The 144,179-nt window shown below is 45.8% G+C and overlaps 1 protein-coding gene across 3 annotated transcripts; it reads right to left on the bottom strand.

The window, feature by feature from the left end:
* Positions 1-42,626: 42,626 nt before the first annotated feature.
* PNKP (polynucleotide kinase 3'-phosphatase) lies at positions 42,627-123,504 on the bottom strand. Of its 3 annotated transcripts, XM_069200884.1 has the most exons (18): positions 123,215-123,382; positions 90,348-90,547; positions 85,962-86,107; positions 70,417-70,463; positions 68,641-69,186; positions 67,619-67,698; positions 66,576-66,633; positions 66,377-66,484; positions 63,841-63,912; positions 61,871-61,919; positions 60,437-60,507; positions 57,806-57,898; positions 56,321-56,417; positions 55,749-55,810; positions 52,778-52,887; positions 45,340-45,427; positions 43,991-44,058; positions 42,627-43,906 (listed from the first exon to the last, which is right to left on the bottom strand). In XM_069200884.1, the coding sequence occupies exons 3-18, from the start codon at positions 86,086-86,088 to the stop codon at positions 43,786-43,788; spliced, it is 1,797 nt and encodes a 598-aa protein (XP_069056985.1). In that variant the 5' UTR covers positions 86,089-86,107; positions 90,348-90,547; positions 123,215-123,382; the 3' UTR covers positions 42,627-43,785. The 3 variants fall into 3 exon arrangements, with proteins under 3 accessions (XP_069056985.1, XP_069056984.1, XP_069056986.1); XM_069200883.1 differs by lacking the exon at positions 90,348-90,547 and having other exon boundaries at positions 123,215-123,504; XM_069200885.1 differs by lacking the exons at positions 90,348-90,547; positions 123,215-123,382 and adding an exon at positions 123,004-123,063.
* Between the last annotated feature and the right edge of the window lie 20,675 nt (positions 123,505-144,179).

Genomic DNA, 144,179 nt, shown 5'->3' with positions numbered 1-144,179 from the left:
GTTGCGGGTTTACAAACATCACAAAGTAGATAGAATAACTGGTCATATTTTGTGTAACAGCAATAGTTGTGCTGGCCAATTTTTAAAGTTTCTGTGCTTGAAGTTTTGTGCTTACAAATGGATTTAAAAAATAAGCACTGGAACGTTGTCTGACTAATTATGTGCTATACCTAAAAAAAAAATGCAACCCAGGAGAGGGTGAGGCAAGGTGCAGGTGCGGAACACAACACAGGATTGGGCAGGAGAGGCACAGGGCAGTGGGCAGGGCAAGATGCAACGACAAGGGCAAGCAAAAAAACAAACAAAAAAGTACTCACCCAGCCCAGCTGGCTATTGGTATATGCAAATTAGCAGTTACTTGCCAGGTTGTCAAGTTTGCAGTGTTTTTTTTAATAAGGCTTTTGGTAAATTGCTTACTTTTGCCTGCAAACACAAGATTGTTGCTTTTGACAACCTAACCGTTTAGGAAATGGTAGGTTAAGAGGTCAGCAGTTCATTGTAAATAACAAATTAGCGATGTGGCGTAACACACACTCTGGGACTGGGGAACCGGGTTCGAGTTTGGGGTCGACTCTATTAAAACTAAATGCTGATTGTAAAAATAAACTCTTAACAAATAAAATTAAACAATGGCAATGGAAAGGCAGAGTACAGATAAATAAAATAAAGTATTTTGGTAAATTGCTTACATTTGCCTCCAGCCACAAGATTCTTGCTCTTGACAGCTGATCAGTTTAGGACATTGCAGGTTAAACGGTCTTGCCCAATACACCACTCCCCAGTCTCTCTCTCTTGTGCGCACTTGCTCTCCCTGTCAGCCTCTAGCTCAACGTGGCTGCCATTTGTAAAGAAATTGTGTACAGTTTGTCTCAACAGGAATACGCAAATGTCTCACAATTTGTTCAAAATACAAATAAACACATACTTAATAGGTTTGCGTAATTAAACTAAAATAAAGAAATACAGCACTTGTAAGAAGTGCTAGTTGTAAATAACAAGTTAGCAATGTGGCATAACATACAGAGCTGCAAACTTTCGGGCTGGGGAACCAGGTTTGAGTCTGGGGACAACTCTATTTAAAAAAATGCTGATCATAAAAAATAAACTCATAACAAATAAAATTAAAGTATGGCAATCGAAAGGCACATAGGTAGTGTGACGTGAGGAAGTCCACAAAGGTAGCGCATTGAAATTGCATGAAGCAGTGTCCACAGGACGAGAATTGGCTTGAGAAGAAAATAACTACACAAGGGATGCTTAAATGAGGACAGAAGGGGCTGTGTCACGTAGCGAGGTGTGGAGAAACCCACACGGGAAAATGTGCGTGTGTAGGCTCCCAGGGCTGGAGGCCACAAATATACACAAGAATCCTAAAACAGAAGCGGAGGCAAAAGAAAAAGAGAGTCGAAATAAAGAATATGGCTGATCGTGAGATGATCAATGTAACAGGGTCAGTATCCAGGGTACGACCAAAACAGCAAAAGGAGGGACAGATGTAACCTATTCACCAACAAAAACAAGGGAATTTAGAAAAGCACATGAAAGAACCTATCACAAGTGATGGACGTGCTGAAGCCCCATACAGTAGATACAGCATGTCAAGAGACAGCACATGCACTGCCTAGGCTCAACCTGAAAAGGGACAAATGATAACTTCCTGTGTTTGTACACTGGGACTGGAGAACAATATTTAGGGCCCACTTTTGTGTTTGGCCAGATATACCATCCGTCTTATCACAAATGTATTAGAATATAACACACTTGTAATAAGGCGTGCAGTGGATATGGTATATTCGTGATGAAACACCCATCTTCCAAACCCTAAGTTGGGGCCACAATCTTAAATCAGTAAAATTATTTTGCTTGACGTGGGTGTCCATAACCAATAGCACATTCTTTTGGTGGGGCCTTTAGGCACTCCAATAAAAACCAGGTTCCTGTCCCATACGGTTGTGTCAGGTAAGATGCGTGAGATTTAAAATATGCGTCCAACATTGGCCTTCAAGCAGGATGCTACGAGTTAAGCTAATGTTGCAGGGCAGTGGAGTACAGAAGCAGCCATACATGCTGGTACCTACATTTTACCTGAAATTTCTCCCGGTCATGTAATCATGCTGCTAGAAAGTGCTAGGGCCCATATTTATACTTTTTTAATTTACAATTGTATTTTGTAAGCTTGCGCCGATTTTGCATTAAAAAGCGGCGTAAATGTGGCGCTAAAAAAATATAAATATGGGCCTAGGTTTTTAATATTCTACTATATTCAGGACACTTGTATAATAATCCTGCAGGAATCAAGCTCCAGATTTTAGCTTTTTTGATTAGAGAATGCTTATTGTAGGAGGCTGGACTGGCTTGTAGTGAGTACCAAGGGGTACTTGCACCTTGCACCAGGCCCAGTTATCCCTTATTAGTGTATAGGGTGTCTAGCAGCTTAGGCTGATAGATAATGGTAGCTTAGCAGAGCAGCTTAGGCTGAACTAGGAGACGTGTGAAGCTATTACAGTACCACTTAGTGTCATATGCACAATATCATAAGAAAACACAATACACAGTTATACTAAAAATAAAGGTACTTTATTTTTATGACAATATGCCAAAGTATCTTAGAGTGTACCCTCAGTGAGAGGATAGGAAATATACACAAGATATATATACACAATAGCAAAAATATGCAGTATAGTCTTAGAAAACAGTGCAAACAATGTATAGTTGCAATAGGATGCAATGGGGAAACATAGGGATAGGGGCAACACAAACCATATACTCCAAAAGTGGAATGCGAACCACGAATGGACCCCAAACCTATGTGACCTTGTAGAGGGTCGCTGGGACTATTAGAAAATAGTGAGAGTTAGAAAAATAACCCTCCCCAAGACCCTAAAAAGTGAGTGCAAAGTGCACTAAAGTTCCCCTAAGGACAAAGAAGTCGTGTTAGAGGAATAATGCAGGAAAGACACAAACCAACCATGCAACAACTGTGGATTTCCAATCTAGGGTACCTGTGGAACAAGGGGACCAAGTCCAAAAGTCACAAGCAAGTCGGAGATGGGCAGATGCCCAGGAAATGCCAGCTGCGGGTGCAAAGAAGCTTCTACTGGACAGAAGAAGCTGAGGTTTCTGCAGGAACGAAAAGGGCTAGAGACTTCCCCTTTGGTGGACGGATCCCTCTCGCCGTGGAGAGTCGTGCAGAAGTGTTTTCCCGCCGAAAGAACGCCAACAAGCCTTGCTAGCTGCAAATCGTGCGGTTAGCGTTTTTGGACGCTGATGTGGCCCTGGAGGGACCAGGAGGTCGCAAATTGGACCAGGAGAGAGAGGGGACGTAGAGCAAGACAAGGAGCCCTCTCTGAAGCAGGTAGCACCCGGAGAAGTGCCAGAAACAGGTACTACAAGGATGCGTGAAACGGTGCTCGCCGAAGTTGCACAAAGGAGTCCCACGTCGCCAGAGACCAACTTAGAAAGTCGTGCAATGCAGGTTAGAGTGCCGTGGACCCAGGCTTGGCTGTGCACAAAGGATTTCCGCCGGAAGTGCACAGGGGCCGGAGTAGCTGCAAAAGTCGCGGTTCCCAGCAATGCAGCCCAGCGAGGTGAGGCAAGGACTTACCTCCACCAAACTTGGGCTGAAGAGTCACTGGACTGTGGGGGTCACTTGGACAGAGTCGCTGGATTCGAGGGACCTCGCTCATCGTGCTGAGAGGAGACCCAAGGGACCGGTAATGCAGCTTTTTGGTGCCTGCGGTTGCAGGGGGAAGATTCCGTCGACCCACGGGAGATTTCTTCGGAGCTTCTGGTGCAGAGAGGAGGCAGGCTACCCCCACAGCATGCACAAGCAGGAAAACAGTCGAGAAGGCGGCAGGATCAGCGTTACAGAGTTGCAGTAGTCGTCTTTGCTACTATGTTGCAGTTTTGCAGGCTTCCAGCGCAGTCAGCAGTCGATTCCTTATCAGAAGGTGAAGAGAGAGATGCAGAGGAACTCGGCTGAGCTCATGCATTCGTTATCTAAAGTTTCCCCAGAGACAGAGACCCTAAATAGCCAGAAAAGAGGGTTTGGCTACCTAGGAGAGAGGATAGGCTAGCAACACCTGAAGGAGCCTATCACAAGGAGTCTCTGAAGTCACCTGGTGGCACTGGCCACTCAGAGCAGTCCAGTGTGCCAGCAGCACCTCTGTTTCCAAGATGGCAGAGGTCTGGAGCACACTGGAGGAGCTCTGGACACCTCCCAGGGGAGGTGCAGGTCAGGGGAGTGGTCACTCCCCTTTCCTTTGTCCAGTTTCGCGCCAGAGCAGGGCTAAGGGGTCCCCTGAACCGGTGTAGACTGGCTTATGCAGAATTGGGCACATCTGTGCCCAACAAAGCATTTCCAGAGGCTGGGGGAGGCTACTCCTCCCCTGCCTTCACACCATTTTCCAAAGGGAGAGGGTGTCACACCCTCTCTCAGAGGAAGTTCTTTGTTCTGCCATCCTGGGCCAGGCCTGGCTGGACCCCAGGAGGGCAGATGCCTGTCTGAGGGGTTGGCAGCAGCAGCAGCTGCAGTGAAACCCCAGGAAGGGCAGTTTGGCAGTACCAGGGTCTGTGCTACAGACCACTGGGATCATGGGATTGTGCCAACTATGCCAGGATGGCATAGAGGGGGCAATTCCATGATCATAGACATGTTACATGGCCATATTCGGAGTTACCATTGTGAAGCTACATATAGGTAGTGACCTATATGTAGTGCACGCGTGTAATGGTGTCCCCGCACTCACAAAGTTCAGGGAATTGGCTCTGAACAATGTGGGGGCACCTTGGCTAGTGCCAGGGTGCCCTCACACTAAGTAACTTTGCACCTAACCTTTACCAGGTAAAGGTTAGACATATAGGTGACTTATAAGTTACTTAAGTGCAGTGTAAAATGGCTGTGAAATAACGTGGACGTTATTTCACTCAGGCTGCAGTGGCAGGCCTGTGTAAGAATTGTCAGAGCTCCCTATGGGTGGCAAAAGAAATGCTGCAGCCCATAGGGATCTCCTGGAACCCCAATACCCTGGGTACCTCAGTACCATATACTAGGGAATTATAAGGGTGTTCCAGTAAGCCAATGTAAATTGGTAAAATTAGTCACTAGCCTGTTAGTGACAATTTGAAATAAATGAGAGAGCATAACCACTGAGGTTCTGGTTAGCAGAGCCTCAGTGAGACAGTTAGGCACCACACAGGGAACACATACATATAGGCCACAAACTTATGAGCACTGGGGTCCTGACTAGCAGGGTCCCAGTGACACATAACAAACATACTGAAAACATAGGGTTTTCACTATGAGCACTGGGCCCTGGCTAGCAGGATCCCAGTGAGACAGTGAAAACACCCTGACATACACTCACAAACAGGCCAAAAGTGGGGGTAACAAGGCTAGAAAGAGGCTACTTTCTCACACAACCCCCCCCCCCCCCAAACGAAGGACAATAAGGCTAACCTTGGCCAGTTGAGACTTTATTGTCTAAGTGGTGATAAGTAGAGAGTAGCTATGCAATAGACTGGTTACTCCCTTTATCATCCACTCTATGGTTACTTCCCTGAGGGGATGTAAACCACCCTGTTTGAAGTTTTTTAGCTAAGCAACAATGTGAAGATGTATTTTCAGAGTTTCTATCAGTAAGTTTTAGTTTAGAGCAGTGGGAATTGTCCACTGAACCTATTTGTAGTGATGGAAATGCCAGACAGGGATGCTGTCTCAGAAAAGCCATAGCTGGGCAAAAACTTTGTCCATATGGCTGGAAGAGAGAACAGGGATGCTGTTTCTCTTGAGTTGGAGCAGGGCAGGGATGCTGTCCTATGAGCTCCACACTAGGGCAGGGATGCTGTCCTAAGTGTTGTGAGGCAGTGCAGGGTTTCTGCACTAAAGTTTCTCTGGGAGGGTTGGAGGGATGCTCCATGTTAACTAAAATGGTGTCTTTTTCTCACCAATGTTAGTTATCCCACAGAGAGGTACTTCCACCTCAGGGAGTACAGTTTTGCCAACTGATGATTCCCTTGGAACAGGTGCCACCCCAGGAGAGGTTTCTCCCACCACAGGAATGGTATCCTGAATGGTAGGGTGGTTAGGGGATACTGTGATACCCTTTTTACCTGTTGATGGAGAGGGATCCTGAGTTTTCAGGCCTTCTCTCCTTTGCTTTTTCATTTCAGTAGAAATGAGAGGGAACAATTCCTCAGGGATGCCCAGCATGGCTGCATGGGCATAAAACTCTACATCAGCCCAACCTGAGGCCTCTAGGTCATTACCTAAGAGACAGTCTACAGGTAAGCTAGGTGATACCACCACCTGCTTAGGGCCAGTAACTCCACCCCAACTAAACTGAATTATAGCTAAGGGAAGAAACTTAGTGGAGTTATGGACATCAATAATCCTATACTGTTGTCCAATGATGTGTTGATCAGGGTGCACTAGGTTTTCAGTCACCAAAGTGATACTGGCACCTGTGTCCCTGTAGGCCAAGGCCTCAACACCATTTATTGAAACTGTCTGCCTGTACTTATCCATTGTAAGGGGACAAGCAGCCAGTGTGGCAAGGCCAATGCCACTAGGTGTGACAGAAACTGTCTTGGGAGTGACTACCCCAGTTTCTACTATGGACCCAAAAGTGAACCCAACTACACCCTTAACTTGACTGTTGCCAGCAGTCCCACCACTAGTACCACTACTGCTAGGGGCACTAGAGCTTGATGTATTAGTGGTGGTAGGCTCAGGGGGTTTACCTGGACAGGACTTATCCCCTGGCCTATGGCCTCTGTTTTTACACACAAAGCACCAAGGCTTTTTAATGTGTGCAGGTTGAGAAGAAGAGGAAGAATTAGTTTTATCCCCACCCTCTGAAGAGTGTTTAAGATTTGAAGTGGGATCTTTGGTTTTACCCTTATTCCCATGCTTATCTTGAGATTTTTCACCATCTTTATTCTTATTGCCATCTTTGTCACCCCCTGTATGAACTTTTCTGTTCACCCTTGTTCTGACCCATTTGTCTGCCTTCTTTCCCAATTCTTGGGGAGAGGTCAGATCAGAGTCTACCAGGTACTGGTGCAACAAATCAGACACACAATTATTAAGTATATGCTCTCTCAGGATCAAGTTATACAGGCTGTCATAATCAGTAACTTTACTGCCATGTAACCACCCCTCCAAGGCCTTCACTGAATGGTCAATGAAATCAACCCAGTCTTGTGAAGACTCCTTTTTGGTCTCTCTGAACTTTATCCTGTATTGTTCAGTGGTTAAGCCATAACCATCCAGGAGTGCATTCTTAAGAACTGTAAAATTATTGGCATCACTTTCTTTCACAGTAAGGAGCCTATCCCTACCTTTTCCACTAAATGATAGCCATAGGATAGCAGCCCACTGCCTTTGAGGGACATCCTGTACAGCACAGGCCCTCTCAGGTGCAGCAAACCACTTGTTAATGTCATCCCCCTCCTTATAAGGGGGAACTATCTTATGCAGATTCCTGGAATCATGCTCTTTTGCAGGATGACTATGGGGAATACTGCTGCTGCCACCATGGGTATCTAAACCCAACTTCTGTCTTTCTTTCTCTAGTTCAAAAGACTGTCTATCCAAATCCAGCTGTTGCTTTTTAAGCTTCAGTCTGGTTTGTTCCACTCTCAACTTATTGAGTTCCCTCTCTAACATTCTGTCATCAGGGTTGGTGGGAGGGACATTCTTAGACACAGAAGAATGAACAGGAGACCTGTCCCTTACAGAAGCCACCCTAACAGCTTGGCTAACAGAAACATCACTACCAGTATGGTGAGAATAAATGCTTTTGCTATGATGTGAGACAACACTATTTCTATGGTGAGGCTCTCCATCATTACCAACTATGCTAGACTGTCTAGTAATGGGCAGGCTAGGAAGTTTCTTTCCTGAATCTTTTCCTGGGGGAGTCCCTGGATCAGATTGGGAACCATTTGCTACTTTTTCAACAGATGTGGCCCCTATGGCCTTATCTTGTTCTCTAAGCATGTTAAGCAATAATTCCAAATAAGGATTCTTCCCTACACTCAAACCTCTCTCTGCACAGAGACTCCTTGCTCCTTTCCAGCTAAGGTGGTCATATGCAAGTTTGGACAGATCAACATTTTGGCCTGTGCCAGACATTTTTAGAGAGAGTTAAAGTGATAGAAAAAGAGAAAAAAGTTTGTCAGAGCTTTTAGAAAGACAGAGAAAAAAAACTTTTTTACTTTTTAGAACTTTTTGAAAGTTTAGAAGTACTTTTCAGCACTTAGAAAAGAGTGAAAAGAGGAAATGCAAAACTTTTTGGCTATGTGTATATACACTGACCTTGTTTTGTATATTTTTCTCTTATGAAAAGTACAATGACAAGAGTGGTAAGTAGTCTCAAAGCACTTATCCCACCGCTGCACAACCAATGTAGGAGGCTGGACTGGCTTGTAGTGAGTACCAAGGGGTACTTGCACCTTGCACCAGGCCCAGTTATCCCTTATTAGTGTATAGGGTGTCTAGCAGCTTAGGCTGATAGATAATGGTAGCTTAGCAGAGCAGCTTAGGCTGAACTAGGAGACGTGTGAAGCTACTACAGTACCACTTAGTGTCATATGCACAATATCATAAGAAAACACAATACACAGTTATACTAAAAATAAAGGTACTTTATTTTTATGACAATATGCCAAAGTATCTTAGAGTGTACCCTCAGTGAGAGGATAGGAAATATACACAAGATATATATACACAATAGCAAAAATATGCAGTATAGTCTTAGAAAACAGTGCAAACAATGTATAGTTACAATAGGATGCAATGGGGAAACATAGGGATAGGGGCAACACAAACCATATACTCCAAAAGTGGAATGCGAACCACGAATGGACCCCAAACCTATGTGACCTTGTAGAGGGTCGCTGGGACTATTAGAAAATAGTGAGAGTTAGAAAAATAACCCTCCCCAAGACCCTGAAAAGTGAGTGCAAAGTGCACTAAAGTTCCCCTAAGGACAAAGAAGTCGTGTTAGAGGAATAATGCAGGAAAGACACAAACCAACCATGCAACAACTGTGGATTTCCAATCTAGGGTACCTGTGGAACAAGGGGACCAAGTCCAAAAGTCACAAGCAAGTCGGAGATGGGCAGATGCCCAGGAAATGCCAGCTGCGGGTGCAAAGAAGCTTCTACTGGACAGAAGAAGCTGAGGTTTCTGCAGGAACGAAAAGGGCTAGAGACTTCCCCTTTGGTGGACAGATCCCTCTCGCCGTGGAGAGTCGTGCAGAAGTGTTTTCCCGCCGAAAGAACGCCAACAAGCCTTGCTAGCTGCAAATCGTGCGGTTAGCGTTTTTGGACGCTGATGTGGCCCTGGAGGGACCAGGAGGTCGCAAATTGGACCAGGAGAGAGAGGGGACGTAGAGCAAGACAAGGAGCCCTCTCTGAAGCAGGTAGCACCCGGAGAAGTGCCAGAAACAGGTACTACAAGGATGCGTGAAACGGTGCTCGCCGAAGTTGCACAAAGGAGTCCCACGTCGCCAGAGACCAACTTAGAAAGTCGTGCAATGCAGGTTAGAGTGCCGTGGACCCAGGCTTGGCTGTGCACAAAGGATTTCCGCCGGAAGTGCACAGGGGCCGGAGTAGCTGCAAAAGTCGCGGTTCCCAGCAATGCAGCCCAGCGAGGTGAGGCAAGGACTTACCTCCACCAAACTTGGGCTGAAGAGTCACTGGACTGTGGGGGTCACTTGGACAGAGTCGCTGGATTCGAGGGACCTCGCTCATCGTGCTGAGAGGAGACCCAAGGGACCGGTAATGCAGCTTTTTGGTGCCTGCGGTTGCAGGGGGAAGATTCCGTCGACCCACGGGAGATTTCTTCGGAGCTTCTGGTGCAGAGAGGAGGCAGGCTACCCCCACAGCATGCACAAGCAGGAAAACAGTCGAGAAGGCGGCAGGATCAGCGTTACAGAGTTGCAGTAGTCGTCTTTGCTACTATGTTGCAGTTTTGCAGGCTTCCAGCGCAGTCAGCAGTCGATTCCTTATCAGAAGGTGAAGAGAGAGATGCAGAGGAACTCGGCTGAGCTCATGCATTCGTTATCTAAAGTTTCCCCAGAGACAGAGACCCTAAATAGCCAGAAAAGAGGGTTTGGCTACCTAGGAGAGAGGATAGGCTAGCAACACCTGAAGGAGCCTATCACAAGGAGTCTCTGAAGTCACCTGGTGGCACTGGCCACTCAGAGCAGTCCAGTGTGCCAGCAGCACCTCTGTTTCCAAGATGGCAGAGGTCTGGAGCACACTGGAGGAGCTCTGGACACCTCCCAGGGGAGGTGCAGGTCAGGGGAGTGGTCACTCCCCTTTCCTTTGTCCAGTTTCGCGCCAGAGCAGGGCTAAGGGGTCCCCTGAACCGGTGTAGACTGGCTTATGCAGAATTGGGCACATCTGTGCCCAACAAAGCATTTCCAGAGGCTGGGGGAGGCTACTCCTCCCCTGCCTTCACACCATTTTCCAAAGGGAGAGGGTGTCACACCCTCTCTCAGAGGAAGTTCTTTGTTCTGCCATCCTGGGCCAGGCCTGGCTGGACCCCAGGAGGGCAGATGCCTGTCTGAGGGGTTGGCAGCAGCAGCAGCTGCAGTGAAACCCCAGGAAGGGCAGTTTGGCAGTACCAGGGTCTGTGCTACAGACCACTGGGATCATGGGATTGTGCCAACTATGCCAGGATGGCATAGAGGGGGCAATTCCATGATCATAGACATGTTACATGGCCATATTCGGAGTTACCATTGTGAAGCTACATATAGGTAGTGACCTATATGTAGTGCACGCGTGTAATGGTGTCCCCGCACTCACAAAGTTCAGGGAATTGGCTCTGAACAATGTGGGGGCACCTTGGCTAGTGCCAGGGTGCCCTCACACTAAGTAACTTTGCACCTAACCTTTACCAGGTAAAGGTTAGACATATAGGTGACTTATAAGTTACTTAAGTGCAGTGTAAAATGGCTGTGAAATAACGTGGACGTTATTTCACTCAGGCTGCAGTGGCAGGCCTGTGTAAGAATTGTCAGAGCTCCCTATGGGTGGCAAAAGAAATGCTGCAGCCCATAGGGATCTCCTGGAACCCCAATACCCTGGGTACCTCAGTACCATATACTAGGGAATTATAAGGGTGTTCCAGTAAGCCAATGTAAATTGGTAAAATTAGTCACTAGCCTGTTAGTGACAATTTGAAATAAATGAGAGAGCATAACCACTGAGGTTCTGGTTAGCAGAGCCTCAGTGAGACAGTTAGGCACCACACAGGGAAAACATACATATAGGCCACAAACTTATGAGCACTGGGGTCCTGACTAGCAGGGTCCCAGTGACACATAACAAACATACTGAAAACATAGGGTTTTCACTATGAGCACTGGGCCCTGGCTAGCAGGATCCCAGTGAGACAGTGAAAACACCCTGACATACACTCACAAACAGGCCAAAAGTGGGGGTAACAAGGCTAGAAAGAGGCTACTTTCTCACACAACCCCCCCCCCCCCCCCCAAACGAAGGACAATAAGGCTAACCTTGGCCAGTTGAGACTTTATTGTCTAAGTGGTGATAAGTAGAGAGTAGCTATGCAATAGACTGGTTACTCCCTTTATCATCCACTCTATGGTTACTTCCCTGAGGGGATGTAAACCACCCTGTTTGAAGTTTTTTAGCTAAGCAACAATGTGAAGATGTATTTTCAGAGTTTCTATCAGTAAGTTTTAGTTTAGAGCAGTGGGAATTGTCCACTGAACCTATTTGTAGTGATGGAAATGCCAGACAGGGATGCTGTCTCAGAAAAGCCATAGCTGGGCAAAAACTTTGTCCATATGGCTGGAAGAGAGAACAGGGATGCTGTTTCTCTTGAGTTGGAGCAGGGCAGGGATGCTGTCCTATGAGCTCCACACTAGGGCAGGGATGCTGTCCTAAGTGTTGTGAGGCAGTGCAGGGTTTCTGCACTAAAGTTTCTCTGGGAGGGTTGGAGGGATGCTCCATGTTAACTAAAATGGTGTCTTTTTCTCACCAATGTTAGTTATCCCACAGAGAGGTACTTCCACCTCAGGGAGTACAGTTTTGCCAACTGATGATTCCCTTGGAACAGGTGCCACCCCAGGAGAGGTTTCTCCCACCACAGGAATGGTATCCTGAATGGTAGGGTGGTTAGGGGATACTGTGATACCCTTTTTACCTGTTGATGGAGAGGGATCCTGAGTTTTCAGGCCTTCTCTCCTTTGCTTTTTCATTTCAGTAGAAATGAGAGGGAACAATTCCTCAGGGATGCCCAGCATGGCTGCATGGGCATAAAACTCTACATCAGCCCAACCTGAGGCCTCTAGGTCATTACCTAAGAGACAGTCTACAGGTAAGCTAGGTGATACCACCACCTGCTTAGGGCCAGTAACTCCACCCCAACTAAACTGAATTATAGCTAAGGGAAGAAACTTAGTGGAGTTATGGACATCAATAATCCTATACTGTTGTCCAATGATGTGTTGATCAGGGTGCACTAGGTTTTCAGTCACCAAAGTGATACTGGCACCTGTGTCCCTGTAGGCCAAGGCCTCAACACCATTTATTGAAACTGTCTGCCTGTACTTATCCATTGTAAGGGGACAAGCAGCCAGTGTGGCAAGGCCAATGCCACTAGGTGTGACAGAAACTGTCTTGGGAGTGACTACCCCAGTTTCTACTATGGACCCAAAAGTGAACCCAACTACACCCTTAACTTGACTGTTGCCAGCAGTCCCACCACTAGTACCACTACTGCTAGGGGCACTAGAGCTTGATGTATTAGTGGTGGTAGGCTCAGGAGGTTTACCTGGACAGGACTTATCCCCTGGCCTATGGCCTCTGTTTTTACACACAAAGCACCAAGGCTTTTTAATGTGTGCAGGTTGAGAAGAAGAGGAAGAATTAGTTTTATCCCCACCCTCTGAAGAGTGTTTAAGATTTGAAGTGGGATCTTTGGTTTTACCCTTATTCCCATGCTTATCTTGAGATTTTTCACCATCTTTATTCTTATTGCCATCTTTGTCACCCCCTGTATGAACTTTTCTGTTCACCCTTGTTCTGACCCATTTGTCTGCCTTCTTTCCCAATTCTTGGGGAGAGGTCAGATCAGAGTCTACCAGGTACTGGTGCAACAAATCAGACACACAATTATTAAGTATATGCTCTCTCAGGATCAAGTTATACAGGCTGTCATAATCAGTAACTTTACTGCCATGTAACCACCCCTCCAAGGCCTTCACTGAATGGTCAATGAAATCAACCCAGTCTTGTGAAGACTCCTTTTTGGTCTCTCTGAACTTTATCCTGTATTGTTCAGTGGTTAAGCCATAACCATCCAGGAGTGCATTCTTAAGAACTGTAAAATTATTGGCATCACTTTCTTTCACAGTAAGGAGCCTATCCCTACCTTTTCCACTAAATGATAGCCATAGGATAGCAGCCCACTGCCTTTGAGGGACATCCTGTACAGCACAGGCCCTCTCAGGTGCAGCAAACCACTTGTTAATGTCATCCCCCTCCTTATAAGGGGGAACTATCTTATGCAGATTCCTGGAATCATGCTCTTTTGCAGGATGACTATGGGGAATACTGCTGCTGCCACCATGGGTATCTAAACCCAACTTCTGTCTTTCTTTCTCTAGTTCAAAAGACTGTCTATCCAAATCCAGCTGTTGCTTTTTAAGCTTCAGTCTGGTTTGTTCCACTCTCAACTTATTGAGTTCCCTCTCTAACATTCTGTCATCAGGGTTGGTGGGAGGGACATTCTTAGACACAGAAGAATGAACAGGAGACCTGTCCCTTACAGAAGCCACCCTAACAGCTTGGCTAACAGAAACATCACTACCAGTATGGTGAGAATAAATGCTTTTGCTATGATGTGAGACAACACTATTTCTATGGTGAGGCTCTCCATCATTACCAACTATGCTAGACTGTCTAGTAATGGGCAGGCTAGGAAGTTTCTTTCCTGAATCTTTTCCTGGGGGAGTCCCTGGATCAGATTGGGAACCATTTGCTACTTTTTCAACAGATGTGGCCCCTATGGCCTTATCTTGTTCTCTAAGCATGTTAAGCAATAATTCCAAATAAGGATTCTTCCCTACACTCAAACCTCTCTCTGCACAGAGACTCCTTGCTCCTTTCCAGCTAAGGTGGTCATATGCAAGTTTGGACAGATCAACATTTTGGCCTGTGCCAGACATTTTTAGAGAGAGTTAAAGTGATAGAAAAAGAGAAAAAAGTTTGTCAGAGCTTTTAGAAAGACAGAGAAAAAAAACTTTTTTACTTTTTAGAACTTTTTGAAAGTTTAGAAGTACTTTTCAGCACTTAGAAAAGAGTGAAAAGAGGAAATGCAAAACTTTTTGGCTATGTGTATATACACTGACCTTGTTTTGTATATTTTTCTCTTATGAAAAGTACAATGACAAGAGTGGTAAGTAGTCTCAAAGCACTTATCCCACCGCTGCACAACCAATGTAGGAGGCTGGACTGGCTTGTAGTGAGTACCAAGGGGTACTTGCACCTTGCACCAGGCCCAGTTATCCCTTATTAGTGTATAGGGTGTCTAGCAGCTTAGGCTGATAGATAATGGTAGCTTAGCAGAGCAGCTTAGGCTGAACTAGGAGACGTGTGAAGCTACTACAGTACCACTTAGTGTCATATGCACAATATCATAAGAAAACACAATACACAGTTATACTAAAAATAAAGGTACTTTATTTTTATGACAATATGCCAAAGTATCTTAGAGTGTACCCTCAGTGAGAGGATAGGAAATATACACAAGATATATATACACAATAGCAAAAATATGCAGTATAGTCTTAGAAAACAGTGCAAACAATGTATAGTTACAATAGGATGCAATGGGGAAACATAGGGATAGGGGCAACACAAACCATATACTCCAAAAGTGGAATGCGAACCACGAATGGACCCCAAACCTATGTGACCTTGTAGAGGGTCGCTGGGACTATTAGAAAATAGTGAGAGTTAGAAAAATAACCCTCCCCAAGACCCTGAAAAGTGAGTGCAAAGTGCACTAAAGTTCCCCTAAGGACAAAGAAGTCGTGTTAGAGGAATAATGCAGGAAAGACACAAACCAACCATGCAACAACTGTGGATTTCCAATCTAGGGTACCTGTGGAACAAGGGGACCAAGTCCAAAAGTCACAAGCAAGTCGGAGATGGGCAGATGCCCAGGAAATGCCAGCTGCGGGTGCAAAGAAGCTTCTACTGGACAGAAGAAGCTGAGGTTTCTGCAGGAACGAAAAGGGCTAGAGACTTCCCCTTTGGTGGACAGATCCCTCTCGCCGTGGAGAGTCGTGCAGAAGTGTTTTCCCGCCGAAAGAACGCCAACAAGCCTTGCTAGCTGCAAATCGTGCGGTTAGCGTTTTTGGACGCTGATGTGGCCCTGGAGGGACCAGGAGGTCGCAAATTGGACCAGGAGAGAGAGGGGACGTAGAGCAAGACAAGGAGCCCTCTCTGAAGCAGGTAGCACCCGGAGAAGTGCCAGAAACAGGTACTACAAGGATGCGTGAAACGGTGCTCGCCGAAGTTGCACAAAGGAGTCCCACGTCGCCAGAGACCAACTTAGAAAGTCGTGCAATGCAGGTTAGAGTGCCGTGGACCCAGGCTTGGCTGTGCACAAAGGATTTCCGCCGGAAGTGCACAGGGGCCGGAGTAGCTGCAAAAGTCGCGGTTCCCAGCAATGCAGCCCAGCGAGGTGAGGCAAGGACTTACCTCCACCAAACTTGGGCTGAAGAGTCACTGGACTGTGGGGGTCACTTGGACAGAGTCGCTGGATTCGAGGGACCTCGCTCATCGTGCTGAGAGGAGACCCAAGGGACCGGTAATGCAGCTTTTTGGTGCCTGCGGTTGCAGGGGGAAGATTCCGTCGACCCACGGGAGATTTCTTCGGAGCTTCTGGTGCAGAGAGGAGGCAGGCTACCCCCACAGCATGCACAAGCAGGAAAACAGTCGAGAAGGCGGCAGGATCAGCGTTACAGAGTTGCAGTAGTCGTCTTTGCTACTATGTTGCAGTTTTGCAGGCTTCCAGCGCAGTCAGCAGTCGATTCCTTATCAGAAGGTGAAGAGAGAGATGCAGAGGAACTCGGCTGAGCTCATGCATTCGTTATCTAAAGTTTCCCCAGAGACAGAGACCCTAAATAGCCAGAAAAGAGGGTTTGGCTACCTAGGAGAGAGGATAGGCTAGCAACACCTGAAGGAGCCTATCACAAGGAGTCTCTGAAGTCACCTGGTGGCACTGGCCACTCAGAGCAGTCCAGTGTGCCAGCAGCACCTCTGTTTCCAAGATGGCAGAGGTCTGGAGCACACTGGAGGAGCTCTGGACACCTCCCAGGGGAGGTGCAGGTCAGGGGAGTGGTCACTCCCCTTTCCTTTGTCCAGTTTCGCGCCAGAGCAGGGCTAAGGGGTCCCCTGAACCGGTGTAGACTGGCTTATGCAGAATTGGGCACATCTGTGCCCAACAAAGCATTTCCAGAGGCTGGGGGAGGCTACTCCTCCCCTGCCTTCACACCATTTTCCAAAGGGAGAGGGTGTCACACCCTCTCTCAGAGGAAGTTCTTTGTTCTGCCATCCTGGGCCAGGCCTGGCTGGACCCCAGGAGGGCAGATGCCTGTCTGAGGGGTTGGCAGCAGCAGCAGCTGCAGTGAAACCCCAGGAAGGGCAGTTTGGCAGTACCAGGGTCTGTGCTACAGACCACTGGGATCATGGGATTGTGCCAACTATGCCAGGATGGCATAGAGGGGGCAATTCCATGATCATAGACATGTTACATGGCCATATTCGGAGTTACCATTGTGAAGCTACATATAGGTAGTGACCTATATGTAGTGCACGCGTGTAATGGTGTCCCCGCACTCACAAAGTTCAGGGAATTGGCTCTGAACAATGTGGGGGCACCTTGGCTAGTGCCAGGGTGCCCTCACACTAAGTAACTTTGCACCTAACCTTTACCAGGTAAAGGTTAGACATATAGGTGACTTATAAGTTACTTAAGTGCAGTGTAAAATGGCTGTGAAATAACGTGGACGTTATTTCACTCAGGCTGCAGTGGCAGGCCTGTGTAAGAATTGTCAGAGCTCCCTATGGGTGGCAAAAGAAATGCTGCAGCCCATAGGGATCTCCTGGAACCCCAATACCCTGGGTACCTCAGTACCATATACTAGGGAATTATAAGGGTGTTCCAGTAAGCCAATGTAAATTGGTAAAATTAGTCACTAGCCTGTTAGTGACAATTTGAAATAAATGAGAGAGCATAACCACTGAGGTTCTGGTTAGCAGAGCCTCAGTGAGACAGTTAGGCACCACACAGGGAAAACATACATATAGGCCACAAACTTATGAGCACTGGGGTCCTGACTAGCAGGGTCCCAGTGACACATAACAAACATACTGAAAACATAGGGTTTTCACTATGAGCACTGGGCCCTGGCTAGCAGGATCCCAGTGAGACAGTGAAAACACCCTGACATACACTCACAAACAGGCCAAAAGTGGGGGTAACAAGGCTAGAAAGAGGCTACTTTCTCACACAACCCCCCCCCCCCCCAAACGAAGGACAATAAGGCTAACCTTGGCCAGTTGAGACTTTATTGTCTAAGTGGTGATAAGTAGAGAGTAGCTATGCAATAGACTGGTTACTCCCTTTATCATCCACTCTATGGTTACTTCCCTGAGGGGATGTAAACCACCCTGTTTGAAGTTTTTTAGCTAAGCAACAATGTGAAGATGTATTTTCAGAGTTTCTATCAGTAAGTTTTAGTTTAGAGCAGTGGGAATTGTCCACTGAACCTATTTGTAGTGATGGAAATGCCAGACAGGGATGCTGTCTCAGAAAAGCCATAGCTGGGCAAAAACTTTGTCCATATGGCTGGAAGAGAGAACAGGGATGCTGTTTCTCTTGAGTTGGAGCAGGGCAGGGATGCTGTCCTATGAGCTCCACACTAGGGCAGGGATGCTGTCCTAAGTGTTGTGAGGCAGTGCAGGGTTTCTGCACTAAAGTTTCTCTGGGAGGGTTGGAGGGATGCTCCATGTTAACTAAAATGGTGTCTTTTTCTCACCAATGTTAGTTATCCCACAGAGAGGTACTTCCACCTCAGGGAGTACAGTTTTGCCAACTGATGATTCCCTTGGAACAGGTGCCACCCCAGGAGAGGTTTCTCCCACCACAGAAATGGTATCCTGAATGGTAGGGTGGTTAGGGGATACTGTGATACCCTTTTTACCTGTTGATGGAGAGGGATCCTGAGTTTTCAGGCCTTCTCTCCTTTGCTTTTTCATTTCAGTAGAAATGAGAGGGAACAATTCCTCAGGGATGCCCAGCATGGCTGCATGGGCATAAAACTCTACATCAGCCCAACCTGAGGCCTCTAGGTCATTACCTAAGAGACAGTCTACAGGTAAGCTAGGTGATACCACCACCTGCTTAGGGCCAGTAACTCCACCCCAACTAAACTGAATTATAGCTAAGGGAAGAAACTTAGTGGAGTTATGGACATCAATAATCCTATACTGTTGTCCAATGATGTGTTGATCAGGGTGCACTAGGTTTTCAGTCACCAAAGTGATACTGGCACCTGTGTCCCTGTAGGCCAAGGCCTCAACACCATTTATTGAAACTGTCTGCCTGTACTTATCCATTGTAAGGGGACAAGCAGCCAGTGTGGCAAGGCCAATGCCACTAGGTGTGACAGAAACTGTCTTGGGAGTGACTACCCCAGTTTCTACTATGGACCCAAAAGTGAACCCAACTACACCCTTAACTTGACTGTTGCCAGCAGTCCCACCACTAGTACCACTACTGCTAGGGGCACTAGAGCTTGATGTATTAGTGGTGGTAGGCTCAGGGGGTTTACCTGGACAGGACTTATCCCCTGGCCTATGGCCTCTGTTTTTACACACAAAGCACCAAGGCTTTTTAATGTGTGCAGGTTGAGAAGAAGAGGAAGAATTAGTTTTATCCCCACCCTCTGAAGAGTGTTTAAGATTTGAAGTGGGATCTTTGGTTTTACCCTTATTCCCATGCTTATCTTGAGATTTTTCACCATCTTTATTCTTATTGCCATCTTTGTCACCCCCTGTATGAACTTTTCTGTTCACCCTTGTTCTGACCCATTTGTCTGCCTTCTTTCCCAATTCTTGGGGAGAGGTCAGATCAGAGTCTACCAGGTACTGGTGCAACAAATCAGACACACAATTATTAAGTATATGCTCTCTCAGGATCAAGTTATACAGGCTGTCATAATCAGTAACTTTACTGCCATGTAACCACCCCTCCAAGGCCTTCACTGAATGGTCAATGAAATCAACCCAGTCTTGTGAAGACTCCTTTTTGGTCTCTCTGAACTTTATCCTGTATTGTTCAGTGGTTAAGCCATAACCATCCAGGAGTGCATTCTTAAGAACTGTAAAATTATTGGCATCACTTTCTTTCACAGTAAGGAGCCTATCCCTACCTTTTCCACTAAATGATAGCCATAGGATAGCAGCCCACTGCCTTTGAGGGACATCCTGTACAGCACAGGCCCTCTCAGGTGCAGCAAACCACTTGTTAATGTCATCCCCCTCCTTATAAGGGGGAACTATCTTATGCAGATTCCTGGAATCATGCTCTTTTGCAGGATGACTATGGGGAATACTGCTGCTGCCACCATGGGTATCTAAATCCAACTTCTGTCTTTCTTTCTCTAGTTCAAAAGACTGTCTATCCAAATCCAGCTGTTGCTTTTTAAGCTTCAGTCTGGTTTGTTCCACTCTCAACTTATTGAGTTCCCTCTCTAACATTCTGTCATCAGGGTTGGTGGGAGGGACATTCTTAGACACAGAAGAATGAACAGGAGACCTGTCCCTTACAGAAGCCACCCTAACAGCTTGGCTAACAGAAACATCACTACCAGTATGGTGAGAATAAATGCTTTTGCTATGATGTGAGACAACACTATTTCTATGGTGAGGCTCTCCATCATTACCAACTATGCTAGACTGTCTAGTAATGGGCAGGCTAGGAAGTTTCTTTCCTGAATCTTTTCCTGGGGGAGTCCCTGGATCAGATTGGGAACCATTTGCTACTTTTTCAACAGATGTGGCCCCTATGGCCTTATCTTGTTCTCTAAGCATGTTAAGCAATAATTCCAAATAAGGATTCTTCCCTACACTCAAACCTCTCTCTGCACAGAGACTCCTTGCTCCTTACCAGCTAAGGTGGTCATATGCAAGTTTGGACAGATCAACATTTTGGCCTGTGCCAGACATTTTTAGAGAGAGTTAAAGTGATAGAAAAAGAGAAAAAAGTTTGTCAGAGCTTTTAGAAAGACAGAGAAAAAAAACTTTTTTACTTTTTAGAACTTTTTGAAAGTTTAGAAGTACTTTTCAGCACTTAGAAAAGAGTGAAAAGAGGAAATGCAAAACTTTTTGGCTATGTGTATATACACTGACCTTGTTTTGTATATTTTTCTCTTATGAAAAGTACAATGACAAGAGTGGTAAGTAGTCTCAAAGCACTTATCCCACCGCTGCACAACCAATGTAGGAGGCTGGACTGGCTTGTAGTGAGTACCAAGGGGTACTTGCACCTTGCACCAGGCCCAGTTATCCCTTATTAGTGTATAGGGTGTCTAGCAGCTTAGGCTGATAGATAATGGTAGCTTAGCAGAGCAGCTTAGGCTGAACTAGGAGACGTGTGAAGCTACTACAGTACCACTTAGTGTCATATGCACAATATCATAAGAAAACACAATACACAGTTATACTAAAAATAAAGGTACTTTATTTTTATGACAATATGCCAAAGTATCTTAGAGTGTACCCTCAGTGAGAGGATAGGAAATATACACAAGATATATATACACAATAGCAAAAATATGCAGTATAGTCTTAGAAAACAGTGCAAACAATGTATAGTTACAATAGGATGCAATGGGGAAACATAGGGATAGGGGCAACACAAACCATATACTCCAAAAGTGGAATGCGAACCACGAATGGACCCCAAACCTATGTGACCTTGTAGAGGGTCGCTGGGACTATTAGAAAATAGTGAGAGTTAGAAAAATAACCCTCCCCAAGACCCTGAAAAGTGAGTGCAAAGTGCACTAAAGTTCCCCTAAGGACAAAGAAGTCGTGTTAGAGGAATAATGCAGGAAAGACACAAACCAACCATGCAACAACTGTGGATTTCCAATCTAGGGTACCTGTGGAACAAGGGGACCAAGTCCAAAAGTCACAAGCAAGTCGGAGATGGGCAGATGCCCAGGAAATGCCAGCTGCGGGTGCAAAGAAGCTTCTACTGGACAGAAGAAGCTGAGGTTTCTGCAGGAACGAAAAGGGCTAGAGACTTCCCCTTTGGTGGACGGATCCCTCTCGCCGTGGAGAGTCGTGCAGAAGTGTTTTCCCGCCGAAAGAACGCCAACAAGCCTTGCTAGCTGCAAATCGTGCGGTTAGCGTTTTTGGACGCTGCTGTGGCCCTGGAGGGACCAGGAGGTCGCAAATTGGACCAGGAGAGAGAGGGGACGTCGAGCAAGACAAGGAGCCCTCTCTGAAGCAGGTAGCACCCGGAGAAGTGCCAGAAACAGGCACTACGAGGATGCGTGAAACAGTGCTCGCCGAAGTTGCACAAAGGAGTCCCACGTCGCCGGAGACCAACTTAGAAAGTCGTGCAATGCAGGTTAGAGTGCTGTGGACCCAGGCTTGGCTGTGCACAAAGGATTTCCGCCGGAAGTGCACAGGGGCCGGAGTAGCTGCAAAAGTCACGGTTCCCAGCAATGCAGCCCAGCGAGGTGAGGCAAGGACTTACCTCCACCAAACTTGGGCTGAAGAGTCACTGGACTGTGGGGGTCACTTGGACAGAGTCGCTGGATTCGAGGGACCTCGCTCGTCGTGCTGAGAGGAGACCCAAGGGACCGGTAATGCAGCTTTTTGGTGCCTGCGGTTGCAGGGGGAAGATTCCGTTGACCCACGGGAGATTTCTTCGGAGCTTCTGGTGCAGAGAGGAGGCAGGCTACCCCCACAGCATGCACAAGCAGGAAAACAGTCGAGAAGGCGGCAGGATCAGCGTTACAGAGTTGCAGTAGTCGTCTTTGCTACTATGTTGCAGTTTTGCAGGCTTCCAGCGCGGTCAGCAGTCGATTCCTTATCAGAAGGTGAAGAGAGAGATGCAGAGGAACTCGGCTGAGCTCATGCATTCGTTATCTAAAGTTTCCCCAGAGACAGAGACCCTAAATAGCCAGAAAAGAGGGTTTGGCTACCTAGGAGAGAGGATAGGCTAGCAACACCTGAAGGAGCCTATCACAAGGAGTCTCTGACGTCACCTGGTGGCACTGGCCACTCAGAGCAGTCCAGTGTGCCAGCAGCACCTCTGTTTCCAAGATGGCAGAGGTCTGGAGCACACTGGAGGAGCTCTGGACACCTCCCAGGGGAGGTGCAGGTCAGGGGAGTGGTCACTCCCCTTTCCTTTGTCCAGTTTCGCGCCAGAGCAGGGCTAAGGGGTCCCCTGAACCGGTGTAGACTGGCTTATGCAGAATTGGGCACATCTGTGCCCAACAAAGCATTTCCAGAGGCTGGGGGAGGCTACTCCTCCCCTGCCTTCACACCATTTTCCAAAGGGAGAGGGTGTCACACCCTCTCTCAGAGGAAGTTCTTTGTTCTGCCATCCTGGGCCAGGCCTGGCTGGACCCCAGGAGGGCAGATGCCTGTCTGAGGGGTTGGCAGCAGCAGCAGCTGCAGTGAAACCCCAGGAAGGGCAGTTTGGCAGTACCAGGGTCTGTGCTACAGACCACTGGGATCATGGGATTGTGCCAACTATGCCAGGATGGCATAGAGGGGGCAATTCCATGATCATAGACATGTTACATGGCCATATTCGGAGTTACCATTGTGAAGCTACATATAGGTAGTGACCTATATGTAGTGCACGCGTGTAATGGTGTCCCCGCACTCACAAAGTTCAGGGAATTGGCTCTGAACAATGTGGGGGCACCTTGGCTAGTGCCAGGGTGCCCTCACACTAAGTAACTTTGCACCTAACCTTTACCAGGTAAAGGTTAGACATATAGGTGACTTATAAGTTACTTAAGTGCAGTGTAAAATGGCTGTGAAATAACGTGGACGTTATTTCACTCAGGCTGCAGTGGCAGGCCTGTGTAAGAATTGTCAGAGCTCCCTATGGGTGGCAAAAGAAATGCTGCAGCCCATAGGGATCACCTGGAACCCCTATACCCTGGGTACCTCAGTACCATATACTAGGGAATTATAAGGGTGTTCCAGTAAGCCAATGTAAATTGGTAAAATTAGTCACTAGCCTGTTAGTGACAATTTGAAATAAATGAGAGAGCATAACCACTGAGGTTCTGGTTAGCAGAGCCTCAGTGAGACAGTTAGGCACCACACAGGGAACACATACATATAGGCCACAAACTTATGAGCACTGGGGTCCTGACTAGCAGGGTCCCAGTGACACATAACAAACATACTGAAAACATAGGGTTTTCACTATGAGCACTGGGCCCTGGCTAGCAGGATCCCAGTGAGACAGTGAAAACACCCTGACATACACCCACAAACAGGCCAAAAGTGGGGGTAACAAGGCTAGAAAGAGGCTACTTTCTCACACTTATCTGCTCATTCTCAGTTTAATAATGGGAATGTGACAGACGAGGAGCCATTATGCATCGTACAAGTCTTGCTGCACTATAAATGTGAAACGTTTGAAACAGAAAGCTTGGTTCAGCTCCATGTATTGCTTGGTGTACTAGTCACAGCACTTTGAAGATTAATCTAGCTACTGGCTACCAGTGTAGTGATTTTACTCCTGGCGAGTCCAAATGTGGAGCTTGAAGTCATGCAGCAGCCTTTTGAACTCTTTGTAAGTTGCCAAGTAATAAGAAGTGTTCTCCAAGGTATAGGTCATTGGCATAGTCTAGGTGCCGGAGCACAAAAGAGATGATGACTTGGAATTTTAGGCAGAAACCTGCGGATGGGAAAACATGTTTTATGCATCTCATTATGCAGAAGTTTTGCTTGCTAACCTATTTAACTTGAGCTGTGAAGAAGCCAGAGTCTATGATCAAAAACAGATTTATCACTTGGACTGGGCTGGTTGGCGTAGTTGTTGAACCAACGTGAGTGATTGGTGGTATTTCATCCCTTTGCCACCTGCAAGAATACATTTTTTGCCATGTTTACATTAATGTTGGGTATATCCGTTTTCGAACATTTCAACTCATTGCCCATTGTGAAAGAGCAATTTATGTTTTATCTCCTCTCTGAATTCCAAGTGGGGGAGGCATATGAGAGAACAGAGTGAGTGAGTGTGTGTTTTTTAAATATAGTTTTAACTCACATATAAGTCATAGCATGAATGAAAGTCATGGTAAACTCTGGTGGTGAAATGTGAGTTTTTAAGGCCTGCCCCTCCCTGACCTCAGTAAAAAGGTTGTGTCTACAAACGTTTGTAATATCAGGCAGGGTGCCATACTCAGAAAGCTCTTAATCAGTGGCCATTCAGCTTGGAAGGCTGTGTCTGGCTTGTGAGGTTGTAGATTTCAGCCTTTCTCGGAGAAGAAGTTTGTCTGGGAGATATTGCATTGTATTGTATCGTATTATAAAATTTACGGTCTCTATGTAGGGTGCTGAATCTCTTGCCTGTTTGAGTAGCATGCTACAGTGAGTAGGGCGTTGTCTGTGGTTTGCTCCTATGAAGGAAGTGATTCCATGTCATGCATGATAGCCAGAGAGATGCAGTTATTGTGTAATAGGACACAACACTTAGCAGTGTGGCGGATGAAGAAGTGTGAGACACAGACAAGCTGTTTACAGTTTTCAGTAAGCTAGAAGGTATTCACAGCAGGCCTGGGCAGAGTTCGTGGAGTTCTGCTATGTGCAATTCCGCAAAGTGCTGAAAAAACTCCACCGCGGTACGCAGAGTTCCACGAGCGGAGCTTGTGTAAGTTGTGCTGTTTGCACTGATTTTCAGCGCCAGAAGTTTTTCTCATGCTGTAAAATCAATGTGAACAGCATCACACGGAGTGTCAGAGGGCACTATCTTTTTTCTGCCACTCAAGTAGATTTTCTACTCGAGCGGTAGCTTCCTCAACGCGAGCAGCATTCTCATTGCGAGCGTCACAGCCTACCGCGACTGCTTGCGTTCAGAAATCTCGCTCGCCAACTAAGTGATTTATCTAGCTTGCCAACTTAACGTTGGTGAGCGCGAGAAAAAACTCTGGTCCGTGTCACATTGCCAAGTTTTTTTTCAGAGCTTTGCCGGAGTGGGGAAAACTTTGCGAACTCCGCCAGCGGAGCAGAATTCTTCACCCACCCCTAATGAACAGCTCTGCTGGTTACCTCACTGGGTTGTTCATTTGTTTTTGGTCCTCCCCAGGCATAGGTTTTAGGGACAGATGGTGGGTGATCTGCTGGGATAGACTTTATCAATACCATCCCATTTAAGACTGTTGTTGCAAGATGTCAAGAAGTGGTCACAGTATGTAGCTAATTGGCACACTCAGTGGTGGACTGAATTTATGTCCTCCATTGAACAGCGCTATGTGACAGATTTCTTCAGTTATTCCATGCCAGTTCTATTTGGGATGGTTGTTTTTTAATAATATGGACTGTACAGTACTGGATATGGACCTACTCTGTAGGGTTCTGTCTTGAGTGAGTGTAAGATGGCAAGGTAGTATAAGGAAGTTATTATGCAGCCACTGAGCGTTATGGTATTAGTGTTAGTGAGGGAAAGAAGGGTTTTATGTGAAGGCAGGAGAGTTATATACAAATTGACAATTTTATCTAATGCCCACCCTGGACGTAGGACATACCTGACCTGGACATATAAAGTTGTGTGCTGGTTGGGATGTTCCAGGTCTGTGGATGATAGATCATACTTGAAGGAATTATTATTATTCTGGGTAGTAGCCCATGGTTATGGGATGATGCATATATCTTGGAAATAGCAATGTTTTCACCTCTCTTCTGAAAAGTAAATGCTCTTGAATGTTTCTAATCTTGGCTGGTTGGGAGCTCCAGACCTTGACATCATGTCCTAAGAAACTACTGCCTGTTATGGATTTCTTATAATAAGGTGGTATGATGATCCATGGTGCCAGCCAGGAATGCAGCGCCCTAGTTTGTCGGTTTTGCTTGAATTTAACTTGTAGGTGGGGTGGTTCTTTTCAGTGGGAGGCTCTATGGACTCTGCAGTTCCTTGAACATTGATTGTCTAGCTACAGGTAACCAATGGAGTGACTGCAACACTGGAGTCATGCATTGTCTTGGGTGGCGATGGAGAAGGGGTCTTGAGTCAGAGGTTTGGATTAGTTGTATTTTGCATATAATGACTCTCGGAGCATCAAGATATATACAGGCTTCTGGTACACTCATGACTGAAGATTACATGAGGATAGCTTGTAGTTTTTGTTGGTATCCAAGTTATGGGAAGTATTTTCATTCTTTGGTTTTACTTCTTAATTATGACCTTAATATAAGTAAAAGGTCTGAGTCCATGGTTACCTCTTGGTTTCTTACCTCTCTCGATGTCACTGGATAGGCCCAGAGTTCCTTGAGCCATATGCTGGTTAGTTGGTGTTTTTGCCATTGTCCCCAGGTCATGATCTCTGTCTCTGAGGTGTTGAGCTTTAGGTGGTTACTTTCATCCATGCATTTACGGCAGGCATCAAGTTCTGCTTTGTAAAGTTTAACGTACCATCTGCAAGTTGTAAGTGATGCTGAATGACCTAATCAGGTCCAGTACGGGATGCGGGAGGGAGAGGGGGGTGTTGGGGGAATCTGGGGGGGGGTGGTAGATGGATCTCTAATACTGTAATTTGAAGCAGTGCAGATATGCTGCCAGGGAGGCCGGGGGCTTCAGTCACAATTCCATGTCAAAGTCTCTGGTCACTGCCACTCTTGCATGCTCGGTATCCTACACCTTCCTTGTCTCACCTACTTGTTGGATTCTCACAACAAAGCAGGTGACAGCTGTGTAAGGGGAGAAAGACTGAGTGAGAGAGAAGGAATGTGTGTGTTCTGCCCTGATCATATGTTTGCCTTATCATAAGTCATTACTTCATCATTATGGTGGCATTCGCCGTAAAGGTCAAGGATAACAATGCTCCCTAACTACACTTCAAAGGAAACGGCCAGAGGTGGTCACCCCCAATGGAGGGTCGAGGTAAAGTAAGAAACCAAAAAAGCAACATTTCCCTTAACCTGATTACTACAGCCTATCTACAAAAACTGGGCAGCTGGAACATGCCAGTCATTCTCGTTGGTACGCACTTTCGATCCTTACAATATATCAGGACTTACTGTCCGTCATGGAAGAAACCATCTGCATCCACATCACCAGCACACGGGCATGATACGTTTACAGATGGGCATGAAGCCCCGGAGAATACTGCATAGGTAGACTTCCAACTGAAAGGTGACACAACCTCCAAAAACAACCACTTTCATGTGATAACTCAGAGCTTTTCCACTGATTGAATTTGACACTGGAGCCAAAGCATCACGCTTAGGGGTGACGCCTTTGGTGCACAAGGGATTCTCCCAGGCCACCAATGTCTGCTCAGATAGATGCGCGTACAAGGAAGCTCAGAGGTACCAGGTTACAATGTGCTTGATGCAAAAAGAAAGGAGGCAGGAAATGAGGCAGTCGTTCCAACAGTTTATAGACCTGTCCCTCTTACCGAGCAGCCAGGTTCCCCAGCACATGGATCTAATCTGTCTTGGCTTTAGCTGATGAGAAGACAAAGATGAAATATAGAAAATTGTCACAACTCTAGAGGATGTTGAGGCATAAGAACCTATGCAAAACAAAATCAATGGAAAGGACAACACCTCTTCCCGCTCAGCTTTCTTGCTCTGTATTACCTCAAGTACCTTCCCGAATAGGTGGTGAAATTATACCCAGATGGGGAAAAAGACAAAATGCAATAAGTGGCCCAAAAATCCCCTTTGACAGTTATCATGACATTCACTGAACTGAGTCCTGGCTTTTGGGCTGATACCACTGACCCTCCTTTAGGCAACATATGAATGTGTTGCTGCTGGTCATGAAAGCAACACGAGCTAAATAGCACAGTGAGCTGTAGCAGATCACCTTCAGCCCCAGAAAAAGGCAAAAAAACAAAACAAAAAAACATGCAGTTTTTTGTGCACTATGCTATTGGGTAGCCAAAGGCTGCACACAGTGTCTTGGTGGTGGTCGCAGGGTATCTTTAGCCCAATTTGGGACTAGTAGGAAGAAAGTGATAAGAATTTAAACCCTCCCCCCCCAAAAAACAAAAAAAAAACACAAGCCCGAAAGTTCCCACAATCATGGCCAATTCCTACACTCAACTTGAGCCTCCTTCCGATCCCTTCTCCCCACCGAGCAGGGCATGTGTAATTCTACTTCTCTATTTTATTTTTTTGCTGGTTAAGTAAAGGTTTTCTCCTTGGCAAATTCTCTTTGAATTCCAGGTCTTCCTCTTGCTCTCTTCTACAGTTCCAGTTCTCTTGTGATGTTTAAAGAACAAGTTAATTACCTTCGTTAAAGTTTTTTCAGGTAGAGACTAGCTGCAGATTCCTCACCTTAGAATATTCCCCAGGTGTCAAACTGGATCCGGAAAATCTTGAGCAGTACCTCCGCGCGCTCAAAGATAGGTAGCATCAATCGGCTGTCAACGTCATCCACATCCAAAGTGACATTGCAGTGCCCATATATGTGCCACCCCGGCGCACTGACACCAGTTTCCTTTGTGACTATTTCTTGCCAAAAATGCAGAGACCATTCAAAACCAATGTTGAGCCAGTGTGCAGTGTCTATTTGATCTTTTAGGTGAAGAGCTCAGTTTGCAGAGGATGGGCAGGTCAGTGAGGAATCTGCAGTTAGATAGTCTCTGCCAGAAAAAGAGTTACTAAAGGTAAGTAACTTGTTCTTCTAATAGAGCCTTCAAAGAGCAGAGTCCTCACCTTAGAGTAGATACCCAAGCAATATTTCCCTGGAAGATCGTCTGCAAACTGGCTTAAACCAAAAAGTCCAGGAGGACCTAGAGGACGAAATGCCCATCTCAATGGACCTGACTGCTCAAGCATTGGTGCTTTGTGAAGGTGTGGCGTAACGGCCACGTAGCAGCTTGACAGATGTCCAGGACAGATACCCTGCATGCTAACGCACTAGTAGCAGCCGTGGCGCTGAAGGAATGGGTCCTCAGAAGGCTGCCTCTTAGCTTTCTTAATGCAAAGTACAATCCTTTAAGAGGTGGTCAGTTTTAGCACAGCCTTACTCTTTTTTGCTGCAGTGAACCTGAGGAAGAGTCGATTGTGCACCCAATGGTCTTTGATGCGATCAATGTAGAAAGAGAGAGTTCTCTTTGGGCCCATGTGATGGAGTCTCCCCCCCCCTCTTCCTTAAAATGATTCTTTGGAGCAAAAAAATGCAGACAGTGTGATCCTCTGGCTGACATGAAATGGGACTGACCACCTTCGGCAGGAAAGAGGAAGGTGTTGAAACAACCAGTTTATCAGGGAAAAAGTGGTGTAGAGGTGGTGAACCGAGAGAGCCTGAAGTTCGCTGATGCTCCTGGCTGATGTAATCGCCACTAAGAAAACCGTCTTCATGCTCAAAAGACAGGAAAACAACTCTATAGGTGCTTAGTGGGAGAACACATGAGACATATGAGGACCAGATTGAGGGACTATTGGGGCACCATTAAAGGGGTAGGAGGAAACAAATGAGTCACAACTGTTGATAGAAACTGAGGGGGTTGATCCTGCAACCACAGGATTGCTAAAGTAGCTGACGGTAACCCTTAACAGTGCCCAGAGCATGGCCTAGCTGGGCTACGGCTAAAACAAATAGAAACAACTCCCACAGAGGTGCAGAAAAGAGGTCTACCTGGCTTGACGAACACCAAGGCACAAACTTATCCCAATGGCAGGCGTATAATCTTAGTGTAGGGACGCCTGCTGCCAAGATGACAGACCTTAGTATACACACACCCCTCAACTGTTGCTGCTCAATCTCAATGCATGAAGGTGCAGAGTGGGCAGGTTTGGGTGCAGGACTCTGCCCTGTTGCTGCAACAGGAGATCTTCCCGAAGGGGCAGGCTGATCACAGGACTAATGCTCACGCTCAGGAGATTGGGATACAATACTCTCCATGCCCAATCCGGAGCCAACAGGATGACTAGGACCTGGTCCGACCTACTCTTCTTGAGAACTCGAGCAAGATACGCCTTTGAAACTGAAGTGCTGACACTGCACATTCTCAGCGTGGCAAACAGATCAAGCCAAGGTTCTCCCCATTCTTGGAAGAGACCTCACGCCACCTCCGGGTGTAGTTGCCATTCATGCTCCGCAAGGCATCAACAGCTTATTTTGTCCTCCCTACGAGCCTGCCAGGTTCTGCGCAACCAGGAGGATGTCCTGACACTCCAGCCAAGTCCAGTGGCGCAGAGCCTCCTGGCATAGGGTTGGCAACCCCACCTCGCCCCGTTTGTTTCAATATCATATGGTGCTGGTGTTGTCCATGAACACATGAACCATCCTTCCTTTGATGGATGGGAGGAAGGCTTTCAATGTCAGGCAGATAGCTATCAACTCTAGCAGATTGATGTGGAGCAGAGTCTCCGCTGGAGACCAGAGTCTTCTGATATCTGCCTCTCCCAGGTGGCCGGTCCTATCCAGAAGTGATACATCTGTCATCACTGTCAGCTCTGGGAGGGGAAGGGAGCGAGGTCTGCCACTGATCAACTCATGGTCCATCAGCCACCACTGCGGATCTCCTGCAGTCTCCTAAAATCTGGACTAGGTCGGGGAGATTCCCCTGGTGTTAGGGCCATTGGGAATTCAGATCCCACTGTACAGCCCATATATGCGGACCCAATAGCCTCAGAGTCAGTAGCACTGACGTCTAGAATTCAGGCTGAAACATCAGGACCATAGCCTGCATATCCGACTTTCCGCTCTGGAAGATAGGCATGGAGCTGCACTGTAGCAAGAATGACATGGATGAAAGGGAGCGTCTGAGAAGGAGTCACATGTGGAGGTGGGTGACGACTGCCTGGGGTAAAACTGCCTACAACAGCCAGTCACTGAGGTAGTGAAAGACTGGAACGCCCGACCTTAGATGATGTGCTACAATCACCACCATCACTTTTGTGAACACCCTAGCGGCCCTTGTAAAGCCAAAGTGGAGCACAGCGAACTGAAAATGCTCATGACCCACCTTGAACCACAGGTAACGTCTGTGTGCCTGCAGGATGGGGAAGTAGAAGTATGCATCCTGCAAGTCCAAAGCTAACATCTAGGTCCTCATTATGAGTGTGACGGTCTTGAGACTGCCACCCTGGCGTTGGTGGTCTTACCGCTGCGGTCCCGGGGGTAAGACCGATGCGTTACGAGTTTGGCTGAAGTCAAACCACCACAACGCCACCAGTCCCGCCAGTGCGGCCAGACCGGCGCGGCTGATTGTGAGCTCCTATGGGCCGGTGGCAAGCCTAAGACTGCCGGCCATGTTACGAGGCAGCAAACCACCAGGCTTTTTGCTGCAGGACCACCATGAAAACCCTGGCGGTAATGCACCCGACGACAGGAATCCCCACTCCTGTCACCAGCACACGCATCCCCATACGTCCACACACTTGCAGACACACCCTCCCCGACCACACACTTGCAGACATCCCGACCGCATGCATACAGACATCCCCACCCAACCGCACGCATACATCCAAACACTTCTACCCAACCGCACACAGACACCCCCACCCAACCGCATGCATACACCCAAACACCCCAACCCAACTGCACGCATACATACAGACCCCCCAACCAACCGAACGCATACATCTAAACACCCCACCCAACCGCACGCAATACATAGACAACCCCACCCAGCCGCACGCCTACATCCAAACACCCCCACCCAACCGCACGCATACATACATACATACATACAGACACCCCTACCCAACCGCTTGTATACACCCAAACATGCCAACCCTCCCGCACTCATACATACATGCATACATACATACAGACCCCCCACCCAAACGCATACATACAAACACCCCCACCCAACTGCACGCATACATCCAAACCCCCACCCAACTGCACACATAGATTAAAAAAAACATTAACCGGTTCTGTGCCTTGGACGAGATCATCTCGTCCAAGGCTACAGTTCCCCTGTGCCTTGGACGAGATCATCTCGTCCATGGCACAGGGGAACTTGGGGGCGCGCTAGCGCGCCCCCGTGCACCCCCCTCCCCTCCAAGTCGGGGATGGAAGGGGAAGACCTTCCCCTTCCACCCCCGACACCCCCCCCCTGTGACGTCAGCGCGCGCGCGCTGATGTGTCACAGGGGCCTCCCTAGTCGCGCTGGGATTGAAAAAGAAATGCAAAAGCATTTCTCTTTCAATCACTGGGAGGCCCGGAGGGGCTTCAAAGGGAAGGAAAAGTATTTCCTTCCCTTTGAAGTCCCTCCGAGGGTTTCAAAAGCCGGATTGCTTGCTTTTTTTGTTTTTTTTTTTATGCTTCATTTTTTTTTTTTTTGGTTGGGAGCGACCCCTTAGGCAAGGGTCGCTCCCCTTGGGGGAAAATTATATTTTGGCCATTTCTGCCCCCCTTGGGGGCCAATTGGCCTATTTTGATGAGGCCAATCTGCCCCCAAGGGGGGTAGAAACCACTAGACACCAGGGATTTTTTTTTTTTTTTATTGTTATTGACAAATGGGAGCGACCCCTTGGGCAAGGGTCGCTCCCAGGGGGGGCATATTTTCGGGAAGGCCTTTTCTGCCCAGAAACCTCTGGGCACCAGGGACCATTTTTTTTTTTTTCTTTTTTTTTAATGTTTCATTTTTTTTTTTTTGGTGGGGGAAAATTATATTTTGGCCATTTCTGCCCCCCTTGGGGGCAGATTGGCCTATTTTGATGAGGCCAATCTGCCCCCAAGGGGGGTAGAAACCACTAGACACCAGGGAGTTTTATCTTTGCGTGAATTTCACGCAAAGGGAGCGACCCTTTAGGCAAGGGTCGCTCCCTGGGGGGGAGGGCAATTTATTTTAGGCCATTTCTGCCCCCCCTGGGGGCAGATCGGCCTATTATTAGGCCGAACTGCCCCCAGGGGGGGCAGAACCCTCTAGGCGCCAGGGCAATTTTTTTTTTGTGTTTTTTTTTTTGATGTTTCTTTTTTTTTTTTAGAGATGGGGAGCGACCCATCAGGCAAGGGTCGCTCCCCTGGGGGGCAAATTGTATTTAGACCATTTCTGCCCCCCTGGGGGCAGATTGGCCGAACCACTAGGCACCGGGGATTTGTTTTTTGGCGCCAGTGTCACGCAGGGGAAGCGACCCCGTAGGCAAGGGTCGCTCCCGGGGGGGGGGGGTTGGGGTGGCAAATTTATTTTAGGCCATTTCTGCCCCCCCGGGGGCACATCAGCCTATTATTAGGCCGAGCTGCCCCCAGGGGGGGGCAGAACCCTCTAGGCGCCAGGGCAATTTTTTTTTTTTTTATGTTTCTTTTTTTTTTAGAGATGGGGAGCGACCCATCAGGCAAGGGTCGCTCCCCTGGGGGGCAAATTGTATTTAGACCATTTCTGCCCCCCTGGGGGCAGATTGGCCGATTTTAGGTCAATCTGCCCCCAAGGGGGCAGAAACCACTAGGCACCGGGGATTTGTTTTTTGGCGCCAGTGTCACGCAGGGTAAGCGACCCCGTAGGCAAGGGTCGCTCCCGGGGGGGGGGGGGGTTGGGGTGGCAAATTTATTTTAGGCCATTTCTGCCCCCCCCGGGGGCACATCGGCCTCTTATTAGGCCGAACTGCCCCCAGGGGGGGGCAGAACCCTCTAGGCGCCAGGGCAATTTTTTTTTGTGTTTTTTTTTTTTTGATGTTTCTTTTTTTAGAGATGGGGAGCGACCCATCAGGCAAGGGTCGCTCCCCTGGGGGGCAAATTGTATTTAGACCATTTCTGCCCCCCTGGGGGCAGATTGGACGATTTTAGGTCAATCTGCCCCCAAGGGGGCAGAAACCACTAGGCACCGGGGATTTGTTTTTTGGCGCCAGTGTCACGTAAGGGAAGCGACCCCGTAGGCAAGGGTCGCTCCCGGGGAGGGTGGGGATTGGGGGGGCTAATTTATTTTAGGCCATTTCTGCCCCCCTTGGGGGCAGATTGGCCTATTTTGATGAGGTCAATCTGCCCCCAAGGGGGGTAGAAACCACTAGACACCAGGGAGTTTTTTCTTTGCGTGAATTTCACGCAAAGGGAGCGACCACTTAGGCAAGGGTCGCTCCCTGGGGGGGAGGGCAATTTATTTTAGGCCATTTCTGCCCCCCCTGGGGGCAGATCGGCCTATTACTAGGCCGATATGCCCCCAGGGGGGGCAGAAACCTCTAGGCGCCAGGGCAAATTTTTTTGTTGGTGTTTTTTTTTTTTTGTTGTTTCTTTTTTTTAGAGATGGGGAGCGACCCATCAGGCAAGGGTCGCTCCCCTGGGGGGCAAATTGTATTTAGACCATTTCTGCCCCCCTGGGGGCAGATTGGCCGATTTTAGGTCTTGGGGGCAGAAACCACTAGGCACCGGGGATTTGTTTTTTGGCGCCAGTGTCACGCAGGGGAAGCGACCCCGTAGGCAAGGGTCGCTCCCGGGGGGGGGGTTGGGGTGGCAAATTTATTTTAGGCCATTTCTGCCCCCCCGGGGGCACATCGGCCTATTAATTAGGCCGAACTGCCCCCAGGGGGGGGCAGAACCCTCTAGGCGCCAGGGCAATTATTATTATTTTTTTTTATGTTTCTTTTTTTTAGAGATGGGGAGCGACCCATCAGGCAAGGGTCGCTCCCCTGGGGGGCAAATTGTATTTAGACCATTTCTGCCCCCCTGGGGGCAGATTGGCCGATTTTAGGTCAATCTGCCCCCAAGGGGGCAGAAACCACTAGGCACCGGGGATTTGTTTTTTGGCGCCAGTGTCACGCAGCGGAAGCGACCCCGTAGGCAAGGGTCGCTCCCGGGGGGGGGGGTTGGGGTGGCAAATTTATTTTAGGCCATTTCTGCCCCCCCCCGGGGGCACATCGGCCTATTATTAGGCCGAACTGACCCCAGGGGGGGGCAGAACCCTCTAGGCGCCAGGGCAATTTTTTTTGTGTGTTTTTTTTTTTTTTTGATGTTTCTTTTTTTAGAGATGGGGAGCGACCCATCAGGCAAGGGTCGCTCCCCTGGGGTGCAAATTATATTTAGACCATTTCTGCCCCCCTGGGGGCAGATTGGCCGATTTTAGGTCAATCTGCCCCCAAGGGGGCAGAAACCACTAGGCACCGGGGATTTGTTTTTTGGCGCCAGTGTCACGTAGGGGAAGCGACCCCGTAGGCAAGGGTCGCTCCCGGGGAGGGTGGGGGGGGATTGGGGGTTGGGGGGGCTAATTTATTTTAGGCCACTGCCCCCGGGGGGGGGGCAGAACCCTCTAGGCACCAGGGCAAATTTTTTAATTTATTTTTTATTTTTTGTTTGTTTGTTTTTTAGAGATGGGGAGCGACCCATCAGGCAAGGGTCGCTCCCCTGGGGGGGCAAATTGTATTTAGGCCATTACTGCCCCCCTTGGGGGCAGATTGGCCGATTTTAGGTCAATCTGCCCCCAAGGGGGCAGAAACCACTAGGCACCTGGGATTTGTTTTTTGGTGCCAATGTCATGCAGGGGGAGCGACCCCGTAGGCAGGGGTTGTTCCCGGGCAGGGGCAGGGGGGGCTTGGGGGGTCAAATTTATTTTAGGGCATTTCTGCCCCCCCCCCTCCCGGGGCCGGCTGAGCTAGAGGCCAAACTCCACAGGTAGGCACTTTGCAAAAAACACCTCTGTTTTCTGTGAAAAAATATGTTCTGTCCACGTTGTGTTTTGGGCCACTTCCTTTTGTGGGCGCTAGGCCTACCCACAGAAGTGAGGTACCATTTTTATCGAGAGACTTAGGGGAATGCTGGGTGGAAGGAAATTTGTGGCTCCTCTCAGATTCCAGAACTTTCTGCCACAGAAATGTGAGGAACATGTGTTTTTTTAGCCAAATTTTGAGGTTTGCAAAGGATTCTGGGTAACAGAACCTGGTCCGAGCCCCGCAAGTCACCCCTCCTTGGATTCCCCTAGGTCTCTAGTTTTCAGAAATGCACAGGTTTGGTAGGTTTCCCTAGGTGCCGGCTGAGCTAGAGGCCAAAATCTACAGGTAGGCACTTCGCAAAAAACACCTCTGTTTTCTTCCACAATTTTGGATGTGTCCACGTTGCGCTTTGGGGTGTTTCCTGTCGCCGGCGCTAGGCCTACCCACACAAGTGAGGTATCATTTTTATCGGGAGACTTGGGGGAACGCTGGGTGGAAGGAAATTTGTGGCTCCTCTCAGATTCCAGAACTTTCTGCCACAGAAATGTGAGGAACATGTGTTTTTTTAGCCAAATTTTGAGGTTTGCAAAGGATTCTGGGTAACAGAACCTGGTCCGAGCCCCGCAAGTCACCCCTCCTTGGATTCCCCTAGGTCTCTAGTTTTCAGAAATGCACAGGTTTGGTAGGTTTCCCTAGGTGCCGGCTGAGCTAGAGGCCACAATCTACAGGTAGGCACTTCGCAAAAAACACCTCTGTTTTCTTCCAAAATTTTGGATGTGTCCACGTTGCGCTTTGGGGTGTTTCCTGTCGCGGGCGCTAGGCCTACCCACACAAGTGAGGTATAATTTTTATCGGGAGACTTGGGGGAACGCTGGGTGGAAGGAAATTTGTGGCTCCTCTCAGATTCCAGAACTTTCTGCCACAGAAATGTGAGGAACATGTGTTTTTTTAGCCAAATTTTGAGGTTTGCAAAGAATTCTGGGTAACAGAACCTGGTCCGAGCCCCGCAAGTCACCCCATCTTGGATTCCCCTAGGTCTCTAGTTTTCAGAAATGCACAGGTTTGGTAGGTTTTCCTAGGTGCCGGCTGAGCTAGAGGCCAAAATCTGCAGGTAGGCACTTCGCAAAAAACACCTCTGTTTTCTTTCAAAAAAATGGGATGTGTCCACGTTGCGTTTTGGGGCGTTTCCTGTCGCGGGCGCTAGGCCTACCCACACAAGTGAGGTATCATTTTTATCGGGAGACTTGGGGGAACATAAATTAGCAAAACAAGTGCTATTGCCCCTTGTCTTTCTCTACATTTTTCCTTCCAAATATAGGAGAGTGTGTAAAAAAGACATCTATTTGAGAAATTCCCTATAATTCACATGCTAGTATGGTCACCCCGGAATTCAGAGATGTTCAAATAACCACTGCTCCTCAGCACCTTATCTTGTGCCCTTTTTGGAAATGCAAAGGTTTTCTTGATAGCAATTTTTTACTCTTTATATTTCAGCAAATGAATTGCTGTATACCCGGTATAGAATGAAAACGCACTGCAGGGTGCAGCTCATTTATTGGCTCTGGGTTCCTCGGGTTCTTGATGAACCTACAAGCCCTATATATCCCCGCAACCAGAGGAGCCCAGCAGACGTAACAGTATATTGCTTTCCATAATCTGACATTGCAGGGAAAAGTTACAGAGTAAAACATAGAGAAACATTTATGTTTTTTTCACCTCAACTTCAATATTTTGCTTTTTCAGCTGTTATTTTCTGTAGGAAACCCTTGTAAGATCTACACAAATGACCCCTTGCTGAATTCAGAATTTTGTCTACTTTTCAGAAATGGTTAGGTTTCTGGGATCCAGCATTGGTTTCATGCCCATTCCTGTCACTGACTGGAAGGAGGCTGAAAGCACAAAAAATTGCAAAAATGGGGTATGCCCCAGTAAAATGCCAAAATTGTGTTGAAAAATTGGGTTTTCTGATTCACGTCTGCCTGTTCCTGAAAGCTAGGAAGCTGCTGAGTTTAGCACTGCAAACCCTTTGTTGATGCCATTTTCAGGGGGAAATCCACAAGCCTTCTTCTGCAGCCACTTTTTCCAATTTTTTTGAAAAAAACGAAATTTTCACTGTATTTTGGCCAATTTCTTGGCCTCCTTCAAGGGAACCCACAAAGTCTGGGTACCTCTAGAATCCCTAGGATGTTGGAAAAAAAGGACGCAAATTTGGCTTGGTTAGCTTATGTGGACAAAAAGTTATGAGGGCCTAAGCGCGAACTGCCCCAAATAGGCAAAAAAGGGCCTGGCACAGGAGGGGGAAAAGGCCTGGCAGCGAAGGGGTTAAAATGACACCTTGATCTTCAACACCAGTTAGTCTGGGGCAGCTACCCCAAGAGTGCCTGAACATCACTCACAAGACCAGCTGAAGTAATTGTGACAAGGAACAGTATCTGCAGTGTCAGGAGACACAACGAGGAGCTGTGCATCGGCTTGAAGGTAGTACACACCAGAAAAGTCAGAACCAAAATGTGCAGCAAGGATAATAATATCCAGATTCTTAGGAGTGAGATCGAACACACTCAGCTGCTGCCACTTAATCTCCACCCAAGGAGGTGTAAAAGCCTGCCATGCTGCTGTGACACAAGATCCTTCTGAAGCAGAAGCCTGATATGGGAACAGATGATCATGCCCAGACTTTTCAGGTACAAAACTCTCTGCAGTAGCGAAAAAGGCCAAGTCAGGGTTCTCCCTATTGTTGGAAGATGCGCTGAGCCACCTTGGGGCGCACCGCCATTCATGATCCCAATGGCACCAAGAGTAGTAAGGCCTTCAACACAAAGCAAATGGATTGCAACTCCAACAGGTTGATGTGGAGCCAAGTTTTCTGATCTCCACCTCTCCCAGACGACCTTCCAAAATCCAGCAGTGATGTATCCCTCAAAACCACAGTTTGCAGCTGGTCGAATTGCAGTCGAGCAGCCACAATTACAGATCTTTTGCCATCACCTTGGAAATCGGGATGGAATCAGACAGATTTGCTTGATACTGAGCCCACAGAGGCTTTAGGTTCTACTGCAGATATGCCATGTGACATAGTTGACTAGCAGGATGCAGGAAGTCACGAGGCCAAGACGTCTCGGGGTCACTCTCACAAACTCAGGACGAAGACTGAAACACTGGGATCATAGCCCAAAAGTCTTGGACTCAGTGTGGTCTACAACTGACTGTGGTGAGCCCTCCTTCAACAAAGTTGCCAAGGTAGGGGAATACTGGTATCCTCAACCACTGAAGGAGTGCCACAACCGCTGCCATCACTTTTGTAAACACCCAGTCGGCACTGGTGAGGCCAAAGGGGAGCACAACAAATTAAATATGCTGCTGGCTTTCTCTGAATCTCAGGTAATGTCTGTGGGACTGCAAGCATTTGACAATATGCATCCTGCAGACCCAGGGCTACCATCCAGTCGCCTGGATGCAGGGAAGGCAGAACCTGGGCCGGTGTGAACATCCTGAATCTCTCCTTCTGCAAGAAGCTATTCAGAGGGCAGAGATCTAAAATGGGACAAAGGCACCCATCCCTCTTTGGTGAAAAGGAATAGCAGGAGTAACAATCAGTCTGTTTCCAAGGCGGTACCCTCTCTATGGCCCCTTTCAACAAGAGGTACTGCACCTCCTGTAACAAAATGGCCAAGTGCTCCTCAAAAAGAAGCTCGGTTGTGGGTGGAAGAAGTGGCTGGTCAGAAAGAAATGAAACAGCACAGCCCCAGTAATCAATGTGTTGGAAATGATCCTTGGAGAAAGCGCTAGATCTGGCCTCCTACAGAGTGGCGGTGTGTCACTAAGGGCAAGAACCTAAAGCAGCTGGGACACTGATGCCTAAGGTTTGGGGAACTAAGATGATCGCTGTCCGTTGTAACATTCATGTTGTCTGCCTGAAACCTGTCCCCAAACCTAAAAGGACTGGAGTGCCTGCTGCAGGTACAAACGGTCTTGCACTACTAGTACAGCAACCTTTCAGAGTATCCTCAAAAGGGACGAAATTGCTGGGAACTGCTTGGCGCTTGCCTGAATTGCCCATGGAAAACAGTCTGGCTCATTTTAAAGCATTCCAGGACTGAATCTGCCTTATTACCAAACAAGCCCATCATAATTCATATCCAGAAAGAACACCTTGTAATCCCCCCAAGAACCACGCAGACCTCAATCAAGCATGGCGACTGAGTACCACACTGATACTGACTGCCCAAGCATTCCCTAGTATCCAGTCCAGACCTAATGACATATTTGACCGCATTCTGGCCATCCAAAATGGTTTGAGCCAGGGAGGCCCACAAGTTACCAGGGACTGCTAGCAAGATCTTGCTGACCATGTTCAAGAGGGCATGAGTGTTTCAGCCACATAGTAGAACTGGCATTGAAGAACCTCAATGAAAAGCTGGCAGATGAGAACATCTGGTTCCTGAATGTCTCAATTCTCTTTGATTCTGTGTCCTGGGGAGTCATGGAAAATGAACTGGGGTTCACCTTGCTGGTGGAAACTTGAAGCATGCATGAAGTCGGATGTTGAGCCAGAAAACTAGGTTACTAATGCCGATCTTTGGTGCCTGCTAACTCGTCTGTTCAAACGAGGGCAAGAACAAGGCTTCAGCCAGTGACCATCAATGTGCCAGTAAGGAATTTGTTCAATAACAGCAAAGGCTCAAATGTCTGCCCAGGGTGTAACACTTCTGTGAGTACATTAGTTTTTACCTCCACCTAGGGGAGCTGAAGGTCCTAAACCCAAGATGAATGTCTAACCACCGAAGCAAAGGAAGCACTTTCCTCTCTTGGTGGTCTCCGGTGGGAAATCAACTCAATATCATGGGTAGTGTCCAGCCCACTGGACTTTTGTACGTCAATGTAGAGACTGTTGGGCAAATTGTCCCCATCATCTCCATTGCCTTCTCCGAAGCCTGGGTGACTCTGACCTGAATCGGGCTGTATGAGGGCTGGGTGCATCAAAGTGAATTGGGATGCAGCCTTGGTCAAGGCCGAGATGAGTTTTGCTTGGATTTGGACACCAGAATCAGTAGGGGTTCCTCCTCTGACATTAGCGCATTGAAGCTGAAGTGACTGGCACAGATTTTGGCTTTGGAGTGTTTACGGCAATGGACCCAGTGCGAAATCCACAGTAGGTTTGAAAAGGGTACCAAGGATAGATCTACTGCCGGGTACCCGACTTGAGTACCCTGAAGGTCTGAATGTATGCCACAGGGAAACTGAGGAGTGCTAAAACTGCACAGTGTGTCTTCACAAAAAGGCCTCAGTTTGTTGTGGCATTGCTGATGACTCGGGGAACATAGGTGCATTGGGATCAATTGTGGAATCATCTCCTTTGAGGATCAGAGATGCCATGCTAACAGCCCTGTGACTTATCTGGGGATACAGAATGGCGATATGAGACAAGTCAAGCTTAGATTTCTTGTGTTTCCTCTTCAACTTCGACTTGGATTTAACCAAAGACTTAAAATGCGATGAGGCCTGTCACAGGAACGACCTTAGGAGTGTGACTCAGTCTGCACCCTCAACTTCAGGTAGAAATTGCGTGTTTTGTCCGGTGTTTGGTGATGTACAGCGTTGCTTCATGTTCCTGGATCACCTTTGGATTCAGGAGGGCGCATTCCTCAAACGACTTGGTGTTGTGCCTCCAGTCCATACATCAAAGGCATACCTCGTGCAGGTCTATCACAGACATTTGTTTGCAAAGTCCTAGCATGGTTTAAATCCTGTAGTTTTTGGAGGAGACACAGGGCCTGATTACAACTTTGGAGGAGGTGTTAATCCGTCCCAAATGTGACGGATATACCACCAGCCGTATTACGAGTTCCATAGGATATAATGGACTCGTAATACGGCTGGTGGTATATCCGCCACTTTTGGGACGGATTAGCACCTTCCTCCAAAGTTGTAATCAGGCCCATAGTCCCCTTTTGAACTGTTTGAAAAAAAATTCAAGGAAAAAATAATGTCAAACTGACAAGGAAAAAGGAAAGCAGAGCTCTGGGTCTATGTTCAAAGCTGCAGAAAGAAAGGAACTGAAATCAACGTGCAGGGGTGGGGCTTAAAAGTGGCTCTGTTTGTCATTTCTGGACAAAACAAAATGTATCACCACATAGGGTCACCAACTGGTGTGCAAGAAGACTGTTATGTAAAAGGTCTGGGACCCAGGCTGGTGCTTTGTGATATCTGCTTGCCATCACCTACTGGTATGCGGGAACACTGCTAAGTGAAATGTGGGGATCCAGTATGGAGCCTGGGGATATACTAAAGGTGAGGAATCTGCAGTTAGAAGTATCCATCAGAAAATCCTTGCACTCTGAGAAAAGACGATGTAACTGCATAATCCACGCAAACCTAGAGTGCCTCTTCTCTGTAACAACTCCAGTGGAGAAGCCGAACATGGAAATCTGACAGCCACTGGCTCCTAGACAGCTGACTGCACAAATTATCCATCTCTGAGCAATAGGAGAAGAGGTGAATAAACAGGTGTAGGAAGATTAAGAGATAAAGGAAGGAAAATTAAGGAAGGGGGGCAGGAGGGCCACCAGACAGAAAGAAATAATCCCCAAAACAGTGAAGAAATAAGGTAACTAACCTGATTTAAAAGAAGGCAGGGAGAAAAGAAGAAATTTAAGACAGTGATAAAGAGAAGAACAGGATGTGGGAGAGCACAGATCAAACCTTTACAAACATAAATGAGGAGGCAGTTTGCTGCATAAGAATCATCAGGCTGCAGAAAGCCCTGCTGGTAAAATGCCAAGTATTCTTTATTACACATACGCAAAACAGACAAGCTGGCACTGTCCTCGAAAGTGAAAGGTAGGCCCCACAGCTGACGCTTGGGCTGTACCTTGCAGGATGCAGAAGGGCATCTACATAATACCTGATTATCCGTGCACAAGGATAGAGACGTACAGCAAAGTGAAGCATCAATGAGCGGAAAGATAGGAAGAAAGTAATTGAGGTTGTGGGTCACATGTCAAAGATGTGAACTGAGGGCTTAGCCCGGGTCCTTCAGCAACAGACGTAGGGGTGTGTGTAATTGGGAAAGCTAGATCTCAACCAACTGATCTCTTTCTTTCTCTCCTGCCTCTTCTTACAGTGTGCATGGATACACAAGACGCCTTTACTAAAACAAAACCCTCTGCACAGACATCAAGAAAAAGGGAAATTAGGTAAGTAAAGAGTGGTAATAAAAGAACCAGCTTTGTGGTACTATCCAAGCCCCCATTCATGAGCATCAAGACAATGGCCAATAAAACAAGAGCGAGGCACGAGTTAATAACAGGGGAGCGTTAACACTGCACTACTTACCCTGTGCAGTGCTACTGCCCAAAACAATCAGCATCTTCCTGATACACAACCATCAGCAGGACAACACTCCTATCAACGTGTAACCATATTCACGGTGGTAGGTGCAACTTTGCCCACAGCACAGTCACCCCACAGCAGAATTGTAGTTTCTCTGTAATCTTCCAACAGTCAGGGTGGCATTGGCTTTGGTCAGCACTGCCTTCATGCACGTGTGTCTTACCCTAAGCTATGCTTTGCTGCAGCAGCTGCCCCAGTTAAAGGACACACCCTTCCCCAGAGGGGTACAGTGCTATTTCATGAAGTTATGAAAGATGGATTGTATGGGGCAGAGAGGTACAGTTAGAAAGAAAGTTGGCTTGTGGGATTCATTTTGGGTGCATGTAATTCTCTTGCAGATATTCACATCTGAGATCCTTTGCACAAGGCCTTCAGGAATCACGAAGTTGACCGATGTACACCACAAAATAGACATTTGATCAGTCATCTGGCACCATCTGCCAAGGTGAGCCCTAGACCCCAGTCCCATTGTTTGTTGCACACTGCACTCTCCTCTCGTGTAGTGTTGCTGCCTCAGAACCATCAAGGGCATCATCCCTCCAAAAATAAGCGGTACATGGCTTCAAGCTTCGGGTCTTTGAAACTAGGCACAAAATGGATTTTCACAATCTCGCTGAAGCCCTCGTTCAAGGAAGGTGCCACATACTTACTCCTGCAACAGACAAAAACAGGTTATTGCTCAAGAAGGAAACAGACACCTTGTGCCAGCTGTCACATGCACTCCTAGCCAACTCACTTGTAGCTGTTGAAGACCATGTCATTGACAGGTTGATGCCCCTGCCCTGTGTACGTCATTTCCCGAAACTAGAATAAGAAATTACAGATTAGTCAATCAGAAGCCAAAGTTTGCAGGAAGGTTCTTCTGTTTGTGGCATGAAGGAGTACAGGAAACACACTCGAGTGAGGAGCTACTTGGTGGTCAATTTTAGCAAAATAAAAAGATGATGGACGGAGTGCTGAAACTTACACCCCCAGACACAGATCTGAGTTTAATCCATCGTTCTTTTACGCACCACGCCATTCCAGTTTGGACCCATCAGTATGCAAATCAATCTTGACCCTGTGTCCCAAGGAACAGTCCAACCCGAAATGCCAGTCCAGGTCCGCCCTGGACCGGAAACAAGCATCCTAGGACCGGTTTCAGGATATCACCCTTCATCAGCCAGGCTAGCTTGATTCCAGTGGCACAGTGAGCAGGTGACCCAAGTCTGGGCATAATTATTCTGCCTGTCCCCCTTTTCATAATTAATCTTACTTTTCCTTTCCCCTATCACCTCCACAGCAGTCACATGTTCCTTTACATCAATTACTACTTGCTATATACTGGTCCATTGATCTTCTCTGGCCCAAAACCCTCCTTGTCCTTTACATCTTGCCCCTCCCAGTATCTCTCTTAGCAATTTACTCTTTTTCCAGAATAGCCTCCTGCCCATCACACCAACCCTTTCCCTTGGCTTTCTCCTGGACTCTTCCTTTTCTCACCTAACACAGCTCTCTCCTGGTCGCTTACTCTTCACTCCAAGCCCCGCTCTCCTAATGCTTTAGTCCTGTTCTGTAACCTGACATTGTTATGTTATGCTGCTTGTAGAGCGCACTCTCACCTGGGAGGGTATACTGGCACTGAGCAGGTGTGAGTCTAGCCACACCTAGGGCCTAGTGGGACTACTCGAAAAGCCAGGTCTTCAGTTCCTTGCAGCATTCCAGCAGTGAGGAGAAGGCTGTTATGTGTTGGGGTAGGTAGTGCTACACTTTAGGAGTAACGTAGGAAAAGGCTAAACTGCCGGATCTGGTTTTCCGAATGTGTGGGATGTATGCAAGTAAGTGTCACTCCCTGCATAAGCCTCTGCCTCCACTTTTTGAATCTTCCATGGACAGCTACATCATAACACAAAGTAGTGGCTCTTCTAACCTCACCCCGGTAAGATCTACCTGATTTAGGTGAGCCCAGTGCGTTGCACAAGTGTTTCTAAGATCTACCTTCCGAGCCTTTGTTGTGTGAGTTTGGCCATTTTTGAGCTCTGCTTCCATGTGAGTTCATGTTATCATCGGCACCACACTGTTTTTTAGCCTTGTCCCCGTACTCACAGTGTTGTTGTGTTTCGCCATCTCTATAGTTGCAGTGAACAGGAAACACCTGACGGGCACTCCAGCTTTCTTTGCAACATCAATATACCTGAAAAGTGCAGGGGAAAGAGGAGAATACTCAAATTTTTTAAGTTATTTGTGGGAATGTTAAATTAACTGGGGGGTTTATAGAAGGTATAACAGGGGTGCTAATCAGTACAAGTTACGCACATAATAAGTCTTGTACTCCTAATTCTACAGATCTATCTTTTTCTGGATTTTCTTGTACTTTTGCATTTAAACCTGCTTTCACTACAACTGTGGCTATTGTATCAAAGTACATAGAAACTTTAGGCAAAAGGCAGCACAGTCCCAATTAGGAAAATTAGAGGATACGTCTTAGCATAGCTTGACCAAAGTAAAGGTCCACTTTGCAGCCAATGATTGCAAAAAAGGGTAAGAAGCATATCAAAAGACCACAATGAACATCAACACAGCCACTACACTGGAAAGGCAAGCTGCTTTGGTCCTTGACTGTGTACACACCAATACTTTTTGAGCAACTAACCCACTCAAAGTGAGGAGCATTCCAACAATACATACATATCCCAGCATGCAATCTTTGTTAGAGACACTGTGCGTGATGCAGACCATGCCTGAGGATCTGTAAACTTTCAGGTAGACAAAATTAAGTAGAAGAGCCCAAATGGCACTGAAATAATGTTTCAGAATCATAAAGGTTTGGGGAAAAACTTGGGACAAACTTCTCATGCTTCATATGACAACCTGAAAAGACGTTTAGTTATGCAGAGGGGTTCATTTAGAAAACCACCCATGTGGCCAAATGTAAAAAAGGGTTTGTCCCGTTTTGTGTTTATGGGAAAATGCGTTAGTACATATAGCCCATGGTGTCTTACAATAGGAAACTGGACACTGACTTTATGCTAATATAACCGCTTCTGAGCCTTTAAAATGTTGGAGATGGATGGAAACAATAGCAGAAATGTGGAAACACGAAGATAAACACAGGATAGTTGCAGGGAAGTTCATGAATTTTTAAGCAGTGGCTTGCTCTGCCTTGAGTGTCTGCGCGGTATCAGTCCTAGGGGTTTGACAGGCTGGGACAGGAAGACAATGAGTGACATCAGGAAACGTGTTATGGACCAGATCTTGAGCCACTGTAAACCAGGTTGTACACTGAGCAGAAAAGACACATTTTCATGACTCTTATGAACTTTAGCAAGTCTTTTTCCAACCTCCTGGAAGAGGCAGAGCATTTCAAATGGTAGTACAGTTCTAGATGCAGAGATCTGCTACCACATATTTTACATTTTATCAGGCAGTTAGCTGGTAGGTTGGCAGGCAGAGACACAAATGAAATTGATCCTTTGCTGGACTGCCATCCAATGGACATTCTTTCAAGACTCAGATATCTGATCAAATTTCCTAAGCTGCCAAACCAGTCACACCGCTTCATTGTGCATTCACTGCAATTTAACCATCCGTGATGCAGATAAGCTCAAATACATACAGTCTATTTTTAGGGCCTACTGTCCTGGTCTGGCAAAAGAACTTCAGCTGGGAAAAAAACAGGTTTCCTGTTTTTTCAGTAAGAGAATGAGGAATAAAGATGCCTTTAAATCTTGTTTTTATCTTTGCACATTTGCTGTGCAAAGACAGAGGTCAAATTCCCACGGATGTCTTCTTACAAATTGAGGCTTATTTTATCCTGGAGAATGATTTTTACTTTTCTTTCACTGGCTGCAAAGATACACGATTTTGAAAAGTGAACTGCCTGACAATGGTGCTGAGCACACAACATTAAAATAGCTTGTAAAGGATCTGTACAAATGTTTAAAAACATATTTCAGCAGTTAGAAAATCACTTTTTTGGAATTCAGAAATGAGATGGAAACAAAGATTTAAATAGGATAAAAAAAACAAATCAGAATACTTCACTTGGTGATGTGCAAATGATAAATATTTCCTGTAACCTGCTTTCCACACATTGGCCCTTCATTACAACCTTGGCGGGCGGCGGAGGCCGGCCACCAAGGTTTTACTGCTGAGCGGCCGCAATCCCGCCGGCCGCATTATGAGATCCCCGCTGGGCCGGCGGGCGGAAACAGAACCAGAGTTTCCACCCGCCGGCCCAGCGGGGATGTCGGCCGTAACATGGGAGCCGGCTCCTAATGGAGCCGGCGGTTTTGCGGCCGTGCGATGGGCGCAGCTGCACCTGCACCCGTTGCGCTTTTCACTGTCTGCTGTGCAGACAGTGAAAAGCAGGGTGGGGCTGTGCCTGGGGGGCCCTGCACTGCCCATGCCAAGTTCATGGGCAGGTCAGGGGCCCCGCGACTCCCCTTCCCGCCAGCCTTTCCATGGCGGTCTCTACAGGCAGTCTCAGCAGCTGCACCCGTTGCGCTTTTCACTGTCTGCAGTGCAGACAGTGAAAAGCAGGGTGGGGCTGTGCCTGGGGGCCGTGCGACTCCCCTTCCCGCCAGCCTTTCCATGGCGGTCTCTACCGCCATGGACAGGCTGGCGGGAAGGGAACTCGTAATCCCCTAGCGGATTAAAACCGCCGGAACAACCATGGCGGGAAACCACCGGTCCCGGTGGTGCGACCGCGGCGCTACCGTCGCAGTTGTAATTCGCCAGATTGTACCGCCAGCCTGTTGGCGGTACAATCGCCGAAACAGCCATGGCGGTCTTTGACCGCCAGGGTTGTAATGAGGCCCATTGTCTTTTGTATGCTAGATAGTTTTAACAGTAAAACTGCATGCCAGTGGGAAAATTTGTGGAGATTTCAATGGAAAATGTCTGTCTGTAAAATGACAGCATGCTACCACATCATGCTTTAGACATATATTAAAAAGTGATTTTTAGGGTCAAGCCTGCGAGTGCACGCTCTAACACATGCATCTCGCTTGCAAAACTTTATTGTCTACAGTAAAGGTCTTGGAGCCCGCCTGTCGCTCACAATTTGTTGGTTTGCGTGGCACTCTTTTTTACAGCCTCGTATTTCGTCAAGGCAAGCCAAGCATAATTTCCATTCCTCTGCGTGGAGCAGGGACCAAGCACTGATTGATTCAACTTATTTAGTGCCCATCCGCTGCTCCCGACGTGATCGAGGTACATATTTTCTTTTTAACTTCTAGAGTCTGCAAACAGAAGCCTTGTACCTGGCAAAATAGTGCCCAGCAGGACAAACACAATTGAAAAGTTTTATTTTTTAAAGCTAACTTCTTTTATGTTGCCAAGTCGTCTTTTCTGACTTTCCACTCATGTTTTCTTTTATTTTTGCTTGTGGCCACTCTTCTCAAAAGATGACGATTAACTTGTTTGAAATGTTGCAAAGCAACATTGTTTCTTCATTATGTGTAATTTCTGACATGACGCTTTAACACATAATTGTGCAGTACACCCCAATCCACCCAATTCCAATCCACCCCACTCCAATCCAAACCACTCACCCCAATCCAATCCACTCTAACCCACCCATCCCAACCTACCCCAATCTAATCTGCCCCACTCTAATCAAGAAGAATCTGCACCACTCCAAAACAATCTGCCCCACTCCAATCCCAAACAATATCCCCCACTCCAAACCAAAACAATATGCCCCACTCCCATCTGCCCCATTCCAATCCAAAACAAAACACCCCACTCAATCCACCTCACCCCAATCCAATCCACCCCAATTCACCCCACAAGCCCAATCCACCCAGCTCCAACCCACCCTAATACAATCTGCCCCGCTCCAGTCCACAACAATTTTCCCTAATCCAGTCCGCCCCGCTGCAGTCCAAAACAATACGCCCGCTCCAATCCACCTCACCCTAGTCCAATCTTCCTAACCCCAACTCAATCCACCCCACACCATCCCAATTCACCCCAATTCAATCCACCCCACACAAACCAATCCACCCCACACCCCTCAATTCAATTTGCCCAACTCAATCCACAACATTCTGTCCCACTACAATCCGCCCCACTCCAATTTTCCCCTATTCCAATCCAAAACCATCTGCCCCACTCCAATCCAAAACCATCTGCCCCACTCCAATCCAAAACCATCTGCCCCACTCCAATCCAAAACCATCTGCCCCACTCCAATCCAAAACCATCTGCCCCACTCCAATCCAAAACCATCTGCCCCACTCCAATCCAAAACCATCTGCCCCACTCCAAACCAAACAATCTGCTCCACTCCAATCTGTCCCCCACTTCAATCCAAAACAACCTGCCCCTCTCCAAACTGCCCTACTTTAATCCAAAACAACCTGCCTCACTCCAATCCACCTCACTCCAATCCAATCCACCCCACTCCATCTTAATTCACCCCACTCCAATCCACTATAATCCAGTCTACCCCACATCAATCCAAACCACCACAATCCAGCCCAGTCCAAATCTACCCCACTCTAATTCAATAACCTCACCCGAATCCAGTCCACCCCAGCCAGCCCCAATCCACCCCACTCTAGTCCAATTCACCCCACTCCAGTTCAGCCACTCCAATCCAACCCTCCCCACTCCAATCCAACCCACCCTACTCCAATCAAGCCCACCAATACCCAATCCACGTCACTCCAATCCACCCCACTCCAATACAATCTACTTTAATTCACCCCACTCCAGTCCAATCTAGTCCACATAATCCACCCTACTCCAGTTCAATCCACCCCACTCCAAACCACCTTAATCTACCCTACTTCAATCCAGTACACCCCTCTCCAATATATCCACCCCACACCAATCCAATCAACCTCAATCCAATTCACCCCACCCCACTGCAATACAATCAACTGCAGACCACCTTGTCCAAATCCAATCCACCCCACTCCAATCCACTCCAGTCCAGTCCACCACACTCTATCCCAATCCAATCCACCCCACTTAAGTCAACCCCACTCCAATTCATACAGCCCCCCCCAATCTAATCCACCCCACTCCAGTCCAGTCTACTCCATCCCACCCCAATCCAATCCACTCCATCACTCAAATCCAAACCAGCCACCACAGTCCAATCCAACCCACTGGAATTCACCCCATTCCCATCCACCTCAGCCCATTTCAATCCACCCCACTCAATCCATGCCACTCTACTCTACCACAATCCAATACACCCAACTCTAATCCACCTCCCTACCTCCATCCATTCCAACCCACTCCACCCTATTCCACCCCACTCCATTCTACAACACTCTCTGCTACTGAACCCTACTCCCTTCTACTTAACTCTATGACACTCTACTCGTCCTACTCCTCTCTATGACATTACAACAAATCTACACCCCTCCACTCTGACACTTCAGCCACTAAGTTTATGCCATGCTGAACAGCAGCCACACTGATGTACAACATGGCAAAATACATTGCCAAAGCCAATAGCTCTTGTATAGGAGAGAACTTTTGGCTTTGCAAATGCTTGTTTTAAAATACTATCTGAGAAACACCCATGCCCCTGCACAGATGACAATGCCATTAGGAAACTAAGAGGCACACCAGGGGTCATGTGTACCCTATAAGTGGGCTAGATTTCAATTACACATGGAACAAAGGTTTAGTGTGTTAAAATAATGTTTTGTAAAGTAGACGTGCTCAACTCACATATTTGATGATGCTCTCTTGTGTGATACTGAAGAAAAAGGTGACTCTATGAAATAAAATATTTGCCTCGGATCACACAATTTGAGACAGGATTATGGGTCAAGCGCATTACAGTTGCGTTGAGCAGATTATTCAAGTCACTAGACCTTCAAGTCTGGTAACATGTTTCTGATGTTTCAGCATTATGCTTTGATGATATGCGAAAGATCTATTGGAACAGAAGACAGAGCACATCTTAGGATGCAGAGCCTGGGGTATCTTAGGCTACAAATTATGTTAGCTTGTGCTTTGTGCGAGTTCGCAGTCTAATGCTACTTCTAGGGATTTAGGTTTAAGTGCAGTGGGGGAAGAGGGTGGAGACTGCATACTAATTGGGCAGAGAGACTGATCCTACCCCATTTTATTTCTTCCCAAGATCAGAATTTCTCAATTACTGGTGTTCAGCTTAGGTAAATTATGGACCATCCAGTGCCGAACCTGCTTTGGTCAATCGTGGAAGCCGAGCATAGAGTCGGAGGCTTACTGGTCGAGATGGATGCTAATAAGAAAATGCTGTTGCCAAAAGATTAAGGAAGTCTCGACTGAGGGCTCACTTAAAGCCTGAAAAGGAGGAGGAAACAAATTAGACCCATGTGGGCTACCCACTGAAGACATGATCTCTTCTGACATGACAATCAATGCGAGGGCAGAATCTTGTGGCAGGGATGTGCTTGGGTCAGGAGATAATGGGCATAAGATTATGGGCAAGAGAGTCAGGCCAGGAGGTGACGGGTGGCAGACAATAGGTAGGAGACTCGGGCAGAAAGATCAAATGAAGTGAATCATGATAGGAGCATGGCCATAGCATGCAATCTTCTTCAGCCAGGATACAGCAAGACGCTGGTCTGCTTCCTCATGCACCCAGGCTAGGCTGAATACCTTTAATACTTTAATACAATCGACACAGGGGGGGCGGGGGAGCCATGAACAGCTTTCTCATGCACCCAGGGTGGGCAGACTACCTTATTATTCTACTCAGTATAGAGTCAGGACTGGGACTGTTCATGCACCCAGAATAGATTAAATATCCTTAATACTGAACCCCACATTTGGAGATGGCCTTAGACAATGCCTAAAGCACCCAGAGCTGGAATGCTACCTTTAATATAGCACCTCAAAGGGGGGTGAGGGGATGAACATGGACAGCTAGCTCACATATGTACCCAGAGAAGGTACTATAATCTATTACACAAACCATAAGAAGGATACTATGGAGAGCTCCTTCATGCACCCAGAGTAGGTATTATTCCACGCAGCAGATAGGGGCGACCATGGACAGTTAACTCTTGCACCAGAGTAAGTGAAATACCCTTACTAGTCTATTCAGCCCATGGGGGAGGTCCTTGGAGGACTCCTTCATGCTCCCCAGCTAGGAGGAATATCTCTACTAACCATCCCAGCAAAGCGGGAGACCCTGGACTGCTCCTTCATGCACCCGGGATAGATTTAATGCCCATGTTAGTCAACCCAGCTTAGTGGGAGGCACTGAAATGCTCCTTATGCACCCATGCCAGAATGAATAGTCTTATTGGCGGATCCAGGATAAGGGAGAAGCCTTTGTTATTACACCCAGCATAAAGGGGAGACGATGGACTGCTCTCCATCAGCACCCGGCGTAGGTGAGATACCCAGAGCGGAAAGTATCACTTATTTCTAGAAGATCTGAAAACCTTCTGCCCCTGGAGAGCATCCCACCAATAACCTGAGAAGGAGTAGTGCGCCCGGGAAGCCTCTGGAGTTGTCCTCTTGTGCACCCTAAAGCTCACCTCAGAGATACCTTTTCTCTCAAAGAATGAGAGAGAGCACTCACCTGCGGCGAGACTCCACATCAGGGTTGGTGTTGTCGATGAAGACGCTCTTACCGCTCTTCAGGAACTGCTCACACATCGACACGCATTTTTGCCAGGATCCTACAGTGTCCTGAGCAAGAAAGAAAAACAAATGGAAAGGGTTAAGGGGTTAAGGGTTAAGGGGTAACATCTGCGAAAATGGAGAAAGATCTATAATTAATGCAACTGAGGTCATGAAGAAGAGGACAGAAACAGTAAATGAAAGAGGAGAGATCGTCTGGAGTCACAGGAGTTCTCAGTGTGTTCTCTGAAGGGGATGTCCCTGCTGCACCAACATATGACAGACCCTGTCCAAACCCCGGTAGCCCTGCAGTACCAAAGGCTTTTCAGCAATAAAAACCTGTTGTAGCCATTTCTTCCACATCTGCATGCCCCAGCCCAACTCCTTCCACTCTCAGCTGCAGGTATTCAGCGGATTTCCTGTGGGCTTAAAATCAGCATTAATCCTGGCGTCAAAAGGTATATTAAGGAGTTAAACTCAAAGCAGAAAGCCACCTTGTGTCAACAGTAGAAAGAGGGAAGAGCAGGTTCTGCACGGCCAGACTACAAATAGCGCGTCTCCGGCCTTCAGAACACCTGATTTCTCAAGGGTTTCCTTGTGCATTAACCTTCATAGACCTCCTCTGCACTGCCTGCCAATCAGGTCCAACAGCAGAGGTAGCCTTACTTGACACAGCTCTGACCCTGCAACGATTATCGACACAGCTGAGACCTGGAGGCCGCTGTCGAGGTCGCTGTAGTGTTGGGGGCCCTAGACCAAAGAAGGTGACGCAGACACAGTAGCATGGTTCTGTTAACTGGCCGCGGGCCCTTTTTATTGGCAGGGTCACCTGACTGGTGGCGCATGTGTTGGATGGCTGCGGGGTGCGAGTGTAAGGCCAGCCCTCAGCCGAGTGGCTGGTGAAACACTAGAACGTGTCCAGCGGGACACTACATCCGCCTCTCAGTGCAGTCTGTACGAGCCACAGGACACAGAACGAGCAGTCCCTGGTGGGGAGAGGTGGAGAGAGGCAGAGCTGTCTGCGCGGGCCCACACTCGCCTGCAGAGGAGTGTCTTCACGAACACAACCTGAGAGGGGCTCTGCTCCTGTGCACAGACGAGTCACCATGAAGCTGTGTCAAGCACTCAGGCCCCTTGCCATGGAGAGAACAGAGAAGACATCTTTAAACCCTCTAATCACACCAGAGTGTGCACAGCAGGTGCCACTGGCCAACCAAGAGGCAGCAGGGCCCCTGCACGCAGCTGATGAGACTGTTCCTTCTAAGCTGGTTTCTTACAATGATGGTGAAACTGCGGAAGAGGCACAATTGTGTACTCGGTAGTAGAAAACGTACCACAAAAAGCAAATCACAAACCACGTGCACAGTGGAACAACTCTGCGCTCCCTAAACCTATGGGAGTTCTCTGGCCCAACTGCGGAAAACCATGCGCACGTATGTACAGGGTCAAAAATTCGCTCGTAGTTTGCGAATTCCGAGAAAGTAGTAAACTTTCTACCAAGTGTAAGGTTACCGGTGTGCTTCCAGTCTGGAATACGAAGTCTACTCTACAAGTAGGAAGTCTGGCATGGAACATTTTAATTTTTTTAATTTTATTAGATAATAATAATAATATTAGATCATTTCTATATTTTAATCATTGCAATAGGGGTGTGATATGCGGCACTTAATCACAAAATATCTGCTTTCTGACAAGAATTGCTGGCACTGTCCCACTAGATGTCTAACAGGTCTGCTGAAAGGAACTGCTGCTGTCCTCTAATACAAGCTCTGAATAAGGTTCCGGGTTCAGTTGCAGAGATCAATTACCGCGGGAACATATGTGGAATGACGCGGGAACACACGTGAATTTGAGTTGGGGGTAAAGTTCTCGGGCTCCTCTGGTAAAAGAGTTCAAGGGCGATGAGGAGCTAGGCGCCAGCAATATCCAGTCATTTGGCTGGGTTTAGAAAGCGCCTGTACGGTAACGGTACCTCAGTACACACTGAGGGAGCTTGCCAACGAATCAGCAAAGAGCGGTCAGTTAATGATGCAGCACGAACTGCACCGTGAAAAGAAATAGAAAAAAACAATCCTGTAACGTGGTAAACTGTCAGAAAAGGCTTCTGAAAGCGAAATAAAATGGACAGATGAAGAAACAATGAAAAGCAGCACTTTCCAAAGCCCGGTGACGAGCACCAAAGGGGGTTTAAAATGATAGGGTACACGAGGAGATGGGGTTGCACCAAATACCCACGTGAGAAGAAGCAGAGAAGTGATAGAGTAGGGGGGGGGGGGGGGGGGGGGGGGGGGGCAAAAGACTAGAGACACAGAAAAGAAGCGTTCTCCCATTTAGGCGATTAGAATAGAAAAAGCCCAACTCGGATGCTGCTTAGTGGCAGATTAATTGTGAATCTAGTGGAATGAAAAAAGATCCAACAACGAAGAGGAGAGACGGATTTCCTTTCAGGAGTATCGATTTTTATGATCTCTAGATGATCTTTTTTTTATTTTAATCAGGATTTGAAACTTTTTTGGAAGTATTACACTTAAGATTTACATAACGAAAATATTGCCTAGATCATCATGCTTACCACTTCTACTTTAAACTTTGTAAGTGATATTTGTTTATAAACTAAACGTTTACTTTGAAAAGTATCAAATTAATAAAGGTTAAAATAAAACAACAATAAAATAAAAAATAAGTTGGACTTTCAGGTCTTGCGCATACATTCCATCTTAAAGGCAAACATAAGGCAAATTGTACTTCATCGACCAACTTCCTTGTCCCTGATCCTACCACTAGATGGCAGGAGCATGCAAGGCATAGTTTCCCGAGGTGACAAATGTAACAGATCTCGTTGCTTGTACCCGTTATTCATCCTTTCACACCCTTTCCATACACCTGCCGCTTTCTACCTGTTCCACACTGCCCTCACCCCTCGTACATACCCGGTTGGCAGTCACGTAGCCGCTGGGCACCATATGTTCCTTCGTGAATGTGGACTTCCCGGCTGTAAACACAAAATGAAGATGAGAGAGAGCACTTCGTGTTTAACAGTAGAGGGGGGCACATGGTGGGTGGGTGAAAGGGGCTGGCGCCCTGCTACTGTGACTTTGCAGGATGGGCACCCGAGGTTGGCATGGCGACCTGCCAACCTCGCGAGGTGGTGCAGTCCTGCTCCCACTGTAAGACCAGAGCATTTTGGGATAGGAGTGACCCTCCGGATGTAGCTGGGCCTTTCCTACTGGACTGAGGACGGTGGCACCCTGCTAATGTAGCGGGGTATGGGGTGGCTGCCTACTAATGCACAGAGCAGGCCCCGCCCTACTGCACTGTCTGTAGCCCAGGAGCAGGCACCTGCCAGCTGTGGAGACGGGGGTGGGAGAGCCTCAAAGGCCCAGACGTTAGACAGAAGGCAGGCTGCAGAGATGTTCAGATCTGGCCGGACAACAGGCACTATGGGTCCCGCGCGGTCTCCGTAGGGAGCAGGCTGAGCAGAGGCGGCTTCACCGGTCCTTACCTGCGGGTAAACCAACGGCGACCACCACCTCCTGGGAGCGAGAAACCAGCTGGGCAGTCGGAGGGTCGTACAGGGGGGCTGCTGGGTCCACCTTCCGCTAACCGTAGAGAGGGCAGAGGATTATGGGACAGATTAGAAAATAGTACATTATCCAAAAATCATTTAACACAGCCCTTACAGAGTAAATAACCCTTAAACCAAGTGTGAGGACTTCTCTTGGGGCAGTCCATGGCTACTGGGCAGTATCCAGCACCACTGGTGTTCTAGGGCCACAATGCTAATGCAATCCACCTTCATAGCCAGGTTACTCCTTGGGGCATTTAGAAACTCAGATCTGACACAGTAAATATAATTCAACATTACTATCTAACCAGTGCTTGAGCTTGAAAGACAAGGATCTTCAATTAACAGGTAGGTAAATGAATGAGTTTAAGAAAGGGCATACACCGAAAACCAGGAAGTGCTAGCATCCATCGAGCCAAAAATCAAACCCAATCATTACTATTGCTTCTAAGCACTATCTTTTCATAACATGATCTCAGTGCCTATTGTACTTACTGAGATAGCCAGAAAAGGATTTGGGGCTATATGTATCAAAGCATTTTCCCATGGACACAGAATGGGTAAAACCCTTTGATACAGCTCTACTCTTTTGCACAAGCTTTTCTCTCACTAACAGATAACGGGGAAATGGGTCAAGTTGGAAATTCGTTACTAAATTCTGGCTCTGGGTCATCCTAGCGAACAACACTGGGCAAACAAGTGGGCACAAGCTCGGTGGCGGGTGCACCCAAGTGACAGGAAGGAGTGCTTCCTGGGGTTGGGTGAGGGCCTGCAGTCACTACAGCACACGTTTCAACCACCAAAGGAAAATAAATAGAGGGCTTACCAGAAAAACACCACTACGCAGGATGTCACACCTCTAGGAAGCCACCCAGGGAATATCCACCCTACCACTCTCTGGCGGATATTTTACTTACGAAAGCAAGGGACTGTGTTTTTGTTTGCACAAGTCAGTCTCCTTCGCATCCGTCTCTCTCTCTCTCTCTCTCCCCCTCCTCTCCTAGTCTATCTCTATCTACAGTCTCCATCCTTCCCTCCTCTACCCCTCTCTCTTGTGCTCGCTCCTCTCTTTCTTGAATATGTCACTCTATCCCCACAGTCACTCTTGGCCTACAGCGCTCGGTATGCACACCCCTTCTTTCCTGGCAGGTTTACACCGAGCAATGCCACTCTGCCCTCTGATGGCCCAGTTTCAGGAAGGACACTCTGGCCCCACTGGAGCAGGACACCCATGCCCATCCCGGCTCCCTCCTTCACTTGACCTCTCCCTTTCCCACTCTGCATTGTGGCACCGGTGCCCCAGTGCCCCCCAAACACGGTTATCACATGATTGCTTTTCACCCTCGGTCTGGAGTCAAGTTTTTTGGTCAGAGAGTGATGGATGACTCGGTAACCTGAGACTAAGGCTCACAGATTACTTACAGGGTCAAAAGTGGGAAGGTGGAACTCCGCTTTTTTCCATCCAAGGAAATACTCCTCCGGAGTGGCGAATTTCAAGCCGACATTCAAGGCGAACTAGGTGAAAAATACAGCAGAAGGCATATAATGAATGAGATTAAGTCGCAGCAAGCGGACAAATAATCCTTCACTTACAGAGGGAGTTTTAAAGCCACCTTCACTCCCACACAACATTGTGGGACCCCTTCACCTGTAATTTGTATGGACTCCTCAACACACAGAGGAAGTTGTAAAACATCCTCCACTTACACAGGGTTTTGTAAAGAGTCCCTCACTCACACCGGAATCTGTAAAGCATCCCTAACTCACACCGGAATCTGTAAAGCATCCCTAACTCACACTGGAATCTGTAAAGCATCCCTAACTCACACAGGAATGTGTGAAGCGTCCCTCACTCACACCGGAATCTGTAAAGCATCCCTAACTCACACCGGAATCTGTAAAGCATTCCTAACTCACACTGGAATCTGTAAAGCATCCCTAACTCACACAGGAATGTGTGAAGCGTCCCTCACTCACACAGGAATGTGTGAAGCATCCCTCACTCACACCGGAATCTGTAAAGTGTCCCTCGCTCACACAGGAAGTTCTAAAACATCCTTCACACATACAGCAAGTTATAAAGCATCCACTACTCACGTAAGAAGCCACAAGTCATCACTCATATGGGAAGCTATAAATTATTCCTTGGTCACAAAGGGCACTGAAGACAATCCATGGTTTGTGCAAGAAGTTGTGAACTACCTTTGCTCTCAAAAGAAGCTGTGATGTTTTTCTCGCTGATGTGACAACGTAAAATGCCCCAACTTACACATGAACCTGTAAAATATCTCTCTGTGACACTGAAATGTGTAAAGTTTAAGTCTCACTCATACAGGAAACTGTACAGTACTAATAGTGCACATTGCAAATTGTGAATTGCCCCCACACATGAACCTGTAAACTATCCCTCAGTGACATAGGAATTTGTAAAGTGTGCGTGTGTGTGTGTGTGATACTTCTAAAGGAAGACGTAAAGCAAATTGTTAATTATCTCTCACTCCAACAAAAAGCTGTGAAGTATCTCTCGGTGACACAAGACACTGTAAAGTCCATGCATGTGTGTGTCACTCACACAAGAAACTGTTAGGTACAACTATCAAACAAAAGCTGTAAAATGATGCATCACTCAGAAGAAGCTTTAAAATTGCCCCCACACACACACACACACACGAGGAGTTATGTGTCTCAGAGAAAAGGATGTATACCACTGCTGCCTGACACAAACCACTGATAAATATTCTTGACTAACAAAGGAATCTGAACAGTGCCTCCTGCTCATAGAGGAAGCAGTGAAGTATCCCTCACTCATGCATCAAACTGCAATCTGTCACTCGATCACAAAGAAAGAAGTAAAATACAGGAATCCCACTGAGGAGCTAGAATTGGTATACCACTGTCCATCCGGTAGAGGTCCCTCATTTGTATTGATCACAGGAAAACTTACAATAACTAGTGGCAACTGTACAGACACCACCATGGAAACTGATAAGGACATCTGAAGCAAGAAATAATTCGAATCCTTTTGCAGCAACAGATTAAAAATGGGATTTAGGCGAGTCTACGAGAAGCAACTACACTTGGTTGAACTAGCAGCATGGGATTTATTAAGTTATTGCTTTTGTAAGGCGGTCCTTAAAAACAAGAGCCCCGCCAAAAAGGCAGAGTTGTGCTTAATAGAGAAATTAGAAGAACACAACATGTACTTTTGTTGCTGTAATCATGGATGCATAATGGTATATCACAGCTATTAAGGGGGAGGGGCGACGAGCTATTCAGAAAAAAGGGTTGATAAATGGAAGTCCTAGGGTCTTGTAAAGAAATGTCGCACAGGAGCCATACAGATTTAGCTGGGCACAGGCTGAAGGTTTCACTGGTGAAGGAGATGCTCGTTTTCAGGCATGGCTTTAATGAACGGTGGGATCTCCAAATTGAGGAAGTATTCATTCCTAGTACCCAAGGGGCCCCCAAAATTCGAGAATTTATTTTTGATGTATTGTTAAAATGAAAACAGTACCTGCAAAGATATTACTGGATGAAAGAATCAGTAAAACAGACTGTCTGAAGGTCCCTCCCTGAATCCTGACACCATCCATTAACCATCTCTCTTATTCTGTGGAAACTTGAACACTCACCCGTTTGTATATTCTATGAGATCCCCACTCCTAACATATGAGGAGGGCCTGTCACCACCCGAGGGGGGGGGGGGGGGAATTGTATATACCTACATACACACACACACACACACACACACACACACACACACACACACACACACACTTGTCACCGTACACATGCGCAGCCTCTGCATTTCCATGGGCACGGCACATTAATCTCCCCCTAATCTAAACACAAGCCCCTGTATCTCTGCGGTACCCCAACACTGTAATACCCTTCATAACCTGGACACAGCCCCTAAACCTCACCACATTGGGAGAATGACCCAAATCAATCCTTATACCCAGACTATCCATGAACCCTCCCACGCTTGTGAAAGTCTCCACTTCTGCAAGGGGGGGTCGCGGAATTTCTCCGCATCGCTTGATGGGTTCTTACCAGCCGGTCACTGCAGGAGAAATCCTTCTTCTTCCGGTCGGGAGCCCAGTTGGCGGGGCGGCCCGCGGCATCTGGAAAGCAGAAGTGCAGAAAATGAGACACTCCACTGGAAATAAGCGTGAGAGCAGGAAAAGTCAGATAACAAGAATGAGCCGGACCCACAACGTGAAGGTCAAAGCGTGAGAGCAAACATCAGAGATCGCAAACCAGAGAGAAAATAACCAAGAGCGAGCCTGGCTCAGACAAACTCCAGACTGTCAGACCGAGAAGGAACTAGAAAAGAGATACAACAGAGAGCAAACCAGAGACAAGGGGCAAGGAACAGACCGTGAGCGCTGCGTCGTGCTAGCAATGTGCAGACCCAACGAGGGCAAGGGGGTGCGGAACAGAAGGAGCGAGCCCCCGGACACGAGTCACAAACACCCCCCGGGGGCGGGTTACACAGGAGCTCCTATGGTACAGGGTGGGGGTGCTCTCTGAAGAGGGGGCCTTCAGTTTCTTTCCGAGTTCCAGAGCGCAGGAGGAGCTCTGGGGCTGATGGGGATTTGCTCGAGATCCCGAGAACTCAGACAGAGAAGGATAAAAAACAAGGGAGGTAAAGGGGAAATCAGAGCCTTTGTGGCCTCTCCTCGGAGACGGTCACACAGAGCGGTAATACCCAGAACTACAACCCTCGAGCGCTACTGTCTATTGAGCTGGTTGACAAACAGCCTTTTAAAAACACTTTTGTGTAACACAGACAGCACAGGTGGATCAGCAACTTCTTCAGTTGCACGCGCTGGTGTGCACTTAGAGGGAAAGATCAAGTAAAAGATAGAAGTGACCATCTCTCTGGGGCCAAACCAAGCGGGCACTGTCCGTAATCTTCATCAACCATGCTTGTCATCGTGAGGGTTTCCATGGCTACGAAAGAGGAGGCGGAAGCTATCCTGTGCACATGTACAGTCCTTGGCTAAGCTTCAGTGTATCTGCTCTTCCCTCGCTTCTTACGCCGGAGTCTGTCCCCGCAACCCAGGGGGCGATGTTGTTGCCGCCTTATGGTCATTAGCCTTTCCTATGCTCATCCTTCTGCTAGGCGAGGTCCACTCTCGGTCCTAAAACCCCAACAGGAGCATCCAGCAAATCAAAGATAACTACACCAGCAGTCCTATAACTGCTGTGTCTGCACTCACAGCAGCCAAATATGCCCCCCCCAAATATGTACGTAAACTGTTGACATGGTTAGATGGACAAGGTCAGTCTTCGTACCAATGGAGTGCTGCAATGGCTTCCATGGTCATTAGCAGACGCAGGTATTAGCTTTAGAGTCTAGTAAGAGGCTTGTGCGGTGATGCTGTGGGGTGCAGGTGCACGGAAGCTGAGAGAACGGATACAGCACGCGGGGCCGTGGTCATCCATCCACTAGAGCGCTCTCAACCCACAGGGTTCGCTTACCTCCAACGTACACGCTCTCCTGCACGTCCACTTGAATTCCTCCATTAGCCTGTGAAAAAGTGAAAAGCAATCAATAAAAATACTTGCATAGCGCCTTCTACCCAGAGCCATCCAAGCGCTCAACAGTCACACAGCTTGTTCAAAGTCTGCCATGGTTGGCAGTGTTAGAAGGGGCAGATCTGAGAAGGATCAGGATGGAGGAGCTATGGTATGGCAATGGATGTCAATATATGGAGACATATATACATACATAACACAAGACGGGTCCTCTGTTCACTAACAAACCACAAAGGTGGTCTGGCTTATGGAGCATCGAGTAATTATTCATGAGGCGTTAAGTTATGCATCTTGGGCTTGACTGCCAGAGAGTCACTGGCTGAGCGTAGTCACCCCTTCTAGTAGTTCAGCTCGGAATACTAGCTTGTTTTTTTCTAGTACAAATGATGAGCAGCAACAAAGATTATCTTTAATGTCACTGCGATGTAAGGATGCCAGCCTCTGAAGACCGTGCCAAAGTGTGCGTAGCAATACTTCTAAGTGCATGGGGAAGAAAGTGTACACTTGTCAAGTGCAGGCAAAACAGTTATGTGGCAAGCGCCAAACAAATTCCACTCACATTCTGAAACTCCAACAAGGCACTAAAACTAAACATTAGGGGAAATCAAGGGGTACCGTAGACAATCTAATGATTCCTCCCAATCAGATCGTTGCAGTAATATCTTTAGGTCTCACCTACAAGATGGCGCAAGCTATGTGCTTATGAAAGACTTACCTAAACTTACTTTAGCATACAACTTGCCCATTGCTTACCACTGGTTGGCTTTACTGTGCATCTCATTTGCATATTTCTTATTTGATGGCTTGTCTTCCTCTTCTTTTGATTGTAACTTCCCTGGAGCACAGCCTCCTTACGATATTTTTGATTGGCTGCCTTGTATCATTCCGCTGCTCACATCTAGGGATCTTTTTTTATTCAGCACTCCAATCGTGCACGTGTTGTCTAGCTCTTTCCCTCGTGTACTGTTTCCTCCCCTAAAACAACTCACATCCCCATCGTTTGTAGCTCCCCAACTTTTCAATCTTCTCTGAAAAAGCACAGCAATGGGTATATTGAGCTGTGGTATGGCTGAAGAGCGAACTTTAAGGGTTGTTTTGTTTTATCTCCCACACTCCACATGCTGTATGAAAGCACAAACTTTAGCACACCAGGTTGTCATGGCACAAGGGGGAAGGGCCATCAGCTGCCCTCACTCAGCTAGTCTCTGATCCAGAAGGTGTTATTAGCACAAGACTTCTCTTGGAGGCTTATAAAACTGTTACCCGGGGTATAACAGAGGCCCAGTGGCTGAATCCTGCAGAAAATAAATTAGGCCTTGGCAAGCATTTGCCTTCACATTCGGACATTTACTTTTTCTTTACAAATTCTGTTTAGAGTTTGACGAGTGAGAATTATTTGAAAAATGAACCATGCCATTTACAAAGATTGAAAACATTGAATTCAATGTTCAGTTTTGAGATACCTTAAGATAATAGTTTGTTTTCCCTCAAGTTCTTTGATTTTTTTTTAAAGAATACTTTATAAAGGCGAGGCTTACTGGCTTTGCCTGCGTTTGTTTAAAATGGAGCACAGTTGTGCAAAACATGGGACTTTAGCACATTTTTTTCTTCTTAATATATACAACTTCACAAAAATTCATATTGTAAAGAAAGGACTTATTTGTTACTAGTTGGTCAGCGTGGCTGATCTAATGATGTTTATTTCCGGCTTCATGTGCCAGTGTGTGCTACTGGAGTACTTGTGTGAGCTCTGAGATGCATAGCATCAACCTTGAAATACTGTCCGCTCCAGTGCAGAAGTTTAAATGCAGGACTTGAAGGGCAGAGTCAGCCTGGTTACTGTTGTGCTGCAGGTGCATGGTTCAGTGCATGATATCAATTTCAAGCTGACTTCCGGAAAGCAATCTACAAACCTTGTCGCACAAGTGATGCCACATGCCCAGCGCCGGCTTCCTATAGATGCCCATTCCAGTGGCCACCAGCACCTGCAGGAATAGAGCGAGTTAGCAATCACTGCAGAGTGATGGTCTGACAGAGCACAGGCAGCTATATGTAACAGGACTGTGCTGATCTAAGGGCAGGACAGCAGCAGCCAAGGGACGCGCACAAATACACACATGACACCTTTTCCCAATGCTACACCCTCCTTGCTGCTCAAGGCCACACCCACATGCATCAATACAACAAGAAATAAAAAGCAATAGGTCTGCCTTTAATGTGCTAGTGCGCATTAACAGCACTTGTGAATGCCTGGCTTTGCATAACTTGGCACACTGCAGGGGCCTAGTCACAAAAACATGTTTACTCACATGAATATTTACTATTAGGCTTAGGTGGAACTCTACACTTTTTGCTATTCACCATTTCTGAGTGTAGTTTGCCTTTAGGTGTAGACTTACATCTACACCCCATCAAATCAGGAGGTGGAGCCTCTTACAGCAGCATCTGCAAGTGTAAGTTTACTACTAGTAACTTTGCAGACGTTGGTGGTGATCTTCTATTTTAATGTAAAATATAAATGTAAATGAATTTAAAATAATCTAAAGGTAACCTTGAACTAATACAAATAAAGTGTTACAGTACATAATAGCACATTAACTCAAATAAATGACTATTAAATGATTAATTTAAAAATATGATCATTTAATGTATAATTTATTTTATTTTTTTAAATTCCCATTATCACTAAGATTTTTAATTCGAATCAATTTATAGTAAATGTTGTCAAATAATATGTGGTTAAATAACTGAAATTATTTCTCAATAAAGGTTTAGCTAATATTTGTAATTAAGTTTAACTTAATATGATAATTATATATTTTGGCATGTATATGTGAAGTGCTCAAATAGTTTAAATCACTTAACATTAGTACCTATGGAATGTTATTTTAAATCCCTGCTGCTGCGGTTTTCAAGGGAGTGTGTTGGAGTAGCGGGAAAGGACCACGTGTGGTGATTGACTTACTCCAAGGCCGGACTGAAGTACATTTACACGTGTTCTGACACCTTTAGGGCTGCAGTGGCTTTAGAAGGGCAGTTTGTGAATAGCAATAGCATACTTTTTGAGGGTGCAGGTTTGTATTAGCGTGTGCTTCCCTAACCCCCCCTTTTTTCCAGCAGCTCCCCTTCTCCCTCACACATTTACTACACAAATGCACACTTATGTGTGTGGGGAAAACAAAAGATAGGATAGGCAGAGGTCTCCGTTTGTGAATAGCATTTGTAGTACTTCAGTAGTACTACGTACGTAGTACAAAGCATTTGAATAGGTCCCTGTGTGAGTGCTGAGAGTGGGCAATGATGTGCAACGTAAGTGTTACAGTTTGTATAACGAGTGTGAGTGGCGTGAGTACTAACTAGCCCCGCCCCATTTCTGGGCAAACTTCCATGCAGCTGGAGACCTGGTCTTCATGGATCAGACATAATCACAAACAAACCTTTCTAGCAGAAATAAAACCTGAGAACGTCTGATGTTATGTGGTCATCACTGTTCAATGTCACAATTAAACATGTTCTCTTGCTACTAAGGGATGGCCATGCGATCAGCGGGCTAGTCAGGTCGAGCGTGCAAGCGCTCTGGCCTGTTGTAATATATCTGTGGGCTTTTAACCACGCCCACCGCACACCCATCACTATCACTCGTTCATGGGCTTGCCCTTCAAAAATCCTTTGTAATCATTGGTAAATGCTTTAAGTTTGTCCCTCCTTGAGGCGATTTTGTTATCGCCTTGGCCATCAACCCTCTTATATGGATAATTGCACTTTTGCCAACACGTTTGACTGCAAGCAAACTTCTTTTTCCTTTTGTGTCTCTCCTTTGCGCTCACGGCGGCCTTGGGGCTTTGAATCGGCTTGCTTCAACTGTTTTACTTTTCATTTTCAATTTATGTGGCAAGAAAAGTCCAGTTAGGAATTTACAACGCTAATAGCTCTACTCGAGCACACGCGAGACACTTTGCATTGCAAATGCTTGTTTTCTGCATGTGAATGTCTACAGCACAGGCAGGCATATGCTTTTAGTCTAGTTTCGTAAGAGACTTTGGCGGTGGTGAAGGAAAAGGAGAGGAGAGAAAAGCAGAAAATAAAGTGGAAGCTTCATACATAATGAGCTTCATAGAAAGAAGCCTCAAGAATACAGCAAACCAATGCACCTCTTGAGCTATGTCGATGAAAAGGAAGATAAAAAACAAAATAATAATATGGAAGCTGCACTTAAAATAATGTAATTTCGACACACTTCTATGCAGAATGTTATAAACAAAAAGAAAAAATACAAAGTACAACACTGTTGTCAAAATCACCGTACTCTTTTAAGGGTCTTACCTGAGGCCAATGTTCACCTGCAGAGGTACCCCAGTGCCTCATACTTCCACTTACAAAGTACACCCCTCTATCTTTCAGTCTCCTCAGCTATCCTCCACAGATAAGCCACCACCCACCAATGTTCACCTGCACAGGTACTGCCAGCTGGTCAATTATGGCTTCTGCCTTGGCTTTGAACACTTCCGGCTTCAGTCTGCCACGACTGATCCCCAGCTGGTTGGTGAGAAAGACAATCTGCGAGGAGCAACAGAAAAAAGGAGAAAATCGGCTTTAAGAGGCTAACAAGAGTGAGTTTGAGAAGGGGGTATTAGAAACTAGAAATTACCTTGTAGCCTTCGCTTAAAAGCTGCTTTAATTTTTTGGGAATCTCTGGGTATAAAATTCTGCAGACAAAGACGGACATATTAGTGTAACTAATATGAGCAAAACACCATATAGTTTTATTTCTAGGACCAATACACTACTCTACCAGTAGAAAGCTCTACAATCGTACATGCAGCACTCCCTGCTGTTCCTGTACTAAGGCCCAAACATAGCAAGTGTACCCCAATCCAAACCTGCAGCACCCTCGGCGCTTTCAGCACAGGGTGGTGGGACACAAGTCACCCACTGTACATCAACCTGATCTGCAGGAGAATCTGCTCTTCCAACATTGTGTCCCATGCACAGTTAACAATATGAACCTGTAGCACTTAGCACCTATGCTTTTCCATACATCCAGCACCCTAAGCTATTACAGGCGCGGCTCCTCCACTGTAGTCTACCCATTGCCCCCCCCGCCCACGCAGCTGCAAAATGCAAAATAAAAACGATAATAAACAGTGTTTATTATAGTTTTTATTATTCAGCGGGAGCGGTGCCACGGGCAATGACCGGGACGGAGGGGGAGTGCACACTCCCTTCAGTGTGCATGTACGTTTGGCCGGTGGTCTTGGGCCAGCCAAACACAGATGCGCACTGGGCTCTGTCTAGCTCGGCACTGTGTTGCCGGGTGGGGGAGAGCAGGCAGAGGCTCCCACTCTGCCTCTGAGCGCCAAGCCAGGGCGTTCTAGCCAATCCTAATGCTGCTCTCAGGCAAGAGCAGTGTTTGGATTTAATCACAGGGCCGGCTGGAAGCCTGTGCCTGCAGCGGGTGGAGCGGGAGCCAGAAGAGCAGCAAGGCAGCGGAGGTACTTTTTTAAATTTTATTTTTTTATTTCTTTATGTTGTTGTGCCCCCACCCTGCCGCTTTGTCCCTACAGGAGCAACCCCCGAGCTATTATAATACTGAAAGATCTGGCAACAGCACCTTCTCTCGTGGCTTACTACTATAAAAAGCTAGTGGCCAATGACACACAGTGGACAGATGCCTGCGAGGAACCCACTCACCTCCAGTCATCGGGACCAACAGGAAAGACCTTTCCGGACTTCGTGGTGATGATCGTACCGTCGATGTCAAAGCCGGCGACCTGGAATATAGGCAAGGTTCTGAGCAGCGCCTCAAGAAGCCCTCCGATGGCCACGGACCAAAGATGGCCAGCAAGAAAGATCCCCAAATAATAACATCTACGATCAGATAAGCCTGTTCTAAAATACTGAATATTGCAAGAGCTTGTAAAGTGCACTGCGGAAGCAAAGATGGAGCCTGCCCACAATGCACCAGGGAGGTCAACACTTCCTGGCTTGAAGGGTGTCGTGTGAGAAACTGAATATCTACTAGTAACGGTCTATCTTAAGAATCAAGCTTTTTAAGTAGAGAGTTTGTTGTACATTTATGTGGGATTTATATAATTTTGTAAACAAAAATGTATTAAAAATGAAAAGGCGATTCAGGCGGGCACAGCAGTAGAACCGATGTTAGAGGGATGGCTTGAAGAAAGTACACAACATCTCGGACAGGAACAAGAAAGCACAGAAAGCTGAAGGCGTGAAGAAAACCCCATATGCGTGACAAAGCCAATGAGTGATAACCCCATGCACATCGCTCTTCCCAGCACGTGAGCGATATGCCTCACAGTTTTCATAGTATCTGCAATGTTGAGGCACTATGTAATGGCAAGCACAAGGGGGTAAGGTGCACATGTTCCAGGGATAGCACTGAGGTCTGCAAATCAGATACAGCTTAGGGAATTAGATGGTTATTCTGCAAAAGGTGTATCAGTGCACTGAATAATATATTGGAGGACTGGGTGCACTGAACAATATCTGAAAAGAGGGGTGGAACTACTGTCTGTGACAGGTCTGCATTTTGTGCTGCACAGTTTCTCGTGTAGGAAGAGAAGTGTTGATGACTGACTGCAAAAGGTGTAGGTATCAGTTACAGAGCACCTTATGCAAGAGAGGGGCCACAGAAGGATGTGTGTAATAGATGGATGTGTGCGTGTATCAGTGCGCTGGGAAACAATTCGTACCTTGGAGCTGGCCTGCACTCCTTTCTTGTTGAAGACCAGCAGCTTTCCATGTTCCTCCCAGGAGTCTCTGGGGCAGGCATCTCCTCTGTGGATCTCTGAAGAACCAGCCAGAGGAGCTGCAGTGTTGTTTGTCTGATGGGCCTGGGCTGCAGTCTCTTGGAGTTGCTTCAGCTTGCGACTGGCCTCCTCTTCGGAGTCTGAGCCGGACCCCTGTTCCATGGGGCTCTCCCCCTTTGGCTTTTTGCTGCTGGGCTCTGCATGTGCCTCCCTACTGCTGGGGCTCCTCTTCGAGTCTTCAGGGCGCTGTGCACAGAAGAAGTCCTTGACGGTTCTCTTTGGTTTTGTGTCTCTGGATCGTGCCAAAGAACCTGAGACATCTGTCTTGGTCTGAGAAGCTGAAGGGGGCCGGGTGGGCTTGGAACCAGTGAAGCGAACAGTATGGGGATAGAGACCGTTCACCAAGAACAAGGTCTCCCCTTCCTTCATCGTAGTGCTGTCCCCCTTCTTCAGCTCCAGCTCCTCCACTGATGTGGGGTTAACCCCAAGCTGCAGTGACGCAAAAAGCAGATAAGTTATCCATTAGGTGGATGAATTACTCCTTCTGAAAGCCCCCTACACCTTGACTCACACAAAATTATTAGATGAAATGGTGCAACACAACCACTCTACTGCCAACCCCGGCAGCACCACATTTACCACTGACCACCAACGCCGGTAAGGTAGTGCCACCTGGCCATTCCTCCAAATATTATGCTAAAGCCACATAAGCTTTCATGGAGGACAGACAGCAATAGTTTGCCAGCACGGAATACCAGAAGGCATGCACTGGAAGTTTTTGTTATTAGAAGAACCCTATAATTGGCCAAAGGGAGAGGGGCTCGGCCTACAGGTGGACTAAAAAATGAGGGCCTCAGCCTACAGCTGGCTAAAGGTTTATGGCCTCGACCTACAGGCAGCCAAAGGGCGAGGCTCTCAAACTACATGCAATCAAAGAGTGAGGGCCTCCCTCAACCAGCGGCCAAAGGACGAGGGCCTAACTCTACCGGTGGTCAAAGAGCAAAGACTTTAGCCTACTGGCAGCCAAAAGGAGAGATCTCAGCCTATAAGTGTGCAGAAAGTGAGGTCCTTGTCCTAAAGGCAGTCAAACAGAGAGGACCACAGACTATAATTGGCAAAGGGTAAGCGATTAAGCCTAAAGGTGGCCAAATGGTGAGGTGAGGACCTCAGGCTATTAGAGGCCAAATGGTAAGGGCCTCAGGCTGTGAACAGCTAAAAGGTGAGGACCGCAGCATAAAGAGGACCAAAGTGTGAGGGCACCAACAACTGTGAAGGCCTCAGGCTATAGGCGACCAAAGTGTAAGGGACTCAGCCTACAGGTGGATAGATAGAGGGTGGTTGTTTATCCTGGCCAAGATGAAATCCTAGTGGCAGCCAGGGGTTTACAACTTACATCACCAGAAGAAATTGGGGGCAGCCCACATGTGGGCCAATGTTGGATGGAGGTCCCGGTGTAGAGGTGGCCAAAGGTTGAATGTCTCAGCCTACAATCATCTTAGGGTGTAAGAGGGCCCAGCCTACAACCAGCCAGAAAAGGGACACAGAGGTAGCTGCCAGCTCATGGTCAAAAGTGGGTGTACTTGCCTACAGGCAAGTAGAATGGAAGAGAAGACTACAAAGTACTAGGGTTTAGTGGGAACAGATCACAGTGAAGAGACATCTAGGAGTGTATCAGTCAAAACTCAGGTGAGGGGAAATGGGACAAAGTCTCAGCCTCACCTGGGTGATGCGAACAGCCTGATGCGCACAGTCGGCCAAAAGCTCCACTGTAATGAAAAAAACAGGAAAACAGCAGATTAATAAAGCAGACAACGCCATTTAACTAGACAAAGCTGGTAAAGAAACAAAAGGTTACTTATTGCTGCAAACCACACCGTTAAATCACCCACATCTCATGATAACACCCTCACACACAACTTACTTATTACACGAATTTCAATTCATGTATCACTGTGCCACTACATCAACGTTTAGCATCAGAAGGTGATGTTAGTAGGCAACACCAACGAAGGTCTCCCAATGCAGCTCACATCCACCTGTAATGCCACACCCAACAAATTTCAATAAGACCCAGATGAGATACTCCTGTACTACACCAAAGAGAACAAAGTACAGTTTATCTTCCATTGTACCACACCCAACTACGTGAACAAATTAGAAAACACACAACACTGTAGCACGCCTAACCAAGTACACATCTGCATTGTGACATCACATAACTAGGTTTAAGGGACTGCAGCATGCCTTAGTGTTCCTACGCCCCATGAGGTGTTTCTAGCAGCAGGTCACCTACTGTCCTAGGTTAGGTGAGCTTCACATATCCTTGCACTGGTCATGGTGTCAGGCACGTGTCAGATGACCCATGTGGGCTCCGCTCTTTATAATGTATATGCAACTGCAGGGTTTGTCTAGACTCCAGAGGTCCTCCCTTTCAGCAGCAAGCAATGCTTATTCATTCATTGGCAGTTTAGCATTGTTGTCCTAGGGCCATCAGTTATGGTGCACTCCAAGGATCTCCCTATGCGCGCTTCACTCTCAGATAGTAGCATAGGCAAGCAGTCTTACTCCATGTGTTGGTGGGCTGGACCCCGAGATAAAGCAATAAAACTCCACACACTGAACTCAGTGTCCAGCCAGAGCGGTCACTTCTCAGCACTAGCATAGCAAGTGTGTCCTGGGCCCCAGTCCAAGGAAGGAAACGGCGGCCGTGGCTGCTGTCTGGACTGTGCAATACAGCTATAATCAAGATTTAGGGGGTCCCTCAGGTCTCTGAGCCCCGGTGCCACTGCACCTGCTACACCCCTGCTTCTCAGAAGAACATGTCCTATTTACTGGTGAGTCAAATATGGCAGGTAAAATTAAGAACCGCACATGTTACGACTGATATCAGTTTTTACAGTGTTAATAAACCAGAGTGTTAGACAACGGAGCAAAGTACTTTGCATGTTCTACGCTAGCTAGTTTGTTTATATTTGCATATGGTAGGGGTGATTTAGAACGTATAGTGGCCCAGCATAAAACAGAGCCGACGCCTACTCACGACAACTTGTGTACCACTGTCACTCTGAGAAAGCACTTGAGTGGCACGTGACGCTACAAACAACTTAAAATCTCTTAACTTTATAAATCTCTCCTTAGTAAGTCACAAACAGGATATATACTTGTACTATGGGGCATAGTGTTCAAGGAAACTATTACTCGAGTCTAAAGAGTTACCATCGGTAGTGACCACTTACCCAATATCCGTAGTCTGCATTGATGACTGACACATAATTGGGAGATACACTAATCATTAGCTGAAACAAAGTATCAACAGCCGTAATTGAATAGCTGTCAATGTTGGCTATTTAATTATGCAACTGGTAACCAACGATGTTTAAATCTTGGGGTCAACCATGAAAAGGCGGTTCTACAAAAAATGTGCTACCTGTTGAAGTCAGCTGTTTAATTATGGCTGATTCATGTTTCTCCCAATCTGGGTGTTGCTCCAGACCTCCCAAAAAATTATATTAGCCCGCCCCAGTGGAGAAATCTCACCTCCAATAGCATCTCTACTGGCATCTCTAGCAATCTGAATGACAAACTGCAGCAAACTCAAAGCCATGGAACAAGGTTTAGGACATCCCCATTCCTCATCCCTACTTCTCATGCATCACTTCTATTTCTCATGCATCACCCCTACTTCTCATCTATCACCCCTACTTCTCATCTATCACCCCTACTTCTCATCTATCACCCCTACTTCTCATCTATCACCCCTACTTCTCATCTATCACCCCTACTTCTCATCTATCACCCCTACTTCTCATCTATCACCCCTACTTCTCATCTATCATCCCTACTTCTCATCCCTAATCCTCGTCTATCATTCCCACTTCTCATCCCTACTCTTTATCCATAATCCCTACTTCTCATCCATCATCCTTGCTTCTCACCCATCTTTTCACTTCTCACCCATAATCCCTACATGTCACCCATCCTCCCTACTTCTCATTACTACATCTCATCAAACATCCATACTTCTCATCCATCATGAGAAAAGAAGTACCAATGAGAATTAGAAATGAGGATTGAGGATTGAGGATGTACTAAAATTAGTATTGTAATCTGGACCTTCCGGCGAAAAGGTCACATCACCCTGCTCTCAGATCTCTTAACTGCTATCTGCTGAAAGAAGGTTTTGCTTTAAACACTGTGCATTGTACATAAATCCATCCACAGTCAAGCACCAGGCCTCCCGGACACTTGAAATCCTCCTCTGCCCACCTCCTGGATGCTCATAAGTTTTTAAGATTTCGGAAAAGATCTCTCCATGTCCAGGGAACCTTCTTATTGAACTCCTTTCCTCAGCCACTGACAACATAAAAAGACTTCCCTGAACTCAGAAGTTGACGAAAAACTATAGCTTTATTCCTCATACTACTGGTCTCTGAAGACATAGACTGACTTTCACTGCTTGATCTACTGTAGAGCTTCTACATTGACTGCCAGTGAGATGCCCAAGCCTCGCGTGCGATTGTTCAACCTTGACCTTGAATGTTTTTCTGGTCTGGTACATGCCAGATCAGGAGTGACACTCAAGTACAAAGATACAGTATTCAGGACACAATGAACACCTTTAGAGCATTCACTTCAGGTTGCACATTTAGTAGCTGGTGTCAATAGAAGCACAGTTGAAGACAGAGGCCAGCAAATGGCCCATCTGATGACACAAAGTTGAAAGTTTTTCAGAGGAGGGCAAAAGCTGGTGTAGGTTAGCCCATATGAACGCTTTTTTACAGTTCCTAGGCCCATTTCTGCAAACCCGCAGGCTCCTGTCAAGATTTCAGTTGGTGGGGGGCACCAAACTGCCTGTTGGCACCATCCACTAGACCACACGGTTACACCAGCTGGAACAGTGAACTGGAATTAAGCTTTGAAAGCCAACATAACTTAATACATGAATATGTTCGGAATGTAAGGGCAATGGATTCAACCGGTTCTGCAATCAGGACTAAGGGGGTGCAGCTAATGGCACACAAAGATATGGGGTCAACAGAAAAATCCTCAGAGTCGGCAATCACCATGCACATCAATGGGAGCGGGTGCACTGCTGATACACTTCCTTACCGGAAGAGCATCAGTAGACTGTTTAACAAAAAGATTCATGGCACACCTCCAGTGGGGTTACAGTCACCCAACATACGGCCACAAACTGCAGCTTGCATGTTACTGTACCACCCCCAGCACATTACAACAAATGTGGTTCACATATTACTGTATCACGCATAGCTTTTCTCAACTACACCTCCCCCAGTTCTGTACCACACCCCATATAGCTCAAACTGCAGCCCACATGCATCTGTACCATACCTAATACAGCTCAGCAAACTGCAGCTCACATGCCACTGTGCCAAACCTGGTATAGCTAAACAACTGCAGTTCATGTATTACTGTAACACATCCATTGCAAATCAAGCTTCAGCAAATGAGCTATCCCTACAGAATATGCAAGAGTTCAATAAATCATTATACTACACATCACTCTATGATGGTCTACCAGTTGCAACTAGCATATTACTTTACTGCACCCAACAATGTTCAATGAACCACTGCTTGACTATCACTGCCCCAAACTCAGCCAAAATTCAGAGGTCACCAACAAGGAGCTCTAAGGCATATCATGCAAAAATCACAATTTTCTCTACTCCTTTACTGGAGTCCATTTTAAAAGACTCCATACATAATCCTATTTCACCATGCATCCTCTGGTCTAACGCTTTGTATCATGTGCCACAGCACGAGCACAGCTAAGCATTACTTGGCAGATATCAAAGACAGCTGTTATATTTTGCAAATGACACGTGTGAGCCCCAAGCATGCTCTCGCTCTGCTATGATCTTACAATCAGCACCCAGGAGCAAGTCCTGAACACTCATGAGAATAATTCTGTCTACCTCCCTCCACTACACTCTGCAGATGCTTTAGCAAACTATTCATTCAATTTGGTTGCTAGTGCTGTCCATGTGAGGGAGCAAGAGGTATGATCTTCCACAGTGGCTCTTGTACTGCACATTATGTTATGTGTATTTGTATTGTGCACAACTCACCCGGGAGCGTATGATTGCGCTGAAGAAGGAGCTATATCGGGCGAACCAGAGTTAGGGCTAGAAGAACAGCCAGATCTTCAGATTCTTGTGGGATTCAAAAACTGAGGATGTGATTCAGATGGTTGTTCCAGGCTTTAGGTGTCACGAAGATGGCATGATTGCGAGATCTGGTTCTGCTTACACAGGGGATGTGGACAAATAGGAGTCCAGATGGGCAGAGGTGTCTGGTCGGCCTGTGGATGTTTATCCAGTTGTTTGGGTGCATGGAGCCAATGTTGTGTAAGGTTCTGTATGTTGTCTGTGTATCTGAGCAGTCTGAAGAGCGTTGTTTGTGGACTGGGATCCAGTGGAGCTCTTTGAGGTGTGGGGTGATGGGAGTGCAAGATGGGAGGTTGAGGGTGAGCCTGGCCCCTGAGTTTGGAATGGTCTGGAGTCTTCTGGCCAGCTGAGTGTTGATTCCAGCATAGAATGTATTGCCATAGTACAGCATGCTGGTGATGAGGCTTGGGTGAAAGTTCTGCAAGTGTTGGTGGGGAACTATTTGAAGATCTTCTTGAGTGTGTAGAAACAGGAAACTCAGACTGAGTTCACTTGGCCACTCATGGTGAGTTGGTTGCCCATTACTATTTCTCTGCGTAGGCTGCTGAGAGGGGTGTGTGTCCACATTCGGTGAACCACCAGATGGAGCCTCAGAGGTGTTCTCCCAAAGAATATTACTACCATCTTGTCTGTGTTGAGCTTGATGCAGCAAGTTTTCATCTATCTGGCAACCTCAGGCATGCAGGCGGAGAAATTGGTTCTGAGTCTTGTTGTAGAGTGTGAGTATGAGCTGGTGTCATCAGCTTACAAAAGGATATTGATTCTGTGGGCATGGATGATGCTTGAGAATGAATTCCTACAGGCGTTGAACAGTTTGGGCTGAGTAGGGATCCTTTTGGAACTCCGCAGAGGTAGCTGATGGCATCCGAGGTGAAGGGGGCCAGGGTGACTGACAGGGTGCAGCCTGCCAGGAAGGAGCAAATACAGCAAACTGTGGGACCTTGAATGCCAGATATTCGCAGTCGTTGGATAAGGATGGGTGTGAGATGGTGTCGTAGGCTGCAGAAAGATCACCTTTGTCCATGATAATCAGGATGCCCTTCAAGGCGGCGTCCATTCTTTTCCAGGGCTGGAAACCTAGCACTAGTTTACAGTTCTTGCTAGTATATTTTACTAAGTTTCTAATGAGCGGCTAAGTATTGGAACACACACTATATCCTTGCTGTAAACTACAACTAACATCTGTAAACTACAAAAAACATCAACACGTCTCATGTTAATAACTCAGTGAAGGGAGTACTATAAACCTAAAATAAATGCTGTCATTCACTGTAAATGCTGAGAATAAATATCTTGTCAATTGATGGATTACTCAAGCCTGCTGCTGCTGTTAAAATTCATTACAAACTGCATTACATTGCACACTCTAACTTGGTCATACTAAAAAACTGCAGTCTCCTACCTGGATTGGCGAGCTTTACATCCCCTCTTGAAGCACCTTAATATATTGTCCTCTGCATTACTTTCTTACTAGTACTGGGATCAGCACCGGGCATATCAGCGAATTTAAGTGTATCTTGTTGAATTTTCACTGAAATAACCACAAAGAAATTACATCTAAAACAATTGACCACCTCAATTAAAGAGGGATTCAACACAAGTTTATAAAAGTTTTGCTGAAGCAAAACCTGGTTCAGAACACAGAGCGGATTTCCAGGTAATGGGAGTATTTGGTGGGGGCAAGGGGAAAGGTTAAGCAGTCAGGATCCACACACGACGCAGTTCAAGGGAGAATCTAGTTAGCAATGCAACTAGATGGTGCCTAGTGTGTCTGAGTCGAGGCACGCTTGCCAAACTCACTGCTCTAGATTATGTCTGTGCAACTGTTTGACAAGTGGTCATTCAGTTTTTCTGGTTATATGTGATGAGATGGCTCCAAGGTCCCTGTGACGGGTGGGTCATTTCGGAAGAATCATCCACATGGCTTCAGTCGGATGAGTTTTGCTCTTGTGTTCCTAGTTGAGGATAGTTCCTTTCTTCATATATGGCAGTACAGCTCCTTCCTCTCCAAGTCATAGTAGCAGGTTTCTAGGGAATCAGAGGCTCTGGTCCAAATGTTTCCAGGAGGTCAGCGGATGTATTGCCCTGGTAAAATGTCTTTCCGGGTCAGTGCACAGCTTCCTAGAAGACTAGCGGAAGTAAGGCTACTAGCTGGAAAAGGTATGTATAAAACAATCTTTCAGAGTGCTAGAAGAAAGCAGGGTCAACCAAATGTTGAATTTTCTTTGACTTTTTCAACAATGCCAATTAGTCCTGAGTGAGTCACCCTGTGTATTTACAAAAGGGGTGAAAGGCAAGGAAGGAACTGATATACACTAGTCTAGTGCTTGGTGCATTACTTCTGATCGATACAGGCCAGGCACAGACATTAGATAGAATTCACCCTCACATGGTCTCCCAACCATGCTATGCACGTACGTCACACTGCTCAACAGTATGGACCTCAGTTATGCAGTGTAGTGCAAGTTTTCGAGGCGAGAGTCCAGCTCGTCCTTGCCACTTCAAAGGTACAGGAAAACAAGCCGGTGTTCCTAAGCTAGAGTAAGCCACCATCGACTCTCAGCCTCCCTGTAGCTGGTGTGAGGGAGCAGTGGTCACCATCTTCAAGAGTGTGGGTATAAACTGAGTGCTGTATATTAAAAGCAATTTCAAATGGTGCTCCTCATTACACAGTGACCCCAGTGATTTTAGTTAATTTTACGCATTTATGTGGTGCACTGTATTTGTGTTCCATCCAACTGCAATCTATACTCCCTGACCCAGAAATTATATCTTCGGTTTACCATACTGGACTTTTCAGATCAGATAAGATTACACTGCAAACGGTGGGTATTTTGTGTTACTAATCAAACTGAAAAAACAAAAAAGCGAAGGGTGAAATGCCTGAGTAATCTCAGACAATAGAATTACTGTGGCCTGCACCCCTGTCCACAGTTTACTCCTTAGAATACAGGATATTTCCCTGGTTCAGGTCTTCACAATTAAACAAGGGTTCCTTATCGTTTTCAGATGCATGGTTACTTTCATAACCTTAAGTGCCCAATAAGTGTTCACGCTGCCACTCCAGTCAGTTAAGGTGAAAACTTGAAAAGTGAAGAAGCGTGATCTGCATAGTTGACTTTCTGTACAGATCCATTTCCAGTCGGCCACTGGAGCCTGTAACCCAAATATCATGGAACTCAACCTTTTGTTATGCTCTGTAAAGTTTTTGGTTCTGATTGCTTGAATTAAGTCACAAGTGATACTCCTCTAGGTACTCCTTCTCACCCCTCCAAATACAAAAGATGTCATGTATAAATCTTAATGAGTTTTTAACATTCTCAGAAAACGGAGCTCCTTCATTTAAGATATGTTGTTCCTCTTATACTCCCATATCAATATTGCCTATACTGGGAGCACATGATGCTCCCATGCTTGTTCCTTAAATTTGCTGGAATAGATCACCACTGAATTCAAAACAATTGCAGAACAGCACAATCTCCAAGCATTCCAAAATAAATGCAATGGGTCACTCTCCATGTGTATTCATTAGCAATTCCTTAATAATCTGCAGTGCCTCCTTCTGGGGTATGTTCCTATATATCAGTGGTCTCCAAACTTTTTAAAGCCGCGCCCCCCCAGTTGAAAAATAAAAATCATTTGGGTCCCCCTCAGAATTTTTCACAAATATTTTATAAAGATGCCAATGTTTAAATAAGTCTAGACGTATTTAAACATTTCAGTTAAGTACGGTTACCTTTTTTTAAAAAATGCAATAGCATGTTTCTGCTTAAAACAAAACACTTATCTGTGTAATGCTTCTTTTGGCCAGAGTTTGGCACCCCCCCTGGGATCACTTGAGGCCCCCCCCAGGGGGGCCCACCCCACAGTTTGAAGACCCCTGTTATATAGTGCTTTGATATTCATGGTCTGCACAGGATTGCCCTTTCACCATTATGCGAGTAAATGAGTATTGCTAGATCACTGTCGAGTACAGACTGGGTAAATATGGAGCGAATAAGAGTGAGGCGTGGATGATCTGTAATCCATTTTGTATATAAAAAAAGAGATCTAAGTTTGGATATTATGTTATTGGTAACAAGCGTATGTGTTTTTTCTTGAGGTGGTTATACCATTAGGGAGATATACAGTGCTTGGAAAGCCCCTCTGGAAAAACAGTTCTCCCCTGAGAGTGTTTGAGTAAAACGTGTAACAAAGTGGAAACATATATTGGCAGTTATGGATGGCAATTAAGCTACACATGTTTGTCTTTTCAGATGCAAAATCTCAAGCTGTATTGTATAAATATTATGCCTCCCACTGGCCTGGGAAAGAGCATAAAGGGTGAACAGTGAACAATGGAGTGCGCCAAATAAAGTCTTTATGTGGTAATTATTCCTTTTTTGGAACATATACTGTGGTTCTCTGTGATTGGAGTTTAATCCGTATATTTGCATTTTTCCTATATCAGTCCACATTTTTTTTATAAGGTCAAAGGTACCCTGCACGTAAAAGAGAATTGGGAACATAGGATATGAATCTTGGAGTTAATAAATAAAAACTGAGAAATGCCAGACACAGGCATTTACAGCGTGACTTCAAGTGAGTCCCAATTTATATACAGACCACGGTAGCCTGGGCTTGAGTAATGCATGCGGTACATCACAAATGGATTTAATCTTGAAAGTGGCTGAATATTCAACACAATGGTGTCTGTGGTAATGGTGCTTTCTACATAGGGTATTGGTTTACGGTGATCTGTGTACTTGCACAATCTGGTGAAACACTTTTATTCTTTTGGACATTAGAAGAGAAATGTGTTGTTGGTTATAGTCTAAACCACACATATAATTAAATAGCTTCTTTTATACCTAGCACAAACCCCATACACCTATATGAAAAGGAATTCTGAAGAAGGGGTCCTGATGAAAGTGGTTTTTAGTCACCCAAACCACCGAAATATGTGTTGACCGTGTGTTGAACACCCTGGTCAAGATACATTGATGGAAGACCATAGAGGAGTCTCCTCAAAGTGTTTCTATGAAGAGATCGTGGGAGTGGGAGTTTTGTGTGGAGTATGCATGAGTGAATGCTTGGTATGAATGTAAGACTGGTTGGAGTTTATGGGTTTGTTTTATCTAATTTTGAGCTTGATGACATTGTAATTATGAAACATTGTACTTTGTATGTAATTTGAAAAAGATAATTAAATTTGAAAATTTGAATAAGAGATATATATGTCATTGCTATGAAATTTTCTATGAATAATGTAAGTTAAAACAAATTAAATACAAATATTATTTTTGAAAAAACAGTGGGTTAGCTGTGATTTGCAGACTGATTCTTCATGAATAAATAAGCTAGTGGGTCCTTGTATGAGTACACAGTCTGATGTAATGTCAAGAAGACTAATCGCCTCCTCCCTATCACTGGCCCACACTCCTCGCATCCACCGGAGCAGAAGTGGTGGACAATCCTTCTCCCACATAGCAGCAAAAACATGGAATAGCCTCTCTACGTGACTCCAGACCATCCCCTCACTTCTGGAATTCCATGGGGCCCTCAAGACCTGGCTGTTCGAAGAGCTACTGAGATCTGCATGACCGGATAGCCTATTGGGTGATAAATCACGCTTTTTAAATCCTGCTTGATTGACTGATTCATTTATTGAATTAACAAACCTTCTATATTCTTGATTATTGATGCAACAAAACAGGCAACGTGTTTCATTCCTTCTACAATGGAACTTCATCAGGACAGTAAATTGAACAACAACAGCATGATCTTTATACTAAAATATGATTAGGAACAATAAATACACAAAAGGTTTACCATATTTCCTGCAAGGGAAAGATACATGTGTGTGTGTGGTGGTGGGGGGGATTTAGATGAGTGTATTTGTGTATCTGAAGGTCGTAGTGTGATCAGAGTTCTGTGGGGGAGGTTCATGATGAGTCTGGCTTCTGAATGGTTTGTAGTCTTCTATAGTAGTCTACAGAGTTGTTTCAGAGTAACTTTACAGTATTTATTGTCATGCCCGACTCTGCTCCAGCTTGGCTGATACGCACTGGAAACATTTGCTGATAAAGACAGATCTCGATTTCCAAAGGTGTGCCAATGACTCAAGCAGTGTCTCGCTCCGGGCACTTCAAAGCCAAGGTACTTACAAGATCAACAGACTTCAAATGACTGTAGGCAAAGAGACTGCTGCACCTAAAAAACGTCAATCAAGCCCAGCTTACATGTAACTGAAGACTGCCAAATCAAGTTTCACAACCTGAAACTTACACATATCTATATAACACTAAGAAAAGTTTACCTGTTGTACCACACCCAACAACGCCCATTCAACCATCGCATACATATTACTGTACTACACGCAAAAACATGCAGTGCACCACAGCGTATATAATACTGTACTACCCAAACATTCACCCACAGCATATATAATGGTGTACCATTTCCAGCAGCAATCTTTCTGCTAGGACATAAACATTACTATAACACATCAACTCAAGTACAGCACACCAGTCATTGCATCCAAGGAAGTTCCATCCCCCAAATGCAGCTCGATTTACAGTCCCATGCACAACGTATTTCAACAATAGGCAGCTTTTAGGTGGTTGATCCTTGCTGGATGTCATGGTAATTTTGTCTAACTTCAGATCAGATGAGAAATTACTCCAGCACACCCAATAACCATGAAAGCTCTAACTGCTCAGGCTGTGCAAAACGATTGGCCATCTAGCTCTCAGCTGACAAAGTTCTTACTGTTTTGTTCTCTGAAGCATTCCCCAAATAACCTCAATTCTAGGTTTGTGATTTAAACTGTGCTCTATAGGTCTTACCGATTTTCATGCGTTATACAAATCTGTCAATAAATGCAACATTCTGCATGCACGTTTACTACAGGTGACAAAGTACAGCTGACTGCAACTCAGGCACTACACACTGTAAAACCAGGAAAATGTTTTCATCATCAATTGTGCATTTTCTCAGCCAGGCATACTCTAATACAAAGTCACAAGCCGATCAGATGCTTAGATTAGTTTTGCGTTTCAAAATCGCCAACAGCGTTTGATGTAGGGGTCCCTGGCTTCCAGTAATACTCAGTGGGAGGGTCCCCAGATTCCAGTAATGATGAAGTGGGGGTCCACAGAAGTCAAAAGGTTGGGAACCACTGAGCGACAGCATAGAAACATGGAACCTCAAAAATACTTACAGCCCTTTACCTCTGCGCCCCTAAGCCATAAAATCCATGAACTTCTACCCACCATATACCCTAAAAACCCTAAACCATGCACTACCAAGAGATCTCTGGACTATACGACAAGTGAGAATTCTTTAATGATTTTTAAAATGAAGAAATAACTAATACAATAATATATCACCCCCAGTTCCTGGCACTCTTCCCTGTACTCATACAGACCACTTCAAGATAACACCATCTTTGCTGAACGGTTCAGCAAATCCATTAGCTCCATCACCCTGCAGGAAGGTGAGCTAACCACACTTGGTGATTTCAGCATGTGGTTCTGTAAGGATTGCTTCACCTTGAGCCCTAATCTCCAAAGTCGAAGCAATGTGGATATACCAGCCCGCCAAATGGCTACACGCTCAGCAGGGTATACTTTAAATGATCTTCATCTACCATGGTATAGAAGATAGCCCCGGGACACACCTATTTCCACGGCGTGACCACCAAGCAATCTCGTTTTCCATCGCAACTCTCTCCCAGAACAAACCATTGTGGAACAAACCATTGTGGAACAATGGCTCCTGCACGCGTGCCAGACAGATGCATAATCTTACCTTGGTTAAAAGCCCTTAACCCACCACTATAGTGCTCGATAAGCTCAGCAGCCCAACAACCGCAGTCTCATTTCTCAACCTTGAATGACCTAATCTCTTTGAAGAAATCAGGATCCGATTCGAGGAAATCAGGATCTGATTAAAGCTCAACATTAACAAACAGGCACCACCAGAAGAAAAAGAGGAGGAGAACATACTCAATCAGCAAACCATGTTAACAGTGCTACCTCAGAATCTGTTGGGCGACAATGCAGAATGCTAAGAAGCGTCACTATATTGCTCATCTCGCCTATGCCCTACGGCCTTTGAAAGAAATATTCAATATCATCTCAGAATTCAGAAACCCACTCAAGCTCTGAAGAAATAGTTTGCTCTTAACACCTGTGACTTTTAATTTAATAGCCCAGAGCCTAAAGGTGCACTGGGTTGCTATTATTGTTTCATCAGTCAATAGTCCAATGCTCCCAGGCACACCATCACTCTTCACCTAAGAAATCACACAAGTCACCTTTACCCCACTCCTTTCACCTTTTAGATTCCAAGATGTTGCTCTATAAAAAACATCTAACTCAATGAATGATCCCTGGCCACCCATCCTATTCATGAAAAACTGGGAGGTAAAGTTGCTGAGGAACCAGAGACAACCACTATGAAAGCATTTTCTGTTTATGAGCCTTTCTCAAGGACCTCGTCTCTACTACATCAAAAGTGTATTCAGGAACTGGGAATCAGTGCCAATGACACCTGTAATTACAACCCACCAGCAAGGAATGCTCCATGGCCAAAAGGACTTACAACCATCAGCTGACGGAGTTCATCAAAAACAGTAACTTCTTCACTGCTGCCCAAGCTGGCTACCATCTGTGCTAGATTTTGGAGTGAGCACTCACCACCACCTGGCATTACCTCAAAACTCGAGCAGAGGGAAACTAAGATTTTTCCTGAGCTACATAGCAGATTTCTAAAACACATACTGTCCTGCTTCATTTACTGATTCTCTCACATGGGAGTATGAGGTAGGGAACTGGACTGGAACCCACTATTTCTCTCAATACAGGTTCAAATCACCCTTCCCTTTGAGCATCCCTTCATTTGCTCAACCTCTGCTCAAGTCTCTCAATACTCTTATATCCTACCTCTCCTGTCAAGGCCTGCTTTGGAATAACTAAGGAGACCAATGTCAGATTGTCCTGACACTACCACACGTGGCCAACAACTCCAGTGCTTGCATGCTTGGACCGAGCTTCCTAATAAATAATGTCAGAGTAACCAAGGACCGCCTAAAATTGAATGCCAGCAAGACAGAGGTCCTGACACATTATAACTGGTCCCACCCTCAAACAACCTCTTATCACCCCTGGCCAACAGGGACTTCGAATTAGCAACTTCTTTCCACCTCCTAAAACACAACAAGTGAATTATTACTTAATGGGATCCCAGCTTCAAAAGCAATCTACCACAAACATATTCTCATACCCAATGGCTCTACTTCGACACACTACACTGTAATAAATACATTGGAAATTACAAGAGATTTATAACACAACCTCATAACTCTGTATGAACCTCAACAATGGGACCACATCTCTCGGGCTTTGAAAACAATTCACTTGTTGCCAGCAACTCAGCAAATCTTACTGGAAGCCTGTTGTATTGCATTCAAAACAATTCATGGAAGTGATCCGTTATACAATGGAAATTGTGACGCTCTAGGCCCAGACAAAGCCAATACTCAAAAACAGCTCTGGAGTGAGATGCCTCCATAACGCAAATGTCATCTAGGAGGTACCTTCTTGGTCCAGTACGCTGCAAAACTGCAAAATCCCTCTTGACTTACAACTGAAAAATACAAGACCTACTCTTCTTCCAGACAGCTTTACACACTTGAAGGTTTATTTCCTCCGATGCTTGAGGCACTCAGTTTTCATTCACTACACTTGTGAAAATTCCACGACCACCACTTCTTCCAATGCACTCTAAAAACTTGGCTGTTTCCCTACTCTGACAACTGAGCCACCAAATCCTTATTACCAAACTATAGCATAGAGAAGTCTTTTGGGTTCAAATGTGGTCGCCGGAGAACTTGACAAGATATGTATGAAATTAATGAAACCTGCAACAATCTATTACCCAGCTGAGTGACAAATGTTATGCTTAGCCACAGCGAAAAGCCAACCACTAAAAAATAGGCGTGTGGTTTCTCATTCCCGGTAACAATTTTATCTATCTGAAAACTGAATAATAGAAAATTAGGTGTTTTTCACTTTGAGACGAGTGTAGCTGCTTTTTATTTCTTCAGGTTTTCTAATTCAAACAAATGCCTAACCTTCAAGTGCCACACTCAATTCACGTAGACACCCTCCACCCACACACATTTCCAATCATACATTAAAGCTCCTGCAAACACTTCAGGACAATGCAAGAGAACTGTGGTGACACACCAGATGCGAGTTCACACTGTACAAATGACAGAGAACATAACATAAAATCATTTGCAATATTCTGTCCCAACCAAGAGTCATTAAGAAATCTGGTCCATAACAAAGACCCAAAGGTGCCCTGAGATTGAGGAGAATTAGTCAACCCCAGCTCATGGGTGACATTGTCAACAGAGTTAATTTTCATGGGATGACACAACAGACAGACTTTTTGTTATGGCCTCTTGCAGTGTAAGTACTATAAAACTTTACAGGGTCGCATCTCTGTCCCAGAGGGTGGTAGAGCCTCAGAGTGTTTTGCGTCATGTATACTTTCAACTGGCCAACTTTACCTACCAGTAATTGAAGATACACTTGTTTCAACAGTGATGTTACCGGAGGGACATAGGTGTTATTGTGTAAGAGTATTGCACCATACTGCATCTGAGTTCCAAACCTAATACAACACATGGAGTAAGCTTCAGCTGCTCGACCCTGCTTCCCCTGAAGATTTAGGCGTATATATGAAGTATCCAATGTATACCTTATCTTAGATTTGTTTTCTACAGTGCTTTCCTAACCGGTATGGCCTCTAGGCACTTGCTAGCTAACAAAGACAAAACCTAATACTCTAATAAGCATTGTAATGGTACCCAAGGCCATGGAATACGAAAGCTAAACAGGAAATCTTGTCACCCAGCCCCATGATCCACAGAAAAAGTAACACACTAAGCTAAATATGAGAGGGGTACCTAGCAGCATTGTTAGTTTAGTAAAGTGAGCTACATGCAATCACTTGTGCATTCAGGACACTGGCAGGTAAATCTGCTTAGGCTGTGCTGCTTCTGTGCGGGAATACTTTACATACCTTGCCTTCTTGAGCATTTGGAATCCTTGATGCAGGTCTCTGGGCCCCGGCCAAGCACCACCGCTTTGCCATCAGGAAGCGGAATGGGATCATGGTCCCCATCCTGGCTCAGCAGGAAACACTCCATGACACAGACTTTTTGAAACCTAGGGCAACAAATAGTGGTTAGCCTCTGCCTGGCTCCCCCTGAGGAGGGTAAACATATGCACAAAACATCACCAGGAGAGCCATGCGGTCCAGCAGTCTTGGACTTGTCACAGGCTCAGACCACGTAACCCTGCTAGCCAACTCTCCATCCCACATGGACACCTTCCACACAGTACTGAGTGACCTCATCCCCACTAGGCAGGCGCCAACTTGTGAAAAACAACTCCTGCAGGATCCCTCCTTACCTAGACTCCTGCACTGTGCGCTATGGGTCCATACTTCCACCAATGATCCTCGTCCGATGTATGAAATTTCTACTACTCCTGCTGGTGCAGTAAAGCACTACTCCACTACAATTGTGTGATAAGGGCTTCAGTGCTCTCCGTGAGAGTAGTAAGTGCTATACAAATGACATACTACAATACAACACCAATACAACAATGACAGATAACTCTACTTCGAAGTTATGTTGGTCAGCGGCATCCAGCCTTAAAACAATACAAGCCTAGATGTCCACCGTTGGCCAAAGCTCAACCCAACCAAAACTGAATTGTGGACTTTTACAACAGCACATCTAGCCCCAGATCAAGACATGGCTTTCCAACAGGAAGGAGTTAGCCTACCACCATAATCTAAATCCGGCCCATAATATCTACAGGTTTGAACTCCAGAAAGCTACATTATCTTGTAGAAAAACTCTCCTTTCCAACATCATTGCACCACTCAAACCACTGCCTTCACAAAGGTGGAGATGAAGATGACCAAAGAGAAGGGGCAGGACAAGCCTTCTACTTTTATGCATCCTGTATCTGCGAAGGACCAAACAATGTGCAGAACGGCCATAGTCTGGCTAGATCAGTACGACAGGCACACCATAGCAGACTGCCACCCACCAAAGGTCATCGGCCACTGTAGTTGCTCGCACTCTAGCTCTAGAACAGGCTTCTCCAATGAGTATCTTGTGAGGGACTGGTAGCTCTACTGCTACCTGTACGTAGCTCTCCTTTATGCAGCACGGCAAACTAAAGTAGAGGCTTTTACTTGGTTGGATTAGTATATGTATCCCAAACTTGAAAAGTGTGTATTCAAGGCTAAAATGTGTGCATGTTCTCACTAACTGATGTGCAAAGAAAAATGGTTGAATTTCCAAAATATATTTAAAGCCGATACATGAGTCATAAAGCAATTGTTTGAGACTTGTTACTAATATCACCTTGATGCCAGGAACATTGTAGCTATATCGGTCGTGTATTACACTTGTAGAGGTATACCTATGGCCAATGGAATTATGCACCAGGGGAGGGACAAATCATGCGACAAGAAAAGGCAAAATTATGTGCCATAATGGCCTGGGGCACATTTTGTGATTATACTACTTCATTACTTTGTCATTTCTACACTTGAAAACAATCTCTGGGCATTGGTTGCACCACAGTAGTACCTGTTTAACACCCACATATAGCAACTAGCCACAGAAAGGTGACCAGACAATCTTTGCAAAGGGCCTTCCGATGCGCTGCATTTTTAGTAACTTTTGATCTGTCTGAGCTAGAAATAAAAAAATGTTGTTAATGTCTGCAGATTATGAAGCACATGATGGATTAGGTGGTAAATCAATAATTATGTAAACAACGTCTCGGCCGCATAATTGTATAATTTCAGCAGCCCTGGCGATGCCTCACTGACACAAACCTTTTGCTTACATTATTTGCATTACCCCTGGCACCTCTGCCTGGTGCCCTGGGGTGATCACTGCTAGTAATCTCGTTTATGGTGGCAAATAATTTAATCTTGTATGACGTGTCACTGTGACAATACTAATAGCATCATCAGCTTGGAATTATTTTCATTGAAATTAAGTAGCTCTTATTACAGAAAAGGTTGGAGAGCCCTGGTCTAGCACCTTGAAGGGGTCGCTAACCATGCAACATAGCTTAAGCCATTTTAAAGCCCCTACTTGCCAGGCTTTCATCGCCTGGAATACGACAGTCAGGCCAGAGGGTCAGGCCCTTCGGACCTGAAGGGGTCTTCACTGCAGTTCTTCAAGCGAGAATATCTGATCTCACTGCCCTACATCCCTCCACCTTAGACTGTCCGGGGCCCACAGAACTGAATATCAAAAAGCAGACAGCGCCTGCTGCACCCCAAAGCGCCCCTTGGCACACTTCAAGGCGCTAGAGGATCATTTGCACTAAACCAAGGAACGAAAGTCCCATCGCCTCGTGCATCCTGCCCCATGCTCGGAGAGCCTTGAAGAGGCAGCGAAGAGGAACAAGCACTTCATGTCTCCCATCTTTACAACAATCCATGAAGGAGCAGAGACCTACCTCTTCACTCCGCACCCGCTGGCACCCAACTGACACTTGTCACGTGCTACTCAGAGCAGTCTCTTCGCGTTCCGCCCTGCCCCACCCCACTTTCAGCTCTGCAATAAAAGCTACTTCCCTTCCTTGTATGTACTTTTTTGGGCTGTGTAAACTGATTTGCGTTCCACGTGTAACCACAGGTTGTCTGGTATTTGTAGCCATTTCCCGTTTTTTTTAATGTAACGCGCCCACTGACCCCCTGGGCAAAGTTGACGCTACGTAAATTATCTTAAAACAATTAAATGATTGCAGAGCGGCAGATTATCAGGTAGCCTGGTTTCTCAGAGGAACCGCTCAGCTGGTCAAAGGTCAATCAAAAAGTGTAGCACAGCCCAACAGGACTCATTTCTCTTCGGAATATCATCACCTTTTGACTGGTGCCATCTTGTCGGAATAGCTCCCGCTTTAGCGTCATCTTCTTATGGCAAACATTTTTTTTTATTTCTTTGTTACAGTAGAACAATAATCCTCAAAAGAAATTAAAATACCTTTACCCAAACTTAAAAACACTAGATAAAATGATTTAAACAAATTTTAATGATGAAAACATTCATGCTTCGATGCTACACAAAATCCGCGAGTATCATGGTCTGGTAGTATATTGATTGATAAGAGTATATCACGCATGTGTGGCGAGGATATATTTACTCATAACTGTAGGATATTACATATGTTCAAATCGGTTTGTCGTATATAATCTCTTTCTATGACCAAAAGTTCATGAAAAGCTGCTGTCAAAAAAAGTTCTACAAAATCCGAAGAGTTTCAGATGAAGATCAAAATATATGAGGAAAAAACATATTTTTAGGACTCGGACGTGCAGAGCATACAATAATGATGGATAGAAACACACAAAGCCCACTGTCACCAAAAAGGGCATCCTGGCGCTAGGTGGGTGACAGAATCAAAAGAAGAAATAAATTAAAACGAATTAGAAAAGAGAAAGTTTTTTTAAAGCCTTACGAAAGGCAACACGAGCATCATTCAGTACGATGAAGGGAGAGAGGCGAGCATTCCAAGTTTTACCAGGGAAAAAAGACAAGCATTGGCAAAAATGGTTAGGTCTCATCTACAACTGCTATTGGCTTTGGCAATGTGTTGTAGCCATTCTGTGCACCAGTGAGGCTGAGTGAGGCATGGCTAACATTGATTAAAAAAAACTTCATTAATGCTGGTGGAGTCACAGCACTTTTTTATTTTTAGCCCTCTGTGTAGCACCCAAAAAATAATTCTCTAGAAAATTGTTTGATTAAACTAAACAATTTCATTGGGAGCACATTTATATGTGAAATCTACAATCTAAAGGCCTGTAACACATATGTGGAGAAAGAGGCATAGAAATACAAGCAGGGTAATTTGGCATTTTAAGAGACAAGAATTGGAGAAAATTGCTATTTGCTCCCTCTGACAATAATATCTCATAACCACTAAGCTGGTTAACTCTAGCTCTGAAAAAGCTGCTAAGAGAGTGTATCAGGGAGTTAAATGACATACAACGACCAACTAGGAATCTATGTAAACCACACTAACAACACAACCCCTACTAAACCCCTCACTGAGGGCTCTTATTCCGTAAATATACTTGCCACCAAGCAAAAGGCTTTACAGAGCACTTGAGTTAATTTTGAGATTAATGTGTGGCCTATTTAGGGCTAAGACGGCAATCACAATATAACACTCAACCTTATAATCCTTAAAAGAAGTAATGTGCTATAACAGTTAAAATACTTAAAGGAATCTGAACAATACAATCCGAGGAGCTTCACGTTATCCGACTCTAAAAACTAGAAAAAGGCAACTTGCATTACAAGAAAAATACAGGTTCACGATTGAATCTTCAATAAATCAATCATTTGCAAAGCGCACTACTCACCCGTTAGGGTCTCAAGGCGCTGGCAATAAGAGACAGGCTGGAAGGTGTGGGTTCACTAAAAGAAGGTGCCAGGACCTTTAATCCAAATGAGAGCTCCAGGCCCCTGGCAGGGGCACCCAGCGCATGTCCTTGAATTCTCGTGGCCTGGAAGAGCTTGTGTGAAATGAGATAGATGCCTTCTTCTAGTCAAAGTAAAACTGCTGGGAATGAAATGAGAACGGTTAGTCACCCCCAGAGGTAATGTGACCACCGACAGAAAAGAGTAATGGAGAAGATGTCTGGATTATCAAACCACTCAGTCACCTTGCTCCTATGAACAAAGTCCAACATAATCTTAACTAGCAATCCGCAAGTAAATCTCAAACTCTGGTCAGGAAATATTGCTGGCACCCGCAAACAAGCACTGGAGTGGTGGAGGATGGCTTGCTGGAATTATTCAAAGCTTATCATGTCATCGGTATTCAAGAGTCTAGGACATGGAATTTGACTCACTCATAATTATGTTGTCTAGGCGATGTTTGGAAATAAGGGACAGATGAGCCAAGCAGAGGTTTGGTGTTTCTAGAAACCTCTCGTACTGGACATCACAGTAATGTGAACCAGGGGTGGCTCCTCTGCTAAGGCAGAGGAGCGTTGCTCCGCTGCTTTCAGCGGAAGAAAAATAAAATGATAATAACAGATCATTATTATCTTTTTATTTTTAGCAGAGGCAGCAGGATAGGGCGGGACAGGGCTTAAGTGAGGAGTGGTTCTTGCACTGTAAGTGCGCATGTCTGTTTGGCCGGCCGTGTTGGGCCAGCCCAACAGACGTGCGCACTTTGCATTTATCCACCCGGATGTATTGATTTGCCGGGAGGAGAAAGTGCACAGGGTGTCCCTCTGTGAGAGTCGAAGCTGGGCGCTCACACCAATCACGGGGCTGCTGTCACGCTGGTGATAGCAGCTTCGTGATTGGCTGAGGGGAGTCTGAGAGCCTGTGTGCTCCCAGATGGTGAGGACGAGGAGACAAAGGAGATGCACCAGATGGACTAGGTAAGTTTAAAAAAATATATATATGTACATATACATTTTTTTTTAGCCCCGCCAACCCCGTTCAGTGGCAGCCGCCTCTGATCTGATCTAAACTTCCACCAAGTGTGTTATAGCACAAGGTCAAATTTTACAAATGCAACTGTCTCCCCCCCAACATTATTATTGTTACGGGGTTTGTTGGAGTTGGGAGGCGCTTGTCACCTAGTATCGCACCTGTATAGGGCCTCGATTGCTGATAGGCCCCATAGCCCATTTCCGAACGATGCCCAGTGGAGCAGGACATGTTTAATGGGCTGGACAGGGACTTCAATTCAAGAGTTAAGTTGGGCCTTTTAAATTACTTGCCCCGGACATGTGTCACCCCTGTACTTCTGCACAGTAAAGACCCTAACAGGACTAGCAGTTGTCATAGATGTCAGGCACCACTGGCCCCGTTTCTGCACCTTACTTGGCACTGCCCCTTGGTCAATTCCTTTTGGGAGATTGTGGTGAACTGTGTGATTGCGACACAGGGGACTGTAGTTACAGTGAGTCCGACAGTTTGTCTGCTAGGGGACTTTAAAACACGTAACAGGCAAAAAATGAGTTTAAATTCCTGCACCTCTTACTATTCCCGGTGAAGAAGAGAGTTGCCATTACCTGGATGGTGCTAACAGGCTGCAGTATGGAAGGATGGGAGCGAGATGTGAGTGAGTGGGCGACTGCAGAGGAAGTGCACCTCGGGAAATGGAGGAAGGATGATAAAGTGGAAGAAGTCCTGCAAGACTGGGATGGCCTACTGAATATGTTTTTGGGGTGGAGTGAGAAGGGGGTTCACAGGAGGACTCCACTGAGGATGACGACTCGGTACAGACAGTTGCTGGCGATATTCCCTGAACAGTATCACAAGAGGAGAGTTCTGGGACATATTAATTAACTATTTTCTTAATATTGGTCTCGAAATGGACCGACTGTCGCTTCAGACACCTGCTGAATGCTGGGAAATGGCAGAAGTAATGGGCTACCGTTGTGGTGCTACTGTACTTTAAATGTAACCCCAAAAAAAAAATCTTAAAAAAGACAAACACAACAGTTAATTGTATGAACCTTTTAATATGTAATGTTCATAATTCCCCCAGCTCCTTACGTTGGCAACAATCTGCCCTTAGTTGAAAGAGCCTTCTGGCAGAGAGCTATCCATCCCACTTCATCATAATTACTGGGAATTTTAATGCCAACTAGTTTCGAAAGGGGGAGGATCAGCAGGAATAATTACGTTCTATCAATGTTTTGTTATATTGGCACAGCGGTCTCAGGTGCAAAGGACGTGCATGTAGAAGAAGGCCCGACCTCCAGTTCCCGCTCTCTGTATGCATGGGATGTGTGCAAGTAGGAGTCGTGCTGAGCGGAGGTCTCTGGATGGTTTGTGAAAGGCGATGTGGTTGTTATGTTATGTTATGTTATTAGTTCTTATATAGCGCAAACTACCCGGAGGCCTTGTAGCGCTGTTCAGACTAAAAGATTAGACAAACTGGAGGAATCCCTAGGCTTCTATAGAGAGGGAGGTACTAACTTACAATTAAAATAGCCAGGTTTTAATGGCTTTCCGAAATTCTGTCTCCTGGGTCATCATACGAATGTTCATAGGCAGAGAGTTCCAGAGTTTAGCTCCCTGGTACTTCAATGATGTTCCTCCCCATGATGTTCTCTTTACTTTGGGAACCACTACAAGGGCTTTAGAAGCCGATCTCAAGACCCTTGTAGGTGTGTAGAGTGTGATTAATGATTTTAGATGATGAGGGGCCCCTTTATATAGAGCTCTGTGAAAGAAACACAGTGCCTTAAACTTTATCCTTTTTTCTACTGGAAGCCAATGCAATTCAGTCAGAACTTTCTTAGCCGATGTGGACCTAGGCAGATTAAATAACAGCTGGGCTGCTGCATTTTACACCACCTGTAATTTGTTAACCACATAGCCTGGAGATCCCAGGAAAAGACTGTTTCCATAAGCTAGCCTAGATAGGATCAGGGCTTGTACTGCAAGTCTTTTGGCCAATGGCGGAAGCAAACCAATGACCTTCCTAAGTAACTTGAGTACCCAAAACAGGTGGCTGAAGTTCTCTTGGCCGGATATTCCAGGGTAAGTTTGGGATCCAACCAAACTCCCAAAGCTTTGATCTGAGCTTTCGGTGGGGGTAAATAGTCTAACTGTATTACTGGCACAATGTTCTTTGCAGGGTTGGCCAGTTTTCCCAGAAACATAATTTCCGTCTTTTCTTCATTGAGTTGCAGCCTGCTATCTGTCATCCAGGAAGCTACCGCTTGTAGGCAGGCAGGCAAAACTGAGTTATCAACCTCCTTATTGGAGGAAAAGGAGACCACCAGCTGCGTATCGTCCGCATAAGCAACCAGAGATACTCCAAAAGGTTCTATGACCTCTGCCAGGGGGGTCATATAAATGTTAAAAAGAGTGGGGCTCAGTGATGAGCCCTGTGGAACTCCACATAAAAATTTGAACTGATCTGAGAAGAAAGAGCGATCCAGGACTTGAAAGGTTCTGTTTTGTAAAAAACGAGCTCAACCATTTGAGTGCCATGCCTTTGATTCCGCTTTTTCCAATTCTCTGAATAAGTAATTCATGATTGACTGTATCAAATGCAGCGCTCAAATCTAACATTATTATTGCAGTCGCCTGTCCTAGATCCATCCGTTTTCTCGCTTCTTCTGTGACCGCAATCATCGCTGATTCAGTGCTGTGGTCCGGTCTAAACCCCATTTGTGTTATGTGCAAAATCTTGTTAAGACAGGCAGGGCCAATATTGTGCAGTATATTGAAGGTGCAAGTGAGGAGTCTCCCTTATGTACGTCTGTCCCCCCTGCACTCAGTGTTGCTCTCTGTCACCGGCGGCCTCTCCGTGCCCCTCTCTTGCGCTTGACTGTGTACTTCTTTCCTTTGCTTCCCCCTTCCATGTTGATTCTCCCCCCACACCCTCTGTGCTGCTCTCAGCCTCGTCATGTGCCCTCTCTCAGGAGCTTTGCCGCCTCTACCCTGCAACTCCACTTCCCAAGCAAATCACGGCCCTCCCAGTAGGAGTCCTTCGTACAAGCGCTTAACCATGAAGTGCTTTGCACTTGGCACACTGACACACCTATTGTATGAATGTCTTTTTGGGACTTTGTTGCCGGCAGGACTAAGGCAGTCTCGCCCCCATGGAATCAGCAGCCTCTCGGAGCCAGCTGCCAATGATGGGGGTCCCAGGGGCCGCTTGCACTTCTGCCTTTGGTTGAAGGCCCCAAGGCCCTGTAGGGCAAACACAGGACCCACCAGCATGGGGGCCTGGGCATATCTTCCGCTGGTGCCGCAGGTGCAGTGGCACCGTGGTCTAGAGGCCTGGGAGACCCACTGAACCCTGATAACTGCTGCATTTTAATTTCCTTTCTTGCCCTGGAGTCCATGACACATGCTGACTATGCTACTCCTGGGGGCAGCCAAGGGTAAACAGACACAGCTGTGTAATAATTCTTTATTCTTTTCTGCTGACACACTTTACTTTCGTTACTTTTTTCTTTCTCCACTCACATTACTTATTTTCTTGCTTCGTTTCCCTGACTATTTATTTCCTCGAAAACACTAAACCAATTTTGGTTCATCAGTGGTTGTCCGGCTGTCCATCTGCACGCGGCGTTCTCAACTTTCACAGATCCTTTCTCCAGTAGTTAATATAGGCCTGTTTTTTTTTCATGGCAATCTAGTGCTTGCAATCCTCACTGAATAACGGAATAAAGAAAGGAATACAAGTCCCAGAATGCAAAGTAAAAAAAAAAAAAAAAAAAAAAAAACACACAACTAACTGGCTGACCTACTCCCGCCCCAGTATAGCAAACTTGGGAGCGCTGTGCTCCCCCCTTTCCTCTACTAATCCGACAGCGAACAGTTCCAGAGACTCACTCCCCAGGGCTGAATGGGGCCCATTGGCACTGAACGGCAGCAAACCAATGTACATCCACTGCTAGAGAAGCGTGAAATCAATCACACAGCCAGGTGCCCGCCTTATTGTTTATTTCACTGATCAAATATATATATGGTTGATTCTGGCCGTGTTTACATTTCATTCAAACAGGTCCAATGACTTCCAGACCCAGCTGGCTCTATAAGTGAGTAGTCACATGGAAAGTAACATCTGCTGTCGTGTTTTTCTATGTTGAAGGTAAAGCTTATGTGCTCACTGCAGCTTCATGGGAATAACACCTAGCGAGAAGGCCAACATGGTCAGCGACAAGCAGGCCACTGCTTGAGGTTAGCACTATCAGTGAGGGGACGGCAACAATTGCAACTATTTGGCTTCTGGAGCTGAATTTCCACCTGCTCCCACAAAGGCATTATCTACTATCATTCACTGCGCGCAGACTGCATCGTGCTGTATTTTTCGTCATGCTTTCCTCTTTAGCACTTGCCTATGGACAGCTTTTATCTGTTCATTGTCAAAGACCTGTTGTGTACAATACCAATACTTACAGAGGGCCTTGGTTTAACTCACTGCTGCCCAATGGTTGGCTTTCTTGTCAATCTAATTTGTTTTCTAATCATTCAATTACTTTCCTTTCTCTAGTCATGTCTGTACCTTATCTAGAACATAGCTTTTTTTACTTTTTCATCATCCTTTTTTTGCCATCCTTTTGATTGGATCACTGCTATCCTTTCACTGCTTACATTCAGGGAACTTATTTTTTTCTTTTTCATCCAGGACTCCAAGGAAGTGCATGTGCTTTCTTGCTCTCTCCTTTATGTGTTACTTTCCCACTTAAATCACTGTCCCTTGTGCCCTCCATCTTGCTGCAACATCCCACCAATGCATTCCTACTCTCTGTTTTATTTGTTTTATTTCACACCTTCAATCTAGCTGTTCTGTTGTCCCCCTAAGGCTGCTCCAGCCACTCATCAGCATTTATTTCAACCCACACCACAGCTCGTCTGCTCCACCAAGGTGTCCCTCTCATGGTCGCATTTGACTCATTTTTTAGGTCAAGCATAGCAGCGCGCAAGCACTGCTTTCCCGACGTGTTGGTATGTATCTGAACTTTTAACCACCCCCACTGCACGCCCATCACGATCACTCATTCATGGGCTTGCCTTTCAAAAATCCTTTGTTTCCATTGGCAACTGCTTTACGTTTGTCCCTCCTGAGGGCGGTTTTGTACCGCCTTGGACATCGCCCCTGTTACATGGATTGTCGATGAAAGTGGACTGCACTTTTGTCGATAACTCTGACTTTTTCCTTTTGTCTCTCTCTCTCCGCACTCACGGCGGCGCTTTGAATACGCTTGCTTATGTCATCTGCTTTATTTTCAGTTTGTGTGGCAAGAAAGGTCCAGTTAGGAATTTACAACGCTAATAGCTCTAACACGAGCAAACATGAGGCCCATTGCATTGCAAATGCTTGTTCTATTTTCTTTTGGGCAGGTCCCAGAACTACATTTTGCTGCAGGGTGCTCTTTTAATGTTTTTTTTTTTATTAATTATAAAAGCACTTACAACTTATTTTCTTTCGTGGACTGCTCCAGACCAGCGCCCACCATCTTGGAAATGCATTTTAAAAACAGTAACGAAATGGCTGTTGTGTTCTGTAGGAGTGTGCGTTTGTTGATGCATGCTCATGTAAACCGCTGTGTATACGGATGTGGTATTTGTAAAGCATGAACCTAGCCAAAAAGGCAAAAGGGGGCCATACAGGGTAAAAGGCAAGCAATTCAGTCACCATGCAGTCTATTTCATGCTTGAGCCACCTTAGTGCGATGATGAAATCTACAAATAGGTTTGCACTCTCTATATCAAAAGGCGAGATTTATTTATGTTTCCAATATTTGTTTGTTTTTAGGAATTACACCTTAATCCATCAAGTTCCTGTGTTTTTTGCGCTTGAATTCGACCATGGCCTCCGAGAAACCATCTCCTACCCATGATGGAGGTAGCTGTATTCCTGGGACCAATTTAGTTGGAAACATTTAAGTATGATTTCAACGAGAAAAAGGAAATCATTATTCCATATTTCAGAAATAAACAGGAATAAGAGCCAAGAGCATTGGTTGTGAATTGGAGAGATTTCAGCATGTTATTCACTGCAAATTGGATTCAGTCACCAGTAGCTTGTGCCACAGCATTAGAAAGTTGCTATTTTGTCTTTATAAGTGTTACTTGCTGAATGTACTAAATAAAAAATAAAACGCACAAGTCAGAACGTACATTGTTTCGAGGTTCATGGGTTACAGGTAAAAAAAAACAAATCTATAACTTTCTTAATATGCATCCAAAAGTTAGTTAGGATGTGTGCACGAGTATGGAGTTGAAAAATAAGCATTACAAAGGTGAAAAGGTTTCGCCTTTTGACATTGCCAATGCTTTTTTCCCAATGCTATTCTGCGTCATGATGCGGCAGCCATTTTTTTTCAGTCTTCCATTACAAGATGGCAGACGCCCAAATTGGAGCTAATTTTAAAAGAAACAACAAATACAGGTATGTATACATTTTAGGAAACGAGCTCCCCGGTAACACATTTCTGCTGCCAGGCCCTGTTAAAAAGTGAAATTGAACTTAAAACATAAAAGGATGCATGGGGCGAAGGAAAGTGGCGGGTGATGGGGTTAGAAAGTCCACAACTAGCAGAAGTGTGCATGGTACGGAGCAAACAAAGAGCCCTGGGAGGGGGGTATTACAAAAAAGGCTGATAAAGGACAGGAGGAGTAGGAGAAGAGAGCTAGGGGTGGTAGGGCAGCAGAAGAGCACATGGGGGTGAAGTGGGACACACACAACGGAGCAGACGAGAGAGTAAGAAAAAGCATGCACTCTCATGGAGTGCAGAGAGCTAAAAAATAAAAAAAAATAAAAAAAAAAGTTCCCAAAATGTAAGGAGTGGAGGACACAATTCATCCAATCAAAAGAATGGTAAAGAAGCTTTGCTCCAGAGGAGGAATAAATACAAGAAGAGGAAGGAACACTTAAAGAAAACCTTTGAATAAGAAGCAAGGAAAGAAGAGTGATAAGAAAACCAATCAATAAAAAGCAATGGGCTAACTTACATGTCTGTGGGGTTTTGTTGGGGTTTGCTCACAAGGGATCCATGGTTAACACAGGAATTGTAATACATTGTTCCGATGAAAGGTGGAAGCATGGAGTGACTGGAATGCCAAATAACTCTTCTGTTTTTTGTGTATGATTGCTCTTCGTAATGCTGTACCAGGAGTGGCGTTCTGATGTTGTGAATGAGGCCCAAGAATTTCGTAATTACTCGTTCTTATATATTCTATTTCTCCCAGATTGATAAGATAGAGTGAGAGAGGGGTAGGGACTACATAACAGGCATTGAGGAGCTCTGTTACACCATAAACCACAACAGCCAACAAACAGCCCAAAAAGGCGAGATAATAGTGGTCTAAATTATGCCCTCTGACAGGTGACAGTGGTTAAAACTGTGCACTCGCAGTGTGTAAACACAGTCCAAATTCACAACCTCTATTAAAGTTAGAGGATTAAAACATGGTGCACGACCTGTTGCCCGGGGTATCTCCCCAGATTCCAGATCCTCACATGGTCCTGAAAACAATACAGTTTCAAACACCAAATGTAGGTACAAACAGCAATGCTCCTTCAAAGATGGGTTCAACTCGTGTAGAATTAAACTATCTTCTATTCCTCGTTACGTATTGCTCGCCACACGTTTCATCCACACACTAGACCAACTTTCCCCAAAGATAAAAATCATGTATTGTCTAGAGAAGAAGATGCTACGTAAGGTTGATGCCCCTACTGCGGAAGCGGGCTCAAAAATGCAGAAAATAATCCTGTTCGAAGTCAAAGAGACCTCCTTTTAAGAAAGGAGTTTTATGTGTTAGGAGAAGCAGCCCAAACACTCATTAAATGGACAGGCAATATGGAAGGTCCAACAGTAAGTAACAAGCACAGTGAATGAACAGCCATGGTTTTTTGAAGTGGATTGAACAGGACTTAGCGACCAAAGTTGTTCAGAAATGTCACCATAATCATATCAATATAGGACTATATTAGACATATTACCCAATATGTCTTTTTATAACAGATGTTTATTTTGAGCCAGTTAGCCTAAAATGATGTTTTTCTCAAACTAGAACATTTATTGAATGCAGTACATCAAATACCGGTCTAAGCTGATTTGCTGTAAATAGAAAGAAGATAAGAAAATCTTTTATAATGTCATTAAGAATGTAGAATTTCAGAAAACACACCTTGCTTTGTTATCTGCAGAAAGGGGGGCGTTATAAAGTTGCTCTCAGCAAGGTGCCGCTAACAACTGGAATGTTTAGGTTTTGTTTAATTACAATGAATAGACTGTCGAATACATAGCAATAAAGAAAGCAGAGTGGTATGGCTGTCATTATGATGAAACCCATCATAACAATGATGGGTTCACACACGTCCTGCTACCCCTCCCAGCCCGTGTTAGTGGATGTGAGCTCAGATTCTCAGTAACTGGATGACAAGATCCAGGGGGAGAGGGCAAGGCGAGAGAAACTTTCTATGAGTCGTGGCTTTTACTTGCCCAAGTTAATAGCCACTCCCTTTAGTAGCCATACTCCCTAGCCACAGTACTGAAAGTATGTTGAAAAGGCGGTGTCTCCCTAAATAGGTCACAAAAGGAGGGAAAACACCTCACAGCAAGAAATACAAATTTTGAAATCAAAAGACTAAGGGCCAGATGTAGCAAAGGGTTTTTCCCATTCTGTGTCAATTGGAAAAAGTGTTCGTACATATGGCCCTAAGTATGGAAGCTCATGTTCAGGTATTGGGCAGGTCTAACCAAGCTGAAGGGTTTGAAGGCAAGGCTGAGATTAGCCAAGGCAGGGCTCGAGAATGAAGCAGGGTCTTTGGTAAACTGGGAAAAATTAAGGAACTGGAAAACAGCATCCTCTGACCCACCCACGAACTGCAGACCTAAGGCCCAACCATAGGCCTGGATCAGAAGACCCAGATCCCAGGACCCACATGTACTATTCAAAATGGTAGCTCTCTTAATACTGTGCCAAAAATAGGAGGTGTTTGTTTTTACTTTGGGGGTGGGGGAGGGTCTCTGCTCTTTAGGGGCCTTCTCTCCTCCCGTACTCCATTAAACCACCAGACACTTTTTTCCAGGACACAGTCTTAAAGTGTGTGGTATCCAGTAATGGGCGTCACACAAAGCATTTTCAGTTGCAGTCAGCTAATCAGGTTGACTGTATCCTTGAGTCCTCCAAGGTGCTGCGGCTCCAGTGGTGGACTAAGGGAGAAAATACTAAAACTGTCCAATTGGATTGGTTTATTTTTTAATTTAGAATTAGATAAACCTCATTTGATCCAGCTCTGCGGATGGTTCTTCTATTAACAGACAAGATAGCGCTATAATTTAACCCCTCTAAATGCGCCCAATGGATTTTTCTTGCGCAAATATGTCAAAAGCTACTCAGGTGATTTAGACCAAAGCTAAAAAAAAAAGCCTTATTGTGAGCAAAGTTCTGATTTCGTGCTAGGTATGATGTAATTCCATCGCATTTTTTACCATTAAACTTCTAAGGAAGATAGAATGAAAAACCCTTCTTTTTTTTTACCCCAGTATGAACTTAAATATTCCCAGATGGATCTCATGGAACTTAAGATACCGAAATATGGTCAGATGAGCCAGGTCTCTTCAATGGAAGTAGAGTCTTAGCCACAACTTCACAGTCATTAATCTGTGGAATATACATCTGCAAAAGGTTTGAATTTGGTTTGATCTTGAAAGTCAGCCTCTACTGTTTAGCTCACGCTTCCCATCCAAACCCTCATTTGCAATGGAGGACACTGGCGCAGGTTAATGTTTAATGCCTGCAATCTGCTGCATTCTGGGCCTTTGATACCTAGATCGCCAAATGCTAAGTTTGAAACACTCTAAGACAAACCCTATATATGAACTGATGGAGAACCTGCCTGCTCGGTTAACAGTAGCTATAACTGTTGTAAGAACAAGCATTGGCAATGGTAATTGACCTTGCTTACCGTTTCACAAAATTGAGAGCGACTGGCAGACGAATGCTTGTTTATAGCAGTCTATCAAGATCGATGCACCTTCCACATTTCTGCTGCTGCTTTTCTAGTGGCCAGTAGGTGGCACTGAAAGGCAGCAAGCTAGCGCTGTTTAAGCGTAACTCTAAATAAATGCAGTCCTGCGTACAGAGCTTTATAGACGGCTAAACCAAAAAGCTCCAGATGCAAGTCAAATACCTAAAGGAAGGAAAGAAACAAACACGTGCGAGCCAACTCAGAATGACAGAACAGCTATCCAATCTTAAGGAAGGATTGGCTCTGTGAAGTATGATATACAGTGCAGTCTCCCGACAGACTGTTAGAAGTGTCTGTAGCAAGACCGCAAAAAGGAAAAGAAGCAGCCAAAAGTCTGGAAGTCACATGAGGATATTGACAAGCAGCGAGAGGTGCTACCATGGTGCTCTTATAGATCAGTAAAGCCTTCGTCCACACCCTGGTCAAAGCAAGGAATGCTCTATATTTATAAAAATATGTTTACAGTACATCAGTCCATCCACGAAGGAAGACAAGACAATGCACACAGACAGTCCTAAAATGTAATATATGTACAGACACATTTAATTAATTAAAAATGAACTGCAGGTAAGGAAAATAATCTGAATGGAAAGCAGACTGCTAAATATTAAAACTGAGGGTAATGAATACAAAGAATGACCTAGAATACGTAAAACAAAGTTCCACAGCGGAGAAAGAGATCTGCAAAACCAGGAGAAATGAATACGCTTTTGAAGTTCTACTAAATAGTAGAAGTGAGGAATGATGTATAGTGTCTGAGACACTGTTACTGACCTTGAGGGTTGCAGTGAAGAAGGTCGACATGGACAACCTGGCATTTTTAACACCAGGAATAACTATCCTCAGAATGGACTTACTTCCACAGGGTGGCAACTTTTATTATGCAAAGTAAACTGGTTACCCCAGGTTAAGATCTTTAAATTTTTCCTATTTGTTAGTTTTTCATATAATGGGGTGAAAAACAGCATAACAGTGCGTCAGATATGTTTCCAAAAACAGTAATATAGCTCTACCAAGCTGAGTGCAAATGGTTTTAATTATGACTGCGGAAATCCCGAACAGATGACATATCTAAAGAAATTTCATTAGCTATTATTCATTTCAATGTCATGACCAATTTAGGATGGTCCGTGATGTAACATAAGTACAAGTACAGCTAACAATATCAGAGATGCAGCACGAGGACACAGATGTCCTGAATGGGCAGTTCATAAACGGGTATAGGACCCAACATGTGGGATCCGAGTGGGACAGTAAATCTATACTCACCTTCTCGATATTCTCATCCTAAATGTGTTTGACACAATATTCTGTTCACACAGTATTTGTGTCATCAATATCCTATCAGACAACCAGATGGATATAGGCATTTTCCATAGCTTGGTGATGGGCTTGGGCAGGATGGATAAGCACCACCAATACATCCATACACGAGGGCACCAAATTAAGTGAACATTTTCTCCAAATGAAGGAGTCTTATAAAAACATCAAAGAGCAGATTTAACTATCCTGAAGTTTAACATTTTCTTTTAGAGTGCATTAGAAAGAGACAAACCCCTGGGCAAATGGCACAGTATTGAATAAACAGCAAAACAGCAGGAAAGGAATTTAGAATGCCTATGAATATTAAAATTATACATTTTTATAACATGATTAGCCCCTGTGCTACTTCAGCAACAGCTGCTGCCAGCAACCTTTACAATAATTTGACTCACGGTTCAAGGCGCTATCGGAAGTGCTTTAACATTTCGATTGGTAACATTGCTGTACACTTGTTCTGAGATTAAAAGGCATTGCAGAGTTAATGCAATAAGAAGTAGGCCTGACGGAGTATCTTTGTGACGTTTTAAGACTAAACAAGGACTCATGTTGGCTTTGTGAACATATTTTTCACCTTGATTGGAGCAGATGTGCGTGCCACAGGTATAAAACTATAAAAATATCCAAGCCCTGAGAAAAGCAGCTTGTGAGAGTAGGTTGTGGGGAACCCAGGAAGGTCCTGCACGGCTGTAATGCTATATTTAACCACCGGCTACATCTTGACCACTGACTCAATTTTGTGCTTTGCTTAGCTTCAAATGCCGTCACATTGGTGGCACAGGTATTTTTCAGCGCGTTAACGTGTTTTTTGCCTTTTCTCTTCAGGGAAGGGAATATAATATGAGGGAGGAATACAGATAAGAATGTACCAGGCTGAGAATGTTTATGGCAGAGCAGGGTAAAGCTCGGTCTTGGAAATACACTGTGAGATCTGGCCAGTCTCTAGCGTGTTTTCTCAACACTGACCATATATGCCCAACGCGTGAATTTCACAACTTACTCAAAGGAAGGGGGGTTTCTAGAACCTTCCTTTTAAGTTTGTTTAAAGTATTGAAGTGGGGAAGCTTGACAGCTAGATAGAAGGAACTCATCTTTGGGAGTGGACGCATTGCCCAGAGAGTGATCCCATCAGGGTTGTTCTCTTTTGTCTCGGTTGTTCAGGGTTCCTCAACCTGAAGTTGGCAAACAAGGGATGATGTTGAAGTGAAGCCCTATGGTGATGCATTTTTAATTCTTATTTCTAGCTGTGCTGTGTGCATGCATAAATATATGTATTTGCTGCACATATATATATATATATATATATATATATACACACATATACACATATATACATACATGTTCATTCTTGATATAGCGCATGTTCTTTGGTAGTCAATTGCTGTGATCATTTTAGCTGCACATGTGTTGCTGCATTTGAAATAAAAGCTCACGTTATTCTTTTTGTTTATGTAACTTGGGAAGTGCCTTAATAAATTCATTACTCAGACTAAGAGTGCTGCATTCTTTGCATTTCTTTCACCTTGTTGCCTCTCAGTCTGAAGCAGAGCAGAACGACTACAAAGAAGGATTATGCTTACAGCTTTCTGTCAGGGTAGCAACCTACAAGAATACGTAAAGCAAACATATGCACTTCTCTGGAGTGCTGTAAAATGCAACCAATAGTAGGAAAAAAGTACTTTTGAAAGCAGGAGCAGCAGAAGGATACTAATCAAAAGAAGCAATCAGTGCTTGGTCTATGTTCCACTGGAAGGAAGAAATAAATTAAGTGAAAGTGAAATCGGCAGACTCAGACAGAACAGAAACCAGAAACTAAGAATGACATTAAAGCCAATGAATGGTAAACAACAGGAGGGCTCCAAGTACTATTTTAGTAAACAACATTTCTTGCAAAAGACAGCACATGCACTCTCAGACGAGCTCTAAAAAGCAGATCTCAACCATGAAGAATCTAACAACTTCCATCCAGTGACAGACATCCCTTTCCTGGTGAAGGTTTTGGCAAACTGCATCTCAATCCAACACAAGTAACTCACATTAGAAGAGCGGAGTACAACGTTGAGAAGAATCCTTGCTATTAATTTTGCATATCAAAGTGACAGCCAACAGAATACCCTACATACTTCAACATTTAGCACCTGTCCTCATGTAATATTCATCCTTTTTCCTATGTTCCTTTGATGCAATTTTTTCTTGCCACCACCCATTCTTCTGCATGCATTATCTCTTGTTAACCACCAACTGGTACACCAAATAGCCTTTATCGCCCTATACAACTTACCCCAGAAAAAGAAGATTTCCTCTTCATGTTCATCTCACTGCGCATTTGCCTGTTCTCACAAAACTACTAGTTGCATTGACTTTCAAACTCCTCTTTGATCCCCTAACTAATCCAACACCAACAAGAATGTAGGCATGAACGCATCTTAAACACACAGTACTAAAAGCTACTACATTTTAACCACAAGTGAAAATAATAACAAAAATAGTACTAATAGTAACACTAATAATCCTAATATCAGAAAGTAATAGAATAGTCCACTAATTCTGGGTTTTTCTACCAACCAAAAGAGTGCTTCAACGCTTTGTCCGGGGTGATAAGAGCTATGTAATTGCTATTACTATACAATATGTCTGCTAAAGGTGGTTTTCTACAGCTATAGGAACACAATAAAGGAATTGACTTAACTTTGTTTATTCTTCTTTCTTTTTCAGAAAGATATACAGTTTATTTTGCGAACTTTCTGTCCTGCAAGTATAGCTGTAAATAAGACCTATTGTAACCAAATCTTTATATTATAAATTGAGTGGGCTTGGCTCCACCCTAAGGAATCTCTCTCTCATTTCATGCTATTGGTTGATTGGTGCATCATTCCACCCTTTCCTTCTATTCATATGTATAGGGGGCTATATTACATCTAACAGGTATTGGAAATGCTAATAGGTCGGACTTAAAAATGAAAGTGCCTTTAGTATCAGTGATGGGTTTCAGCACCTAACAAGTCTTCATATATTCACTGTGTCACTCATCTTTGCACTCACGCATCCATTCATCTACCCACTGACTCATTTCTGCATTCAATCTTTTACACAACTGTTGCAGAACACAGACAGACTCAACAACATATGCAGGATAAATGAAAATAGTACAGGTATTACAAAAATGCAAGTAGAAAAAAAAAACATTCTGTCATCTAAATGCTGCCAGTGAGTGGAAGCTTGTAATAACACAACTAAACACAGTAGAGGGTGTCCATCTTGCAAAAGTATTTTAAATAGTAATTTGTTTCAAAATTCAAGCATGGCTACCAGAATTATAAACAATTTGTTGGCCATATTGGAATGGTAAAACAATGATACACTCTGCATGATGGTCTTCTGGTTTAGACGAAGAAGCCACGTGGGATGCAGCTTACTGTAAATGAAATGAGCGGCAAGTAAGCAACTCGTCAGCATAGCCTGGACAGCTGATCCTAAATTAGCTTTGGAATGATTTTTACTGGCCTAACAAAGATTCTCACAGAGCAAACCTTGAACAGCCAGGGTTTGGCACACTGGATGACCAAAACCATTGGCTACTATGGTAATCTGCGCAAATCCATACAATGAAATACCCACCTAAAGCTTTAAGTTAAAGTAATAATAATCTAAATGTAATTGCCTAACAACTTTAACATATGCTTTTCACAATACATTGTGTCCGGCCTAGTGCCTTTATCATTACATTTCATAAAAAACAGGTCAGGCCTATAGCCATGATCATTAGCTTACCAACATAACCTACTTAGTCCTGCTGTATCAAGTATTCACCAAAAGTTTAAAAAAAACAAAAAAAAAACAACAACAAAAAAAGCAATAAAAGCAGTCTTTTTAGTAGAATCACACGCATTTGTCCTAAGAAAATTCTGCACTCGGGGAACTCAAGATGTGGGTGGAGCCTAAGCCCTTCTCTCAGTAGAACTCTAAAAGCTCTTTTTTTGTTGATCACATAAGGACAACAACAGTCGCACTGTCAGGTCACACCTAAAAATCCATGTAGATTATTACAGCCTCGGACCACTCACAATCAGAAGACTGCACCCTAAAGAGAACCTCTTGCGTGCGTCTGACGGCTCTGTGGTGCTCATGCGAGTCTGACGGCTCCCAGTCATCCACGCACATGGCACTGGAAATCCCTGTGTGTGGGCACCAAAGGAATCCCTGCTTAAAGAAACGGCCTTGGGAGCTGGGGAAAGGCGCGCAGACATCATCTCACTGAACACGAAAGTGAATGAGCCAATAGCCAAATTTCACTTTCACTGCCTTGGTGCTCGGAGGCTTTCTCAAACCCCGAGCACCGAGGCAATCAGGAGAGATATCATTGAAAAGGGGAGAATCTCCCTAGTAGATCCCTGCTTGGGTATTGCTGCAGAAGGGCAATCCTCAAGCAGGGATCCACCCACTAAACACCAAGAAGGGGGGAGTGGCCCCTTGGGCTAGGGCGTTTGCTCTCCCTTGTGTTTTGGCCATAATTGGTCTTTCTGCCCCCACTGGGGGGCAGATAGGAGAAATAGCCCCCGATCTACCACCCACCACCCTGGGGGAAAGGACAGAAAACCCACTAGGCACCAGGGATTTTTTAGTATTCATCTAAGGTTGAGGGCTGCCCAGAATTAGCACTGAAATGCACCCGCCCCCTCCCAAACAAATTGGCACAGTCTTTCTGCCCCCTTGGGGGAGAATGGGGGCAATAGCCCCCGATCTACCCCTGGAAGGGGGGAGGGGGAGAAGGAGTGTTGAAGGCAGAAAGTCCACTAGGCAACAGGAACTATTTTTTTGGTAGTGTAGGGGCTACCTAGAATGGGCATGGCAAGAATAAATGGGCATAGTCTTTCTGTCTCCTCTGGGGAGCAGATGAGGATTATTACCCCCCCATCTGCACCCCCAAAGCGGGCAGAAAGCCCACTAGACACCAGGGAAGCTTTTTTGTAAAAGTAAATGGGAGGATGCTGCCCACCACCATGGGCATGGTTATGCCCCCACCCCAACTGAAGGGGGCAAAAGTCTTTCTGCTCCCCCTGAGGAATAAAGCATCTCATCACAATGGCAAGCAAGATGGGTGTTGATTTTACATATGGGCCAGGAGAGCTTGGCTAACTCCCAATATCATCCCACTTACAATGGTGAACAGCTGCACTTTTGGGCTTGGGTAGGCTGTCACCTGGAAAAATCCACCAGACACTTCTGAAAAGCAGACATCTGTGGGAGTTCAAGGTAATGTGCTTTACATGCACCCTACACCATTTCCTTACAGAGAGTTCCCTACAAACCTCCAACTTGGCCTGAAGTTATGCATTTTCCCTACATTTCTGTGATGGAAACTTCCAGAATCTGCAGGAATCCACAAAATTCCTACCACCCAGCATTGCCCCACCTGTGCTGATAAAAAACTCTGCCCCACTTGTGTGGCTGGGCCTAGCGCTAGTGACAGGAATGAATCCAACCATGGTCAATAGGAATCTCATCTCAAGGGCTCCCATTCTCCTTGGTTGGATCTATTCCTGTTGCGGCACTAGGCCCAGCCACACAAGTGGGGCAGCATTTTTATCAGCACAGGTGGGGCAATGCCAAGTGGAAGGAGGTTTCTGGCTCCCTACAGATTCCAGAACTTTCCATCACAGAAATGCGAGAAAAAAGTGGTTTTATACAAATGTTGGGGTTTGCAAGGGATTCTGGGTATCAGAACCTAGTGTGAGACACACAAATAACCCCATCTTGAATTCCCCTAGATGTCTACTTTTAAAACAATTACAGGTTTGCTAGGTTTCCCTAGGTGCCGACTGGGCTAGGGCCCAAAATCCACAGCTAGGCACATATCAAAAAAGGGTCAGTTTTCATTTGAAAAATTTGATGTGTCCACGTTGCGTTTTGGGCTGTTTCTTGTTCTAGGCCTACTCACACAAGTGAGGTACCACTTTTATCAGGAGACTTGCAGGAGCATAGAATAGTAGAACAGTTGTTAATACCAACTGATTTCACTACATTTGTGTCTTTCAAATGTAGGCAAGAGTATAAAATGACACTTTGAAAAATACACTGCAAATCATACCTTAGTACGGGTATACACAAATTCAGAGATGAAGAAATAACCACAGCTCCTAAACTCTATCTCTTGTGCCCATTTCAGAAATACATAAGTTTCCTTGATACCCATTTTTCACTCTGCCTGTTTCGGTATAAGAATTTGTCTACACTTGGTACTCAATGAAATGCCTTTGTGTGGTGCAGCACAGTTTTTTGCTCTGGGTACCTAGGGTTCTTGGAAAACCTACAAACCCTATGTATTCCCACAACCAGAATGGTCTCGCTGACATAATGGTATATTGGAGTATACAGTGGAGTAGTGTGGCACAATGGTTAGAGCGGCAGACCCTGATGCAGAGATCTGGCCCGGGACCAGGGTTCAATTCCCACCTCAGCGGGTCTTGGGCTCAGTTCCCTTGGTCCAGATAATTCTCGCCTCTGTGCCTAATCTAATTAATGGGTCTACTCTGTAACTCCGGGCAATAGCTTGCTTAATCTCCACAACGGCCCTCACAGCACTTGGATGCTTGGCTTCACCCTGGGGCTGTCCAGGAGTGGGTGCCTCACAGGGAAAAAGCCAGGAGGGGTTCCACAGCTGTATGCGTACAGCACCTTGAGACCCTAATGGGTGAGTAGTGCGCTATACAAGTGCAAAGTTTACAAGTTTTTATTGCTTTTGTCAATGTACTACAGTGACAAAAAGTAACAGGTTAAAATGTAGTCACAAATGCCTGTTTTTCCCTACTTATTTTCAATTTCTTTTTTTCACCAGTTATTTTCCTTTGGAAAATTTTGAGGGATCTACACGTGTGACCCCTTGCCTTATTCAGAATCGTGTCTACTTTTCATAAATGTATAGCTTTTCACCTATGGGTTTCACACTGGTTTCCCCCACAAATTGAAAGTAGGTTGAGAGCACAAAAAACAGGGATAGCAGGCTAACTGTAGTACAAAATTAGGTTTTTTGATTCAGCGCTGCATGTTCATGAAAGCTGGGAAGATGGTGATTTCAGTACAGCAAACCGTTTGTGGATGCCATTTTTAGGAAAAAAAACATACACTTTTATCTGGAGCACTGTTATGCTATTTTTTTCAAACAACTCAAACTTTTGCTATATTTTGCCTATTTCCACAGTCCCCTCCAGGGTAACCCACAAAGTCTAAGCACCTTTTGAATCCCCAGGATGTTGCTGTAGAGACCTAAGCGCAAACTACCCCAAATAGCCAAAAATACGGCTCAGCACTGGGGGGAGAAAGGTCTGGCAGTTAAAGGATTAATGACTGCCCACCTCCCATCTGGGCTGCTACCAGAGAAAAAACAAACACTGTAAATTATCTAGATATGCAAGACACTTTAATAGCATACAATGTTGTGAGTGCCCTTGAAAAATCAAGCTCAGGCAGCAAGATAAATAAACAAAATTATTGTAGATGTGTGGAGGGCAAGTACTTAAGTACTTTTTTTGTGGAAGCACACATCTTCCTCCCAATCAAAATAAGGAACTCCTGTCTCCCAACATTTGGGCAGAGCTGAAACTCCTCTCCTGGTAGAGTTTCTTACAGTTCTTTTTTAGTTGATCACATAACGCCCAAGGACATCTGCACTGTCAAGCTAGACCTAGAAAGTATCACACAGTTTGTCACATTCAGTCCTTCATCTACTGTGTGCAGGGCAACTGGAATTATGCAGCAGGAGAAGCTCAAATTGTGTGGCAGAGTTGAGTAAGTTATGCAGCAAGAAAAGGCAAATTATACGGCATAACGCAGCACATTTAGTAAAAGTATTAGTTCATTATTTCGTAATTTTAAAACTTGGTAATACTTTTAGGGCATTGGTTACATCTCATTAGCACTAGTTTAGCACCAAACGATAGCAATAAGCAACAGAAAGATGACCAGTCCAGATTTGCTATGGGCCTTCCACTGCGCAGGAGCACGGGTCGTTACATTTTTAGTAACATTTGAGTTAGAAACATTTTTTTTGTTAAAATCTGCAGATTATGCAGCAGATGGTGGATTATGTGCAAATCTCTAGTTATGCGAAAATAGCTGCAGACGCAGGATTGCAGTGGTCCTGCCTATATGTATTCTAGAAAGAAAGCGATATGTTTTTTTTCTCCCCCCTCCAAAGCAAGAAAAAAAAAAAAAGAAGGGGTGGGTTGAAAATTTTTCATTCCAAAGGTGGGATTGGAGGAATTTAGTAATTCTGTGTGATCTTGTAAAGCAGAATTACTAAAATAAAAAAAAAATCGGCTGAACCACAAGTGTAATTAATCTTCAACGTTTGTTTTTTAAACAGGGCTGGAAGAAGGAGCAGTCGTCCATCTACTTTAAAAAAAAATAAACACTGCAGATTAACATTTTTAATCTGCAGTGATTTTTAAACATAGAGGGACAGCTCCCCCTTTTCTGGCTCGATTTTAAAACCACTGACTGCACTGCTGTGCATACCCCTTGGCACCCTTACATAGTCAGAGTATATAAGACTTATGTACTAGGGGTATGCACAGCCTTACATACTGTAATGCATACAACTCGGCGCCCTTATATACTCGGCAGTAAATACCAAGGGGTATGCACAGCAGTGCCGAATACAGAATGCACTTACAGTGCATGCCCCTCGGAACTCTACATACTCTGCAGTGATCACTGCAGAGTAATGTAATGGTGTTCAGGGGCATGCACAGCAAAGCATTTGGTATTTGACAGTGCTATTTCTAGCGCAAAATGCATCCATTTTTGGACGGGAAGGTGCATTTTGCGCTAAGAAAATAGCGTGAAATACCCACTGCTTCCCATCATGGAATTCCACAGAACATCGTGGAATTTTAGTGTAATCCTACGAAATTCTGTGCAATCAAATTTCGCCAATTCCGCCTATTCCTATAAAAAAGCCAATAGGTCTGGCTTTAATGTGATAAACAGAATTTCTAAACACAATACAAGCAGCCAGTATTTGTGCATACTTTGCATGCATTAGCGCACTAAAGCTGAATCTATTGCCTTTGCCAATGCTTGTTTTGTGTCTGTTTTAGCAAGAGCTTTTCTGCATGTAGAGGTTTAATTGTCTGCATGGACTAGCCTACAACCCTTGGCAGAAGCCTGCAGACTTACTGCCCCTCTCTGTAAGATAAGACATTGAAGGATATAGCCCGTCCCGTCTCCCATGAAACTGCGAAACTAGCATCAGTGGTAAACTAGCGTTGTAGGCTAATGCACAGGCGGGACAGAAATGTACAAAATAATTATCACCTCAACCTTTTTAAAGCTTCCTTTCTCATATACCCCTAAGTGTTATAGCTAATAACAGCACCAGTGGATGCTATCTACACCTAGACACATATATACAAACACACAGACACTCCCACCCCCGACTTTCACCACCAGGAACAGCCATGAGGTACAATATATTGAGGGGCAGACTGCAATAGGTAATGTGTTCATAGGACAGGCTACACTCAGTAATCCTGGGAGGTCAGGTCATGTTAAGCAATGCACAAGGAAAAGGACTGCAAACTGCTGGTGGGGAGGGCATCATAGGTGGACCTAAACCATGTAATCTCTAAAAGAGAGGCGATCAGCCCACACTTTACTTGCACTTAATGAACCCCCTCATTACTTGCTGGTATTATTCATTACTCTCAGGCCTGCTAGTCATCGGCATTAGCTGTGTGGTTGAAAACGTACCTTGACAAAGAGACCTATACAAAATGATGTATATAAAACATCTGCCCATCCATGAACGGGCTGGTATTCCATGCATCCAGGTAAAACCAAAACCAGGTCTTAATGACTGGAGCAAGGAAAGGAAGAAGAGGGCTAAGAGTAAAGACGACAGATAGGATTGGTGCTGGCACACACCGGTGCCCAGTTCCTCGATCTTGCGAGCCAGGGTGACTGAAACCAAGAATGCTTTCTTCACAGTCACAAGCTTCAAATCCACCAAAAACAAAGGCTCAAAAGGAGAGGACCTTGCAAGGCAATCAAATTAATGGCAAATCTCAAGAAGGCAACAGGCCCTGGCAAAGCCAGTAGGCCTCCTCTCTACAAGAGTTATTGACTTTGCCAATGTGTTTTAGCCATGTTGTACACCGGTGTGGCTGCTGTTCAGCATGGCTAAATGTTAGTGGGATAGCGAAGAGTGACATGGAATGTCAGAGTGGAATGGTAAAGAGTGGAGTAGAGTGGAGTGGCAGAGAGTGTTGTGTACTGGAGTGGCATAGTGTGGAGTTGGGTAGATTGGCATGCACTGGAGTAACAGTAGAGTGGACTGGGGTAGATGGCACTGACTTAGAAGATTGCAGAGTATAGTGGCACACAGTGCAGTTGCACTGACTGTAGTGGCATTGAATTCAGTGGTGTACAATGCAGTTAGAGTGGTGCATAGTAGAGTGCAGTGGTGCAGAGTAGAGCAGCATGGAGTAGAGCAGCACAGAGTAGAGCGGCACGGAGTTCACTGATAGAGAGTGCAGTGTTGCAGAGTAGAGTGTTACAGTGCAGTGGTGTATAGTGGAGTAGTGTGGTGTAGACAGCACTGGCACAGAATAAAGTGATACGGATTGCCATGGAGTGCAGAGGTTAAGAGCAGAGAGGCAAAGAGTGCAGAGCTGCCAGTGCCTCACCATCACCCAAGCTAGCCAAGGGGTTCCTAAATACCGGAATAGCAGCCCATTGAGGCCTCAAAGTAAAAAAAAAAGAAAGATTGAGCTCAAAGCGATCCCTCAAGAACTGAAGCACTGAGGAGAAACCACTTTCCAAGGTGATACAGAGTGGGCTGAACACCACCCCGGGATGTCCAGAGTACTGCACAAAGGACTACTAAGTGGAAGGCTGGGCCCTTTCTGTATGGCCTCACCTAAATGACAGAGAAGAAGGGACAGCATCTCTAGAAGAGGGTATCCATGGGAAGGAGAAGGGAAGAGGCCAAAGGCAGTTTCCAAGGATGAAGTATTGAAAGAGCCTTAAAGAGAGGAAAGCAAGTCCTGGTTCCTAGGTTGGGAATTAATGAACTCTCTTTGTCTCAAGCATAGGGCAGAAAAACAGAAGCGGGGTAGATAAGTATTGGATGTGGATATAAAAAGATCTTGAAATTGGCTTCAGGATTTCCTGCACACCTCCTGAACTATGCCCAGGCACACAGAGGTCCTGTCCGCTCACATACTGACCAGGCCTTGCTATGAGGTTCATCAGAGTTAGGAGATAGTGCTTCATCCTAGTGCCAAACTGAAGTGGCACAATGCCTAGGGACCTGAGTGAGTTCACCCTTATTGACTGATATGTCACTGTCACCATATTATGTGGGCACACTAAAACACTACAAAAATAAATCAGGGGCTAGAAGTGAAACAAAGTGCAGAAAACCTCTGACAACTACATAGGGTTCAAAGAATGACGAATCTCCGCCAGACACCAACAGCTTTGGAGACATTGGGATCAGTACCTCAAAGGCCTGAGATGGCAGAAGCCAATGAGAAAACAGACGGGACATCAGCCAGGGGAGGTGAAGAAAGCTCATGAGACAGTGAAGACACAGGAGATCATGTGGCTCGGGAGTCCCGGCCAAAGACACACGTGTCAGCTGTATCTTCAGCAAGGAGGATTGTAGGTCCCACAACATCACTACCCTGGACTCCGGGCAGAACATCAGAAACAAAATGCACCACCCACAGGGCCAACAATTTTGAATAAATACAAAGAATCTAATTACAAGATAAAAATAGACTGGTCATTACTGCAAATACAGAACATTCAAAATTGGATCCACCATATTTGCAAATACTTGAGGAGTTGATCATAGACCAAATGAAAGTACTGAGAACTGAAAGCGGAGCCTACGAACATAGGTTCTTGGAAACCATTGTTGAATGAGTACACAGGGATGTGGAACTAGGCATCCATCAAAGTGATATTCTGCATAAAGTCCCCTGAAATGACCAGGGCATGAACATTTGTAGGGTCTCCATCTTATATGGAACTGACTTCATTCAATGACTAAAAGCAAGTCTATAGTCCTTTAACCCTGAAACCACCTATTATTTTTCTAGGTAGAGATGATGGAATTGACCCTCAGTCCTATTTCAGACACAGGAACAGCCTCTTCCACAGAGACCGCAGTGCCTGGGTGACTGCCACTCTCTCTGTCAAATAGTTTGGCCAAGGACTCTACCTCACATCAGAGACTGGAGAGGGAGAGGAAAACTCAGCATATAGCTTTTCAGACTAATTGGAGAACACAGTAATCTGAAGAAGCTTCCTCCCAGTCAGCCTCAAAGTATTGAATGTGTACTCTCAGCAGAAAACCAGGGACCGCAATGGCATAGTCAGGAGCGCTGCTGCATACCAAGAAAACACTCCTTCTGAGCATAGCGCCCTAAGAAACCTTTTGCACGATATCTGTGAGATTAGGACGGTTCTTGCTGCTTACAGCAGACCCAGCTCCCCCCCCAGCAGCCACACAAAGGAAGATGACCGCAGCTGTTGTCTGAAAGAATCACTTCCTTTCCTTGAGGAATTAATGCCTCTCATCCTCAAGTTATGCCCCCAAAGGGGACAGATCCCCTCGAAGGGCATTTTTGATTTCTGTGAAGAATCAGTAAGTCCATCATTGAGAATATGACAGGGTACAGCTACAATAACACTACTGCCAACGCAGACACAAACTACATCAAAGGAGACATCCGAAAGGAACTCGTTGTGCTGCTCTACACCTTCCAATAGTCCAGGACAGTTGCCTACTCTTTCACTGCCTTAAAGAATGTGTTAAAGACAGAAACAAGAGACTCTGCAATGTGTGATTCATAGATCCCAGACTGCAAAGACAGATGAGATCCAGAGTAAACTATTAATGAAGTCTACCTTTTTGTCCATGGGCTCTCCTGGGACTGAGTCCTTATACACAGAAGGGCAAGCCAACAAAAAGTCCACCAACAAGTCAAACATATCAAACATGTAAGGATGAAACCCAAACTGTGACAATGGATTAAGCACTATCAGATGTCTCAAGAGTATCTGGAGCAGGGCCTCCTATCTTTTCCCAAGTGTGAGACAACAGCCATGAAGGAAATACTTTCCACTGTACTTGACATGTTGCTCCTCAGGCTCCATCTCCTCCTCACCCTTCTTGGATGCAGCACACTGAGAGCTGGAGCCTCTTTCAGGGTTGCCTACAGTGCACCGTGAAGCAGTGGACATGTCTTTTCCCTTAAGGGCAGACTCTGTTTCCACAAACAGGCACCCCCCCTTCCTCTCGGACCCCACACCGACTACCTGTGGAGTTCCCCAGGGATCCTCCCCCAGCCCCATGCTGTTTAACATCTACGTGGCCCATCGAGCTGCCATCATCAGAAACTACGGACTCAACATCGTCTCCTACGCTGACGACACCAAACTCATGCTCTCCTTATCCAACGAACCCAACACAGCCAGACACGACTTCCGCGAAGGCATGGGAACAATCGGTAACTGGATGAATAACAGTTGTCTACAACTCAACGCAAACAAAACATAAGTACTCATCACGGGCCCTGAACACAACGTGTGGAACGACTCCTGGTGGCCACCCACCCTCTGAAGCCCACCCACTCCCACGAACCAAGCCCGCAATCTCTGGATCATCCTGGACTCCAAACTCAACATGGACCACAAAATCAACTCAGTCTCATCCACCATCTTCCGCACCTTCCGCAAGACTTTCAAATGGATCCCTCTCGAAAACAGAAAGACCATCCATCACACGCGCCCTTATTACCAGCAGACTGGACTACGGCAACATGCTCTACGCCGGGATCAACAAGAAACTCACCCACAAACTACAGAATATCCAGAACACCGCCCCCAGACTGGTCCTCGACGTATCTTAACACTGTCACATCTCCCAGCACCTGCGCACACTACATTGGCTTCCCATAGAGAAAAGAATCACCTTCAAGATCCTCACCCACGCACACAAAGCCCTCCACAACACTGGACCAGCCTACCTGAACAGGTGACTCAATTTCCACGTACCCCACAGGACCCTACGCTCAAGCCCAGCTCTCTCTCGCCGAAGTACCCCGCATCAGGAAAACAAGATCAGAGGGACGCTCTTTCTCCTTCCTCGCCGACACAGCCTGGAACGTCCTACTGCTCCACTTCAGACAGACTACACCCCTTCTCAACTTCACGAAGGAGCTGAAGACATGGCTGTAGGAAAATGGCTCCTTGTTGCAGTTACCACCCACTTTTTGCCCGATATTGATGCTGACTTGACAGAGAGTATGCTGGGATCCTGCCCATCAGGCCCCAGCACCAGTGTTCTTTCACTTAAAATGTACCATTGTTTCCACAATTGGCACACCCCTGGCACACAGATAAGTCCCTTGTAAAAGGTACCAGTGGTACCAAGAGCCCTGTGACCAGGGAAGGTCCCAAAGGGCTGGAGCAAGTGTTGTGCCACCCTAAGGGACCTCTCACCTAACACACGCACACTGCCATTGCAAATTATGTGTGTTGATGGGGAGAAAAAGGCAAAGTCGACATGGTGTCCCCCTCAGGGTGCCATGCACACAAAACACTGACTGTGGCATAGGTAAGTCACCCCTCTAGCAGGCCTTAAAGCCCTAAGGCAGGGTCACTATACCACAGGTGAGGGTATAGCTGCATGAGCAATTGCCCCTACAGTGTCTAAGTCCATGCTTAAACATTGTAAGTACAGTGTGGCCATATTAAGTATATGGTCTGACAGTTTGTCAAAACGAACCCCACAGTTCCATAATGGCTACACTAAATACTGGGAAGTTTGGTATCAAACTTCTCAGAATAATAAACCCACACTGATGCAAGTGTTGGATTTATTAAAAAATGCACACAGAGGGGATCTTAGAGATGACCCCAGTATTTTAATCAATCCTTCAGTGCAGGACTGACTGGTCTGTGCCAGCCTGCCACTGAGAGACTAGTTTCTGACCCCCGGGGGTGAGAGCCTTTGTGCTCTCTGGGGCCAGAAACAAAGCCTGCACTGGGTGGAGGTGCTTCACACACCCGCTCCCCCTGCAGGAACTGTAACACCTGGCGGTGAGCCTCAAAGGCTCAGGCCTGGTGTTACAATGCCCCAGGGCACTGCAGGCGGTGGAGATGCCCGCCCCCTGAATGAGCCCCCACTTCTGGCGGCAAGTCCAGAGGGATAATGAGAAAAACAAGGAGGAGTCACACCCTCAGCCAGGACCACCCCTAAGATGTCCAGAGCTGAAGTGACCCCCTCCTTGAGAAATCCTCCATCTTGCTTTGGAGGATTAGGACCAATAGGGATAGGGATGTTCCCCTCTCCCCAGAGGGAGTGGGCACAAGTAGGGTGTAGCCACCCTCAGGGACAGTAGCCATTGGCTACTACCCCCTGACCCTAATACACCCCTAAATTTAGTATTTAGAGGCAACCCTGAACCCAGCTCTTCAAATTCCTGACGACCTACAAAGAAGAAGGACTGCTTAGCTGAAAACCCCCACAGAGAAGAAGGAAGACGACAACTGCTTTGGGCCCAGCCCTACCAGCCTGTCTCCTTCTTCAGAGAACCTGCACCAGCGACGCATCCTGCGGGCCCAGTGACCTCTGCCAACTCAGAGGACTGCCCTGCACCTAAGAAGCATCAAGAACTCCTGTGGACAGTGGACCTGTCCAACCAAGAAAGAAGAAACCATCTTTAAAGGGACTCCCACCTCACTCCAGAAGCGTGAGTCCCCAACACTCTGCACCAGATGCCCCCGGCCAATGTCCAGAGGAACTAACTATCCAGAGAGGGCCCCTAGGTGACATGTCCACCCTGGGCTGACCTCCCTGTACCCCCAAGACGACGCCTGCAGAGGGAATCCCGAGGACCCCCCGACCGCGACTGCCCGGGACGAAGATATCTGAAGCCCAGAACACTGCACCTGCAGCCTCCAGGCCTGTGAGAAACCGACCACCGGTGCAGCAACAACCAACAGATGGCCCTCATCAGTGCCCAGTCGCTGGCTGGCCCTAGAAGCCCCCCTGTTCCCTGCCTGCAACGTCTGAGTGACCCCCGGGTCCATCCTTTGACTCCTATTCAACACCAAATGCCCTGTTTGCCCACTGCACACGGCCGCCCCTGTGCCGCTGAGGGTGTGTGGTGTGTGCCTACTTGGGGCCCCTCCTGTGCTCTGCCAAACCCCCCTGGTCTGCCCTCCAAGGACGCGGGTACATTCCTGCCAGCAGACCGGAACCGGAGAACCCCCTGTCTCTATAGGCACCATGTTATTTTGGCTCCTCTTTGACCTCTGCACCTGACCGGCCCCGTGTTGCGGGTGCTGGGTGTTTGGAGTTGACTGGAACCCCCAACAGGCTACCTATGCCCCGGAGACTGAACTTGTAAGTGCTTTACTTACCGTAATAACTAAACTGTACTTACCTCCCCCAGGAACTGTTGACAATTGCAGTGTCCACTTTTAAAATAGCTTATTGGCATTTTACGAAAGACTGTGTACATTATTGTTTTGGTTCCAAGTTCTAAGTATTACTATGCAAAGTATCTTACATTTAATGTACTTACCTGCAATCTGAATCTTGTGGTTCTAAAAATAAATTAACAAAATAGTATTTTTCTATATAAAATACTACATTCAACACCCTTCAAACCATACACTATGAAAAGGCACTATTGCAAACTGGAGACCATTGCAGCCTCGTCAGGGGTACGAAGCACTACATAAATGTGACAAAATGAAACAAATTAATAATACTAATGAATTCAGACATCTAAAATTAAAGAACAGATACCAATTAATTAGCAGGAAAAGGTTATTATGCTTAATCATGGAGCTCAAACAAGCCAACAAGTGCATTCCTCAGAAAACACTGCCCTTCTGCTTAATTTATCAAATCTTCCAGGGAACGGAATTACTGATGTGCTGTTGTCACACCCACAGAGGCCAACAGAAACTGCATGAGATCCATCTACTGACAGCCAAGCAGACATGCCAAGGGCATCCACTTCGGGACAGTCTATAGCACGTGTACAGGAGAACTACCTTATGTATCAACCATTCAAGAGTACAGGTGATCTACCACCTGGCAGCAGATGAAACCTGTCAAAGATGTCTATTACCGACAGTCTGAAGGGAAACAGCAAAATCCCCTACTGGCACCCAGGAAATTTTATGAGCGAGACAACCAGACATCAGAGGAACACAACTACCAACAGTCAACGAGGCCTTTTTATCAGCCGCTAAGAAAATGTGCCCAAAATATCCACATAGTGACAGCTCAGGAGATCTACCTGCTAACAGCCAAGGTGAGAAACCAGTCTCGATAAAGCTACCTGCTGCAAGCCTTGGAGGAAGCCCAGGAGAACCGGCACACCAACAGCTCAGGCAATTCAAAGTTGAGTGGAAGGAGGAAGGGAGAAACCAAGCACTGATGGAAAGATGGATGAATGGGTTACCTGGATGAATATTTTAGAGACTGAGTGAAAGAACTGATGGATGTGAGGAGGGGTCAAGAATTCTGGGAATGGATCAAAAGAGGTATTAAGGGTTGAAGTGGATGAGCGAAAGGGGTGATAAAGGGCTTGTTTGATAAATTGGTTCCTTATGATTTAGGAAGAGGAAGAAAGGGAGTTAAAGGTAAAATATGTATCACAGGTGAGATAAATGGATTGTATGGGATTAAAGGATTGGAGGATGGGCCAACTGTTGGTAGCTTTAGAGGGTGGGATTTAAGGCCAGTGGGTAAATTCATGAACGGCTTAAGGGTGGAACACATGAAGAATTAAGGACAGGGTTCATGGGTGAAAACAAGGGCTAAACATAATGGGACATGGTATGGTTGGAGGAAGTGAGAGTTTAAAGTCTGATTTAATAGAAAAAGGAAGGTTAAGAGTTGGGCCAAACTATGATGTTATTTTCTGGTTAGGATCAAAAATTGAAGTGGTGAAGTATCTGTAGGATCCACAGCTACACAGAACCTTTTGTTCCCCTGAGGTTGTGAGTACCATTTAGTTGGAGAATAATAAAACCAGCTGCCAGCAACTAGAGATTCAGTTCAAATAGAATGCTATACAAATGTATGTTTGTATATGGTATTTCTGTAAAGCGAACCTAGCCCAAAGCAGCAAAATGCAGTACAGGATCAAAGACAAGGATCAAGTCAATGAGGGAATAGAAGAAGCCGGGCTGTGGGCCATTAATACACTGTGGCGTAGTGCTCATTAAAAGTACACTTTTTAAACTCTCCTAAACTGGAGTAGAATCGGGCTGGTTCTATGGCTGTCTTATCTTTTCTACACTTCTTAGTCTGTGGTCTTGTGGTGTCCTGAGGAGTGAGCAGAGAACTACCAGAGATGGTGAAATTGTCAGCAAGATAAGCAGGGTGCTGAACATGATGGCTGTGTAAATTACGTAACTGAAGACGGTTCAGACTGACAAGGAGACACAACGCAGTCCATCAGGGTTGGGTTGATGCAACATGCCCTGAATGAGACGTGGCGTGGTGTGTAGCGTGTCCTTAAGAGGTACCAGTGTGGAGTCTGGGAGGCCAGAAAGCAGGGCAGGACCACCACCCAGGTCTGGGAGTACAAGGGCTTGAACAGGAGGTCTGAAGTCACTTCATGAAGGGAGGGATTAGGGGGTAAGTTAAATTACGGTACGAGTCTGGTGAATACACAGTTAAATCAGTAGCTGGGTCCATGAATGGGGAGGATCATAGTCTGGCTTGAGGGTTTAGTGGACAGACGAAAAGTTCACGGCGGGGTAGAAGTATTAAGGGAGTGATCTAGAGTTAGCTGGGTCAAAAAATAAGCAGTGGTGGGTAACCAAAGAGGATTTATGGTTGAGGGTGTCAATGAAAATGGAAAACAAGCAGGGCTTTAAGTGGGTCGGGTCTTCCCAGGTATCACATGAGCAATAATTACAAATTGACTTTGAAACAGATATCTATTGAGCCCTTAAAATCAATCAGTGTTTTTGCCTGTTAAGTTAAGGCAAAGACTGTAAAACTCCTCAACACAATTCACGCCGGTATTGCAAGTTCCTGTTTACATTTCGTATGTTTCACTTCATCGTGAATATCCTACGAGTATTTGTTTTTTTCATGATGCTGTGTTTTTGTGGTCTTTTTTAATGTTTTTGTAGCCTTTTTTAATGTAACATACTACTGTTGTAGGGATGTATATTATGAACTGAATAGCCTCTAGGTGTCTGAGTGAGTCCAGTCTACGGGTGGATGTACAGGAGGGGTACGACTGAGAGCTCTCGAGTGGAGCCTGTGTGCAGTGTGAGTTTCTCACAGTAGCCGTCAGTGTGTCATAAACGTTTTTTGGCTGTACGCTCATCCAATACTCGGCCCTTCTACAGAGTGGACAGAATGATGATCACTCATATGCCAAGTGTATTTAACATGTTATGTGTACATTTGTGAAGGAGGTGTACACAGATGTTGAGATATTGATAGCATCAATGGGAAATAAAATGCTGAGTTTGGATCCATGCAGAAGGACATGGAAAAAAAAAACAGTGATGAATAAAGAGATGATGTGTGACATATGCACAGAAAATATTTCACAAAGACGTAGGACGTAACAGGGCATTCGTGGTTAAGAGTGAAAAAGAGCAAAAGAAAGTGGTGTGAAGGGTTAAAAGGAGTGATTGAGACACTCTTAAACGACAGCTGGTTCCACGTGCCTTTGTAATGTATATTTCAGTGTATCATCTTAATTAATCACAACCAAATCATTGTCGTTGCTCATGTGCCTGATATTCTAACAAACAGTGGCAAAGCCAATAGATCTGGCTTAAGTATCCTGCTTTTTGTTGTGCGTTATGTCTGCATGACAGAAAAGAAAGTTGACAGAACTGCCTCCAGTCCGTGGTCAGATGGCACTCTGACGGGAAGCAGAGGCCTCTAGCTCACGATTATGCCACACCTTTAATTACAAACGTAACGCCTTTTGAAGCGGGTTACCAGTAATGCTTCTTTGGCCACGGACCTCTCGGAAACACCCCCACATTTGTATTATCACTTAAAGCTGGCAAGTTTCTCAAGTTCGTGCGTGAGTAGGTTATCCACTCCACCCTTTAACTGGTAGTCCTGGGTATCACATTTAACAATAAATACTACAAGTCCCAGAATGCAAAGCAAAAACCTGGAAAGAGTGGACAGCTCACGCACTGACCTGCAAAACTTGAGACTTCTGGTGGAAGAATGGAGAAATATTGTGTAACAGTACAAATGGCAAAGCAGGATGGACACACTGTAAAATAATAGGGGCACTAGAATAAATGAGATTAACAAAAGGGTGAATAACAAGACCAAACGAAAGAGGTGCTAAGAATGAGAGATGTGTGCACGATTGGATGAAAGGTTTTTCCAATGAAGGAACTTACCTCAGTACTTAACTCCTACGGTATGATTCCTTTTATTTCCGCATTACCGAATGAACGTGATATCAGCCAATTACAACACTCGGCTCCCCCAGCCGATCCCAAGTGAGGAGTTCCGGTAAAGCACCGACAAAATACACGAGTGCAGGGTCGGCCCCTCATTGAGCTTCTGGTTTAGCTCCGCCCTGTGTCACTCACGGATTGCTCGGTCATAGCGCTGCTCGGTATGCAGACTAGAGTAGCAGCGCGCCGAGTTGAAGGATCTCCATCAGTGCGCACCAGCTTCTTTTACCGATGGAGGTTTACCTTTCTTCAAAGCAAACAGTTCCAATCACGTCTGCGGATGCAATCCCTAGGCGCCCAAGCTGCAGCATGTTTCCCAGACAAAAAGTGCACCTGTATCTTTAGAGTGGATAGTTATAGAAATGTTTGCCTTACGAAGCGATGTGATTGTTGTTTTCTTTTATTGCTTAGAATAGTGGTCTTATCAATAAAAAAAAAAAACAGACTGAGCTGTTTTTCAATAATATGATTGTAAAATTTCCTAGCTTTTGAAAAGGAAAGTTTTGATTCTATTAATAGTATGAAGGCCAAGATAATTGTAATTATATAGCGCTCACTAACCCTAATGAGGCGTCAAAGCGCTTTTTGGCGAGTAGTGCGCTACTCCGAAACCCAAAATATTAGTGGTGGATTAGTATAGGCAAATATGAGTTAATATGTGCGGTGGCCTTGCAAGTCTGTAAGCTGGATTCAATGGGATAATGGAGGGATTGAAGAGGTAAGCATTTAGAAAGTGTTATTTGGGTGATCGTAGTAGTAAGATGAGGTTTGGGGATGAGTAAAAGGAGAGATGGAGGACGGAAGAGTGTCTAGAAATGGATTAGGGAGATCATAGTAGAAACAAGCATTTGAAATGTAATGGGTCTTGCGTTTGCTCGACTTAGAGCTACTAGCGTTGTAAATTACTAATTGGACTTTTCTTGCCACACAAACTGAAAATAAAAAGTAAAACAGTTGACATAAGCAAGCCGATTCAAAGCGCCACCGTGAGCATGAAGGAGACACACAAAAGGAAAAAAAAGTTTGCTCGCAGTTGAAGTTATCGGCAAACATGCAATCCATGTAAGGGGGGTTGGTCCCCAAAGCTGTAACAAAACTGCCCTAAGGAGGGACAAACGAAAAGCAATTACCAACGAAAAGAAAGGACTTTTGAAAGGCAAGCCAAGGAACGAGTGATAGTGATGGGCATGCGGTGGGTGTGGTTAAAAGCCCGGATACATACCAGCATGTCAGAAAAGCAATGCATTTGCTCTGCTATACTCGACCTAATGAGGTTTTAGATGAGTCAAAGGGGGGATACGTGAGAGAAGGGACTAGAAAAGGTTATCATAGTAGTAGAATGAGGTTTGGGATGAGTTAGAGAGAGGAGGTAAAGGACATATTGAGAGAGGTACAGGGTGACACATAGAGTAGTCCATTGGAGAGATTCAAATGTTTTGTTTTCTTCTACAAGTACCTGCTGACATCCCAATCATAAAATCTGAGCAAACCTCCAGTGATAAATGTAAAATGATCCTGTAATGACCCTGTTTAGAGGTATGTCATGGGAGGTTCCACCTCGAGGGGTGGACACCCAAGGACCGGGTTTGGAGTCCTTGCCTAAGGGGAGTTAATGGTCTTCCCCTGACGTAGGGGGCAAGTTAATAAAATAGGCCGGCGGCTGGCTGCCAAAGGTCATTAAGGGAGCACCCCACTTGCGAGTCCCGTCATTTGTTTCCCTGACACAACATTTAGCAGTTATGCATGTCTTGCTATGATTTTTGTTAACACAGCTGCTCTTACCAATGTGACATAAAACAGCATCAACACTCCGTTTTCCATGACCCTAATGGAAAAAGTAAACACCAACTATCAACAGTCCATCACGCTAGGGGTTATTATGACTTTTGCGGTTTCAGTATCCCCATGTTGGCGGTTGTACCGCCAACAGGCTGGCGGAGAAGACCACCAAATTATGACCATGGCGGTCCTCGCAACAGAATTCAGCCAATCCACCGCCGGCACTCCCAATGCGGTCAGGCCACCATGGATGGCGGTAGGCACCTTCAGGCCAGCGGACAGCATGTTCCTGTCAGACAGATTATGAGGCTGCACATCGCCAAGGTTTCCGCCGCGGTTGCACCACGACAGAAACTCTGGCGGAATACAGCATCATAAAACGAGACACTCACCTTCTGGAACATTACCTGACAGGAGACGCCATGGAACCTGAACTGCATGTCCACCCACTGCTCCTGCTCGCACAACGACTCCGGAACCAGCGACGATGACAAAAATTGTGAACACCCACACCTATGTCACGGTTTTCAATTGTCTTACCGTCGAAGCTGAGAGGCGTAGGGGAACGATCTTTGTTCCGGTAGGTTCTGCTCTGGCCGAGGTAGGGGCGACCCCTTCCAGTAGCCACGGTGCTGTTTGGTATGAGCAAACCACTACAGTCCGTGCCCTCCAGAAGGAGTCCCAGAGGAAAAACCCCAGTAGGGTAAAAAACCTCCACAGGAACTCCCTGAAACGAGAAGGGGGACACCAGGGTATTAGGACCGTAGATCAGGAAGGCAGGGAAAACAAGGCAGATCAGGAACAGACACGATGCGCTGAAGGAGATCAAATAGGAGCGTGACTACCACCAAGAAGTGTTGCAACGCAATGGACAAGCAGTTGAAATCCCTTTATATACCCCTAGACAGGAAGTAGGAAACAGGAAGTAGAAATGCCACCATCTTGGATTGGGGACAAGAAAACAATCGTGAATCAGAAACGTGCGTCTAACAATGCATGCTGGGTAAAGAGGAAGAGGTCAGCATGCTGGGAAGAAAAAGGGAAAGTATAAAGTGCTCCTTGTGTAAGGGTTCGGTTTTGTACCCAGGATATCGGTAGGTGGTAAGTGAACATGCAAGTAAATAAAAGGTTAAGCGCATAATGCGCTGTATGTTGCCATGTAGCGTCTGCCTTTATGGTAGAGCTTAAAATAAGGTAAGCGGCGAGTGCCGCAACCCGTAAACCGGCTCCTGGGAGCCTCCACGGCTTTTGCCTGAGCCGCGGCATCCCCCGCGACCCAGGCGTCAGCAGCGGTGTTCACTGTGACCCGAGCGCCGGTCGCGGCGCTCTCCGCGACCCGGGTGTCGGCCGCAGTGATATTGACGTGCCGCGCCGCGGCAACCTGAGCCCGCGGCCGGCGCCGCGGTGCGCGCGGCATAACAGTATGCCCCCCTCCGAGGCCCCGGGTTTGTGAGGGAAGAGCCGAAAAAAGCGGCGGATCAAAAGAGGAGCATGAACTGAAGAGGCATCCTCCCAGGAACACTCACTCACAGTGTATCCCTTCCAATGAATAAGATATTGGAGGCGCCCATGGAAGAATCGAGAGTCACAGATCTCCTGAACTTCGTACTCAGGCACATTATCAACCAACAGAGGAGGGGGACAGGGTAACTGTCTATGAAAAGGATCAGGACGGTAAGGTTTCAGTTGCGATACATGGAATACCGGGTGGATCTTCCATGTCCGAGGTAGGCGAAGGCGCACAGACACTGGGTTGATTTTCTTGAGAATTAAAAAGGGACCATAAAAGCGGGGTTTGAATTTGTTTTGAGTTAGTCGGAGAGGTAGAAATCTAGAGGAGAGCCAAACCTTATCATGGACCTGATATGGAGGGGCCGCACAGCGCCTCCTATCTGCTATCTTCTTCATGCGGGACTTGGTGGACACAAGGTTAGCATGGATAATTCGTTGGATACCTTGGAGTTGTCGGACGTAGGAGGAGATGGCAGGTAGATTGGAGTTCTCTCTCAGGGGAGTTGGGAAAGCCCTGGGATGGAAACCGTAGGAGCCATAGAAAGGAGAGACTTTTGAGGCACTATGTAGAGAATTATTATAGGAAAATTCCGCAAGTGGTAAGTAGGGGGCCCAATTACTTTGTGTAGCATTGCAGAAGCTACGTAAGTACTGTTCGAGACCCTGATTGAGTCGTTCCGTTTGTCCATTAGTTTGAGGGTGAAACCCGGATGATAAGGCCACCTTGATCCCCAAGGTCTTACAGAATTGATTCCAGAATCGGGAGAAGTATTGAGGACCCCTGTCTGATATAATGACTTGGGGTAGCCCATGTAGCCTGAAGATTTCTTGAGTAAAGATCTGGCCTAATTCTTTTGCCGTTGGTAACTTCTTTAAGGCTGTGAAGTGGGCCATCTTAGTGAAGGAGTCCACAGTTACCATTATGACATGATTTCCCATTGAGGAAGGTAATGCACACATAAAATCAGTGGATATGGTATGCCATGGGCCTGGGGGAACAGGTAATGGGCGAAGTAATCCCGCAGGTCTAGTTCGGGGTGTCTTGGCTTGAGCACATATAGGACAGGATAACACATATGCCTCAGTGTCAGCCTTGAGGGTTGGCCACCAGAAGGAGCGAAGCAAAAGATATTGAGTGGCTTTCATTCCTCGATGACCTGCGATAGGGGAATCGTGGCACATGTGTAGGGCTTCGGTTTGCACTGCTTTAGTGGGTAGAAACAAGGCCTTATCATGATAATAATAATCATTATCTGTGTGCAGCTGCGGACGTAACCTTTTTAGTTCTGTTTCGTGTAGACGGGCATATTCGGACTTGACTTGATCTAAAAAAGTCTGTGCTACCCCTATAATCTTATTGCTGTCAAATAAGTTTTGAACAGCGGAATCACCGCACCCAGGGTAACGTCAGGACAGGGCATCCGCTAGGATGTTCTGAGAACCAGGGATGTAGGTGATATAGAAGTCATATTGGCTGAAGAAGAAGGCCCATCGAGCCTGCCGGCTATTTTGGCACTGAAAATTTCTTAAGCACTGCAGATTTCTGTGATCGGTCCGGGCTTCAAAGGGTTCTTTTGATCCCATCAAAAAATGTCTCCATTCGGTGCACGCGACTTTTAAGGCGAGTAATTCGTGTTCTAGCACGGAATAGTTTAGCTCAGAATCAGATAGGATGTGTGATAGATAAAATACAGGGTGTTCTAGGTCATCATCGTCTTGTTTTTGTAACAAGGCCGCCCCAATGGCTCTTTCTGAGGCGTCTGTGACAACAATGAATTGTTTGCTGGTGTCTGGGTGTCGAAGAATAGGGGCTTGAATAAAGGCTTTCTTTAAGTCCTGAAAGGCGGACTAAGCGCCTGGTGTCCAACAAAACCCTTTCTTCAAATGTTCCTTTTTGAGGGTTTGAGTAATGAAACTGGTTCTCTGGGCGAAGTCTGCTATGAACTGTCGGTAGAAGTTGGCTAGTCCCAGAAAACATTGAGTCTCCTTGATGGAAGAAGGAGATGGCCAATTCAATATAGCCTGTACTTTGTCTGAGTCCATGGCAACTCCGGTCTGGTTTATGCAGTATCCCAGGTATTTTACTTCTATCTGATCAAACTCCCTTTTTTCAGGCTTACAGAACAAATGATGTTGTCGGAGTCTCTCTAAGACTTGGCGAACGTGCTTGGAATGTTCCTCTGGATGAACCGAATAGATTAGGATATCATCAAGATACACCACCACTGTTTGTTGCAACAGATCAGAAAAGATAGAATCCATGAATCTTTGAAAGATGGACGGGGCATTAGTGAGTCCGAACGGCATTACTCTGTATTCGTAGTGACCAAAAGGTGTTCTAAAGGCGGTCTTCCACTCATCACCTTCTCGGATTCGTAGTAGATGATAAGCTCCTCGGAGATCCAACTTGGTGAACCTCTTGGCTCCTCTGACTGCTTCTAAGATGTCCTTTATGAGGGGTAACGGATACCGGTCTTTAATAGTGATCCTGTTTAACCCTCTGAAATCAATACAGGGACGCAAATCTTTGGTTTTCTTTGGTACGAAGAAAAGAGGAGCCCCGGCGGGTGAAGAGGAGGGAGTTATCAACCCACTTTGTAGATTCTCGTCTAGGTACTCTTTAAAAATTTGTTTCTCTGGTTCTATGAGGGAGTACATCCGCCCAAAAGGAACTACGGTGTCTGGTTCTAAAGGAATGGCACAGTCGTATTCTCTGTGGGGTGGCAATTCAGGTCTTTTTGGCTTCTGGAATACATCGATATAGTCCTGATAATGTCTGGGAACTCCCTGTAGGACATTAATGGATCCTCCCACCTGAGAAGGTGCTGTTGAGAGACTTTTTGGGGACCAATAATCCCCGGCCGGATAGCAGTGGTGTTGACAAAAATGGGAGGATAACGAAATGGTTTTTGTTTCCCAGTTGATGTAAGGATTGTGCCGTGTAAGCCATGGAATTCCCAGGATCATGACATGGTGTGGTGATGAGATTAAGTCAAACGAGAGAATTTCCTGATGTTTACCAAACTGTAAACAGAAGGTAGGGGTGGTGTATTGTACCGGTCCAGAGGCCAAGAGTGACCCATCAACGGTATGTACCTGTTCTGGTACTTCTTTGGGTATTTGTTTTATCTGTCGTTCCTTTGCCCAGGTTTCATCTAAATAGAGGCCACTGGCTCTGCAGTCCAATAAGGCCAAAGTTCTTTCTTCCCGACCATCAGTTAAATGGAGTTTAACTGGTAAGAGAAAAAGAGCAGTTCCTTCCTCCCTGGAAGAGCAAATAGAAGGTATATCACGATATCCCGTCCTCACCCTTCTTACTGAGGACGGGAGTTGGCGTTTCCCGAGGGTTTGGTTGGACGAATGGGACAAGCGCGAATTAGGTGACCAGCTGCACCACAATATAGACAAAGCCCCTTCCTTCGTCTATGTTCCCTTTCACTAGCGGATAAAGGTCCGCGAGCTATGTCAATCTGCATGGGCTCTTCCTCGGTATTCCCTTTGGATTCAGGACGGACTTCCTCGGTACGATGGGCGAAGGGACGAGATGGTACTGAGTGAGAAGGCAATCGACTCTTCTTTTTCTCCATTCTTCGCTCATTCAATTGATATTCTATCATTAGTGCCTGGTCCATTAATCCTTTGAGGTTTTCTATTCTGGCAGAATGCACTAGTTCATCCTTGATGTCCTCTCTGAGACCTCTACGGAAGAGTGTCACCAAGGTGCGTTCCACCCAGGTTGTTTCTGCTGCTAATTGTCTGAAACGGGTGATGTATTGTAATACGTCTTGACTCCCTTGTTGGACTTCGCAAAGAGCCTCTTCCGCTGACGCCTCGAGTCCAGGGCGTTCAAACATCTGTTTAAAAGTAGTGATAAAGGTGGAATAATTAGATAGACAGGGATCGTTTCTGGTTACTAGAGGTGTGGCCCAAGCCAGGGCTGGCCCTGATAAGGCACTTATCAAATACCCCACCTTGGTCTTATCTTGTACAAATTGCGAGGGGCGAAAGGCAAAGTACACCGTCAAGGCATCCAGGAATTCTTTTAACTTGGTAGGATCCCCGGAAAAACGAGGTGTAGTGGCCGCTACTGCAGGGACATCTGTGGTTCTGGAGGCAAAGGCTTGTCGATAAACAGTATTTTCAGTACGTAACTGCTGGAGTTCTTGAGCCTGTTGTTGTATCGTCACCAGCAGGTCCTGGTTAGTAGGTTCCGTGTTTGCCACTGGATTATCCATAGTACCGGCCTGCAACGGGAGTTATGGGCGTTGCAATCTGTCACGGTTTTCAATTGTCTTACCGTCGAAGCTGAGAGGCGTAGGGGAACGATCTTTGTTCCGGTAGATTCTGCTCTGGCCGAGGTAGGGGCGACCCCTTCCAGTAGCCACGGTGCTGTTTGGTATGAGCAAACCACTACAGTCCGTGCCCTCCAGAAGGAGTCCCAGTGGAAAAACCCCAGTAGGGTAAAAAACCTCCACAGGAACTCCCTGAAACGAGAAGGAGGACACCAGGGTATTAGGACCGTAGATCAGGAAGGCAGGGAAAACAAGGCAGATCAGGAACAGACACGATGCGCTGAAGGAGATCAAATATGAGCGTGACTACCACCAAGAAGTGTTGCAACGCAATGGACAAGCAGTTGAAATCCCTTTATATACCCCTAGACAGGAAGTAGGAAACAGGAAGTAGAAATGCCACCATCTTGGATTGGGGAAAAGAAAACAATCGTGAATCAGAAACGTGCGTCTAACAATGCATGCTGGGTAAAGAGGAAGAGGTCAGCATGCTGGGAAGAAAAAGGGAAAGTATAAAGTGCTCCTTGTGTAAGGGTTCGGTTTTGTACCCAGGATATCGGTAGGTGGTAAGTGAACATGCAAGTAAATAAACGGTTAAGCGCATAATGCGCTGTATGTTGCCATGTAGCGTCTGCCTTTATGGTAGAGCTTAAAATAAGGTAAGCGGCGAGTGCCGCAACCCGTAAACCGGCTCCTGGGAGCCTCCACGGCTTTTGCCTGAGCCGCCGCATCCCCCGCGACCCAGGCGTCAGCCGCGGTGTTCACTGTGACCCGAGTGCCGGTCGCGGCGCTCTCCGCGACCCGGGTGTCGGCCGCGGTGATATTGACGTGCCGCGGCAACCTGAGCCCGCGGCCGGCGCCACGGTGCGCGCGGCATAACACTGTAAGGGATAACCCAAAGTACCTACGCACACACAACATACACATCGGGATGGGTGGCAACAGCGACACACAAGCACTTAACCACACACCCATACGCACATTCACGCACATCCACATACACACACGCACACACATTCTACACACACCACAGCCAAAACACACGTACAATACATACAGCATCCCGCAGACTCATAGCACAAGCACAGTTGGACCCAAAAATACAGAGCACCACCAAATTACACAACACCACCACGACTGCAGCTACATAAACACCGCCTCAAACAAAGACAATACACATCTCCACATGACACAACATACATAAAACAACACGTAACAACACCTGACAACCAATACACACAATCACACAGCCATACAACAAAGCATAGGTCATACCACAAAAACACACAACGGTTCGGACATACCCATCACCACACACACGGACACGGACACAACAACCACACAAGGGCACACAACACCACCATTACACATGTCAACACAAACAATAAACAAACATCAACATACATGCATGTTCCGAACACATACAAGTCCAATACACTATACAGAGCCATCACAGCTGTAATAATGCCAGGGCCACACCTGCACATGCTGCCCAGACACAGCAACTAGCACAACCAACACACACACACACACACACAAACACACATCACTCACACACAAACCAAATCAGGCAGACCAAAACAGCCATGTGAATAGGAAGGCAGGAAAAATGTGTTAACATCGAACCAACAACAGGTTGGTCCAGATATATAAAATATATAAATATGTTTATTAAAAAGCAACTATGTATAGAATAAAAGGCCATAGGCCAGTCCAAATTGCCAAGTGCAAGATACACAGATGGCACTTCTGTGTGCCCCTACATGACTCCTGACTGCTATATGACCTCCGCAGGGTAGGGGCATTAAGGGGGCTGGCCGGCACCTCAGGGATTAGGGGGGTGAAGCGGGGTGTTGGGCTTCGGTTTGGGAGGAGGGTCTTTGGGCTTGGGTTTGGGAGGGGGAACTGAAGGCAAGCTTTAGGGGAGGGCTGGGAACACTTGGGAGGGGGTGACTTCTTGGCAGGGGGAGGGGCATGGGTACTAGCAGAGGGCAGGGGAGGACTTGGAGGTGGAAGGGCTGGACTTGGGGAGGGACGCATACCATTGGAAGGTATCACGGGGTGGGAGAGGAGTAGGGAAGAGGGAAAATTCTGAGAAGAACACCTTTTTAGACACACGGGCGGTCATGGCCAAACGGTTTGGAAGTGGAGGGAGAGGGAGTGGTTGTAGGAGGTGTGTTGGTGGATGTCTTGGGTGCATGTGCTTGCGAGGAATGCTTGTGGGTGCTGGGTGTCTGTTGGTTGAGTGAGTGTGGGCGTTTATGTGTCTTGGGAGGAGGTGGGAGATGGCATGCTGGATGGGTGACTGTCTGTTGGGGTGGTGTCTGCAGGTATGGACGATGTGCTGCATGTGGGGTGTCATTGGTTGTGGTGTATGCTGATGTAGTGACTGGGGTGGAAGTCTGCGGGTCTGCTATTGTGCTGGCTGTGGGTAGGATAGGAGTTGTGGCTGTATCGGTTGGTATGGTGTCTGCAGGTGTGTCTGGTGTAGTGTCTGTGAAGGTGGGTGGTGGGGAAGTCTGTGCAGGTAGTGGATGTTGGTGTGTCTGCAGGTGGGTGTTGTCCGTGTGCATGCCGGTAGTGGGTCTTGTGGTGCTTGTGTTTGTCAGCTGTAGCCTTGGATGTTGTGGTGGGTGCATGCTTGTCTGTCTGTGTGCTTTGACTGGGTGTGAAAAAAGGGGTTTGGGATTGGGAAGAGGTAGGTGGAGGGGGATGGTAGACAAAGGGCGACTGGCTGTCGTCAGTGTGGTCTGCCTAGGCACTTACCACCTCTAGTACTATCCCATTGGGTTCAACATCAGATCCCCACAAGTCTAGCATATTGAAATGCATGATGACTGCAATCATACAAAATCAAACACCCAAATCAATTTATCCTACTGTTGCAACCTTCACATGCCTCATAGATAGTAGATTAACCTCATATGGGGATACAACTACCAAGCCATAAGTCCAGTGCCATACAGCCCATATCAGTGTTGGAAATGTAATGGTCGCCACACATGAAGTCAATACCAGTACCAGTACTTGATGTATATAGTCCCTGTGAAAAAATTACAGTCATTCAGTTGCTACTACAGGTGCGCAATACAGATGGGAGTGGACTGACACCTTAGAGCCACCAATGCTCAAATGCAGATGGATGGACTAGGTAATACGCAATGAGTAGGGTCAAATATAGGCCCACATCTATGTAAAAGTCAGGATGGAGTCACACAAGTGCCATTGTCATTTGACCATCTCCACATGCAGACATGGAGATGTCTTGATATAGGAGATGTACATCCACTGACAGCAAAGCATGAAAACACATCAACCTCTAATACTCAGGCCGGGTGGATACTACCAATGCCCACTAGTCTACATACATGTGGCACTGGCCACATTGTCACATAAGCTACAGTGAGGCAGCTAACACCAGACAACCAGAGCCAAGTCCTAGGATACAGTCAATACTCACCCCCTTGTGGCTGCTGTGCTGCCCTCAAACGCCCATCCATCTCAGGGTAGGCTACTTCCAAAATGCAGACCATTACGGGGGTCAGGCTCTGATGGACACCTCTCCCTCACTGTGAGGACATCCCCAGCTGGGCCTTCTGTGGTTTTCTGGGCCCAGCCTCTCAGTTCCTCCCACCGCATGCGACAATGGTGCTCCGCTGGCTGTGCCCCCCCGGTGTCCTCACTTGCTTGGCGATGGCACACCAGATCCCTTTCTTCTGATGGGTGTTCACCTGTATGTATGACATAGACAAAAGGAGAAAGTCATGCACACTGGCACCATACCTACAGCAGTGGCCAATACACATCTGACTCACTGAGTGCCCACCCATACCCATCCTCTCTGCTCACATGCCTTCTCTTTCTGCCCTCTGCATGCATACACTCTCTTACCGGTATACTTGCACAAGTCACCGTCACACGAAACACTTACCACACATGACTATGGCTTTGGACTCACCTGCTCCTCTGGTGCCACATAAAGCATCATACAGGAGTAGGACCTCCTCCAGAAGCTTCTCCAGCTCTTCTAGGGTGAATACTGGGGCCCTATCACCTGCAGGATGGCTCTCAGGGACAGTAGACAGCAGCTCAATTCGTGGAGGTCTCGCTACCAACAGTGTTAGGAGTTAAGTGAGCAAGGCTGCAGGGAATGTAAGTCACGGCCGCCACGTACTGGACCATCATTGCCGGCGGTCATCGCCATTAGCCTCAGTCCGCCACTGGTAGCAATGTTAACCAATGAAATGTAGCAAGACGGTTGTGACTGCCTACCACCGTGATGACATCCGCCGGCGGACTTAGGTCACTTGCAACTGTCCACTTCGGCAGGACAGGTGACTGCCATTTTGTGCACATATAAAGCAATGATGTGCCTAAATAAGTGTGCCATACACATATTCGGCCAAATGGTGGTGTAAGCCTATGTTGTGCCATCATGATGGTGCAAAATATTGTGACATTCATGACACAGTGACGTGATGTGGCAGTATATCTGATGATGGCCATATACAGACACTTGGAGGCACATAGGCGATGGCACTTTATTGGTATATTAAAATTTGTTTCTTTTGATCAGTGCAGGACAGCTCAGTCAGCCACATATGGTACATTACAAATGTGACATTTGTCCTATATGACTTACTATGTGCTGCATAGATGGTGTCCAAAGCGCTTCAGCATGGCCATAATTGTATATGTCAGCAGTGCTACACATGTCCGACAGCGTTAGGTGTGTGCTATTTTAACATGTTCTGCTTACGTGTAATGCTTTACTGCATGTACATTCTCTCCTCTCAACCTAGATATCCTGCCATGAGGAGAATGAGACAACCACTAGTGTACCGTCCACTAGTTGACCGTGCAACATTAGTGGACAGGCATGTCATGCAGACCTATCATGGATCTATGTACACAGTTGGAGCCAGATATGTTGCCAGCCATACAAAATCCTTATTGCATCCCTCCCACAGTACAAGTCCTGTCAGTGCTACACTTTCTTGCTACAGGCTCATTTCAGAATACAGTGGCATTGACAGCAAGAATGTCTCAGCACATGTTCAGTCTGGTGTTGGAAGATGTACTGTGTAGTTTGTTAAAACGCCTGGGCCCATATTTATACTTTTTTAGCTCTGCATTTGCGCCATTTTTTTGGCGCACAAACGGCGCAAACTTGCAGAATTCAATTGTATTTTGTAAGCTTGCGCTGCTTTTGCATCAAAAAATGATGCAAAAGCGGCACTAAAAAAGTATAAATATGGGCCCTGGACAGCAAACCAGGCTCTCCCAACGTGCGGACTTGGCCTATGTGAAGGCAGACATTTATGATATGGGACACATTCCTCATGTGGTAGGGGCCATTGACGGCACCCATATAGCCCTGGTCTCTCCCAGTGCCAATGAACAGGTGTATATGAACAGGAAGAACGACCACTCCATAAATGTTCAGGTGGCGTGTCTGCCAGACCAGTACATCTCACAAGTCACTGCTAAGTTCCCTGGATCTGTGCATGACTCCTTCATTTTGACGAAACAGAAATATCCCACACATGATGGTACAACTACAGACAGAGAGGGCCTGGCTCCTTGGTATATATGTATATGATGGTGTTTCACTGTTATGGCACCTGTCATCACAATGTTCCCTGCGGCTGTACCTGTTATTTCCCCGGTCCCACATCTGTGCACACAGGTGACTCTGGCTATCCTAACCTTCCTTGGCTGTTGACACCAGTGAGGAACCCTGCCACAGAAGGTGAAATCTGTTTCAATGAGGCCCACGGGAGGACGAGGCGTGTAATCGAAAGAACATTTGGCCTCCTGAAGGCCAGATTCAGGTGCCTGGAGCTATCTGGAGGTGCCCTCCTCTACTCGCTCCAGAAGGTTTTCCAGATAATAGTAGCCTGCTGCATGCTCCACAATCTAGCCCTGAGACATCAGATACCACTGCTATCTCATGAGGGTGCGGCAGCTGGACCAGTGGCTGGTAATGCTGAAATGGCAAGTGATGAGGAGGCAGAGGAGGAAGGTGCAGTTGACTATAGGACTGAGCTCATCAATCAGTACTTCCACTGACATTCAGGTATGTTGGGTGTGGGTTGCAAGTCCTGTATGTCCACAATCCTTGGAGACAATAGTCCTCCTGACTTGAATAATCAGTGGGGGTGTAATGTGGTCTTATCCCAATGTGTGAGTTGTGGGAGCTGACTGAGAGAATGTAAGGGGCACAGTAAAAGTGTATCAGCTCTAACAGGTGTTCTCACTGCAGTTTCCTACATTCACATCTGAAATGGCCAGACCAGTATTGAGCTATGTTTGCTTCATACTCCTGTTCTCGTGTCATTCCACACACTGACTGTGATATCTTACTCAGTGCCTTTGCTATCGATAGCTAGACGCATTCATAGTCAGTAGCAATTGGCAAGTGATAGCTCAAACATGACATTTTAGCAGGTAATGATATTTGTATGTATGATCTGTGACTGGTGATGTATAGGTGATATCTGGGGGCCCCTGCTTAGGAGGTATCCAGGGGTGGCCATGACATCTATGACCTGTACATATTGTTTGTGTGGCATCATGCCATGTATCCTGATGGTACTCTCTGTCATAGTATTTTTGCAGGTTGCAGTACTGACGACACCGTTGTTGGGCCCTAGATTTCTAACTCTCAGACATACGTCCTGGGACATATCTGTTGGACTGTGTCTCCTGCTGAGGATGCCTCCCTCTGCTGCCCATTATATTGCCTGTTGGATGTAGGGGAGCCTTACCAGACCACAAATAGCAATCATGACATTTGTGTATGTTTTAATAAACACATATACAGTAGCTGGGTACCATGGTGTTTATTGTGCATTTCAAAAATAAAGGTTCATACATTGTCCAACAGGTGAAGAGTGAGGTCATGGTTGATGGGTTCATCTGAGTAGGTTTTACAGCAGTTGGCTGCACAGGTCCAGCGTCCAGATGTTTTTGGAAAATGGAGCAATGTCATTATATAGTCAACAGGGTGTCTCAGTGGCACACATGGGAAACAAATCAGTAGAGGTTCACTTCCTGACAATGGGCTTGGCCTTGGCATCTGCTCCAGCCGGAAGTCTGGGTGGACATCCACATTTGCTGGGGTGTTCTTCAGCTACAGAGGGAGGGGTGTCTGAGGCCTGTGGTTCCCTTGGCAGTGCCTCCATTCCACTGGCTACTGGATGGCTCAGACTTTGGAGTGCTAGCGGAAGGGGCCTGCCGGAGGGTGATGGAAGCACCCAGGGTGGTGTTGATGTCCCCCAACACCCTTGCAATGGAGGCCATAGTGGCCTTGTGTGCCTAACACTGCTGCATGACCTCCTGGTGGTATTCCCTCTGCAGCCTTTGGTGCAACATGGTGATGATCTGGCCCATCCTGTTTTCGGAACTTTGTTATGCTCCCAGAACTTGGGAGATGGTTTCCTGGTCAGTGGAGTCCCTTTGTGACCCCATCCTCTGGCCCACAGCATCCCTCCGACGCACCCTGCGCCCAGGTGCCTGTGCCCACTCCCAGTGTCTGCAGGACCTTCATTTTCTGGGGTGTGAGGGGCTGACTCAGGTCCCTGTACTGTGGGGCACACAATGGTTCGAACAGTCCTTGGGACACAGGGTTGGGGATGGAGGGTTGGCTGTGATGTTGATGTCACAGGGTGGGGGGTTGATGTGGGCAGGGTGAGGCAGGGAGTCATTGACTAAACAGGTGTGCAATATGGGCCAAGTAGGCCGTCAGTGTCCAGATATCCAGGCATGTTGTCCTCACTGGGGCCTTCATCCTGAGGAGGGCTGGCAGTCTCTGGTAACCTCTCCATGGTGGCACTGGCAGGGGTACCTGTGGATTGAGTGAGACACAGAGTTAAATACTGAACATGTGTTTGGGTATTTTTTTATCAGATGTATACAGTGGCTTAACATGATTCCCAGCAATTACAATGATAGATGCTGCACAGCAGACCATTGGTGGTAGATGGTGTTTTGTGACATGTGTATCATACTCCATTTTGGTTGGTGTCAATCTGGTTTGGGAAATTTTGCTCTGTGGATGAGTTCTGGTACTGTCTGATATTTCACATGACTGTTCTGCACTGTTACCTAGTGACGATTGAAGCTTGCTGGATGTGACACAAAATGGCTGGACATTGCAGCATGGTGTCCCAGTGGGAGGAGCATATGCTAGTGAGCAAGGTTAGGTGTCCTGTCTGTGCATGTTGTGCATGGTATCTGCCATCTTACATTACATACCATGGTGAGTCTATTTCTGGGTTGTGGATCCAGATTTGTGGACATTTGGATTAGTCACAGAGCTATAGCTGTGTTTAGCCTTGTTTGTCATTAAATTGTGCCCTTGCATTGCTGTCATTACCATGTAGTGGTCCTCAGTCGCACTATCCAGTTAGCATAGCTACTACAATAGTCATACATGCAAGAGATGTGATGTGCACATCGCAGGTGTTAACATAGATGGACTAGTCCATTGTGGGAGTTGTAGTGATAGTCATATCCAATGCTTTTGGTGCCTTTAGAAATGGCTGTGTGGGCATTTGGGCTGGGTGGAGTTGTAGCATGCAGGAGAGGGGCATTAGGTGAGTAGGTGGGAGTTGTAGTGAGACATACAGTGAAGTGGGGAGTATTTGGGTGGTGAGGAAGCATGCATGACATGACAATTGGGTGCCATGGTAGTTGTGGGTACTTACCAGAATCCAGCCCCCAAGGTACTCCAGTCAGATCCTCGGGATGTAGAATCTCCAAGACCTTCTCCTCCCAAGATGTGAACTGTGGGGAGGAGATTGGGTCCCGTGGCCAGTCTTGTGCGCAGTGATCTGGTGTCATGATGCCATGGAACGCACCTTCCTCCATAGGTTGTTCCACTTCTTCCTGATGTCCTCCCTTCTGTGTGGATGGTTGCCTACTGAGTTGACCCTGTAAACTATTCTCTGCTACAACTCCATTTTCCTGGCAATCAATGTTTGCTGGACCTGTGCTCCGAACAGTTGGGGCTCTACCCTGAGAATTTCATCCACCAAGACCCTCAACTTGTCGTCCGTGAACTGTGGGTGCTTTTGTGGGGACATGGTAGTGGTTGTGTTGAGGGTGGGGGTCATGCAGTGTATGTAAGGGTGTAGTGTATGGTGATTGATGGGGTGTGCGTGGTGCGTTGTGAGTGATGGCCGCTTGTGGTGTTTGTGTGTGCTCGTTATGTGTGTTTTGTGTTGGTTGTGCAGTTGTGTGGTGTGTGCTAAGTGAGATGTGTATATGTGCCTATAATGTAAAGGTGCTATATTAGTGTATTTGCCTGCTGTCAGTGTCTGTGAATGGCGTTGCCAAGGACTGTGGGTTGTGTGGGGGGGTGGTGTTATATAGTGGTGTGTGTAGGTGTGTCTGCTATGTGTATGTGTGTCAGGTGTGGGGTAGTCAAACTGTCCAATGTGGTGTTGTGCTCTGTCAGTAGTGGATTCTGACAGGGCGATTCGCACCCACAATGGTTTTCCGCCATGGAGGAACCGCTGTGCTAATTTGTGGCTCGTAATCTGGTGGGTGGAATTGTGTCAGCCTAACGGTGCTGGTGGTGAAACCGCCTCTTTCTTGCCCTCCTGTGTCCTGGCGGTGTCACACTCATAATACGGCGGTAGGATTGCTGCCAACATGGCGGCCTTTTGACAGCCGCCGCCGCGACAGTCTTGCCAAAAGACTGCCAAAGTCATAATGAGGCCCTCTGAGTCCATTGAATGCTATAAAGTTCCATGCAGACTTTCCCTCCTTCTCTTTCTTCACAGGGAAACTTTATTTATCCAGACTCCATAACTTATGATTTTTCTCATCCAACCCTATGAAGAGACAAGTAACCCCTGCCACCTCACACAGTGTCATAGTGTGTCACACGATTTTAGCACCCTTCACACGGTCACCTGGTGAGAATCCAAAATCACACAGTGGCAGGGAAAAGAAGCTGAAAACCACTGCTCAAAGTGGCTTTCCAGCTTGTTTTGCAGCTGTAAGCAGCCCATGCCCATTTAGAAGTGTGAAAGTGCCCCAGGACGTCAGTTATAGCCTCAGCGACCCTTTGTCTTTTTTTCTTTTTTTTCTTTTGGGGGCGGGGGTGTTGGGAGCTTGGTGAGGGGCAGGGTACCTCTTAGGTAGCTCTCAGCAAAAGGCCTCCTGCCCCCCTCCTCCCATGGTGAAATGTATTTGTGGGTTGGCAGGTGTGAATTACCATGAAGTTATAATGATAACTGTGTCTTACTTAATCCACAGAGCATATGTAACAAAGTACAATGGCATCTCATAATAACATACGTAAAATGTAATATAGGCTTTTCCTTATTTGTACCAAAATGACATTCCCATTAACATGACATAAAGAACCATCATTAAAATAAGTTAATCATTACTCACTGAAAACATCCATTCAAGGGTGAGATGTTCTCCAAGATCCATTGGAATGGGATAATCTGTGTCTCCATTTCCATAATAGAATCAAAACTTTCCTTCTTGAAAGCTTGGAAACTTTAAATTCTGTGTTAGGACCGGAGGCGAGGATTATGCAAGTTCAATGCTTACTTACCACCAAGGATGCCATTTCGGCAATTGGTTTAAAATATAAAAAAAAAAAAATATCCTCCAATCCACCTCCCAAAGAAAAGGCTTTCACCTCCATAGCTCACCTAGCTAAATGATCACCAAACATGTTCCCATCCTCTCCAGCCTCCTGGATAATTCACTTTACCCACCTGGTTTCTCCAAAATCTCCAACAAGAGATTCATTCACATGACCATGTCCAGACAAAATGGTCGACATAAAAGATTCACAGTCCTGCACTCCAGACCAGATTCAGCCAACCCTGTCAAGAAATGCAGGACATGAACAGGTTCTGTCCCTGTCAACACCTAATTCTCAGATAAAAAATTCAGCAGCAGGATTATTCTTTGAGACTGAAGGTTTATTCAGCCAAATACCACCTTGAGCCCCATGCCTCCAGCAATGTCTTACAAAAAATCTCCATACAGATAGATATACCCTCCCTCCCCCACAATAGACATTTCACCAAAGGTTTGGTTCTCAAGCAAAGAAAACAGTTGTGCATTGACTAGAGGTCTAACAACTCCTTCCTGGTACAGCAGATAACATTAGCAAAACAGTGCATTCTTCCCAATGCGGATACAATCTTGAGAAATATTTGCCAAGGATTGGAATGAGAACATCATATTACACTCCTTAGTCTTCCCATCACACCAGTATCTGAGCTAGCAAAATTTAGTTGCTGAAGCTTATGGGAGTGTTAGTGCCACAGCAATGGATTCACATGATTTAAGCAAGATGGAGTCAGTTAGGCGTCATAATCTTGGCCTATCACAAAACACATATCCACGTGAAACTCATTTTCAATCAATTTAAATATTATAGTAGAAAAATCTTGCTACTGGTTAACTCATACAAAAAAATCTTAAATGAGGACGAAAATAATCTGTCTAGAATCTTTCAAAAAAGCTCCACTGAATCCAGTACCAACACATATGCGAAAAACGTGGTTTAATGTTTTGGAAGCTGAATCAGCATATAATGGTGAATCATTTTTATAATCATACTTTAGGAAATAAACAAAGAGTGATAGTTGAAAAAAGTGATCCCCAAGTGAGAAAAGAGAAACCACACCATAAAGCAATAAAGAAATCACTTATAGTTCTGTGAACTTTGGTGTATCTCACAAAGACAGCCTCTTATTAAGTTATAAAGTATGTTTGTCAATAGATTGATTAATAATTCAAAACATAATTGAAGAGGTCTTGTCTGATTAACGTGTCAACAGCGTTTCGACCCTCATGCAGGATACTCTGATCTCATCAGGATAAAAAATGACCTGGAGAATGGTGAAAGGTTGGATTTTTATTAAAGCCTCAGCTGGATGTCAAATCACTGTCTGACCCAGAATGGTGCTTTTGTCACTTTAATATAAGAGCTGCATCTAGATGCTGCCAGTCTACCCAGCTCTTATATTGAGGTGACAAAACCATGGGCTGGACTGTTCCCATGGCTAACAGGTTCAAGACTGATTTGCATATGGCTGGGTCCAAACGGGAATGGCACGGGTAGCAAAAAACCAATGAGGCTTATTTAAGGGCCCCTGGCGCCTCCTCGCGCCACATTAGCTTCATTTTTTTCCACTAATGTGGCCCAACAAGACCAAGATCGCTGCACCAAATTTACAAACTGGTGCAACCCGTGCCAGGCATAATTTATGCAAAGGGGGTATTCCCCCGTTAGGGGGACCGAAAAAATGGCGCAAAGAAATCTAAAAGATTTCTTTGCATCATTTATTTCGGCACTTTAAATGCATCCTCAGAGCAGGTGTTTACAGGAGGCATGCCATTGTTTTCAATGGTCCTCAATGGGCTTTGCAGGATTTTTTATTTTTTGGCAAGAAGCTATCAGGAGACGCGTTTTGAAAAAGGATAGAAACTCCCCCGGAGATTGAATTGAAAGAATGTTTGAGATGGCATCTATGGGAAGTATAGAATACGTAACAAGTAAGAGTGTCAGAAGATACGATAGGGGACTCCCATCAGTTAATCCTGAAGAAGACCCATTGTGGAGCAGTGATTTGGCCCTGGATATAGAGGGGACGAAACTTTGACGTATACATATCTCAGTCTGTATTGGTTTCTGCGTAGGGGATTAAGGAAGGACTCAAGAAAGAGATTCATATTCTTTTATGATTTTAGATTGATGTCTGTTTCTTTCTATTTAGTCTTCAGATAATTGGGATATTGATTATTCTTTTTCTTCACTTTTAATCACAAGCACTTTTTCATCACTTTGGTTTGTCTTTCCTGTTTTTTTCATTTTGAGATGGGTTGTTCCTATGGAAAGTGTATACAGTTATGATTTTAATGTTGATATGTTAATGAATAAAATGATTCTTTCTTTCTTTATTTGTTCACCTATGCTGTTTTAGGTTATATGTAAATAATTCTTGTCTTCCCTTGGGGCACTGTAGTTTTTGTTATCTAGTCTCTACCCAGCCCTTTGGGGTTCATGGGTTACCCTCTGTGGTTTGTACGTGCTTGCAGGATTAACATCAACATTTTTGATGATAATCCTGCAAAGCTCTGAACTAGTGTAAAAAATGTTGCCTCTAGTTCCCCTAACTACCACCATGGTGCGCCATATCTTGGTGGTGTCAGGGGGGCGCTAAGGGGTGCAAGACTTGGTGCAGCGTCACTTTTGTTAAATCAGGGCCAATGGATTTAAGCCCAGATCTCTGTACTGGGGTTGAATATTTGACGTTTTTCAGTATACCATCCATCAC

Source organism: Pleurodeles waltl, chromosome 7, assembly GCF_031143425.1.
Source record: "Pleurodeles waltl isolate 20211129_DDA chromosome 7, aPleWal1.hap1.20221129, whole genome shotgun sequence".
Taxonomy (NCBI): domain Eukaryota; kingdom Metazoa; phylum Chordata; class Amphibia; order Caudata; family Salamandridae; genus Pleurodeles; species Pleurodeles waltl.
The sequence above is the reverse complement of the archived record's forward strand: the minus strand, read 5'-3'. Positions and strand labels throughout refer to the sequence as shown.

Coding starts and splice junctions, on each gene's coding strand:
- PNKP (XM_069200883.1), bottom strand. CDS start 86,088: ATGGAGTGTTTCCTGCTGAGCCAGGATGGGGACCATGATCCCATTCCG. Junction 57,899..60,436: donor TCTCCTGCAGTGACCGGCTG/GTAAGAACCCAT, acceptor TTTTTCACCTAG/TTCGCCTTGAATGTCGGCTT. Junction 44,059..45,339: donor TGGCGAAACACAACAACACT/GTGAGTACGGGG, acceptor TTCTTATTCTAG/TTTCGGGAAATGACGTACAC.